The sequence below is a fragment of the Mobula birostris genome, chromosome 8 (genome assembly GCF_030028105.1).
Source record: "Mobula birostris isolate sMobBir1 chromosome 8, sMobBir1.hap1, whole genome shotgun sequence".
In the NCBI taxonomy this organism is placed as follows: domain Eukaryota; kingdom Metazoa; phylum Chordata; class Chondrichthyes; order Myliobatiformes; family Myliobatidae; genus Mobula; species Mobula birostris.
Genome location: NC_092377.1, coordinates 142,269,285 through 142,413,463, shown reverse-complemented (window position 1 = coordinate 142,413,463; position 144,179 = coordinate 142,269,285). Strand labels below are relative to the sequence as shown.

The following is a 144,179-nucleotide window of genomic DNA, read 5'->3' as shown; positions in this document are numbered from 1 at the left end:
GCTTGGCTATACTCGTCACTCAGGTTTTACCAGCCTGAACTGAGAAAAAAACAACAAGAGAGAAACCAGAAGCAATCCAACGCATTGCAGGAACCTGTAGCAGTTTAACACAATGTGATTACCTGTACTTACACAGACACCATGAACTGGCAAACGTCAGTCAACAAAATCTTGCTTTAAAATACAAATTCATAAATGGAACCACACCTTACTCGAAATACAAATAATAACCAAGCATAGACAATTTATTTAATATATTTTACCATTCCAATCACACACAAGTTACAGAAATCAATAAATGAGAATACTGCAGGAATATGCTGAATTAAAAGAGGAAAATGATGCACTTTGTAACATGAACAATGTATATATTGTCTATGTAGTAATAACTGCAGCTGTTGTCATCCCAACGGCACACACAATTGCATTAAATAATCTGGGCTATAAACTAATATCTTTGTAACTCTACATAAAGTAACAATACTAAACACGACTGGAATAATCCGAATATTCCTGCAATAGACAAACGTGTCTGCTTGGTTATGCATGTATCTCAGGTTTTATCAGCTTAAGCGGAGAGAGAAAAATTAAAGTTAACCAAAAGAAACGAGTATGCCCTCCATGAAAGATAGCCCCACAATCTGAGCAGACTTGATATTGACATGGAAGTGTCGTTCACCTGGGTCGGAGTTGAAGGCTTCTTCCCAAAGACGGAAGGGTTCCTTGTGGCAATACAGGACCAGGAGGTCAATGTCTATGAACTTGTTTTAGAAAACTGCAATAATAATCACCACTACAATAGTCTGAAGATTTCCAGAAGCTGGGAAATCAGTGTGTCTGGCGATGCACTTACTTCAGGTTTCACAAGCTTGGGCTGAGAACAAAAATAAATTTCAATAATAGTAAAGTAACAATGGAAAAATACTGAGAACATGAGATAAAGTGTCATTGAAACCCTTCTGCTTCAATATGAAGACATGGTAAATACTGCAGAGAAGATTCATCAGAATGACATAAACAAGAGAAAACCCGCAGATGCTGGAAATCCAAGCAACATACACAAAATGCTGGAGGAACTCAGCAGGCCAGGCAGAATCTATGAAAAGAGTACAGTCGACGCTTTGGGCTCTGGCAGTTCCACAGGACTAAAGGCAAAAGATGAGGAGTCAGGGTTAGAAGGTGGGTAGATGGGAGGAAGAAACACGTGATGATTTGTTAATTCGGGAGCGGGGTATAATCGTGAAGTAATGAGTTGGGAATTTGTTTGGTGAAAGAGCCAATGGCTGGAAAAGGGGGATTCTAATATGAGATGAAGGAAGGAAGAAAGAAAAGGGGAAGGAGCACCAGAGGAGGCGATGGGCAGGCAAGGAGATCGGGTGAGAGAGGAAAGGGATATGGGAAATTGTGAACGAAGGGAACGAGCGGAAGTTCGAGAAACCAGTGTTCATGTGATCAGTTTGGAGGTTACCCAGACAGAATATAAGATGTTGCACCTCCAACCTGAGTGTGACCTCATTGCAACAGTAGAGGACCCCCTGGATGGATATGTCAGAATGGGAACTGTTCTGTTTTGAGTACCACAATCCAGGGTATAACTAACCCTCCAAGATCATTCGTGGAATGAAAGTGGGACGTTATTCCCACTGCAGAAGATCATTTAGTGTCGGATGGAGACTAAAATAATTAGCAGAAAAACAATAAGGGTGTGAGATTATGTGTACACGTTGAAAGATGCGGTGATGGAGTGAGTGATTTAGATAGGAGTCGATCCGGGAGAGTTTTGATACCCGTACACTGAACCCGGGTGGGTGGTTGGATCGCTCCAAGCGCAGAGCCGATCTGGTGGGATGCGGAACGTCTCCCGGCTGCGCGACCTGATCGTACCGGGAAGCCGGTATCCATGTCCTCCATCGTGGCACTACTCGGAGTTTGGACAATTGAAACACGCACAACACGCAAGAGGAACTCAGCAGGTCGGGCAGCATCCGTGGATACGAACAGTCAACGTTTCGGGCGTAGACTCTTCATCGGGACTGAAGAGCGAAGGGGCAGTGTCCCTATAAATTAGGGTATACAGTATCAATAAAAAGTATTCACCCCCCTTTGAAAGTTTTCAGGTCTTGTAGTTTTACAACATTGAATCATAATGAACTTAATTTGGTTTTTTTTTGACGCGGATCAATAACAAAAGTCTCTTTCGTGTCAGTCCGAAAACGTATCTCTACACAATGATCTATAATAGTTACAAATAGAAAACACAAAATAATTGCTTGAAGAAGTATTCACTCCTGTCAAGTCAGTATTTAGTAGAAACACTTTTGACAACAATTATAGCCTTGAATCTGTGTGGATGGGTCTCGATCAGCTTTGCATATCTGGATATTGCATTTTCCCTTTTCTTCTTTCCAAAACTGCTCAAGCTGTCAGATTGTATGGAGACCGTGAGTGACTAGCCCTTTTCAAGTCCAGCGGCAAATTCTCAATTGGATTGAGGTCTGGACTTTGGCTTGGCCACTGTACGACATTAACTTTGTTGTACCATTGCTGGGTAGCTTTGGCTTTATGCTTCGGGTCATTATTTTGCTGGAAGAAAAGCCTCTGCGGAGTCACAGTTCTTTTGACACAGACTACAGCACGTTCTTTCAAACTTCTAGCAGACACCAGCCTTTTTTAACACTGGCTTTCTCTTTAACAGTCTTCCCATAAAATCTCCCCACCAGTTAAGAACACGTGCAATATTTATTGGATGCGCAGCCACTGAAGCTTGCAACTCATCCTGAGTTGTCGTAGGTCTCTTGGTGCCCTCCCTCACTAGACTGCTTCTTGCACGGTCACTCAGGTGTTCAGGATGGCCTGCTCTATGCTGTTTTACAGCTGTGCCATATTCTTTCCATTACTTGAGGATTGACTTAATTGTTCTCCAAGGCAGTTTCAGTGCCTTAGAAATGAACTTGTATCCATCTCGTGATTGCGCATTTCAATACCTTTTCACTGAGTTCCTTGGAATGATCTTTTGTTTCCATGGTGTAATTTTTGCCAGGATACTGATTCACCAGCATCTGGGCTTTCCAGATACAGGTGCATTTTTACGACACTCAATTGAAACACGTTAACCGCACACATGTCTCCAAAAGCAGATCTCCCTTTAACTAATTATTTGACTTCTTAAAGCAATTGACTGCTTCACTAATCGGTGTGTCAGTTTAAAGTTTGGGGCGGAGGGGGGTGATGATGAATACTTTTGCAATCAATTATTTTGTGTATTATATTTCTAATCAATTTGGATTCACTTTGTAGAGATTGGTTTCACTCTGATACAAAAGGGATTTATTTTTGAACAGTGTTAGAAAAGACACATTAATTCTACTGTGATTCAATGTTGTAAAACAAAAAAAAACATGAAAACTTCCAAGGGTTTGGTGGTGGTGGTTGTGGCGGAGGGGGAGTGAATACTTTTATAGGCACTGTGGTTAACCAGTTTCAGGAAATGTGTAAATATAATAGAGTTGTTAGTATCTGGGATTTTAACTTCCCTGAGTGCCTCGATAAGTCTTTGGCAAGTTGGTTTACGGTGAATCCCAAGGTTTTCTGTCCATGAGAGCAGGAGCATAACTGCAGAGGGGTAGGGCAGTTCGATGAAGACGGGATAGTTGCATTTGATGTGGTGAATGTGAGTGTGGGCAATAATGAGTAGTTTAATTCAGCATTTAGTGTGGAGATGTCTATTATCCGAAGCTGCAGTCGTCGGGAAACCACAAAGACAGTCCAGAGTCGAGAGGACGGTGGCCAGGGCTGCCACTACTCCCAACACTGTGAACTCTGGTGTCACGCTGAAGGCGAAGATTTCATAGAGTTAGAAATGACGAGAGGTGAATGCTCATCTGTACTTTGAGGCAGTAGGGAATTTTCTGGACATGGGAACTACCTAGCGACTCAACATACCTCAGCAGAATTGAGCCAGCCCTTGCCGCAACAGCTCTGTATGGTCGGGCAGATTCTGCAGCAGACATCAGTTTTGTGAATTAAGATTGAGAATCTGCGGAGGACCTTTGTTTCAAAATCATCAAATCTCCTCACATGCCTCTGATCCTAGGGCACACTTGGCTGACCCAGCACTACCTCTCTGTGAACTAGAAGGAAGGGAGGATCATTGCAAGTTCACCTCTTTGCAAGACGCGATGTTTGCAACTTGATGCTCCAACCCCAGACTTTCCCGAGACCAGCAGCCAACGGGGAGACAGCTTGTTAGTTTGTGTGTACCTCAAAGCCTTCGAAAAATGAAAGCTGCCTCCAAGGGAAGACAAGCCGAATCCGATATTTGATGTGACGGCTGAAGATTTAGAGTCGATTTGCCCTCTTGTTTCAATTAAAGACTCGTCTGAACCAATAGGGGAGACTCCTAGGTGTGCCGAAACACCCCCATGACGGAAGGAGCCCAAGGAGTCATCCTCAGCGGAAGGTCGGGTCCAGTTGCAACGCCCAAGCCGGTCGAAATTCTTTCCATCCACGAAGATTTGGAAGATGGCTTTATCAAGGTAAATGTCTCAATTCTTATTCCACACCGACACTGTGACTATGCTATACTAGGACTTCTCCTCCGCAGGGTCAAACAACGTGCGCCCGGGCCCATAGAGAAGTTCTGTGGGGGAGTGTATCAAGGAAACTCTTACCATGCGATTCATTCGGTCCTCTACCTTAACAACCGGTGCAATCTCGTACAGATAAAGGATGGGAGCCTGAAGCCGTGCATTGATTGTAGAAGGCTAATTTGCATAAGGGCTAGTATTCGTTCCACGCATTAACACCGCCTTCGAGTTACTTCAAGGGCAGGAGTATTCCTAGAGCTAGGCTTGCGTAAAATGTGGTTCACATGAAGGAGCGTGACATGTGGAAAACCGTATTCAACACACTGACAGGGTTCATAGAGGATCTGGTCATGCTCGTCAGCCTTGCGAATGCTCTAGCAGTTTTCCAAACGATATCCTATATATTTCTCGGTCCACGGAGCAGCACGGCGCTCACTTCGGGTTATATCAGAGGCTTGCAGACGATGGACTTAAAGTCATGCCTGAAATATCTAATTGTTACGCAACCAACATTTCATTTTTTTGATTTTCTTTTCTTATGACAATCTCTCGCTGGACCCTATTAAGAAAAAGGCAATAAGAGATTGGGTACGACCATCTAACATAAAACAAGTCCGACAATTCTTGGGATATGCCGACTTTTCCAAGAAACTTATTGGGAATTTTAACTCATGGACGGCTCCACTGACATTATTAACGAAGAGATCCACGGGCGATTTTGTTTGGATTACTGAAGCAGAGACTGCTTTTGCAGAGCTCGAAGAGCGGTTCACTACAGCTCCCATTTTTGTTTCACCTAAACCAGTCCTCCCTTCATTGTGGAAGTGGATGCCTCGGACATCGGACTGTGTGCAGTGATGTCTCAGCGGACACGTTCGAACACAAACTACACCCCTGTGTATTATCTTTCAGGCGACTATACCCGTCAAGGTGAACTACGTCATCGAAAATAGTGAGCTGCTTTCGGTGAAGTTCACTTTGGAGGAATGGCATCACTGGTTTAAGACGGCCAAGACCCCTTTTATGGTACGTTCCGGGCACAGGAACTCAGCTTATATCCAGGAGGCTAAAATTCCGGACAGTTCAGGTGCTCTGCTTTCTTGAACCATTTCAATTTTTCCAGCCCTATCGTCCAGGGTTGAAGAATCAAAAAACAAATGCCTTGTCTCTTCAGTTCGACGAACCTCAGTAAGGAGGCAGCTTACCACCATTTTGCTCAAAGTTATGGTGATCGCGGCTTTCGTTCGGTAAGATAGATAATTATTCTCAAGCCCTAAGCGCAGAAGTCACCCGAATCGCTCTGTGCCATTGTACGCACGGACGTCCCTTTCGAATGCCAACTTGGGCATTCTCCAGCAAACTTCCCTGCGCAGGAGGTAGAAGTTGGGGTCGGAAGTTTAGCTCAACGTTACAAAGAGAAATGAACTAAAGGCAGGGAGTTTTTGTTGGCCTCTACCCGGAAGGCTTAAATAAAGCCTAGTCACAAGAGAAGGCAGGGACCGGCATTGCAGCCTCCGCACCAGGTTGGTTGTTTAATCAGGACTTTGTCTCTCCGGTCGGAATCTAGAAAGTTGGCGGCCAATTCCATTGAACCGCCTCACAGCTCTCCAGGACACCCAAGATCAACGCCACCTTCCAAATTTCTGAATTAAAACCTGAAAACACCAGTCTTTTACTCCCACTACCGTCTGTCTTGTCGCCACCAAGCTTTGTTCATAGGGAACAGCTGTTCACCTTTAAAAGAGTTCTGTTCTCACCAACTGTTCGGGGTGTTCGGTGGTCCTTCGTGCATTAGGAAGGATTGGAATCGAAGTAACGCTGCTGAAAGAGACATCTTGAATCCGGCTCTCATCCATGACTATCATCATCGTCTCTCAGTGTAACCAGAGCCGTCAGGAGTCGGGCGGAAGAACGGGGATCCTCGGCTGACACTCAGTCGACCGCGCTGGCCTCCGGGGTTTAGACGCTCTAACTCCTTGAATATGGATAGCTGGCGTATCCCCTCTAAAGATTCAGCGCCACACTGCTAATTGGCGGCCATGATATGGTGACAGAATTTTAATGATTGCAGATCATCTGAAGTGAGGGTTGGTGCTCAATCGTCAGCTCATCTTTGCATTCTCTTGTAGCATCTAGTTTAGGGGTTTGTCTTCATTTCAGTCTCGTGTCGCGTCTCGATTCTTTCTCGGATACTGCAACACTTAGGCCCTAACCATCCTTGCCTCGATCTCTCATCACAAATATCTTTTCAAGTTTATCAGTCCGCCTGATATGATAAGGTTATGTAACTGTTAATTCATGCACAACTAAAAATATGTTCTTAATATGTTCTGGAGTTCATTACGTCGTCTGTCAGCCTGATGGAAGCTGATTGCACAGTAATTTTATGAATCGAATTGTCATCTTCATGCATCATCATTTACTGCAAGAAACGTTTGGATAATCACTGAGAATTATTGGATTAACCTGCATCTGAAAATGGGGCATAGGCTTATGTTGCTACGTCCAGAACGGATTCAGCAACACTTGACAGCGTCGTCTGTCTTCTTGATACAGTCTGCTGCGTTGAACGGTGTGCCAGCGAGGAAGGCCGCACTCCCCCACCCCACCCCCACCGCGAAACAGACACTCTGTTTGGCCACAGCTGATGTTAGAAAGACCTTAGTCATTGTCAACACAGGTAAAGCTGACGGGCCTGTCAACGTCCCTTATCGGATGCTGAAGGACTGTGCGGTCCAGCTGGCAGATGTCCTGACTGCAGCTTTCACATCTCTCTGAAACAGTTCACTATATCTGCAGACTTAAAGGCCCAACCATAATCCCAGATGCCGCCAGTAAGCTGTTTTACCGACTATCATCCAGTTGCACTGAACTAAATAATAATGAAGTGCTATAAGCAGCTGGTCACGAGCTGTATGAAATCCTGTCTTCTCACTGTATTGGACATCTACGAGTTTACATATCGCCCGACTCAGGACAGCAATGATACAACAGCCTCTGACCTCGACTAACTCCTGTTCCACCTGGAGAACAGTGCCTCTGGCGTCAGAGTGCTGTTGACCGAATTCCGTTCAGTAATCAATCGATCATTCCAAAAAAACTGCTGGGGGAACTTTGGCCATTTGGTCTCCAGAGCTCCTCCTGTGACAGATTTATCCCATCTAGGCATTTTACAGTCTGCAAGTCTTAGACGAGAGGAGGAAGATAAAATTACCTACTATCACCACCTTGCTTTTCTTGCAACTGTCTGCTATTTCTCCACAAATACGCCGCTCTAAATCTCAGTGACATCTGGAAAATCCAGAAAATAATCACACTAACCCAGTCATACCTTTTTTAAATTATTTCTGAGTTGTACACATATACCCTTCGTTGACGAGCCCTCCCAGCACTGCTGTCTGAGCGCTACCATGGTATTTTCCCAGTCGAATGATGCCGAACCTCTCCTTTCGTCATATTTAAAACAACGGAACAACAGAATACCTAACATCTACTTTTCCCACAACAACAGCACCAACTGTCCCAGCGCTGTCTCGCCCAACATACTGCAATTCTAATTTGAATCTCCCGGGACATCACAAGCAAAAAAATTCTGTAATATTATTGGTCCCGCACCAGTTTAGTTGCAAACCGTACCGTTTCCATAAATCCCACCACCCCTAGAAGAAAGTGAAATGGGCTTGACTGGCTGAGGGAGATACAGATGTCAGTCACACAGAAATTTCCAGACTTACAGTCGATTTGTTAGGTTCTGGAATATGTACTTTTTTTCTGAAATGACACCCGGCTAGTCATCTCAAAAACATTGGAGACATTGTACACGTAGCATATGTTATTGAAGGAATTATTGGATGTGAAACATCTGCGGAAACCGTTGAAAATCTCAGTGATGTGTTGCAGACCCGCAGGTTTCGTTTACTGTGGACTGTCACTTTAAAAGAACGCTTCAGTGAGGCAGGACTATGATGTTGTTCACTGACTGACTCTCATCTTGTTTACCTTTAAAACAAGGACACAGACAGACCCAGTCAGAAGTCAGAAGACAAGAAGGAGAGAGAGAGAGAGGAGCGAATCTGAAAAAGGGTAGCAACTCCAGATTGTCGGAGCTGGGGATTTGGAACTCTGCTGGACCCAAATGGGTGGGTTGATTATCGACCCAGTGCACATCAAATAATCCATAGGAGTGGATTAAGGGATGTCCTGTGGGACCTCTCGAGGTTAACTCTTGCTTGGTTATGCCATGTGGTAACCCCTTGAAGACGATATCCCTGTGACAGATCACTCTGGTGGTAATTCGTATGTGGATTTGGACCGGCTCGACAGAGGATCTTCGACAACTGACATTTATTAATCACTATCGCGGAACCTGTGAAATTCGACATAATTGCTTTCTCTCCACACTGGATTACAAATATCTCCCTCTCTTACCATTTATTCCGTGGTTGAACTGAACTTTTATACTTTACCATGTCAAGACTTTAAGCCTTGTTCCCCCGACCACAATAGTTTGGGTTTTATATTTACACACACATACACATAACACTGTTAACTTTAGTTTATCTTGCTTAAGTAGCAATATTATAAGTAGATAGTAATAAAGAAAGTGGGTTTAACATCAAAACCAGACGCCAGTGTGAACTCTATTGCTGCTGCTTTTTTTTTTTCTAAAACGTTACAGTTCATAACAGATGTGTGCAGAGATAAGATGAATCTAGCCCTAGTTGGAAGGCAGTAAACATGTGATTCGTATATAATGAGTTCGACTGCGTCAATGAGCGGAAGAATGATGAGAGCCTACGATTTCATTTAGGGCTACGTCTGAAGATTTAAATACTTTGCAGCTGTATTTCTCAATTGGGTGCACCTAATCAATAGAATGTGGAAATAAAAACAAGGCAGGTGTAAGTGGAGCAGCAATTGTTGGAGCGGCCATTGTCTGAGTGGACCAATGTTGCAGTGGATTTAGCTCATCTGGTTTTGATGCGATCCAGGTTTGGCAAAGTAAGTATCTGCTAAATGTCTTCTTATTATTATTTCATCATTATTTATCTGATAGGTTATACTTAGTTCAGCAAGAATCTTTCCAGGAGAAGGTCTTTGTTCTGTGCATGACATTTGAGATGTGCTTATCTCCCACAACATACATTTGTACCAGGTGCACTGGGCAACAGCTGCAATGAGAACATTTTAAGGAACTGGAACTGCAGCTCGGCTCATACAGGAGACTGACCAACGGAGAGATCAAAGCTACAGGAGGGTAGTCATCCCGAGTTGGCAGGATGTAGATAGCTGCGTGACTTCAGGAGAAAGAAGGGAAATGGGCATAAAATGCAGAGTACCTCTGCAGCCGTTCCACTCAACACCAGTTTGGATAACTTTGAGGGAAAGGGCGAACAAACAGTTCGGGGGAAAATGTGCTAGTGAGGTTGAAAATATGATGACTTTGGAAACGAATCTCTGGATGAGGAACTGGCACGGGGGAAGGTGGGGGAGGCAGAAGTTTAGATTTCTGGATAATTGGGATCACTTCAGGGGAAGGGAAGACTTGAACGACATAACGAGTAAAATCTCAATTTAATAACCTTGCGGACAGGATTTATCGAACTGTTTGGGGAGATGAAAATAACTTATTGGGGGAATGGGGACCTGAGTGATAGGGGTAAGGATTGAGTCATTGTTTTCGAAACCGATTCCGAGTCTAGTAAAACCATGAGCGACGCAAGGCTGATGATCGAACCAAACGGCAGTCAACTGGAGAGTGGCAATGTGGATAGGGGACAAAATCGAACAGGGCAAATGTGCAGCACTTGAATGGACGTAATATACAGAATAAGGTAGTCAGCTAATAGTACAGTTACGGAATGGGATGTATGATGCTAGGGAGATCACTGAATCGTGGCTGAAAGAAGAATAATGCTGGGAGATTAACTTCCAAGGGTACACAATGTATTAAAGGACAGGCAAGTAGACTGATGAGGTCGGGTGAGTCCGTTGGTAAAAAAACATGAAACTAAATCATTTGAAAGAGGTGGCATAGTATCACAAGTTGTAGAGTCATTATGGATTGAGCTAAGAAACTGCACGTGCAAAAAGACGCTGATGGGAGATGCATGCAGACCTCCGAAAACTAGGAAAGGTGTAGCATAGAATTACAATGGGAGATGCAAAGCATTTCAAAAGAGCAATGTTATGACTGCAATGAGGTATTACAAAATGCAGGTAGTTTGGCAAAATCCCAAGAGGGAAAAACATGCAGAATGCCTTTTAGGTGGCCTTTGAGGACCGTCCGTGGATGAGTCCATTGCGGGGGGGCGGGGTGGTCAGTTATTTTGGATTGGGTGTTTAACACCAAACTGGAGATGATTAGAGAGGATTAGGTACAAAAACCCGAAGGATACTTTGACCACATATGATAGAATTCCTATACAGTTTGAAAAGTTATATGCCCATGGTATTTCAAGAAAGATACTAGCATGGACAGAGAATTGGCTAATTGACAGAATGTAAAGTAGAAGTCTAAAGAGCACCTTTTCTGGTTGGCTGCCAATGACTACAGGTGTTCCACAGGAATCTATATGGGACCACTGCTTTTTTTACATTATACGTCAATTGCAAGAAGATATTGATGGTTCTGCTGCCAACATTTCGTACGATATGAAGATGGGTGAAGCGGAGGTAGAGTTGAGGATACAGAGACGCTACAGAAGGATTTAAACAGACCAGGAGAATGGGCAAATTAATGGCTGATGGAATACAGTGTCAGAAAAAGTATGGTCATACACTTTGATCGAGGGAAAAAAGCGCAAAGAATATTTGCTAAATGGAAAGAAAACAAAAATCTGAGGTACACAGTAAATTCTGAGTCCTCACGCAGGATTCCTGAAAGGTCAATTCACAGGGCGTGTCGGTGATGATAAAGACAAATACAATGTTATCATTCATTGACAAAGGGCTGGAATATAAAAACAGGGACCTGATATTCAGGCTTTAGAAGGCACTGGTAAGGCCTCACTTAGAATATCGTTCACATGCTTGGGCACTCTTTCTGACAAAGGACGTATTGACATTAGAGGGGTTTCAAAGGTGATTTACAAAATTCATTCTGGGATGGAAAGACTCATCTTATGGGGCGTGTTTGACGGCCTGTGCTCATTGGCCTCTCCTGTCTCTCTCTCCTTCCTCCCTCTCCTTCTCTCTCACTCTCTCTTCCCCCCGTCCTCACTCTCTCCCCTCTCTCTCTGACCCCTCCCTTCTCTTCTTAACCCCCTCTCTCTCTTACATGCCAATGACGAGTGTTCTCAGACTTGTTGATTTCACTTATTTTTCCCTTAACCTGCTGATAGCAACTTTATTTTTCACTTTCACTCTACTGTGCCAGATGGCAACTTGCCGGAACTTTTGGCGAAACATAAGGTGGTCTATGATAGTAGTATGTATCTCTTGTTCATATTGGAATTCTAGAGGAAACAGTGTGGTGTTCTTTCAATGTCCCTGATTTGGCTTGCATTTCGGACAAAAAGTGAACACATTAATAAGATGATATATGTATTTAATTTGTTTGAAACTTCACGGAATAATGCAAAAATAAAACACCGACTGCCAAGAACCATAACAAAATAAAGCTCGATAAAGCCATAAATCCATTCATCTGAACACCTGAGAAATCTTTAACAACCGTTAGGGATACTGGAAAGGCTAACACAGGGAAATTGCTTTTAATAATAATTGATAAAAATGGCCATGATCTTTCTTCTCGAGGGATATTCTGACATTTTTCCCCATTTCTTCAGATGTATATGCATTCAATTAAACAAAGATGTTTTCTTCCAAGTAATAGAACAAGAGTCAAGCCAATTATACTCAAAATAAGTCAATATTTCTTCAATCGGTAATTTTGCAAGAGAAGACAACAAGATGAATATCTGCATGTTCATCTTCCTTGACAGGTGAAAGGATAGCTAATCGATACAAGTCAGAATACTTCCATTCTCTTCAAGACTCGTATTAGCATATGGCATCGTGGAGTTTATGCTAATCTACCTGCGAATGAAAACAAAGGTGACATATTATGCATGCTGAGAGTCGACTGGAAATAAATAACATTTGAAATATAGAAGAAAGAAACCGTAGAAAAACGACAGCACAGAAACAGGCCTTTTGGCCCTTCTTGGCTGTGCCGAACCATTTTCTGCCTAGTCCCACTGACCTGCACACGGATCATATCCCTCCATACACCTCCCAGCCATGTATCTGTCCAATTTATTCTTAAATGTTAAAAAAGAACCCACATTTACCACCTCGTCTGGCAGCTCATTTCATACTCCCACCACTCTCTGTGTGAAGAAGCCCCCGCTAACGTTCCCTTTAAACTTCCCCCCCTCACCCTTAACCCATGTCCTCTGTTTTTTTTTTTTTTTGTCCCCTTGCGTCAGTGGAAAAAGCCTGCTTGCATTTACTCTATCTATACCCATCATAATTTTATATACCTCTATCAAATCTCCCCTCATTCTTCTGCGCTCCAGGGAATAAAGTCCTAACTTATGCAACCTTTCTCTGTCACTAAGTTTCTCAAATCCCGACAACATCCTTGTAAACCTTCTCTGAACTCTTTCAACCTTATTTATATCCGTCCTGTAATTTGGTGACCAAAACTGAACACATTACTCCAGATTCGGCTTCACCAATGCATTATACAACCTCATCATGACATTCCAGCTCTTATACTCAATACTTTGATTAATAAAACCCAATGTACCAAAAGCTCTCTTTACGACACTATCTACCTGTGACGACACTTTTAGGGAATTTTGTATCTGTATTCCCAGATCCCTCTGTTCTACTGCACTCTTCAGTGCCGTACCATTAACCCTGTATGTTCTACCTTGGTTTGTCCTTCCAACGTGCAATACCTCACACTTGTCTGCATTAAACTCCATCTGCCATTTTTCCAGCTGGTCCAAGTCCTTCTGTAGGCTCTGAAAACCTTCCTCACCGTCTACTACACCTCCAAACTTTGTATCATCAGCAAATTTGCTGATCCAATTTACCACATTATCATCCAGATCATTGATATAGATGACAAATAAAAATGGACCCAACACTGATCCCTGTGGCATACCACTACTCACAGGCCTCCACTCGGAGAAGCAATTCTCTACTACCACTCTTTGGCTTCTTCCATTGAGCCAATGTCTAATCCAGTTTACCACCTCTCCATGTATACCTCGCGACTGAATTTTCCTAACTAACCTCCCATGCGGGACCTTGTCAAGGCCTCACTGAAGTCCATGTAGACAATATCCACTGCCTTCCCTTCATCTGCTTTCCTGGTAACCTCCTCGAAAAACTCCAATAGATTTGTCAAACATGACCTACCACGCACAAAGCCATGTTGACTCTCCCTAATAAGTCCCTGTCTATCCAAATGCTTGTAGATTCCGTCTCTTCGTACTTCCTCCAATAACTTACCTACTACCGACGTTAAACTTGCCGGCCTATAATTTCCCGGATTACTTTTCGATCCTTTTTTAAACAACGGAAAAACTTGAGCCACTCTCTAATCCTCCGGCACCTCACCTGTAGACAGCGACATTTTAAATATTTCTGCCAGGGCCCCTGCAATTTCAACCCTCGTCTCCTTCAAGGTCCGAGGGAACACTCTGTCAGGTCCCGGGGATTTATCCACTTTAATTTTCCTCAAGACAGCAAGCACCTCCTCCTTTTCAATCTGTACAGTTTCCATGGTCTCACTACTTGTTTCCTTTAATTCCATAGACTTCATGCCAGTTTCCTCAGTAAATACAGACGCAAAAAAAAAAAAAAACTTTTTAAGATCTCCCCTATTTCCTTTGGTTCCGCACATAGCCGACCACTCTGAACTTCAAGAGGACCAATTTTATCCCTTACAATCGTTTTGCTCTTAATATACCTGTAAAAGCTCTTTGGATTATCCTTCACTTTGACTGCAAAGGCAACCTCATGTCTTCTTTTAGCCCTCCTGATTTCTTTCTTAAGTATTTTCTTGCACTTCTTATACTCCTCAAGCAACTTATTTACTCCCTGTTTCCTATACATGTCATACAACTCCATCTTCTTCTTTATCAGAGTTGCAATATCCCTTGAGAACCCAGGTTCTGTATTCCTATTCACTTTGCCTTTAATCCTGACAGGAACATACAAACTCTGCACTCTCAAAATTTCTCCTTTGAAGGCTTCCCACCTACGGATCACATCTTTGCCAGAGAACAACCAGTCCCAATCCACGCTTTTTGGATCCTTTCTTATTTCTTCAAATTTGGCCTTGTTCTAGTTCAGAACCTCAACCCTAGGACCAGATCTATCCTTGTCCATGATCAAGTTGAAACTCATGGTGCTATGATCACTGGAACCAAAGTGCTCCCCTACACACACTTCCTTCACTTGTCCTAAATTGTTTCCGAACAGGAGATCCAATACTGCATCCCCTCTAGTTGGTACCTTTATATATTGATTTAGAAAACTTCCCTGAACACATTTTATAAACTCTAAACCATCTAGACCCCTAATAGAATGGGAGTCCCAATCAATATATGGAAAATTAAAATCTCCTACCACCATAACTTCATGTTTCCTGCAGTTGCCTGCTATCTCTCTGCAGATTTGCTCTTCCAATTCTCGTTGACTGTTGGGTGGTCTGTAATACAATCCCACTAATATGGCCATACCTTTCCTATTTCTCAGTTCCATCCATAAGGACTCAGTTGACAAGCCCTCTAATCTGTCCTGCCTGAGCACTGCTGTAATATTTCCCTACAAGCAATGCTACTCCCCCACTTTTCATTCCTCTGCCTCGTTCACATCTGAAACATCGGAACCCTGGAATATTAAGCTGCCAATCCTGCCCCTCCTGTAGCCAAGTTTCACTAATTGCCATAACGTCATAATTCCACGTGTCAATCCACGCCCTCAACTCATCCGCCTTCCCCGCAATACACCTAGCATTGAAATATATACACCTCGGAAGATTTTTACCACCACTCACAAGCTTTCTACTAGCGGTTTTGCTTGAACTTTTAACATCATTTATTTTCACCCCAGCCACACTGTCAGCTCTAGCACTCTGGTTCCCATCCCCCTGCAAATGTAGTTTAAAGCCTCCCCAATAGCACTAACAAACCTCCCTGAAAGGATATTGGTCCCCCTGTAGTTCAAGTGTAACCCATCTCTCCTGTACAGGTCACACCTGCCCCAGAAGAGGACCCAATGATCCTGAAATCTGAAACCCTGCCCCCTACAACAGTTCCTCAGCCACTTGTTCATCCTCCAGAGCATCCTATTCTTACCCTCACTGGCACGTAGCACAGGTAGCAATCCTGAGATTACCACCCTTGAGGTCCTGCTTTTCAACTTCCTACCAAGCTCTCTATACTCACTCTCCAGGACCTCCTTATTACTTGGCCTTTTCTATTCCATTGACGAAAATGTAAAGTATTGCCTACTCTCTGTGAAAGGATTAGTCTTCACAAACTAAACACACGTAATATTTAAAATGAAAACCACCAAATGAAATGCGCAAGTGAGAAATTCGCATGGCGAGGACAAACTACTGAGGATCAACGGCAGTGATTTAAACAGCAGCACTGATTTAATGCATCTCATCTGTATAGGAGGACAGTTGCTGGGGAGAGATGAACGGAAACAGTTTCAATCCCTGGAAATACATTGTATGCAGAGAAACAGGCGTGGACGATACAAAATCGTAGAGTCACGTGTTTCAGATAAGACTCCGGGATGGCAAATTTGTCTGCGTGAGAACAAAATTGCTCGTGAACCACTTTCCCAGGATGTGTATTTTTAAGAAATACAAATAAAGATTGTGTTTGTCAAAATCATAAGCCGGTGAATAATTTGTTGACCTAAAGTTTTGGTTACTGTGGATATGAAGGAGACTGAATTTACCTTCATTTTCGTGGACATCTTGGGAAATTGTGAGCATCATCAGATTGTCGGTATCGCCGGCCATCCGGACCAGAGCATTAGGAGAATCAATCGTATTACTTTCAGCGCCGGGAACCAGATCTAGAAGGAAAAATAAATGAAATCTATATCTCTGAAACCACATGCTGAACAGTGCACCCTGCTAAATGAGAGATATTCTTTTTGTTCTGTGTATGATGGGCATTTCAATGAAGAATGGATGCTTATCTGTGCTCTGGCTATGAACAACGTATTGCGCACGAACACCACGCTCTTATTATTCCTCAAAACCTTCACATGGAAATTAGCAAAACGCAAGGAGCAATGAAATAACATTTCGTTCAATTACACACCTGGCTACAGAAGAGTGTTTTTTTTTTTTGTTACACACATCAATTAACACAAATCTCTCACAGAAGTACCAGATCTCAGATCAATTAACGCCCTGAATGCCTGTATAACTTCCTTGGTAAGTTTATATTCGCCAACAGCATGAGGTAGAGGTAGAATATAAAAACAGAAACTAAACATGTACCAACTGGGAACACAGGGGTTTCCTTCACTACATTCTAGTCCATGAACGGTGCTGTTAAACGGGTCGCTGGTGTAATAGTTGATTTGATTGATAGAATCAATTGAACCAGAACCTGGACGTCAATGAAAAGGATAGCTGATGGAAAGATGTATTTTACGTTTGGAACAGAATTCATAAACTGTTCCTCTTCTCACTGACCGTACCATAGAGTATGGTGGACGTTTAAAAGCAGATGCGGTCGCTGCTACCAGCAACTTCAGTTCTCCATTGTAGCAAAACCAGCATCAGTTTTCTGTCCATCACTCTCATTTCTTTGCCCGGATCATAACCCTCAATATAGAAACAGGAAATGTCCGCTAGATGATGAAATCGAATGCACACTTTCCTTGTCAGCTTAAACCACACCCACAGCAAATTCTGAGTGAAAAAAAAAAATCTTCGTTTTCTCCTTAAGTAGTTCATCTTTTACTCTTAACACATTAACTTTAGTTCTCGTCTCAAACAACCTCAATGGAAACAGCCTGATCTCATTTACCCTATACACTGGTCTTAATTTAGTATCATCAACTTCCTCATCATCACTATCGTCATTTTCTACCGTGTCGAATGACGTGGGCGATGATGGTCTTATTCATTCCCACAACTGTTCTTGGCAATTTTTCTTTTTCTGATGCTTTTTTCCTTTGCCTTTTTCTGCACTGTCTCTTCATAAGAAGGTTCACCCGAGCCATTATCAATACTCTTCAGGGATTTTCTGCCTGGCATCAGTGGCAGAATATAACCAGAGCTTGTGATATGCAGCTGCTGTTTATACGACCATCCACCACCTGCTCCCATGGCTTCTCGTTACCCACATCGGGGTGTGGGGTGCGGGATAGGGTGGAATCCGATAGGTAGGTGCTACACTTTTCCCAAGGGAGACTTCTATGCAATCAGAGGGACGGAATGCCTTACACGTTCTTTGTTGGAGACATATCTCCATCCTTTCATATCTCTGTCAAATCTCCCTCACTCTTAAACACTCCAGAAAATGAAGAGCTAACTTGTTTAACCTTATCCTATACCTCAAGTCCAAAAACATTTTTGTATTTCATTTCTGCACTCTTTCACATCTTTCGTGAGGTTGGTGAAGAAACCTGCACATGATACGCCGAGTTAGGACTCAATAACTGCATACATAAATTCAACACATCATCCCATCTCCTGTACTTAGTACTTTGGTTTATGAAGTCCAGTGTGCACACACTTTCTTTTCGACCTAATCTACTGGTGACGCCTATTTCAAAGAATAATGCATCTGTTTTCCCGGATCCCGCTGCCATAATGCACTGCTCGATGATCCACCACTCACGGTGTAAGTCCTACCAAAGACCATCTCCTTCCATTTGTCTGTATCATTCAATATACCATTTACAGCCCATTTTTCCATCTGCTCCAGGAACTGCTATAAGCTTTGAAAGAGTTCCTCGCAGTTCACTACACACCAATCTTGCAGTAATCCAAAGATTTGCTGATCCATTTGACCAAACTATCATCGAGATCGTCAATATCGATGACAAACAGCAACACACCCAATAACGACCTATGTGGCACACCACGGGTCAGAGAAGTAATCATCTCTGACCAGCTCATGGCTTTTCCCATGAAGTCAATGGTTATTCAAAAAAAAAAAAACGACTCATCTTGAATGTCAAGATGTCTCAGGGAAGGGCCTGTCAGAGCTACGGAATTTATTGACTCTGGGTTGACTGAAGGCAGCAAACGCGTGCTGCTATGTAATGCAAGACCTAAATTCTGCTTAGTTTAATATCTGCAAGATGCAAACAAAAAAAACAAAAAACACTAAGGACATCCACCATCTCCCTTGGTTCCATGTGAACACTCTGATAAATTTTGTCCCTCACTATACTCTTGATCTTAGCACACCTGTAGAAGTCTTTGGATTCGCTTCCAATTTTTCTACGTGAGCAACCTCGTGCCTTCTGTTAGCCCTCCTGATTTCCTTCGTGTGTGCTCTGTCATATGTCTTATATATCTCGAGTACCTCACTTGCTCCATCCTGATTATTACTGTCATGCATGTCTTTCTTCTTAACCAGGGCCTCAATTCCTCTGAAAACAAAGTTTCCTAAAGTTTTTATTTCCGCCTTTTATTCTGGCAGCAACGTACAAACGCTATACTCCTCGGCATTTCACTTTTGAAGGCTTTCCACTTACCAAATGCACCTCTGCCAGGAAACAGCTTGTCCTAGTCCACACTTGTCCGATTCTTTCTGATACCATCAAATTTGGTCCTTCTCCAATTTAGAATCTGAACTGGAGGACCAGTTCTATCCTTCTCCACAATTATCTTGAAACTAGTGTCATAATGAGCACTAGATTGAAAATCCCAAGGTTTTCCCTGGCACACAATTCTGCCGCTTACCCCTCTGAATCTGTAACAGGAGATTTAGTATCGTGCTCTTTCCGGCCTGGACTTCAATGTACTGAATATGGAAGCTCTCATAAACACACAGTATGGCAATCTCAGTCAATATGTGGAAAGAATAAATCACCTGTCATCATTCCTTATGTTGCATGCAACAGCCTGTGATTTATTTAGAAATGTGCCCCTCTAAATCCTGCAATTGGGTAGTCTGTAAAATTGTACTTCAAGTCGTCATTCCTTTCTTATTGCACAGTTCCACACATAACACCTCAGCAGATGTCCTCTGCAGTCCGACATTGTCCTTGTGAGTAATGGCTCACGCTCAATTACGTTCAAGACAACGGAAACCTGGAACTTGAGCTGGCAGTCCTGTCCCTACATTTTTTTTAAAAGAACAATGACAAATTGCAGATCGGATGCGTGAGAAGACAAAGTTCACTCAGGTTGGCCTCAGGCGTCGAGTCCTGCAGTTCTATCTTTCGAAAAGCGGTTGGGATTGATCGGCCCACATAATTAAAATAAGGCAGATATGCTTTAGCCTTCGACAATGTCAGAAAACAAAAGGCTGAGCATAGTCTGACTATTTCTCTGACTTGTGCATATTACAATGCAAGAAGTATCGTAGGAAAGGCAGATTAGCTCACGCAATGGATTGGAACGTGCTATGATGGTATTGTAGCCATTCGTTAGACTTAGTTGAAGGGGGCAGGACTGTGGTTCCATAGCGTCAAACGGGTTGGAGCGGGAACAATTACAAGAGGAGAGCTGGCTTTACTAGTCAGAGAAAATATTACGGTCGTGCTGTCATGACAGATTGGAGAACCCGTCTCGTGAGGTGTTATTGATGGAACTGAGAAGTTGAAAATGTATGACTATGTTATAGACTACCTGACTGGACTTAAAGGATCAAAATTGTACAGATATTGGAAAATGCCGCAGGAAATGCTGGCATTTATAGCAAGAGGATTCGAGTACGGGAGCAGGGAGGTACTACTGCAGTTGTACAAGGCCTTGGTGAGACCACACCTGGAGTATTGTGTGCAGTTTTGCTCCCCTAATCTGAGGAAAGACATCCTTGCCATAGAGGGAGTACAAAGAAGGTTCACCAGATTGATTCCTGGGATGGCAGGACTTTCATATGAAGAAAGACTGGATGAACTGGGCTTGTACTCGTTGGAATTTAGAAGATTGAGGGGGGATCTGATTGAAACGTATAAGATCCTAAAGGGATTGGACAGGCTAGATGCAGGAAGATTGTTCCCGATGTTGGGGAAGTCCAGAACGAGGGGCCACAGTTTGAGGATAGAGGGGACCCTTTTAGGACCGAGATTAGGAAAAACTTCTTCACACAGAGAGTGGTGAATCTGTGGAATTCTGTGCCACAGGAAACAGTTGAGGCCAGTTCATTGGCTATATTTAAGAGGGAGTTAGATATGGCCCTTGTGGCTACGGGGGTCAGGGGGTATGGAGGGAAGGCTGAGGCGGTGTTCTGAGTTGGATGATCAGCCATGATCATAATAAATGGCGGTGCAGGCTCGAAGGGCCGAATGGCCTACTCCTGCACCTATTTTCTATGTATGTTTCTATGTATGAAACATCAGGTCGTTAAAGTAGGTGATTCTAACTCTCCACAGATTAACCAGGATTCCCATACTTTAAAATGACTAAAAGAGATAGAGATTGTCAATTACGTTCAGGAAAATTTCCTTCATCAGTACTTCGAAGTCCCAGTGATAGAGTGTGTGATACATTATCTTTTGTTAAAGAAAGGAACATGGCAGCTCACGTAAGTTTGTGTATCAGAAAGGACCTGGACAGTCTGGACTGCAAAAAGATGTTTTCTGCCAAAGATGTACTTGGTCACTAGAAAGATGTCAAACATGAAATTTTGCGAGTACAAAGTTTGTCTGTGCATGGCAGAATAAAGGAACTAGGGAACCGACCCTTTCAAGGGATATTTAGGCCATTATTAAGGGATATTAAGAAAAAAAGAGGTGCTTCACAGGAAATTGGAGATAACAACAAATTAAGTATTTATGGTGTGTAAGAAATGCAATAGAACACTGAATAATGAAAACTAAAGACATGCTGAAAGAAGGCATGAAGTTGCCCAAGCAGACAAGGTAAAAGATCATCCTCAGGAATTTAACAGATATATTAAGAAAAAAAAAGATTGCAAGTGACAAAACTGGCCCTCTGGAAGATAAGATTGTTAATCCATGCGTAACACAGAGTCTATAGAAGTGAGGAAAGCAGCATCGATTTTGTGGAAGATATACAGATTACAAAGGAGGGGTTATAGACAATAGACAATAGACAATAGGTGCAGAAGTAGACCATTCGGCCCTTCAAGCCTGCACCACCATTCTGAGATCATGGCTGATCATCTACTATCAATACCTGGTTCCTACCTTGTCCCCATAACCCTTGATTCCCCTATCCAAAAGATACCTATCTAGCTCCTTCTTGAAAGCATCCAGAGAATTAGCCTCCACTGCCTTCTGAAGCAGCGCGTTCCACACCTCCACAACTCTCTGGAGAAGAAGTTCCTCCTCAACTCAGTCCTAAATGACTTACCGCTTATTCTTAAACCATGCCCTCTGGTACTGGACTCTCCCAGCATCTGGAACATATTTCCTGCTTCTACCTTGTCCAATCCCTTAATAATCTTATATGTCTCAATCTAAAACCCCCTCAATCTCCTTAATTCCATCGTGTACAAGCCCATTCTCTAACCTAACTGTGTAAGACAATCCGGACTCCCAGGAATTAACTTAGTGAACCTGCGCTGCACCTCCTCCACAGCCAGGATGTCCTTCCTTAACCCTGGAGACCAAAACTGCACACAGTACTCCAAGTGTGGTCTCACCAGGGCTCTGTACAAATGCAAAAGGATTTCCTTGCTCTTGTACTCAATTCCCTTTGTAATAGAGGCCAACATTCCATTAGCCTTCTTCGCTGCCTGCTGCACTTGCTCATTCACCTTCAGAGACTGATGAACAAGTACTCCTAGATCTCTTTGTATTTCTCCCTTACCTAACTCCACACCGTTCAGATAATAATCTGCCTTCCTGTTCTTGCTCCCAAAGTGAATAACTTCACACTTATTCACATTAAATACCATCTGCCAAGTTTCTGCCCACTCACCCAGCCTATCCAAGTCACCTTGAATTCTCCTAACATCCTCATCACATGTCACACTGCCACCCAGCTTAGTATCTTGCTGATGCTATTCACAATGCCTTCCTCTAAATCATTGATGTAAATTGTAAACAGCTGTGGTCCCAATACTGAGCCCTGTGGCACCCCACCAGTCACCACCTGCCATTCCGAGAAACACCTATTCACTGCTACCCTTTGCTTTCTATCTGCCAAACAGTTTTCTATCCATGTCAATATCCTCCCCTCAATGCCATGAGCTCTGATTTTACCCACCAATCTCCTATGTGGTACCTTATCAAATGCCTTCTGAAATTCAGGGTACACCACATCCACTGGATCTCCCACGTCTGTCTTCCTGGTTACATCCTTGAAAAACTCCAATAGATTAGTCAAGTATGATTTGCCCTTGGTAAATCCATGCTGGCTTGGGCCAATCTTGTCACTGCTATCAAGATATGCCACTATTTCATCTTTGATAATGGACTCTAGCATCTTCCCCACTACTGATGTTAGGCTAACAGAGCGATAGTTCTCTGTTTTCTCCCTCCCTCCTTTCTTAAAAAGTGGGATAATATTAACCATTCGCCAATCCTCAGAAACTGATCCTGAATCTAAGGAACATTGGAAAATGATCACCAATGCATCCGCAATTTCCAGAGCCACCTCCTTTAGTACGCTAGGATGCAGACCATCTGGACCTGGGGATTTGTTAGCCTTCAGTCCCATCAGTCTACTCATCACCGTTTCCTTCCAATGTCAATCTGTTTCAGTTCCTATGTTACCCAATGTCCTTGGCCCATCCATACATCTGGGAGATTGCTTGTGTCTTCCGTAGTGAAGACAGATCCAAAGTACTTATTAAACTCGTCTGCCATTTCTCTGTTTCCCATAACAATTGCTCCCAATTCATTCTTCAAGGGCCCAATATTGTTCTTAACTAGCTTCCTTTTCTTCACATGCTCCTTTATATTCCTAGCTAGCTTACGTTGGGTTATTTGATACCTTGAGACAAATTAGCATGAATTCACCCTTGAGCCTAACAAGATGTTCCCTCAGACCTTATGGGAGGCAAATTGAGGTGAAGGAACCCTTAGGAGGCAGTGATCATAACATGATTGAGTTCACTGTGAAATTTGAAAAAGAGAACCCGAAATCTGATGTGTCGGTATTTCAGTGGAGTAAAGGAAATTACAGTGGTATCAAAGAGAAACTGGCCAGAGTTGACTGGAAAGGGACACTGGTGGGAAAGACGGCAGAGTAGCAGTAGCTGGAGTTTATGTGAGAAGTGAGGAAGGTGCAAGTGAGGAAGGTGCAATATTCCAAAAAACAGGAAATTTTTGAATGGAAAAAGGATGCAACCGTGGTTGACAGGAGAAGTCAAAGCTAAAGTTAAGTCAAAGGAGAGGGCATACAAGGAAGCAAAAATTAGTGGTAAGACAGAGGACTGGGATGTCTTTAAAAGTTTACAAAAGAAACTAAGAAGGTCATTAAGAGGGAAACGATTAACTATGAAAGGAAGCGAGCAAATAACATCAAAAAGGATACTAAAAGCTTTTTCAAGTACATAAAGAGTAAAAGACAGGTGAGAGTAGATATAGGACCGATAGAAAATGATGCAGGAGAAATTGTAATGGGAGATAAGGAGATGGCGGAGGAACTGAACGAGTATTTTGCATCAGTCTTCACCAAGGAAGACATCAGCAGTATACCGGACACTCAAGGGTGGCAGGGAAGAGAAGTGTGCGCAGTCACAACTACGACAGAGAAAGTACTCAAGAAGCTAAATAGTCTAAAGGTAGATAATCTCCCGGACCAGTCAGAATGCACCCTCGTGTTCCGAAGGAAGCAGCTGTGGAGATTGCGAAGGCATTTGCGATGATCTTTCAAAAGTCGATAGATTCTGGCATGATTCCGGAGGACCGGAAGATTGCAAATGTCACTCCGCTTTTTAAGAAGGGGGCAAGGAAGCAAGAAGGAAATTATAGACCTGTTAGCTTGACATTGGTGGCTGGGAAGCTGTTGGAGTCAATTGTCAAGGATGAGGTGACAGAGTACCTGAAGGCATAAGACAAGATAGGCAGAACTCAGCATGGATTCCTTAAAGGAAAATCCTGCCTGACAAACCTATTACAACTTTTTGAGGAAATTACAAGCAGGCTAGACAAGGGAGATACAGTGGATGTTGTATATTTGGATTTTCAGAAAGCCTTTGACAAGGTACCACACATGAGGCTACTTAACAAGATAAGAGTCCATGGAATTACGGGAAAGTTACATACGTGGATAGAGCGTTGATTGATTGGCAGGATACAGAGATTGGGAATAAAGGGATCCTATTCTGGTTGGCTGCTGGTTACAATTGGTGTTCCACAGGGGTCCTTGTTGGGGCCGCTTCTTTTTACATTGTACATCACCGATTTGGATTATAGAATAGACGGCTTTGTGGCTAAGTTTGCTGACGATACGAAGATAGGTGGAGGGGCCAGTAGTGCTGAGGAAACAAAGAGTCTGCAGAGAGACTTGGATAGATTGGAAGAATGGGCAAAGAAGTGGCAAATGAAATACAGTGTTGGAAAGTGTATGTTTATGCACTTTGGCAGAAGAAATAAACGGGCAGACAATTATTTAAATGGGGAAAAAAATCAAAGTTCTGAGATGCAGCGGGACTTGCGAGTCCTCGTACAGGATACCATTAAGGTTAACCTCCAGGTTGAGTCGGTGGTGAAGAAGGCGAATGCAATGATGGCATTCATTTCTGGAGGAATAGAGTATAGGAGCAGGGATGTGATGCTGAGGCTCTATAAGGTGCTGGTGAGACCTCACTTGGAGTACTGTGGGCAGTTTTGGTCTCCTTATTTAAGAAAGGATGTGCTGACGTTGGAGAGGGTCCAGAGAAGATTCACTAGAATGATTCCGGGAATGAGAGGGTTAACATATGAGGAAAGTTTGTCTGCTCTTGGACTGTATTCCTCGGAGTTTAGAAGAATGAGGGGAGGTCTCACAGAAACATTTTGAATGTTGAAAGGCATAGAGAGAGTGGATGCGGCAAAGCTGATTCCCACGATGGGGGAGTCTAGTACCGAGAGGGCATGACTTAAGCATTGAAGGGCGCCTATTCAGAACAGAAATGCGAAGAAATTTTTTTAGAGGGTGGTGAATCTATGGAATTTGTTGCCACGGGCAGCAGTGGAGGCCAAGTCATTGAGTGTATTTAAGGCAGAGATTGATAGGTATCTGAGTAGCCAGGGCATCAAAGGTTATGGTGAGAAGGCAGGGGAGTGGGACTAAATTGAGAATGGATCAGCTCATGAAAAAATGGTGGAGCAGACTCGATGGGCCGAATGGCCGACTTCTGCTCCTTTGTCTTATGGTCTTATGGTCTTAAGAAATTGCAAGAGCCCAGCAGAGATATTTAAATAGACAGGTGAGGTACCGGGTTAGAAGATAGCTACTGTTGATCCTCTGCTAAGAAAAGCTCGAAAGATAAACCAGAAATTATCGGCCAGCGAGCTTCACGTCAGTAGTGAAAGTTATTGGAAGGTATTCTAAGGGACCTGATATATGAGCATAGGCATGGGCAGATTAGGGATAGTCTTCATAGCTTTGTGAATGGTAAGACCAGTCTAACCTACCTTAAAGAGATTTTCGAAGAAGTTAACAGGAAACTCAATGAAGTGAATGAATTAGGAAGTCACTTGGAAAGGCCCCACAGAGGAGTTTGGTCAAGATGGTTCAGTAGCACGACATTCAAGAGAAGGTGGTAAATTAGCTTTGTGGGAGAAGCCAGAGTGGCTGAAGGTGGTTCGCTGACAGACTGGAGGTCTGTTATGGGTAAAGTGCCTCAGGGATCAGTGCTGGACCTGTTCTTATTTGTAATCTCTCTCAGTGATCTGTATAAAAATGTGATTAACTGCATCAGGAAATTTGCAGTTGACAAGATTGGGGTGCAGCAGCAGCGAGGAAGGCTATCAGAAACTTCAGCAGGATCTGGCCCAGCTGGAAAAATGGGATGCCAAATGGCAGATTGAATTCAAATGCAGATGTGCGAGGTGTTGAACTTCGGTAGGAAGAACCAGAGCATATCTTACGCAGTGAACGGTAGAGCATAAAGGAGTGCTGTAGAACAAAGGCATCTGGGAATACAGGTACAAAATTCATTGAAAGTGGCGTCACAGGTGGACACGGTTGGACAGATAGCTTTTGGCACATTGGCCATCATAAATCGAAGTATTGTGTACAGTACATGGACAGATATGTAGAAGGTGCATAAGACTTTGATGAGACCTAAACTGAAGTATGGTGTGCAGTTGTGGTCACCTACTACAGGAAATATGTAAATAAGATTGAATGGGTACAGAGAAATTTTCAAGGATATTGGCGGGACCCGAGGCCCTGCGTTGTAAGGCAAACTTGGATAGGTTAGGACGTTCTGGCTTGGAATGTGAAATATTCAGTGGACTTTTAATAGACGTATACAGTATGGTGAGGGCATAGAGAGGGTAAATGTAAACAGGCCGTTCCACATAGTTTGGGGCTTCAACCAGAGGGCCTGGGTTAAGTTTGAAAGGTAAAATTTTTAAGGGGAATATGAAGGAACTGTCTTCACTCAGAGGATCCTGAATGTGTGAAATGATCTGTCAGGGCAAGTGATGAACACATGCAGGATTTCAGCGTTTAAGATAAGACTGAATATGTATGTGGATGGTAAGGTTATGGAGGGTTACGTCTCAGTGCAGATAGGTGGGAAAATACAGATTAAACGGTTCGGCATGAACTAGATGGGCTGAGGGGCTGATTCTCTGCTGTGCATTTCTATGACAATGACTGCTGCATCCACATCTCACTGACGGCTACAATGTCGCCATCCCAGATGCTCACCCATGATCAAAGCTCTTACGCCTTCCCTGCAATGATTCTTGCATTTAAGTGTATGCGTCTGAGAATATCAGTCGCACCATGCTCAAATTTCCGATTTGCTGACTTTGCACGTTGGCTTCACAACTTCTACCTGCAACCACTCCACGATCTACATGTGTGCCCTTGTTCCTATTCCCCTGTCACTGTGGTTTAAACCGCAACCACCAACAGCTGTTCCCGTCCCTCCGTGCAGGAAAAGCAAACGTTCCATGAACTTGCGATGGATGGATGGAGGAAGTGTACAGTATATCGCTTGAGAAGTCAATGACAATTTGTAAAACACACCTGAATCTCCTGTATTATCCAACTTTTTGATGTGTGAAATAGTCTCAATCTCTTCATAAATTGCTTGGTAAAAGATATCGGGTGAGTCTCCGCCTTTTAACACTGCACCTGTTGAATTGCACGTTCAGAATATCAAGTTCGCTTACAAGTTTCTAATTGAAGAATAAACACTTTGCCATTTAAATTAAAAATGGGAAATAAATTATATACTACTATTAGTGAACGAGAGCTTAGGCGATCCCTTGATATTGTTCATATCTGCAAACATGGGCAGATTATAGTAAAATCAGAAAGATTGAATACAGGGTACATCTGCATATATAGAAATAATTCCTGATTGTCATTCCACTGCAGTTATTATTACAATTGAACGGATGACTGGTTTATCATTCCGAGATAGCTGTGGATATCATCTGTATGGTAACCAATAATAACGCGGACTTGGGAAAAAGAGCAGTCACTGCTCATACCAAGATATGAAACTTTATTTTGAAACATAATAAAGAACAAGGATTGATTCTCACCTCTTCTTGCTGACTGTATCTTTATTATCAGCTTCAGGGCAAAAACCTCAGCCACCAGGATGATCCCAAGGGTAATACAGACAGTAACGAACACTTAAATGCAAATTTAGTAGATAAGTTTAAAACTGGACCTACATTTTTTTAGGTACTGACATTTACAAAGTGTAATAGTTAAATTTAAGCTCTGAGATAATGCCAAATAAACTGTAGACTATGAAGTGCAGACAGATGATAAATGTTTTGTAGAAAGCTCCAGAGGTGAATAATAATATGGGTTGTTATGACGTTGGAGAAAACACAAGTGGCTGCATTTTCCTGTCATCCGGTGCGGATATGCCGCAAGTGTGGCATGAGAGACGCTGAAGCAGGTCGATCATTCCCAAATTTTAATGCAAACAATGTTTGAAGGGAAAATAAAACAATAAATGCCAGGCCAAACAGGGCCGACAACTAAACACTCAAATGGAAAATGAGGCCTACACTGCGGCTGAAAAGAACAACTAAGAATAAAATGAACACCGCGAGTCTTCGGAGACATCTGACTCGACAGTCCAATTTCTCAGGCTGGGGGAATGTAGATAATGAAGCACAGCTATGTTCTAGGTTCTAGGCTTGACAAAAACTACGACGGAACAATGGATATAAATACTATCATAATGAAATAATTAGCTGGCACGTGCATATTCACGAGCGCAGTTGCCGAATCTGTGCAATTCTGACTCCGTGGTTGTGACATTTCTATTGTAATAAGAAATAAACGCACACAAAACGTCCAAGGCTGTTTTGAGAGAAAAATACTTTATTTTTGTAAAAGAGGAAGTTATTCCTGAAAGAATACGCACCGATCCAAGTTTGCCCATGACTTTCTATTTTTCATAACTATCTCAATCTCCCTCCACCCACAATCCTTTGTTGCAACTGGACATGTACTGAAAGTACCGAAAACAACATAATGGACTTGCAAAAGTAAGCTTCAACGGATAACACACCATATGGGCCAGAAGAATTTCCACTTTTCCCTCATCTGATCGACTGTCGTGTGCTCCTCCTGCAAGTTATGGGACGGTTGGTGTGCTGTTTGCAAGCATGTGGTTATGGCAACTTGAGCTTCCAAACTATGTTGAAAGCTGGTCTAAAGTCGTTCCAGCTATCCCCATCTGTGTTATAAGGGCGCATCTTATTTGTCTCCTAATTAGAGTAAGTGGCAAAAAGATGTCCTTGATCAGTCGCCTAATTTCATAATTATCTCCTAAAGCCATGTGCATTCTATCCTGGCAAATGTAAATCACAGCCCATCAGGGTAAACATGCTGGAAGCAAACTCAAGGTGAATTCCACGATGCATTGCTGTGTAATCCTGGATTTCAACTCTTCAAAATATCTCTGAGACAAGCAAGTATTGCAAAAAGTCTCGATGACTTCAAGGATCAACAGCAACCTCTCGCCAATGCGCCACTGTGTCTGAAGTACACATACAGTATGTGAAAGATTTCCAGTTATTCAAGAGAAAAATATACAAATGGCATATTGCTCGGAATAACATTCATACTTAAATTATGTTGCTGGGTTTATCACGGTGCTTAACAAAGTATATTCCATTTAAAAGCAAGGAGAGGTAGGGTAGGGAGAGCCTGCCTTAGATAATGAAAAAAAAAAAGAAGGCATCAAATTGAAAGCTTGTACATATAATGTAGCCAAGTGGGAAACTGGAAACTGGAAGATTGGGATCCACTGATCTCGCAATGAAGAAAGGGAAGCGAGGTTATGAAAATAAACCACCACAAAATATAAAAACGGATAGTAAAATAATTTATAATTATAAAAAGCGGAAAAACGTGGCTAAACTCAACGCAGGTCCCTTGGAGGACGAGAAGGGGAAATTGATATTGGGTAATGAGGAAATGGCTGACGCTGAGAATGACTAATTTTTGTCGGTCTTCACGATGGAGGACATATCTCACATGCCAAAGAGAGAAGTTACGGATGTGTTTGGAGGTGAGGTCCTCGATATAATAGCTATCACTAAGGAGGTAGTGCTGAGAAGACTTGTGATCCCGAAGATAGATAAGACCGCTTGTCCTGATGGAATGCATCCTGGAAATGGCAGAAGTTACAGTTGAAGTTTTGGTGATAATTTACCAAAATTATCTGGATTCCCAGCAGGTCCTGGCGGATTGTAAGACGGCAAACGTAACGCCACTGTTCAATAAGGGATGTAGGCTAAAGGCAGGTAATTATAGGCCAGTTAGTTGAACAGCTGTAGTTTGGAAAATGCTTGAAGCAATCATTACAGAAGAAACAACAAGGCATCTGGAAAGAAATGGATCCATCAGGCAGAAACAGAATGGTTTCATCAGAGGCACGTCCTGTTTGGCAAACTTACTGTAGTTCTCTGAGGATATAATGGCAGCTGTGGATGGACGGGAATACATGGATGCTATTTAGTTGGATTTCCAGAAGGCGTTCGATAAGGTGCCTAGAGTTGGGGGTGATTGTCTTGTATGGATAGAGGATTAGTTAACAAATAGAATGCAGACAATTAGGAGACGTGTGTTACTGTGAATGGCAAACAGTAATGAAAGGCGTGTTGCAGGGATCGGTGATTGGCCCACGAATTTTCACGATATACATTACGAACTGGAAGAGGGGACTGAGTGTAGTGTATCTATATTGGCTGTTGAGACTAAATTGAGTTAACAAGCAAATTGTGCAGATGATGCGGTGAGTCTGCAGAGAGATATAGATAGGTTAAGCGAGTGGGCAAGGTTCTGGCAGATGGAATACAATGTTGGTAAGTTGCAAGGCCATCCACGTTGGAAAGAAAAAAATGAAAGAGCAGATTATTATAAGTTGAATAAATGCAGAATGCTACTGTGCAGAGGGACTTGGCAGTGCTTGTGCATGGATCACTATAAGTTTGTGTGCAGGTGTGAGAGACTGTCAAAAGGGCAAATGGAATGTGAGGCTTCATCGCTAGTGGGATTCAATTTAAGAATATAGAGGTTATGCTGCAACCAGAGAGTGGTGAATCTGTGGAATTATCTGCCGAATGAAGCAGTGGAGGCTACCACAGTAAATATATTTAAAACAAGGTTTCATAGCATTTAGCATAGCAGGGGAATTAAGGGTTTGGTGAAAATGCAGGTAGGTGGAGATGAGTCCGTGGCCAAGTCAGCCATGATCTTATTAAACGGCGGAGCAGGGTCCATGGGCCAGATGACTTATTCCTGCCCCTATTTCGTATGTTCTTATGTTTGCTGTTTCCCCATAAGTAGTGCACTGCAGTTTTGTGGGCAAAGGTACATTGTGAAAACAATGACATTCTTCACCATGTTGTATGGAATGGGGAGAAAGCAGAAGATACCTGTAAGATCTAGATTCACCACCAATGTCAACCGACAAAAAGCAGAAAAAACAGCAATTTTGGGTAATATGCTTGCAACACAGTCAGACAGCACACTATATTTGCCACAAAAATTAAATCAGAGTAAGTATTAGAAGATGGAAAGATATAAAACAAATATTCAGTTCCTCCTGCACGGGCGCAGGCTGACGAAAAAGTGAACATTATGGAACTCGAATTCTGATTGTTTTATTGTTGTCACATGTACCGACATGCAGTACATTGAAAATTGTGCTTTGCACATTGCGCATACAGCTCACGTCATTAGATGGCGAAGGCAACAAACAAATAAAATAATAGAATGCAGAATAAACTGTAACAGCTACAGAGAAAATGCGAGTAATAAACAATACAGGGCAAAGTCATAACGAAGTAAAATGTAGGGTCAAGAGTACATCGTGTTGTTTTGGGGATCTTTTTCAAATAGTGTTCTACAATTTCATGACGAAATAGAGGCATTTTTACCCTTTCTGAGATGTGGTGTCCACATGATTGGACCATAGTACACTGCTGTTGATGTTTGCTCCTTGGAACTCAAAGCTTTCACCGGCTCATACTCAGTATTGATGATGTAAACAGGAATGTGCGCAATGGTGGAAAAGTTTGCTGCATGTACACGATGCCACCTAATGTCCTTTTCTCCTTCCTGTATATTGGCTCACTGTTATCATGATATGGCCTGCTAAGATGATATCATCCACAGCCTTGTGCAGAATCTGGTCACACAGACCTTGAATTTTTTGAATAAAAGTATAGGGGCAGAGGACCCAATCTTGTGGAGTATCAGTGGTTAGATTGCAGTCTGTTGATCGGCAGGTCACAGATCAAGCCGCAGACGGAGGGATTATCCAATTGTCTCCAGAATATGGTGATGGGTTTGCATGGAATTACAATACTGATACACAAAATAAACTAGATGTGACTCCTCTATATGACATCGATATTAACTTCCAAAGCTGAAAGTATTTCTGCATTGACATATCAATTAACTGACAGCTTGCATTTTTTCTTCAAATCAGAGATAATATTAGTTTGCAGCACATCATATGAATTAATTATTACTACTCGGTCATTAATCAGCAACCCTCCATGAAATGTGTAATGGTGATTCCTCAAAGTTTCAATACTAACACCTTTTCACAGTCCTTTCTGAATGATTAATAATGGGACAATGACCCCAATGTCCACATCCGTTAATCTCATGAAAACATTTGACTAGAATTGAATATATTATTTTTAAGCATTTTGCAGCATTCTTCTTCAAATAATTGATGAAGCAATAAGAATTGCAGCCAATATAGTAAACACTCAGGGCGAACTTTGTATTTGACAAATTGTAACATAGGAATATCACTGCTATCATACTAAATTAGAACTGGAATAATAAAAAAAAATGCTTTAATATCAAATACCTGAATCAGTGGAAGTAGCGGGACGTCTGGGCATTGCTGTGAAGACAATTATTAGACAATATTTTAGGATTTTATTTTTCAGTGGTTTCTAATTCCGAATTCAACAAATCAGTTGACTAGAAGATAAAATTTGCACAATAATACCTACCAGAACAAACAACAAAGACATCTTCCTTGTGATCACAGTCATGTTGACTGAGTGGAGAGGAAAGACAACTGGAGAAAAGACATTGACCCCCTTTGCATTTCACTTCATCCAGCCAGATATCACCGATGCTCTGAATAATTTCATCCGGCGCTTGCCTCCAAAGGGCAGAACCACAGCCCAAATTCCTGCAGACAACACTGGCATCGGCCAGATCCCAGGAATCATCACATACAGTGCCCCAGGTATTATTGAAAAATATCTCCAACCTTCCTGAACAATTGGCATTGCTGCCAAGAAGACGCAACTGCAATTCTGAGTGAAATAAGAGAAGAATTATAATGTATCAATCACAACTTTGAGACTAACTTTACTCTGATAATGTAACTTGTAGCATGGAACAGCTGCTAAGCTTGAGAACCAGGTACATTTCTTGAATCGCAGGACTTTACACTGCAACTCTCTGGTATTCTTGCTTCTGATGCGAGATAGAAAATAATGCCTGTTTATTTTTAACATCTGCGTTTAAAATGCAAATTATCAGGTAATGGATTTCTTCTGTTACCTCACATACAACTCCTGCATCCTCCCTGTGGTCACAGTTGTGTTTCCCCCATGGATCAGCACGACACTGCCAAAAGGAGGACTCGTATGAAGAATATTTTAACTCATCCAGCCATATTAGACCAGATCCCTTTCCATATGTACTGGAGTCATGTTTAATAGATATCAGGGGTCCGCATTTCATTTTTTTACAGATCAAATTCGCAGTATTTGTATCCAGTGTCTCGAACAAACTGTTCCCCACGTCCCATTGTACTGCACTTCCACTCTGCCTTCACATCGCGGCTCTCCATTCATCAGGCATATTTCTTTGTGTTCTGAGAACAGGACAATTAATGCAAAGTTCATCACATTGTTTCCATACAGCAACAAACTTAAATTGCTTTTGTAAAACAGAAAATTACATGTTGTTATTGGAACACTGGAAAATGATGCTGGTGAGGTAGTAATGGGGGTGTAAAGATTTGGCAGGTGGGTTTAACGGGTATTTTGCATGAGTCTTAACTGTGGAAGACACAGACAGTCCACCAGTGGCCCGTGTGTGCGACGGAGCAGGAGCGAGTGCCATTGCCAGTAGAAAGAAAAAAGTGCTCGGCAAACCCAAAGGTCTTAAAGTGGACAAGTCATCTGGACCAGATGAACCAGATCCCAGAGTCCTGATTAAGGTTGCTGAAGAGATGATGGATGCATTAGTCATAATCTTTCAGGAATCATTTGATTATGGCAAGATCTCAGAGGCCTGTAAGATTGCAAATGTCTCTCCACTCTTTAAGGCCAGATAGCCTAACCTCAGTGGCTGGAAAAGTGTTGGAATATATTGTTAAGAGCAGGTTTACAAGTACTTGGAGACTAATGACAAAACTGACCTGTTGAGTTCTTCCAGGATTTGTGTTAAATTCTTCTCTGTTCTTTTGAATGAAAACTTATAGAAAGAATTTCAAAAAAGGACATATTCTATTGCATTGTTATCTCTATTTGTCAGAAGTAATACTGTCCTGTATCTAAAATAACTTGCCATGACACCTGCATACGCAAAAACTGAAAATGGACCAACAGTTTGAAAATACTCTCCATAAGGCACAGCCAATAGATGGCGCACGAGGTCCTTCAGTGACCTGTGTGATGAAGGTATTTCCTCATATTGAACCACTCCCTAAATACGGTGTTGAAGAATCTGGTGTTTTTAAAGACCAGGATGAATTGCTCTCAGTGAGAGACTTATGAACAGAGGACACAGATTTAAGGTTATTGCCAAAACGAGCAAAGGAGAGATGAGCGTTTTTATTTTCACACAATATGAATATTCTATTCGGGAAATTACGAGCTGAAGGGACTGTGGATGGGGATTTAACAATGAATCTTAAAGGGGAATTGAATGATACCAATGATTCCAAAATGTACTGATACAAAAGCAAATATTAAACGTGTATTTCATCTGCATTTATCATGCCATTTCTATTCAGCTAATGTCTGGCAAACTGTTATTTATTTTTCCTTCTTAAATTTTTTTCTTCTATTGATTTTTCTAAATTTATCTCATGACAGTATCTAGATATCAATGGTACTGCTTGTATTTCTTACCTATCCCTATTTGCATCTGAAATGAAGAAGCAGCTGAGAATGAAGTTTGTTATTGGATCTGCAGCCACAGATAGGGCAAATACAACAATATATTTGACCCAGATTGCATTGTAGAACCGACTGCATTTTACTGTAACTCAAAAGTCATTATTATTCTTACTGAGATAAGAGGTTTATCTTTATGTTCAAATTCCACTGTTTCCATGATGGAATTTCAGTGTCTCACCAGCAGCTGTTGAGAATTCTTGCTGATACTTCAGAAACAGAACCTCTATCTTTCATTACTGAGCCAAATTAATCAATCATTCTCTTGAGGTTGTAGTCAGAAGTGTGGACGTGGAAGTGACCAGCACCAGATAAGTGGCACTGAAACAAGCCTTCACTTGTGGAGTAATGTTGCAAATACTAGTTATTTTTTGAAGTCCTCTGTTGAAATGAATCCCATTAGAGGAAGCAGACTGGAGATTGCAGATGTAAGAAGATCAAGGAAATTATATCATTTGTATAAATAGACCAGCACACAACAATGTTTCAGAGTCATTTGCACTCTCAGACAATCCACCACATTGCCACCTCGTACAATTTCTAATACTATGTTCCACAAGTTAAACTAATACAGAAAATATCATGGTCGTATATCTAGTGATATTTGCATGGAATTTTATGGATAAATACACAAGAAAAATACAGCTGGAAAAACTCACAGGTCAGGCAGCATCAATATGGAGTGAAATGAAAAGCAGTCGTTTCAGGTGAAGACCTACATTGGGACTGGAAGAAAGAGAGCTACAGCCAGAAGAAATGAATGTGGGGAGGCGGAGGAACATGAAATTGTGGGTAAGAAGTGAATCCGGGACAGGAGAGACATTTTATATCTAGCAGTGCGCTCCTTTAGTATGAGAGCAATAATATTTTTTCTGTCATATGCAGATAGCTCTGAAATATTTTTCTCACAATGTTTTTAAATGTGTTTTTTAAGTGCACTCAATGTGAGCAAACGGCCAGCAGAGTATTTGCACATGACAAATCTCTGTACGCAATATGATGCATGATCAGTTTCAGTGGTTGAATGCTAGCCAGGTCACCAAGAGAGAATTCCTATACTTCATATAGATCATGTCAGCTGTGATTTGATATGTAGCTTTACTTTGTGGAAAATCTCATAGGTGAAGTATTTAAAATTATGATTGTTATTACTTCTATTTGCCTTCTTACGGGAAGACCACACTCTGTATGGATCGGAAATAAAATCTCCAGCTTACTGATAATCAACACTGGCGTACCTCAAGAATGTGTGCTTAGCCCACTGCTCTATATTTTCTAAACCAATGACTGTGTGTCAAGTCACAGCTCATATGCCATTCATAAATATGATAGTAGGCATCCGTTAGTCTCGTGAGACCATGGATTTGCGTCTGGAATGTTTCCAGGGCGCAGGCCTGGGCAAGGTTGTATGGAAGAGCAGCAGTTGTCCATGCTGCAAGTCTCCCCTCTCCACGCCATCGACGTTGTCCATGGGAAGGACATTAGGACCTATACAGCTTGGCGCCAGTGTCGTCGCAGAGCAATGTGTCGTTAAGTGACACAACACGCTATCATGGCCAAGGCTGGAACTAGCGACCTTCAGATCCCACAGACAAATGCCTTAACCACTTGGTCACGAGCCAACATAAATATTATAACGGCACAACTATTGTTGGCAACATATCACATGGTGACAAGAAGTTATAGATGAGTGAGATATATCGGGTAGTTGAGTAGTTTCGCCACAACAACATTCAACTCACAGGCAGTAAGACCAAAGAAGTGATTGTGAACTTCGAAAAGGGTAAGTCGAGAGAACACCGATGGAGGGATCACAAACAGGAGAAATTCTGCTGGAAGCGACATGTATAAAATGCTGGAGGAATTCAGTAGGCCAGGCAGCATCTATGGAAAAGAGTACAGTCGATGTTTCGAGATAAGACCTTTCAGTAGTCCTCAGGGTCTGCCAAAGTCAGCAGACTTGAGTCCTGCCTAATGTTGTCGGCCCAAAACGTTGACTGCACACTTTTACATAGATGCTGCCTGGTCTGCTGAGTTTCTCCAGCACTTTGTGTGCGTTGTATAGAGGGACCACAAATGGATTTCAATTTCCTGTGTCAACATCTCTGAGGAACTAATCTGGCCCCAACAAATCAATGCAGTTACAAATAACACACGACAGCAGCTACATTCCATTTGAAGTTTGTGGAAATTTGGAATGTCACCCAACACACTCCCAAATTTCTACAGATGGTACTATGGACAGCATTCTGCATCACCAGCTGGTGGGCGAGGGACAGCGGGTACACACAGGAGCCAAATAAGCTGCAGAGATTTGTAACCTCAGTCAGCTCCATCTTGGGCAAGAGTCTCCCCAATATCCAGGGAGGAGTTACATGAGCGAGAAGGCACTTACTCAGTGATTTAGGAACAGTTTCCCCTCTCAAATCAGATTTCTGAATGGACAGTGAACCCATAAACTGTACTTCACTACTTTGTTTTGCAGTACGCATTAAATTTGACATGTACAATATATACAATTGCAGTAAAATGTATGCATATACATATTTCTTACTGTAATTCACTGCTTTTATTATGATGTATTGCAAATACTGCTGCCACATAAGAACAAATTTCATGACACATGCCGGTGATATTGATAACAATGTATTAACGTACATCTTGTCTTGTATACTCTTCATCCAGGTCAATTTATCATAGTGTATTGAGGTACTGCGTGTTAAAACAATAATAGAATGCAGAATAAAGTTCAACAGCTGCAGAGAAAGTGCAATGCAGGTGGATAAAAATGTGCAAGATTGAGACAAGGTAGATTGAGAAGTGAAGTCTCTATTTTATCGATGGCAGATAAATGTTGATGACGTTTGTGAAGATTTGGTTATCTCTGGACACAAATCACGACAGGTTAACATGCGGGTACAGCAAACATTTAGACCATCATTGCCGGACCAGTTGCGTACCAGAATTAGGATGTTTTGCTCCAATTATAAGGGTCTGCTGAGAACACAGGCAGATTATTGTGCAGAGATCTGGTCTCCCTATGTAGGGAAGGATACACTCGTGATTGATGGAATGTAATGATTCACGAGATTGATTCCTGTGAACATTTTGTTGTAGAAGAATAAAATGTTTTTTTTTTTCATTGAAACACTGAAAATACCTACTCGGTGCTTGGTGGGACGGATACAGCGAGGATATTTTCAGGTTAATGGTCTCAAGGCGCTGATCGAGTAGAAAATGATAGGAAAGTTTCCTGGTGTCAATCTATCTAATAGTAGTTCATGAAGGCAGACAATTTTATTATAATTTAAACTAATAACTCCACTAGAAAAGAAAGCTTGATTATTCATTGGCTACCCTCATTGTGGACTTACCGAAAGCAAGCTGACTCCCATATTACAGCAATTACTGTACATCATGACTACTGAATTAACTCCAGGCGACTTCATAAAGACTAACTTTCAAAGAAACTAGCATTTGCAACAAAGAAAAAACAAGGTTCAGACAGCATCTGGGAAGTGAAAATTACAGTTGGCATTTCAGGTCAAGACTGGCAATACTAGATTTAAGTAATTGTCCAAGTTGTACTCATTATTGATATATCATTGCACAGAGCGATGGATCGCTGAAGCTCTGCGTGCGAACTGTAGGGGCTCGGTCTTTCAGAGCACTGAAAGAGGAAGCTGGTAACTTGTTGAACAATCAGGGAATTCAGAGTTGTTTGGAAGTGACACAAAGAGGAAATCGGGCATGGGGCAGATCAGACATGATCATATTAAAAGCTGTCATTGGACTGAGTTAGATTGGACATTTTGTCCTATTTTTCCAACTCTTCTATTAGTTATCTGAGTCTTCAATGTTGCTTAGCAAAATTCTGATGTTTCCCCTATTTGCAACAGTGTTGAGAGCACCGTCACCAGAAGACCACATGCAACTTTGACATAGCTAACAGAACGAATGGCTCATAGCACCTGAGATCTGATTTCAATACCGATGTCTGATGCTGTCTGTGCAAAGTTTATACACTCTCCCAGTGACTGCATAGAGTTCCTCTGGGTGCTCTATTTCAATTTCCCTGTGTCTCAAAGTGGTTGTGAGGTATGATATGCATATATGGGTGTTTATAGTTCAGTGTAGTCATGACGTACCAAAAGCTCTGTGGCTTTTCAGTTGTCCAAGAGAATCCGTCATCACCAGCTTTTGGAGTTGTCGGTAAATGCTATCTAGTCTTTAGTCAGACCAGAGGGATTTACGATTTACAGAATGGTGCAAACTGCGGATTCAGGTAAGGTGAAGGGAAAAGGCGTATGTTTTCTGGTTACCTCTCGTTAGTGCTCCTATGTGACAGGTAGGTCGAACTTGAGTTCCTCGACTTGGAACACCTAACAGTCAAAAGACTGTTTGACTCAGGAGTTCACCAGCGGCTGACTAACAGCAAGTACTCATGACGCTGCATGATGCTGTCTCCCGACAAGAAAAACTCCATCCAGACGCATTTCAAATTATAGTCGGAGACTTCAAAGAGGCTCGTTTGAAGCAAACCCGCCTGATTATCAACGGAATAAAACCAGTATTACCAGAGGTTCCAACATAATAGACATCTGCTACACTAAGGTAAGGAATGCCGGCAGTTCCTTTCCCAGATCATATTTTGGTAAATCAGATCGCGTGGCTCTCCTCCTTTGACGTGCATAGAGGCAGAGCATAAAAAGCAAAGCTCCAGGGAGCAGGATGACTAACGGGCGGTCGTAGAAGGCTTTGCGTCAGTGGGCTGGGTCATGATCAACCACTCTTCTAGAGATATGATTGAATATACCATTGTTGCAATAGACTTCATTAAAACAGCTGTAAATGGAAGAGTCCCCGCTTACGCATTTAGAGTGTTCCGATTCGGACACCCTGGATGAAACGTGAGATCCGATATTTGCTCAGGGCCAGATCAGAGGCATTCAATTCTAGGGACCAAGGAAGCAGCAAAATTTGAAGGTATGACCCCCAGAAAGCCATCTCGCAAGCCAAGTGGAGACTCCGGACCAAACTGTCAGTGAGGGATGTTCGGCAGCTGTGGTTGGCCTTGAATGATAGCACCTCCTACAAATTAAGTCAAACGACATGGAGACAGCAGTCTTTCACTGTCAGATGAGCTCAATTGCTTCTATGCTCGCTTTGACCATCAGAACATGGAGGAATCATCACATAACTCCACATTTCCCGATGATCCCTTGATCACCTGATGTGTGTACTGCTTTCTGGGGGGTAAATCCATGGAAACCATCAACACCGGACGGGGCACCTGGCTATCTACTAAATCCCCGTGCTGACCCACTAGTTGCTGTATTCACTGAAATCTTTAACCTCTCGCTTCGGCACTGTGTGATACCCACTTGCTTCAAGCAGCTTCAATTATAATCATGCTTAAGAAGGGCATGGTGTTCTGTGTCAATGACTATCCCCCAGCGGCAATTACATCCACAGTGATGAAGTGTTTTGCGAGGCTGGTGATTAAATATATAAGCTCCTGATCGAGAGGTGATTTGGTTCTGCTCTACTTTGCCTACCAGAGCAGTACGTACACAACAGATGCCATCTCACTGGTTCTTCATTCAGTCCTGGAACTTTTATCGATTACACCTCAGCATTTCGTGCAATTAAACCCCAAAGCTAATGTATAAGCTCCATGAACTGGCCTTAATTCCAACTTGTGCAATTGCATCCTGGATTTCCTCTTTTGCAGACCCCAGTCAGTTCTGATTGGCAACAACATCTCCTCCATGATGTCCATCAGCACAGGTGCACCAAAGGCCTGTGTGCTGAATCCTCTGTTCTACTTTCTTTATACCTGTGACTACATGACTAAACACAGGCCCAATACCAAATGCTCTTTTGCTGATGAGAACATTATTATGGGCCGAATCACGAGTGGTGATGAATCAGCATACAGGAGGTTATTTAAGAATTATTCAGAGTGATGTTATAACAATAACCTCTCACTCAGTGTCAGGAAGACTGAGGAACAAATAGCAGGCTTCAGACTGAGAAACCAGATGCCCATAAGCCTGACCTCATCAGAGGATCAGACGTGGAGAGGGTTAGCATCTTTAAGCTCTTGTGTGTTGCTATTTCAGAGGATCTCTCCTAGACACAGCATGTTAGTGGAATTGCGAAGGAAGTCGGGAAGCAATTCTACTATCTTGGGATTGTGCAGAGATTCGGCATGACATCTAAAACTTCAATAAACATCTATAGATGTGTAGTGGAGAGAGTGTTGTCTGGCTGCACCTTCGACTGGCATGGAAACACCTATGCCTTTGAACGGAAAATCCTCCAAAAGGCATTGGATTCCGCCCAGAACATCATGAGTAAAACACATCCATCTATTTGCACATGTACACAAAATGCTGTCGTAGGAACGTGTTATTTGTAATCAGAGATCCCCAACCATAATATCATGGTCTGTTCTCACTGCTGCAATAATATAGAAGGTATAAACGCCTCAGGACTTGCACTACCAGGTTCAAGAACAGTTTCTACCTCTCAGCCATCAAGCTGTTAAACTAAACAGATAACTACATTCACATGCCCCATCACTGAAGTGTTTCTACAACCAATGATAGCACTATAAGGCTCTTTATTTCATTTTATCATGTCCATCTTATTTATTACAAGCTATGTGTACCTTTATTTGTACAGCCTGTTTTCTGCTACACTCCAGTTGATCTTTCATTAATTCTGTTACAGTTACTGTTCTATGGATTTGATGAGTATGCCGCAGGAAAATTAATCCCAGCGTCGAATTAGGTGACATATATGTACTGGTTAATAAAAAAAATTACTTCAATCCTTAAAAATCCCCTAAAGTTGTGGGCTAGCCACAAGCATTCGCACGGACCCCATCTATGCCTGCCTCTTTGCTGGCTATGTAGAATAGTCCATCTTTACAACCTTCCCTGTTTATATTCCCCAACACTTCCTCCGCTGCATTGACGACTGAATTGTCACTGCTTCATGCATCAATGCTGCGCTGGTCAATTGCATCAACTTTGCCTCTAACTTCAATCCTGCTCGTAAATTGATTTGGTGCATCTCCTACCCACTGTTTCTCCTTTTTGCACTCCACTATCCTCATCTCTGGACACAAAAAAAAAATGACAGGATATCTTTTATAAAGCTACTGATTCCCATGGTTATCCTGACTATACCTTTTCCTACCATATATACAGTAAAAATCATATACCCTTTTCTCAGTTTCTTCACTACATCTGTTGCCACACGAGGAATTCTGCAGATACTGGAAATTCAAGCAACACACATCAAAGTTGCTGGTGAACGCAGCAGGCCAGGCAGCATCTCTAGGAAGAGGTATAGTCGACGTTTCGGGCCGAAACCCTTCGTCCTGGAATCTCTATTTCTATTTCTCCTAATTTTCTACCTGTATTAGATCCCCAGACATTCTCCGACACTCCAAGGGATAAAGTCATAGCCTACTTAATCTGACCCTATAACTCCTGTATTCATTTTCCGAAAATATCCTGGCTAATTGTCCCTATTCTCCTCTAATCATATCGACCGCTGCAATGCAGGTAGATAAAGAGTAATGCCTACAGTACAGTACTCCAAAGTTGGACTCATCTACGTCTTCTGCAACTTTCGCATAACATCCCAGCTCCTATATATAATACTCGGATAAATAAAGGTCAATGTGCCAAAAAAAACTCCTTTTACCAACTTGTCTGCCTTCGACACCATATTCCAGAGCCCTCTGCTCTACCGCACTTTCCAACGTCCTGCCGTTCACAATGTAAGTGTAGTTTGTCACCCCAAGGTGCAACTCACTACCGACGTCCAGATTCAAATCCATCTGACATATTTTAGTCCCTTTTTACTGCAGTCCAGGACAACGCTGGAAGCTTTGATCACATTCCTCGCTGAACACTGACCCATGCTCAAACCTGCTGATTAACGTTCGCACAATTTCACCCAAATCCTAATGTAGATGACATTCAACAACGGACCCAGTAGCGGACATTGCGGTACACCCCTAAAGACAGGCAGCCAATCAGAGAGCACATTTCTACGACCATTAGTTGGCTAATTCTGCGAAGCTAGGGTTGAATCACATTAACTCCTTCAACGTGAATTCCAAACGACAGATGCTTCTGCGTCAGCCTCCCATGCTGGATTCTGTCAAAGGCCTTGTAAAGCTAAATGTGGGCAAGGTCCACCGTCTTTCCTTCATCACCTTTCCTGGTAATCATCTTGAAAACCACTATAGGACTGTTTAGACACGACTTACCACGCACAAAGTCATACTGACTATCCCTGTTCAGACCCTGTCTATCAGAATTCTTGAATATTCTGTCTCTTTGAATGCCTTCCAATAATTTACACCGGCCAAATGTTTTGAATACATCTGGAGATCCATTCAATTTGCTACCAAGCATCACTTTGCCACTAAATCACCATTGCCAATCCACATTTCCACGGTCATTTCTAACGCCAAAAAAAAAAAAAAACGTACTCCTGAAATTTATAATCTCGAAGAGAAGACCATTTCTATTTTTCTGCATCATTAGTTCGAAATTAGACGAATTGCGATCGCTAGGCCCAATTCTCTCTCCTTTATATACAAAAGTACTTACGACACTCGTCGTGACTCGTTCCCTAACCGGAGATCTCGGGCACATTCTCTCATTGAAGCTTTCATACGTTGTTCGGAAGTTTCTCTTAACAGTTGACTGTTTTATCCCAGCCTGGCATTTTTCAGTATGCGATTCTCAGTTGACGTGAGGAAGCTAAAATAATCTACCATTCAACTGTTCTTCTCGCAGCTGGCCTCTACCTCTCTATAAATTAGACCGTCTAAATCCCTCTGACTACTGGACAGTCTAAACAATAATAGAACTAATGTAGTCACCTCTGTTTTATTTCTCAGTTCCTCAAGTATCGGCTCAGTTGACGACTCTCTCAGCACTGCTATCTGGGCGCTACCATGATATTTTCCCGGACGAATGAAGCTAAACCTCCCACTTTAATACCTCTCCTTCTGTCATACCTAACACCACAGAACCTCAGACTATTGAGCTGCCAGGCCTGTCTTTCATGCATCCCAGTTTCAGCTACGGCTACAATATCATAATTTCGCCTTCTGGTGTCTACTCTAAGGGCAGCTGCCTTATATAAAATACCCCTTTCATAGAAGTAAAATCAACGTAGATCACGTCCAACATTTGCTGTTTTTGTTTCCAGTCCTAACATCTACTTTCCCTACAAGAACTGCACCGGCTGTTCTGAAGCTGTCTCTCTCAGCACACTGCAGCTGTAGTTTGAAACCTCCAGGGCATCGCTAGCCAATCTTACAGTAAAGTTATTGGTCCCACTCCAGTTCAGTTGTAAACCATCCACTTTGTTCAAATACCCACTCCCTAGGAAGTAATTGAAATAGTCCAATCTGTTATGGAGATACGGCATCAGTCATAGAGAAAGCTGCAGACATGCAGCGAATCGCTGTATGTTCAGGTATGCTTTTCTGAATTGGCGGAATCCCCACGGTTTTGCTGGCTATTGATATCAGCGTTCAAAACATCCGAAACACTGAACTGAAAACTTATCTTATTGGAGGGCTTACTGAATGCGAACCCTCTGCGAGAAAATGTTGAAAATATCAGGAATATTTGCATGGATAAGGAGGATCTGTCTCCAGTAGGACGGCAGTAAGCAGAGGACACGTATATAAGGATATGGCCTGCGCCAAGTTAATGAGCGTGAGAATAGAAAACGTCAACGATTTCACTTTGGATCACGGTTGTAGATTTAATATGGCAGAACTTTGCAGTAGCTTTTCGGAGTTAGGCTTCAGCCAATCAATTAATGGGATACATTAGAAGATACGAACAAAAGCAATGTATGGGTAAGCGAAGCAGCAATTGTTGGAGCGGTCATTGTGTGATTTGGGCAGTGTCGGAATCAGTTTGGCTCATCTGGTTCTGCTGAGTTCTCGAATTGGCGAGGTAAGTATCTGGTAAGTATTTTCCTTTTCTTTATTCGGCATTCCTCATTTGTTGAGGCACCACTAGTCCAATAAGTATCACTTCAGGGACAGTGTTTTGTTTTGTGTGGGAGTTTTGGAAATTCTGGGAGAGCTCTAGTCTTCTGGGAAATACAGGTACGCTAAACGCACTGATCGGAAGCTCCTAAAAGAACGTGTTGAGTAAAAGGAACTACAGCTCGATGACGTTTGGTTCATACAGGTCGTGAGGAACTGCCAGAACAAAGCTACAGGGAAGGTAGTCACCTTTAGGTTACAGGAGGTAGGTAACTGGGTGACTGCAGGAGAAGGAACGGAAAAGCGCATTAAGTAGAGTATCGCTCTGCCCGTTCTCCTCTATAATCAGTATTTCAATTTGGATACCTTTGAGGGAGGGGGCCGAACAAACAGGAGTGATGCATACGCGCCAGTCAGGATGAGAATATTATTACTTGGCAGATGAATCCGTGACTGAGGAACTAGTACTGGCGAGGGGACGAAGGGGGCAGAAGTTCAGATTTCTGGATAATTCTGATATCTCCTGGTATGGCCTGTGCAAAAGAACACGTAACATTTGAACCGGAGTGTTCCAGTAACCTTGTGGGCAGGGTTACTGGAGCTTTTCGGAAGGATTTGAAATAAACTTTCAGGGAAATTTGGGCCAAAGTGATAGGGCTAAGAATGGTGTTGCTGTTTTCCAAACCGACGCCGTGTGTAGTGGATAGTAAACGGCAGTCAGCTGGAGGAGTTGTAATGCCAAAGGTACAGAAAAAATCGAAAAGGACGAAGAATACAGAACAGAAGTAGCAATATTTGAATGCAGGCAAGTAACAGAATAAAGTAAATAAACTTGTCGCACAGTTATAGGTTGGCATGTACGAAGTTGATTCATTGAATTGTGGCAGAAAGAAGAATATCGCTGAGAGCTAAACTTCCACGAATATGAGGTATCGTAGGAAAGGTAAGTAGATAGATGAGGTCAGGTGGCTCAGTAGCTAAAAAAAAAAAAAATAATCATTAGAAACAGTTGGCATAAGGTGTAGAGCCATTGTGGGTCGATCCAAGAAACTGCAAGTTTAAAAAGAAAATGATGCGTGTTATCCACCTTAGCAAATCTGTGGTATAGAAATGATGAGGTAAGATAGAAAGTGCATCGAAAAGGCAATGCCCCAACAGTCAAGGGGGATTAAAATATACAGATAGTATGAGAAAACCAGGTTGGTACTGGATCCCGAGGGCGGAAATGTGAAGCCGCCCGTGTATGAGCCCACGAGGGGTCACTTTTATGGTTAAGGTGCTCTGCAACGAAATGGAGAAGATTACAGAGCTTAAGGTAAAAGAACCATAAGGAGGGTGTAATCATATGTGGCAGATTTCACACTAAAGTTGGAGAACGAGATGTTAAATTCAGTTGAATCCGTATCAGGAGTTAGGAGCTGGCCAGTATTTATTGCAAGGAGGCAATAGCATAAATGACGGCGGAGCAGCAATTGCTGGACCTTCTGGGAGCATTCGGAAGTTGAAGTACAGATACATCCCAAAGAAGGAGAGATATTCTAAAGGCAGGTTACTGAAAAGAGGGCTGAAAAGAGAGTGAAACCCAAAAAACGGGTCTAAAGAGAGATCATATAATGGAACAAAATTAGTTGTAAGTTGTATGGTGGACAGCTTTGATAAACCAACAGAATGCAATTAACAATTCATGGCGGGAAACGGCGCAATACGAAGGTAGACCAGCCCATAATGTTAAAGACGATAGCAAGTGTTTGTTCACATATATAAAGTGCAGCAGAGAGGCAAGATTAGATACATGACAGTTGAAAAATAATGTTGGAGAGGTAGGAATGGGCAATAGGAATATTGCGGACGAACTGAGTACGTGTTTTTCATTAGTCCTTACTGTGGAGGGCTTTAGCAGTAAGCCAGAAGTTCGAAAGTTTGAGGGAGCAGATGTGCGTGAAGTTGCATTTAAGCGGGAGAAGGTGATCGCGAAGCTGAAAGGTCTGAAGCTTTAGGTCACCTATACCAGATGGTCTAAACACCAGGGTGTTAAAAATGGTGGCTCAAGAGGTAGCGGACGCATTAGCAATGATCTTTCAAGAATCAATGGATTTTGGTATGGCTACTGAGGGCTGGAAAGTTGCAAATGTCACTCCACTCCTCAGGAAGGAAGAGAGGCCGAAGAAACGAAAATCTAGGCCAGTTAGTCAGACCTCAGAGTTTGGGAAGATGTTGCAATCCATTGTTAACAATGTCGTTTCGGGTACTTAGAGGTAAAATAGGCCAAAGTTAGCTTGGTTTCCTTAAGGGGAAACCATGCCTCATAAATCTCTTGGAATTCTTGAAGAAACAACAAGCAAGATAGACAATGGAGAATATATGAACGTTATGTACTGAGACTTTAAGAACACCTTAAACAATGTGTCACACGTGAGGTATCCTCTCAATGTTAAGTGCTCATGGTTATTCAGGAAGGATGCTAGCATTGACAGAGCATTGGCTGAATGGCAGGAGGTAAAGTGTTGGACTAAAGGGACATTTGCATAATGGAACTAATTGTTTTTTTGCCAACATTTCGGACGAGACGACAATGGGTAGAAGTGAAGGTAGAGTTGCGGATGTCGAGAGGCTGGAGAATAAAAGTTTAGAAGAGTTTCTAAATGTAAAGAAAAGTCGAAGTTCTGCGGTGCAAATGGACTTCGGAGTCCTCGTGCAGGATTCCCGAAAGGTTAATATGCAAGGTGTCTATAATGATAAAGGCAAATGCAATGTTAGCATACATTTACAGAGGACTAGGATATAATAACAAGGCTACAATGTTAACGCTTCAGAACGCGTTGGCACGTTCTCACTTAGAATACCGTTGAGCAATTTTGGGCACCCTATCACAGAAAGGATGTGTTGACATTGGAGACGTTTCATAGAAGGTTAACACGCTTGATTTCAGGATTCCAAGGCTTATCGTACGAGACTCGTCTGATGGCTTTGGGCCTGTGCTCACTGGGATTCAGAAGAATGGCGGGGGAGGGGTGGAATCTCATTGAAAATACATTGAATGTTGAAAACCCTCGACAGAGTCTATCTTTCGAAGATGTTTCATTTCCTTGGGGAGTCGAGGAACGGATAACGCAACCTCAAAAAATAGGGACGTCCATTTAGAATGTAGATGAGGATTAATGCGAGTGAAACTTGCATTTATTTTCTTCCTCAAACAACAGGAATTCTGCAGATGCTGGAAATTCAAGCAACACACATAAAAGTTGCTGGTGAACGCAGCAGGCCAGGCAGTATCTCTAGGAAGAGGTGCAGTCGACGTTTCAGGCCGAGACCTTTCGTCAGGACTAACTGAAGGATCCCTTACTCACTCTTCCTTCAGTTAGTCCTGACGAAGGGTCTCGGCCTGAAAGGTCGACTGCACCTCTTCCTAGAGATGCTGCCTGGCCTGTTACGTTCACCAGCAACTTTTATGTGTGTTGCTTTATTTTCTTCCTTTCTTCTTTCATTCATGACTTCAACAGGTCTCGGCATCATTGGCAAGACATACATTTATTACCAATTTCTCAATTCAATCATTTATTTTCATTTCATTCCACCTCTCCCTTTCTCTCTCCATCCTCCTCCACCTTCTGTCCCTCCTTCAGTGTCTGTCATGATCCAGTCTGTGAAGTCTGCATTCCGGTTCACGGTCCGGTCTATGGACTCAGGACTCCGAGTCTTCCAGCTGTCCCTTGTTTTGATTGAGTTAATCATAGGCACCTGATTCCCATTTTGTGGCTTGGAATATAAGTAGCCTTGGGATTGAGTGTGGGTGGCTGGTTTGTCTTGTCAAGATCCCCTGTGAGCAGCCTGCTGATTGAAGGCTAGTGTGGCCACTTGCCATCTTTAGGCCGTGTTGGAGAACCATCACTTCATGGAGCCTTGCTGTCAGTAGTCAGAGCTGTCGTTGCGGTATGGTTTAAGCTGTTTCCTGGGCCAGCTGAGTAGCTGTCAGGCACTCCGAGCTAGATAGGGATCCGGCTGTTTCTGTAGCCAGCTGAGGTTGCTGGCTGTAACTGCGACTCGAAGCAACCCTGAAGCAGAGGTGGAACGGTCTGTCGATCTTTGGTGTTTGTCTCTTCTTGTCCTGACCTCCGTGAGGTAAGTCAGGCCGTTTGCCGTTGCCCTTCGGGGGCTCCTGTCTTGTCTTGTCTTGTCTTGTCTTTGCCTGTGTTGGGTAAGTCAGGCATTTCAGCCGTTACCCAACAGGTGGATCTGTCCCACCTTGGTATGGAGATAAAGTTGTGTGCCGGCTTGTCTATGGATGAGTCCCAGCTCTTTGTCTATGTACTGCCCTGTCTCATGTTGGTGTTGTGTTAAAAATGAGTGCCGGCTTTTCGAAGGATAAGTCCCGGCTCGATGTTGATGTACAGCTCCCAATTTATCTCTCAGCTCCATCCTCTGAGTTATTAGCCTCCGCAGCCTCGAGACCCAAGACCCCAGCCTGCAGCCTCGAGACCCAAGACCCCAGCCTGCAGCCTCGAGACCCAAGACCCCAGCCTGCAGCCTCGAGACCCAAGACCCCAGCCTGCAGCCTCGAGACCCAAGACCCCAGCCTGCAGCCTCGAGACCCAAGACCCCAGCCTGCAGCCTCGAGACCCAAGACCCCAGCCTGCAGCCTCGAGACCCAAGACCCCAGCCTGCAGCCTCGAGACCCAAGACCCCAGCCTGCAGCCTCGAGACCCAAGACCCCAGCCTGCAGCCTCGAGACCCAAGACCCCAGCCTGCAGCCTCGAGACCCAAGACCCCAGCCTGCAGCCTCGAGACCCAAGACCCCAGCCTGCAGCCTCGAGACCCAAGACCCCAGCCTGCAGCCTCGAGACCCAAGACCCCAGCCTGCAGCCTCGAGACCCAAGACCCCAGCCTGCAGCCTCGAGACCCAAGACCCCAGCCTGCAGCCTCGAGACCCAAGACCCCAGCCTGCAGCCTCGAGACCCAAGACCCCAGCCTGCAGCCTCGAGACCCAAGACCCCAGCCTGCAGCCTCGAGACCCAAGACCCCAGCCTGCAGCCTCGAGACCCAAGACCCCAGCCTGCAGCCTCGAGACCCAAGACCCCAGCCTGCAGCCTCGAGACCCAAGACCCCAGCCTGCAGCCTCGAGACCCAAGACCCCAGCCTGCAGCCTCGAGACCCAAGACCCCAGCCTGCAGCCTCGAGACCCAAGACCCCAGCCTGCAGCCTCGAGACCCAAGACCCCAGCCTGCAGCCTCGAGACCCAAGACCCCAGCCTGCAGCCTCGAGACCCAAGACCCCAGCCTGCAGCCTCGAGACCCAAGACCCCAGCCTGCAGCCTCGAGACCCAAGACCCCAGCCTGCAGCCTCGAGACCCAGGACCGAAGACCCCAAGCCTGCCTCCAAGCCTGCCTTCAAGCCTCTAGACCCTTGCCTCCAGTCCTGCAGTTATGTCATATCCATGCCTGGTTCTGGGGTCCGAGTCCGAGGCAAGACCCAGGTTCTGGGTCCTTGTCCAGTCTCGGGCTCGGGGTCCAAGCCCAAGTCTGCGTTCTTTTCCCTGCTCCTTGTCTGTATCCTGTCATATCCCTACTCTACTCAAGTCCTGTTCCTTGTACTTCATTGTCTGCGTCTCGTATTTGGGTCCGTTCCCAGCGCCCCCCCCAAGTGACAGTGTCCGTGCTTCGGACAAAATATGAACTAATTAATGAAATTATATGTTTATTTAAGTTGCTCGAAGAACGTTACAATGAATCAGCGACTGCCAGCGATCATAACAAAAACAAAACGCGATAAAGCCGTAAGTCCTTCATCAGAACCCCCAAGGATATTGTTAACAACTGTACGGAATTCTGGAAAGTCCAATAAAACCAAATTCCTATAAGCAATAATTTAGCATTAGAAATGGCCGTGATTCTTCAGTGATATTCTGATATTTCCTCATTTACTAGAATTGTTTACATTCAACTGGATAAAAATGTTTTCTTGAAAATTATCGTACAAGAGTCAAAGAACATATGCTCAAAATAAGTCAATGTTTCTACTATTGGTATTTTCGCGAGAAGACACAATTTGAAGAAATGTATGCTCATCCTTCTTGACCAATGAATGAAGAGCTCCTCCATGTGAGTCAGAACATTTCTTCCATTCTCTTCAAGGCTCGCATTGGAAGATGGGACCATGGACTTTCTGATAATCTACAAAGTAAGACACATTATGTCGGTTAAGTGTGGACTGAAATTAAGTAACATTTGAAATATTACACTGCCTTTTTATTTCATTGACGAAATTATAAGCCATTGTTTATTCTCACTGAAAGTATTAGTCTCCTCAACCCAGCACGATTATGTGGCATTTGAAACGAAAAATACCAAATTCAATACGCGAGTGAGAGAACCGTATGGCGAGGATTAACTATTGAATATCAACGGCAATAATTTAATCAGCAGTGCGGATTTCATGCATCTCATCTGTATCGAAGGTTGGGTTGCTGGGGAGAGATGGTTGGAAATAATTTTAATTGATCGAAATGCAATATATAAAGAGAAACAGACGTGGAATATGCAATATCTTAGAGTCACGTGATTCGGACAGGATTCCGGGATGACAACTTTGTCTCTCTGATAACAGAACTCCTTGTAAACTACTTTCCCAGGACACCTATCTTTAAGAAATACAAATTGAAGATTGTGTTCTACGAAATCATAACCCGCTTAATGAATTGCTAGCCCCAGTGTCGGTTACTACGCATATGAGGGAGTCTGCATTCACCTTCACTTTTGTGGTCATCGTGAGCAACTGTGAACATCACAGATTGTCGACACTGCCGGTTATCAGGACTGGAGCATTAAGTGAATCAATGAGCTCACTTCCAGCACCGCCATATTCGCTTGAAGCCACATCTAGGAGAAAGTATAAATCAAATCGTTATCCTGTAAGCATACGTTGTACAGTGCACTCTGCTGAATGAGAGATATACTACTTGTTCTTTGTGTGATAGGCATTTCAATGGAAGACCGATGTTTATCTGTGCCCTGATTATGAACAGCTTATTCTGCACGAACACCGCGCACTAATTATCTTTCAAAGCCCCCACGACGAAATGAGCAAAACGCAATGAAAAAAGAAATGGCATTTCGTTCAATTACGCACCTCACTTGTATACAATATATTATCGCATGAATGAATTAACGCAAATCAGTCACATAAGTCTGAAATCTCCGATCAGTGTACGTCGTACATGCGTGTACACCTTCCTTATTTAGTGTATATTCGCGGCCAGCATGAGTTATAAGTCGAAAATAAAAACAGAATCACAACACAAAACATGCACCAACCACAGACACAGGGGTTTCCTTCAGTACATTCTGGCCCATGAACGGTGCCGGTAAACGGGTCACTGGTGTAATAGTCGATTTGATTCATGGAATTAATGGAACCAGAGTCTGGAAGTCAATGAAAAGGATAGTTGATAGAAAGTTTAATTTTACCTTTGGAACAAAATTCATAAACCCTTCATCATCTCAGTGACAGCATTGTCACATATGCTACGCTGATATCATGTCATAGAGTGCTGTGGAGGTGCAGCCTTTCCCTGTACCCCAAGTTCTGCAAAATCCGGATAAGCTTTCTGCACTCCCTCAACCTTTTGGGTATCTTTCTCGATGGTAAGTGACGAAAGTTGCACATAATACTCAAGTTAGTCCTCAACAACGTCTTCCACAGCTTCAACACAACATTCCAACTCCTGTACTTAGTGCATTGACTTATGAATCCCAACGTGCCAGAAGGTTTCTTTATGATCCTATCTACTATTGACGCATCTATCAGGGAATAATGTATCTGGTTTCCGAGATTCCTTTGCTCTACAGCACTGTTCGGTAATCCACTGCTCATGGTGTAAGTCCTACCATGTGCAACGCCTCACACATGTCTGTAAAAAAATTCCGTACTCCATTTACCGCCAATTTTTTCATCTGCTCAGGAACTGCTACAAGCTTTGACAAAGAACCTCACTGTCCAGTACACCAGGGGTAAGCGGAGCGGCCATCGTTGTAGAGAGCAGTGATACAGTGTGGATTTTGATGCTTCAGTTTTTTAAGGCATCAGCAAGGAGAGGATTGAGTGAGAGAAAGAGACAAGCTGTAAGTAGATTTTCTTGTCCCTACAGCCTGTGTATTCTTTTTCCAACTTTATTTTTGCTCAGTTAGAAAACGATGGATAGTCCAGTATCCCTCACAACTACACCAGTGAGAAATGCATCCAGCTGCATCTTCTAACGCACCGCGTTCAGTCTTTCGAGCTGGATCTGTATGAACTTTGTATTATTCGGTACAATGATGATCTGATAAATGGGATATATAGAGGGATAGTTACACCCAAGGTGCAGGGCACAGGAAATGGTGTCAGTCCGGAAGTGGAAAGTGGTTAAACAGCCAGTGCAGACCACCTCTGTGGACATCCCCCTCAACAGCAGGTTTGCCATGTGGGTTGCTGTTACGGGAGATGGTCTAGAAGAGGAAACTGACAGTGGCCAGGTCTCTGGCATTGAGTCTTGCTCTGTCACTCAGAAGGGAATGATGGAGAAAAGGCGAGCTGTTGTGATAAGAGCAGGAGAGTCTGAGGATGAGAACGAGATTGCCAGATGTAATCTTGCCTCTCGGATTTCAGAGTGAGTCCTCGGTATTTTTAAGTGAGAGGGTGAACAGACAGAGGTCGTGATCTGTGTAAGTAACAAAGACGTAGATTGGTAGAGGGTCGAGGTTCGCCAAGGTGAGCTCAGGGTAGTAGGTGTTACTTTAAAGGCCGGGACATCCAGGTTTGTAATCATTGGATTGCTACTCGTGCCACATGCTAGTAGAAATAGGAGTATCACACAGATTAACACGTGGCTAAGGAGTTGACGTAGGAGTGAGGTGGTCAGAATTTTGGATTATTGGACTGTTGTCTAGGAACGGTGTGAATGTCCGGACAAGTCTGCTTGCCGCTTAACTGGAGAGGGACTAGTAACCTAGTGGGAAGGTTTGCTTTTGATGCACGTTGGGGTGGGGGGATGGGAATGGGAGTTAAGCCAGTGTTGCACGTGGATGGGAACCAGAGTACCAAAACACAGAGCTTCTGGAGACAGATATTGTTATGATAGTCGACAAAGACAGGAAAGAAGGTTGAGCATGGGGTGGCTAATGCCCTCAGTTGCATGTACTTCAATGCAAAAAGTATCGTATGAGAGGCAGATGAGCTCACGGCATGGATCAACACATGGTATTATGCTATTGTAGCCAATGGTGAGACTTGGTTGCATGGAGCAGGGCTGTGGTTCCATTATTTCAGACGTGTCAGAACGGGGGTGTGGGGTGGAGCTACTTGTCAGGGAAAATGCCACGGTAGTACTGAGTCATGACAGATTGGACAACTGGTCTAGTGAGGCATTATTGGTGGAACTGGGAAATAATAAAGTCATGACCACGTTAATGTGATTATATTCCAGACTACTCGAAAGTCTACAGGACGAAGAGGAACAAGTTGGTAGAGACATCGCAGAGTGCTGCAAGAAATCTAAGTTTAGCTAGAGTAGGTGATTTTAACTCTCCACTGATTGACTAGGATTCCCATACTGTAAAAGAACAAGAGGAGATAGAATTTGCCAATTGTGTTCAGAAAAGTTTATTTTTTCAATCCCAGCGATAGAATGTGCGACCCTCGATATGTTAATAGAGGAACAAACAGGGCAGTTGAAACAGGCTCGTGTATCAAAAAGGACCTAGCAAGTATGGATTGTGAAACGCTGTTATCTGGCAAACGTGTATTTTGGAAGTGGAAGACTTTCAAAAGTGAAATTTTGAGATTAGAAAGCGTGTGTGTGCATATCAGAATAAAAGAATGAGGGAAGCTACGTTTTCCAGAGATATTGAGGCCCAGGTTAAGGAAAAAAAATGGTGTATCGCAGGTGTACGCAGATACGAACAAACTAAGTACCTATGGCGTATATAAAATGCAAGAAAGCACTTCAGAAAGAAAGCAGAATGGCTAAAAGAAGGCATGAGTTTGCCCAAACCGACAAAGTGAAACAGCATCCTAAGCGTTTGAACAGTTTTGTTGAGAACAAAAGTATTGCAACGGACAAAATTATCCTTTGGAATATAAGATTGGTAATCCATGCGTAGAGCCAAAAGTGATGTGGGTGATTGTACATTAAGCTTCTTTTTTCAATCTGGGTTTGCATGGGAGACTGACACAGAGTCTATAGATGTGAGGAAAAGCTTCATCGACTTCAGGAACTATATACACATTAGAGGGGAGGGTTTGTTTGCTGCCTTGAGCCAAATTAGGGTGGGGGCAAGTACAGATATGGCAGGAACACTAGCACTAATATATAAGTCGACAGGTGATGTACCGGATTGGAGGATAGCTAATGTTGTTCCGCTGTTGAAGAAAGGCTCTGGGGGAGAAAACTGGGAAACTGAAGGCCAGTGAGCATGACATCAGTCGTGGGGAAAAATTGGAAGGTATTCTAAGCAACAGGATATATCAATACTTGTACAGACAGATAAGGGATAGTCAGCATGGCTTCGTGCGTGGTAAGACAAGTCTAATCTACCGATAGAGATTTTCGAAGAAGTTACCAGTAAAATCAATGAATGCAAGGCAGTGTATCTCGTCTGCATGGACTTTGGAAAGGCCTTTGGCAAGGTCCTGCATTGGAGGTTAAGGTTTGTTCAGTCGCAAGGTATTCAAGATAAGGTATAAAATTGGATTAAACATTTGGTTCCAGGAAAAAACAGAGAGTGGATGTAGATGGTTGTCTGTCTAACTGAACGCCTGTGACAAGTAGAGGGTTCAGAGGAGATTCACGGTGACGATTCCGGCAATGTCAGCGTTATCGCATGAGGAACGTTTGATGGCTCTGGGCCTGTAGTCGCTTGAATTCAGAAGGATGAGGATTGTTCGCATTGAATCCTTTGGGATGTTGAAAGGCCCGGACAGAATTGATGTAGAACGGACGTTTCCAATGATGTGACATTATAGGACAAGAGGGTACAGGCTCAGGATAGAGGGGCACCCAATTAAATCAGAGATACAGATAAATTTCTTTAGCCAGAGAACAATAAATTTGTGAATTTTGTTACCACAGTCAGCTGTGGAGGCCAGATTGTTGAGCGTATTAAAGGCGGAGACTGATAGGTTATTGACTGGCCACAGCATCAAAGATTACAGGAAGAAGGTCAGGCAGTGGAGTTGAGCAGGACAGAAAAATATATCAGCCATGATTAAATGACGGAGCAGACTGGAAGGGCTAAATGACCTATTTCTGCTCCCAGGTCTTATGGTCTTATGGGCGGATGAGATCGGTGGTGGGCCTAGTCTTGATTGTCATCTATATCAATGACCCCGATGAAAATGGATCAGCAAAATTGCAGCTAACACCAAATTTACAGGTGTACTGAACGGCAAGAAATCCTATCACAAATTGCAGCGAGATCTGGACCAAATTGACAAATGGACTGAAGAATGGCAGGTGGAATTTACTGCAGACGTGCGAGGTGTTGAACTTTGTTAGAATAAAGAGATCAGAGAATACAAGGTCATAATTCACTGAAAGTGGCGTCACGGGTAGGCACGTTCGTAAAGATATCATTTGGCACATTGACCGTCATAAACCCAAGTATTGAGTACAGTAAGTGGATTGATATGTTGAAGTTGCATAAGACTTTGCTGAGGCATAAATTGGAGTATTGTGTGCAGTTGTGGTCACCTATCAATAGGAAAGAAGGAATCAAGATTGAAAGGATGCAAAGAATATTTAGAAGGGTATTGCCGAGGCCGGAAGCCTGAGTTATCAGGAAAGATTGAATAGATTAGGACGTTAAATATTGAGGGGACATTAGACAGACCAATAGAATATTATGAGGGGCATAGAGAGGGTAAATGTAGGCAGTTTTCCACGTTGGTTGGGTGGGACGACAACTAGTGGTCATGGCTTAAGGGTGAAATGTGAAATATGTAAGGGGAATATGAGGGGAAACGTCTTCAATCAGAGGATCGTGAGAGCATGGAATGAGCTGTCAGGGCAAGTGGTGCATGTGCGTTCGAGTTCAATGTTTAATAGAAGTTTGCTTTTGAACATGGAATGTATGGGTATGGAGAGCTATAATCCGGTGCAGGTCGATAGGACTAGACAGTTTAAATAGTTCGGCATGACATCAATGGGCCGAATGGACATATTCTATGCTGTATTTTTCTATCACTGACTGTTGTAACCACGTCTCACTGATGGATATAATGTAATCATCCCACGTGCTCATCGATGACCGAAGCTCATACGCCTTTCCTACAATGATTCTTGCAATTAAGTATATACAACTCAGAATAATAGTCACACCCTGCTCCGACTTTCCATTCCTGACTTTTTATGTTGGCATAACAACACTGATGCCACAAACGCTCCACGATCTGCTTTTAACCCTTGTTCCCATTTCCCTGCGACATTAGTTTAAAATCACAGACACCACCGGCTGCCCCTCCACAGCGTGCATCACCAGTCAACCTTCCAACAAAGGTATTATTCACATATTAGTTCATTTGCAATCCTTCTCCTCTGTGGAAGTCCCAACTTATCTGGACGAGAGTCCAATGATCCAAAAATCTGAAGTCCTCTCTCCTGCACTGTCTCCTGAACCACGTGTCAACCTGTATAATCTTCTTGTTTCTGATCTCAATAGAACATGCCACGGGCAGCAGTCCTGCGATCACGATCAATGGGGCCATATTCTTCAACTTAGCATGTAACACCTGAAACTCACTTCGCTGGACCTCATCACCCTTCCTGCCAATATCATTGGTACTGACGAGAACCATGACGCCTGGCTGCTCAGCCTCCCACTTAAAAATGCTTTGGACTCTTGGTACCCGGGATCCAATGTGCTATTGGGGAATTCCGTTCTCATCGACACACTATGATTACAGCTCCTATCATTACAGCTCTCAACTTCTCTTCCTGGCCTTTCCGGGTCACAGAGCCGAAGTCAGTGAAACAGGCCTTACCATTGTGCCTGTCCTCTGCATGGATATCCCCCCAGCCGTCTCCGAAGTGGTACAGGTGTCGTTAATGAGAATAGCGATAGTGGTACTCTGCACTGTCCACTCCTGACAGTCAGACTGACAATTGTTTCCTGCACCTTGGGTGTAAAAACCTCTTTATAAGTACTGTCGATCAACCAGTTAGCCTTCCGAATAATCACCCATTTCCAGCTCGGACTGCAAACACTGTCTGAAGGAAACTGTACCTCTTGCAGGTGGAGTCATCGGGGATACTGGTTGTCTCTCCACCTTGCTACACCCTGCAAAATGAGCCTTGCACTATCTTTACCTGGCCTCCCCACTGCTCTAACTGTGCAATAAGAAAGACAGAAAGAAATTTTAATCGAAAAAGATCTGCGTACACACTCCGTCTCTCTTCGCTGAAAAGTGTATGAGGTAAAGTTGAATTTCTTCCTATAACGTTGGCCCACTCACACATGTTATCATAGGACTTCCAATAACTAGCGATCTCAGGATTTTAATTTCAACCTTGAAGTATGTTTTGTTATCTTTTTCTGGTATTTGTTGATCTCTGATACCTTATGAATGGAAGAAGTGTTTATCGCCTGAAAAGTAAACGACAATTTACAAAACTCACCTGAATCTCCTGTATAATCCAACTTCTTGATGCGGGGAGTATCCTCAATCTCTTCATAAATTGCTTGGTAAAATATATCAGGTGAGTATCCCCCTCGTAACAAGGCGCCTGTTGAAGTCAGAGTTGGGAATATCATGTTTACTTACAAGTTCCTAATAGAAGAATTAACTCTTCTCTACTAAAATTAACAACAGGAGATAAATATATATACTACTGTTGGTAAAAAATGAACTTGTAAGATTCCTTCAGCACTATTTTGATCTCGAAATATGGGCAAATTACAGTTTAATCGGAAAGATTCAATATAAAACATATCCAGATTATATAAAAATAATTGTTCATTTTTGATGTACTGCATTGATACATTACGTTGCAAATAACAACGAGGTTCTTATGACTGCATAGATGTGGACACCATCTCTATGGTAACCGATAAAAAGAACACGGACTTCTGGGAAAAAGATTTGTTGCTCTTACCAATAAATAAAATATTATTCTGAAAAATAATAAAGTGCAATTTTTGAATCTTACCTATTCTTGCTGCCTGCCTTCTTATTAGCGTCTGCAAAGTGAATAGCTCGGCCACGAGGACGATTCCAAGAGTAACACAGACAACAACGAATACTTAAACGCAGATTTGTTAGATAAATTTAAAACAGGCACTACAATTTTAAGTTTCAGACATTTACAAAGAATAGTATTTAAATGTAAGTACTGAGGTAAATCTGCATAATCCCTAATTACTCGCAAAATAAGATTTGCAGAAAGATAACGACTACTTAGTTGAAAGAAGCAGAGGTAAATAATATGGGTTATTATGACATTGGAGAAAAACACAAGTGGCTGCAAATATTGACTGTAATAAGAAATAATACGCACACAAAACGTCCTGGGAATATCTTGAGGGAACACACATTATTTTTGCAAAAGAGGTATTTATCCTGAAAACAAATGACCACTGATCCAAGTTTGCTTGTGATTTTCTACTATGCATACCTATTCCAATCCGCCTCCACACACGGTGTGGCAGCTAGAGATATACTCAAAATGTAGACATCAACGTAATGGAATTGCAATATTAAACTACAATGTAAAGCATGCCATTGGAACCAGAAGAGTTTCCACTTTTTGCTCACTTAATCGTGTTTTTCAGCTCATGGGATTGATAATATGCTGTTTGCAATCATGAGGTTATGGCAGGTTGAGCTGCTAAACTGTGTTGAACGTTGATTTAAGGTGGTACTAGCTTTCCCTACCTGCGTTAACACGCCGCATATTTTTTGTCTCCCAATTACAGTAAAGAGTAAAATCGGTCATCCAATTTCATATTTATCTTTCAAAGGTGTTTGCATTCTCTCCAGGCCAAATGAAACCATGGTCTATCAGGAAAAACATGCTTCAAGAAAACTCAAAAAATCTTTCTTGCACAACCCTGGATTTATAACTCTTCTTTCTTCACAAGTACTTCAAAACATCCCGAGGCCAGCAAGCTTTGCAAACAGACTTGGTGACTTTAATGATCACCAGCAACCCGCTCGTGAAAGCGACGCTAGGTTTGAAGCACAAATATATAAGAGGGCTGATGTTATCAGGAGGAAAAAGATACCCGGAATAGCACTCATGTTTAATTTCTAACTCGTGCTTTTTCTCTGTGTCCCGATAACTCATAACTGCTGCACTGCAGTTATGTAGGATAAGGTACTTTGTGAAGAAGACGACATTTTTCACCGTGCTGTGTGGAATCGGGTGAAAACAGAAGACACCTGTAAGCTCTAGATTCACCACAAATGACACCTGACCAGAAGCAGCACAAAACTGCGCATGTGGGTAATATGAGTACACCACGGACAGACACATACCATACTTGCCATGAACATGAAATTAGAGTAACTCATAGGAAGTGGAAGGGCATCTGTCAAATGTTCAATTCTTCCAGCGCCAGCACACACTGGCAAAGAATGAAAATTTTGGAATTCATATTGGAATTGGTTCATTATTGCCACATTTACCAAGAAACTGTACATTGAAATGTGTGCCTTACATATTTTCCATACAGTGCAAATCATTGGACGGTGTGGGAGAACACAATAATACAATAATGGAATGCAGAATAAAATGTAACAGCTACAGATAAAATGCAGTACAATAAACTGTAGAGAACAAGATCATAACGAAGTACAATGTAGCGTCAAACGTCCACAGCGTTGTACCGGGGATTTTATTAATTGTCTTATGCAAGGTAGATACAGCCTGGTTGTCCGTGTTTTCAGTCTTTGGTATCTTCAGTCTGATGGAGCGGACAGATGAGAGAATGCCTGGGTTGGAAAGGTCTTTGATTATACTGCCTACTATATATAGTAGTGAGAAGGTATGACTGAATCCACATAGGTGAGGCTGGTTTTGCTTATTTGATGAGCTGTGACCACACGTCTACAGTTTCTTGCAGTCCATGGTAGAGCACCTGTCAGACCAAGAACATGCATCGAGATGGGGTACTTCCTGTAGTACTTCGGTGAAAATTGGTAAGGCTCGACGGGCATGCAAATATAATTAGGTTCCTGAGGAAATAGAGGCCTTGCTGATCTTTCTTGGCCATGGCGTCCACATAGTAGGACCAAGATACACGACTGGCGATGCTCACTCCTAGGAACCTGAAGCTCTCACTCCACATTCTCAATAATGTTAATGTGAAGAGGAAGATGCTCACTGATGGAAAGGATATTTTAAAATACACCATGTTACGTAGCTTGCTTTATCCATCCTGTAGTCTAACTTCTCGTTACTCTGGTATGGCCTGCTAAGATGATATCATCTACAGACGTGTGGATGGATTTAGAGCAGAATCTAGTCAGGCAGACCTTGAATGTTCAGGGAGGAGGATGGTGTCAGAGGGCATAACGTTGTGGAACATCGGTGGTTAGATTACAGTCTGTTGATTGGGAAGTCACGGATCTAGTAGCAGAGGGAGGGATTGTCCCATAGGGTCTGAAATATGGTAGTGGGCTTGCTTGGACTTACCATAATGATGAACAAAATACATGATATGTAACAGATCCATATGACTTCAATACTACTAAAACAGCAATTGCTTCCGCATTGACATATCAATGAACTAAAAACTTGCACTTTTTTCTCCAAGTCAGAGATAATATTGGTTGCAGCGCATGTTAAGAATAACTTATTAATACTCAGCCAAGGATCAGCATTCCTTCATCAAAAGTGTATGAAAATTCTCCAAGGTTTCAATAAGAACACCTTTGCAAGGCCCTTTGTGGATGGTTAATAATGAGAAGATGACCCCAGTGACGAAATCCTGTCATCTCATCAAAACATTTGACTGGAGTTGGATATATTATTTATAAGAATTTTGCCACATTCGGGTTCAAATTCTTGATTAAGCAATAAGGATTACAGTAATTATTTTAAACACTCAGGGGCGACCATTGTAATTAATAACCAGTAACAAAGGGATATCAGTGTTACAAACCTTGTTTAGAACTCGAATAATCAATAATGCTTTAATATCAATTACCTGAATGGGTGGAACCAGCTGGACCACTGGACATTTCTGTAAAGACATTTATTGGACAAGTTTTAGCAACTTCGTGTTTGTTGGATTTTTTTCCAGTTGTTCCTAGCTCCTAATTCAACAAATCAGTCGAACATAACATAAACATTTGCACAAAGACACCTACCGGAACAAAAGACAAAGACATCTTCCTTGTGATCGCAGTCATGTTGACCGGGTGGAGAGGAAGAACAACTGGACAGAAAAGATTCAGTTCCTTTGCATTTAACTTCATCCATCCAGATATCACCGACGCCCTGATTATTTTCTTCCACCACCGTAGTCCAAAGAGCAGAGCCACAGCCCAATTGCCTGCAGACGACATCGGCATCTGCCATGTTCCAGGAATCATCACATACAGTGCCCCAGGTATTATTGAACCGAATCTCCAACCTTCCTGAGCAATTGTTGTTGCCGCCAAAAAGTCGCAAACGTAATTCTGAAAGGAATCGGAAAACATTTACATTGTGTTAATCACAACTTCAGAACTCATTTAAACTGATATTGTAATTTGTAGCACAGTTCACCTGCTAACCGGGGAGAATCAGGTATATTCCGTGAATCACAGACCATTCCGCAGGAACCCTCCGGTAATTTGGCTTCTGGTCAGAAGAGAAAAATAATGCCTATTTATTTTTAACATCTATGCTTAAAATACAAATCGTCACGTAATGGATATCTTCTGTTACCTTTACATTCAATCCCTGCATACTCCCAATCGTCACAGCTGTGTTTCCCCCACGGGTCAGCATGACACTGCCAAAGGGTCGACTCGTACGAAGAACATTTTATCTCATCCAGCAATATTGGACCTAATCCCTTTCTTTCTGTCTGGTAGTTATATTTAACAGATATCATGGGTCCGCATTTCATTTGTTTACAAATCACGTTCCCAGCCTTTTCATCCAGTGTCCTGGAACAAACTGTTCCCCGCGTCCCATTGTACCGCACTTCCACCCAGCCTTCACATCGCCCACCTCCGCTCATCAGGCACATTTCTTTGTGTTCTGAAAACAAAGCAGTTAATGCAAAGGTCGTCACAATGTTTTCATACAGCAACAGACTTAAGTTGTTTTTGTAAAACAGAAAAAAAAAACGCAAGTGATAGATATCTGCAATACATAAAAATATAAATCACTCGAAATACATCAGGGAGGGTAACGTGTGGAAGGATAATCAAATTAGAAATAAAATAAAGAGGTATTCTACCGATTTGCGGAATGTAGTGCACGGGAAATGTCGTCCTTTTGGCTGAATTGTATTGGATTTCACGGGAATTGCGAAGGATCATGCACTGAATCTGGGCATTGTTTTGGTGGAAGATGAAAAACAACATTTTGTTTTATTTTTGTCTGAGTATGATGAGGACAGTGTGGAGAGCTGAAGGAAGTAAATTGACGGAAATAAGGGATAAAAGTCTCTTCAAAATTTTATAAGTAACGACCAATCTTTCAGCTTTTCGAAGGAATATGTCCCTCCGTGTATCAACTGTCCATTATTCAGAGCCCACCAGTCAAATTCCAAGTCGCTTCTTGATGCAACTGCTTTAGATGGGTCTATATTCTTCCCTGTGTACAGAACTCGGTCTTCAAAGTCTTAGCAAAATTCTCCTGCACTTCTTCGATTCTATCTATCTTGCAAATATTATTGTCCGTGTTTATAATTTAGTCCCATTAGCGGCTTGATTGCTCTAATCAGCATCTGCGTTCAATTCGCAAAACTGTTACTCAGATGAGCTTTTGGTTCCTTATTAAGTAATATTCCTGATCAGTTCCTATTCGTTTCTTCCTTCCCGTCCCGTCCTCTCATTGAAAAAGTCAAATGCAACAGAAGCTTGAGAAATAATGCTTTGTCTTCTTCTAAATCTCATTTATACTTCAAGAATCGATATCGTATGATGTCTTAGCTATTTATCTGCAAAAGAACAAGATTTTTCTGTTTGTCATTTTTTCTTCGTTTTTCTTTCAGTAGCGCAGCCGTTACGGTGACGCTATTTTATGGACAGACATCCGGGGTCAATACTGTCGCTACCAGTAAGGAGTTCTTAATTTCTCCTCGTGAACACTTGGTTTCCACAGGCTGCGCCAGTCTCTTTCCACATTCCAGGACGTACTTTGGAGGCTAAGTGGTCACTTACTTTGTTGGGCCTCAAAAGTATAATACAGCACTCTACATCATAAAATACACTGGCTGAAAGTAATTAGCCCAAATTCTTACTATAAGGAATACATCAGGTAATAGAACATGTCATAAGTCGATCTGGCTGCTCTAACTATCAGATTGATTAATATGTTTTCATGCTGTCAGTAAGGTTTTCATTGTTCTACACATTCACCCCTCTATCTTCTTATCTCTCAAAACTTGAAAAATAAATGAGATTTAGAAGAAGATTAAAGAATTGTTTCTCAAGCTTCTGTTGCATTTGATTTTTGATTGTCTTTCATCTTTTGCAGTCGTGACGAAGGTACTCACATCCAAAATGCTCATTATTTTAGATCCAAAATGCAGAGTGAAAATATTACACAAACAATCCATTGCCAGTAATTCTACTGGGTACCATAAAACGATTCCGACATCTCAGAACGGAAGATTTATATACCGTAATACGGAGGATCAGCACAATAGAAGTACCCTTACCGGAACACCTTACTGTCACATCTTCTTTATGGCTGCAGTCATGCTGGCCCCACGGAGCTGAAGGACATTTCCAGAGATGTGATTCATTACCTGAACATCTCACTTCATCCAACCAAACCTCACCAGTGCTTTGTCCACAGTAATCAAGATATTTTTCTTCCAAAGCATATCCACAGCCCAGTTGCCTACAGACAACATTAGCATCAACTAGATCCCAGGAGTCATCACAGACTGTTCCCCAGGATCCGTTGTAATAAAATTCCAGTCTTCCAGCACATGCATCTTCACTTCCGGACAGCCTTAGTTGCAAGTGCCCTGTTGAACAGAAATATATGAGATTATTCATTCCATTAAAAATTGAACAAGTCAACTCGTTCGCATTTCTGCAAGTTCTTCTGAAATACAATTTTGAAAATAATTGTGCAATGATATCACCGAAAGAATGAAATCTAAGAAGAACACATAATAAGCCCGAAAACTTCGGTATCTCATACAGCGTGTTTTTGAGTTTTATGCAAAGGTGGAAGCTCCGTCATTTGTTTATGCTGGACACGGGTTCTCGCACACCACATTCCAGAAACAGACGGGCATGGGATTTGCTAGGTACGGTTTTCTTTGGCCAAGACATTGTATTCAAGACCATACATCAATCACGGTGTCAAGCATTGACCGCGCTGGTCTGCGGGAATTGCACAACTTTACCAGGAGATGTTCACTGTTTGTAGCCTAGATGTCTCCTCGAAGTGATCCCTGTAGTCTGCAGGATGTGATCACCTCCTACGGCAGTGGTAAGTTAAGTGGACCAGATCGTAGAGAAGTGAGTATCTACCCACTGTCTCTCAAGATGAAAGCCTCCAGCTGTCGCATTACAATAACTTGCAGGCCAACTTGTGATCCACTTGGCTTTTTTGCCAGCAATTACTAAGAAACTGATCTACATGCACTTGCACCTCACTATATATTTCAAATTCACAGTCATAACAAGTTTCGTCTAAAGCAGTTTGAAAATGGAACGATATTCTTTTGTAGATCCTGATGTGCCATTCTCTTCTGTATGTTTATACCGGCGAAGATAATTGAGCCTTTCGTTGATCGTACAGATAATATTTTGGTTTAAAATCTACTAATATACGAAAACAATTTGGTGACATTGTCAATAAACGGAATTCACATCAAACAGCAGATCAACAGCAACATGTGGATACTGGATGTTCCAAGATGCATGTACGATTGTCATAAGCCAACTTGTGGCATACACTTCTGGAGAAAAGGACTGGGAAGTGAATGCCGCTCCTTGATGAATAGATAAAATACAACTACTTCGTCTGTCACTTCCTCTGATTCATTATTTATTTGCAATGGGAACTACGTTTAACTATAATTTTCTTTCCCAACTACTCGTGCACACAATTGTGTTCACCTTCTATGAAAATCTCAAACGTTCCAGGCTGTTACATTGAAACTTCACCAAGCTGGTGTTGGAAACACTGTGCAGAATTAATCTTTGTGGAAAGTGTTGTGAATATCTGTTTTAAGCGTAAAGCTTACTCTCCATCTGTTTTGTCGTCAGTTCAGTTCATATTTCGACTGGGAAATGTCAAAAGTTAACAAAACATTTAATGATCTTGTTGTTGCTTTTGTTATTTTTGTTATGACGTAACCAAATAACAATAACGTCTGTGTTCGTACGGATTATGTCACCGTGTGCATTGCCTGCCCGTTGGTTCGTTTCCGATGAACATTAGTAACGGTTTCAATTTCAGTATTTAATTTGCAGCTTGCCGACTGGGCTCTCGGTGGGTAGCATACTTTCGCTCTAGTCGAGCACATGTTACCCTGCCATGGGAAGACCCAACCCCTGAACCGAATGTAGGATGGTTGACAACCCCATCCCACAAAAAAAAAAAAAAAAATCATTGTTACAGATACAACAAGAGAAGCTCCAAAGCACTCATCCCTGGATAGCAATAATATTCGCTCAGAAGATATATGAAGTCTGATCGAACTGCTCTAGGAAAGTTTCAGACTTTCCGGACAGTAAGTACAGATTCTTATTGAACTAATCGCGAGAAGGGATACTGTACAGAATTAGTCCACTGTTACGAGGAGCAAGTTGAAGTGTAAGTTTTACACAATTGCAATTTCAGTCACTGGTTCAAATAGTCAAACTTTACAGAATCAACATTACACAAAAGGGTAGCTTTATTTATCGCTGTTGTTGTTGCTCCTCGAGAAACGAACATGTCGGCGCCCTCAGTAATCTGACATGATTTGCATACTCTGCCCAATCAATAATACAATCGAAGAGTCATTACACAGCACAGATAGAGGCTTTTCTTGCCTAAGTATTATTCTCCACAGTGACATCTATCTGCATTCGGATCATAGCCCGCCATACTCCTCCCATCCAGGTATGTATCCAAATTTCACTACATTATTTTTTCAACACGCCCAGCACCTTTTGAATGAAGATAATACCCCTCAGAGTCCGATTAAATACTTGGTCTTTTAACTTCAACCTATGACTTCATTGGGGGGGGGGGCGGGATAGGAGGGATGGAAGTGCTTGTATTTACTCTATCTTTCCCCCTTATAATCGTTTTCCTCTGTAACATCTCTCCTGATTCTCGTATGCGCCAGAGACTGACATCCTAATCCTTTCAACTTTATCCGAAAACACCTCAAGTCAAGGCAAAGTTACTTTAAATTTTCCGTGCACTTTTCAAGCCTTGTTAATGTATTTCCTGTAAGTAGGTGACCACATCTGGGCATAATACTGCAAATCAGGTATCATCAATGTCTTATCTCATCGCCTGTCTGCCAGAGCCCGTCGATGCCCACGAGCCCTGATGAGTATTGAAATCCGGCCAGGCTTCACCGTCCTGTTGCTGGATTACGCCGTGGAGGTGCTGAGGCAGGTTCCCGCAGATATGTTCCTTTCTTTCTTTACTAATCTTTTTATTGATTTAGAGAAAACATATATACAGACAAGGGGAGAATTATCTCAAATATATATATCAGCAACAATATAAACAAAAGATGAAATAAATATTATCATAATTATACATAGTAATAAGCAAATATGCAATATATAATAAAAAAGGACAACTAATTCTCTTATCAATACATAAAGAGAGGGAAAAACTGAATTTAAAATGAAAAGGGAAAAAACACAGCACTAGGAAAAAAGAAAAGAAAGAGGGGGGGGGGGGACAGGGCAGTCCATTCGGAGGATACAGCCAAGAAGGGAAAGACTTTCTGATCAAATCTAAAACTTTGAAAAAAAATCATTGGAAGAGTTATAAATCAGATCAAATGAAAATACAGAATAAAAGGTCGCCATATCTGCTCAAATTTAAAGGATGTATCAAATGTCCGACATCCTATTTTCTCTAAACTTAAACAGGACATAATGGAGGAAAGCCAAAAAAAAGACAGTAGGTGGATTAGAATCTTCCACTTCAATAAAGTAGCTCTCCTAGCCAATGAAGTCGAAAAGGTTATCATACGTTGAGCGGAAACAGGAATTTTTCTTGCTTCCAATGGGATAATCCCAAAAATTGTCGTAAGTAAATTAGGTTGTAAAACCAGATCCAAGACTTTTGATAGTATTTTAAAAACATCTCTGCAAAAGTCGTCTAGCTTTATACAAGACCAAAACATATGCGTTAAAGTGGCCACCTCAATATTACATCTGTCATAAATAGGATTAATATTGGGAAAAATGTCTGCTAATATAATAGGTATAATATGATTAGGGTGTTGGCGCATGGCCAAGTGGTTAAGGCGTTCGTCTAGTGATCTGAAGGTCGCAAGTTTGAGCTTTGGCGGAGACAGTGTGTTGTGTCCTTGAGCAAGGCACTTAACCACACATTGCTCTGCGACGACACTGGGGCCAAGCTGTATCGGCCCTAGTGCCCTGCTCTTGGACAACATCGGTGGTGTGGAGAGGGGAGACTTGCAGCATGGGCAACTGCCGGTCTTCCATAAAACCTTGCCCAGGCCTGCGCCCTGGAAACCTTCCAAAGCGCAAATCCATGGTCTCATGAGACTAAAAGATGCCTATATAGAATCTATTCTGTCAAAAAAACGTTTTAGGAACAAAGGAAGGAACCGCCTGAAATATATATAAGAGCTGGAATGTTATGATGAGTCTGTATAAGCCATTGGTGAGGCCGAATCTGGAGTATTGTGTTCAGTTTTGGTCACCAAATTACAGGAAGGATATAAATAAGGTTGAAAGAGTGCAGAGAAGGTTTACAAGGATGTTGCCGGGACTTGAGAAACTCAGTTACAGAGAAAGGTTGAATAGGTTAGGACTTTATTCCCTGGAGCTGAGGAGAATGAGGGGAGATTTGATAGAGGTATATAAAATTATGATGGGTATAGATAGAGTGAATGCAAGCAGGCTTTTTCCACTGAGGCAAGGGGAGAAAAAAAAACAGAGGACATGGGTTAAGGGTGACGGGGGAAAAGTTTAAAGGGAACATTAGGAGGGGCTTCTTCACACAGAGAGTGGTGGGAGTATTGAATGACCTGCCAGACGAGGTGGTAAATGCGAGTTCTTTTTTAACATTTAAGAATAAATTGAACAGATACGTGAATGGGAGGTGTATGGAGGGATATGGTCTGTGTGCAGGTCAGTGGGACTAGGCAGAAAATGGTTCGGCACAGCCAAGAAGGACCAAAAAGCCTGTTTCTGTGCTGTCGTTTCTATGGTTTCTATGGTTTCGGTAAAACTATCATTTTAATAGCATTAATTTGACCTATCAATGATAATGTCATAGGCAACCATTTAGAAAGCATTTGTTTGGTGTATTCAATTAATGAAAAAAAGTATCTATTTATAGAGGCCCGCAGGTATGTTCCAGTTCACCGTCCATTACTTCCTCCGACTGAAGGAGAAGGAGGAGCCGGCCGAGGATCGGCGGCACGCCGTTGTCAATGAGATTCACTGAAGATCAAGTCCAACGGCAATAATGGCGAAACTGGACCTCAGACTCAGTCGGACTTTGAATAATTACTTTTTCAGATACTAAGCAGAAGCATTCGAGTTTGTACAGAAGCATTTAATAACGACGTCGAGTATGAGAATGATATGAATCCCAGGATGGTTTATCTAAACTCAGTGATGAACGATCTATATTACAAGGTCTGCAATTATATTAGCCTGTTTTCAGATACCGTGATTCCTGCGGGAAGACGAATCTCTGATTTGTTTTCTCTATGCACAATTTGACAATAAGTGCACTTTCAATCTTCAGAAATATTTATCGAACTTCAAAATTACATCACAACTCCTGTGCTCACTACTTCGATTTAGGAAACCCGATGGATCCAAATCTCTCTTGAAGACCCTAGTTACCTCCAACACAACTTTCACGAAATTACAGATCCGTTTTCCCAAATCACTCTGCTTTCCTGCACTCCTCCTTGCCCTGCCGTTCACTGTGTAAGTCCTATCATGGTTTGTCCTCCAAAATTGCAACACCTCACAGGAGTCTGAAATAAATTCCAACTGCCATTTCAGCCCATTTTTTTCCAGTTACTCGAGATTCCGCAGCAAGTTCTGATAGCTTCTCTCGCTTCCACTAATTTACAATGAGTAATTTTGCAGACTGAGCTGCTAGATTATCATCCAGGTCTTTGATATAGAAGACAAACAACATCGGATCCAGCACTGATCCCTGCGGCACTGCACTAATCACAGGCCTTCAGATGGAGAGGCAACAGCTACTGTCACACTTCAGCTTCTCTCGAGAAACCACCGTCAAATCCAGTTTGCGACCTCATTGTAAATGTGAAGCCATCAACTGTCTTGACGAACTCTCACGACGATTTTGCCAAAAGCCTTGCTAAAGTCCATGTAGACAAGGTTCTCTGTCTTTCCTTCATCAACATTCCTGCTAACCACGTGTAAATACTTTATGCTGCCACACAAGCTGAAACTCTTTTCCTTAATATCTTAACAACTGTTTCTTCAAAATCCAACTCAGCCCCGGTTTCGGTGTTGTCGTTATTGCTCTTGGACTTGCTCTGCATGGAATTGCATCGGCATCGACGGGCATACATCCTTGTCCTACTTCTCCTTCTCCTTCAGGTGGGTGAATTACTGAATGGCCAACTGTATAAGGTCAGCGGGCATATGACCCGTCACTCCCATGTCGTAAACCAGCAGCAGGTCGGTGAGGCCGGGCACGATCTCGATATGCATCCTGACACATGGGCAGCGACGGAACCTGTCAGACAGGAGATGAGGAAAGACCAATGTGATTTGCACGAAGCGATGTTGCCTCTCTCTCATCTGACCCTGCTTATTCAAATATTTATATATTGGGTTCCTTGTAAGGCATTCTAGTAATGTACACACGACTTAAATCAGCCTCAACAGCGTATAATTTGCCGATTCCTTATCATAGCCTCCCTTAAACAACGGATCAACACTGGATATTATTGACTAACGTCATGCCTTCAGTCCAGTTGCGTATAGTTAGCATTTTCAATGCTATTGTTCATTTGGCGTTCACGGCCACTTCGCTGGTGATGTCTGTTATCTGCCAAGTAGGGGATCGTGCACAATCCTGATTTGATGGAGTCAGACGTGAGAGTACGGAGGAACATCTGGAAAATTTCTGAAATGCCTGCTTCGCTGCCGCTGCTACTGTGTGGTAACCGGAATCTCCGGAGCAGAAGGCCTCGAAATCCTCGGCTTTGCGTGTTTCAGCGGCCGGGGTGAGGTCGAAGGCGCTCGGCAGAGGATGTCGCTAGGGAGGCTGTATCGGAGAGGCTGGTCGGAAGCTCGAAGTTTTCGGACGGATGGACTCAGTTTCGGCAGTGGTCGGCTGCTTCCAAAGCATCGGCAAATTGACGGTGCCTGGAGGTTTATGGCATGGAGTTTCTCACTTTTGCCGCCGCTATCGGGGACTCGGAAGTCGATCGGCTCGGGGACTTTTGAGACTTTATTTACCGTGCCCATGGTTTGTTCCGCATCAAATTCTCGTATTGCTTTGCACTGCTGTAACTATATGTTATAATTATGTGGTTCTGTCAGTGTTAATCTTTGGTTTGATCTGTTTTCTGTGATATTACCCCGGAGAAACATTGTATCATTTCTAAATGACAATAAAAGAGCACTGAGTGTTCTAATAATCTAAAAATTAGTTTCCTTTCTACGTCATTAATTGGTAAAATACTGTATCTCTAGGCAAGACAAGTATCAATAACAAAGTTGCATTCAGCAATAAGTCTGCATTAACATAAAAAACCAGTTAAACGCCAACTAACGAATTATAACGCTGTTAATGTTTTTTTTTAATATATATTTCGGGTTGTTCCTTCGTCACCTCCCACGTCCAGTCTACTGCACGGAAATAAAACTGCTCTTGCGAAGATGCGCTGTATAACTTTTGGTAGGTGTTCAAGAAAAAGGACTGGATTTGGCAGCTGATTTTTCCTGCCAAATTAACATTCGTTCATAGATCGCATATCTGTAAATACATTTTTTTGATTCAGCACATTTATGTCGGGAAGTGTATGGTCATGCTTTTTGGTAGAAGAAATGATAGGGTTGACGATTTTCTAAGTGGAGAGAATATACAAAGAACTGAGGTGTAAAGGGACTTGGGAGTACATGAACGATTCTCTGAAGGTTAATCTACAGGTTGAGTTCGTGATGAGAAAAGGAAATGCAGTGTTAGCATTCATTTGAAGAGAACAAGAATATCAAAGCAAAGAAGTAATTTATAATATTTCGAAAACACTGGTGAGACCGCACTTGGAGCATTGTGAGCAGAATTGGGCCCTTGTCTTAGAAAGGAAGTGAGGAAACTGCAGAGGTACAAGGACTTAGATTAAAATTATTCCAGGATCGAATGGCTTGTCATAAGAAACAAGTTTGATAGCTCTGGGCCTCTATTCACCAGAATTCAGAACACTGAATGGATACCTCATTGAAACATCGAATGGTGAAAGACCTTTAGAGAGTTTGATGAGAGAGGATGTTTCCTATGGTCGGAAAGGCTGAGACCCGAGGGTACAGCCTCAGGATAGATTGGTGTCGTTTTAGAACGGAGGTGAGGAGGGGTTGATTTGACTACAGAGTGGTGAACCTATGGATTTGATTGCCACAGCCAGCAGTGCATGGAGATTAGGTATATATATTTATGTATATTTCCGGTGCAAGTTGATAGATTCTTGATGGGTCAAGCCATGAAAGGATACGGGGAGAAGGCAGGAGATAGGGGCTGAGAGGAAAATTGGATCAGCCATGATGAAATTGCGGAGCAGACTCGAAAGGCCAAGTGGCCTAAATCTGCTCCTATATCTTATGGTCTTAATGTCTTATGGTATCCAAGTTAACTTCATTTTCATTGAAATAATAACGCTGCATTCATCTATAATGGAGCCTCCAATCACAATCCGTGGACTACATCGAAACTGGACTTTCATAAACACCTTCAAAATTAATCGCTTAAATCAATTTGTTTCAGGATTAATATGACTGCACCACAACACTACCACTGATACATACGGACGCAAAAATGAAATAGTGCATGCCATTTTCTTTTGTGCACACAGACACAAATGATCAAACCTCACCTGAGCAATAAGCAGGCTGATCCATTGACAACTATTCAATAAACAGTGGTCATGTTTGGCGTCGCGTTTGACTCTTTATTTGATCATCTAATTCCCAATACTTCAAACCACAACTAACTTCTGCCTCACAGTACCACCGCATATGTTTGCTCTTTGTTCGGGTCATCGGATTAGAAACGCCCTTCTTTTATTTAGCCTGATTTCAGTATCTAAAAATTCTTCCCTCATATTATGCAAATTTCTCATTAAACATCCCCCTTTCTTCAGTCTGGAATAGGGAACACTTCCTAGGACAGCAAAGCTATCAGAGATTTGCCGTGTTTCAGTATTTAAAATGTTAGCCACATGTTGACATGTTCCAATGAACTTCAACGTGGATTGTCCTGACTCGGATAGCTCAGCAGTGTTAATTTGCAGCTGAAGATAAATCATCAGTAGTACTCCAAAGTTGACAATATTTTATTCCTCCAATCAACTCCTTGCAATCTCCCCCTCACAGAATGTCTCGCTTGCTCAAATGTCGACTTCCTCCTTCAATTTTAATGTGCCCTTCCTATCATTCTTGGCTTCATATAAGAAGACGCTGCATGAAAGCTATGCGACAGGCAAAACTTCTCAGAAGTATATATGCAGTGATTTTAGTCGTGTGAAATTAGTATAAATTCTATTGCAAAGCCTGATTAGGGTCCAGGGAACGCATAAAAAAAAAATCCCACATTTCGTCGCACTGCAGTCACCCTCGTTTGGCACACAACCCAATGTGAACGAATGCGTAAAATCGTAGACGCAGCGTCTAAATCTGACGTCTCCAGTGAAGCAGGTTAAATACATACAAACTGCTTAAACTTTGCATTATCTGGCCGGAAAGACGTGGCTTTCCTCTGTATTACGATTTTCATTCAACTGCCCTTGTTGTGCAGGCTGGTAGGTTAATTGCCCTTTGTAAATTCCCTGTATTCTCCAGAGAAGTTGTAGACGCTATCGGGCAGGGCCGCGGACAGAGTTTTGTGTGTCTCTTGGGGGAAGGGGTGCAGTATAATATGGACTTCTTTCAACAGGGGAGTTGACTGTCTGCGCCGACATTGTCAGGTGCCCAGATACTTCTCTGCATGTGTCAATTGCTCTGAATTTCTCAATGTATTATTAATGGTCACAGCTGTTTATAAACTCCCATTGCCAGAAATGTCATAATATTCACCTGAACAAAGGACACCGACGCCCGTAATGTCAGAGGAAGACCGATTCAACATGGTTGTTCTGCAACTGCCGAGATGCGACTCACTTCCTTTACATTGAACTTCGGTCACCCACACGGGCCGTTCATTCTCTGGGTACCGTGAAGATTTGTAGGCGGATGTCGCAGACCCGCAACGCAGTTGTCTACAGACAACGTTAGCTTCATTGATGCTCCAATATTTAACCTGCACTCTGCGCCAGACACCATCGTCATACACCTCCACTCGGCCATCGCAGCGGCTTCCCCCATCGTTCAGTCTCAAAGACCACAGTTCATCTACAACATCAAAAAAGGGTAAAACACATACCAAGTCAAAGTGTTCCATGTATTTTCAGCTAATAAATGCAAGGTTTTCTTTACACGCTAATTTTCCACGTGTTACACAGGAAGGGAAAAATATCAGTAAACTTCATCGGTCCACTTAAGAGCAATAAAAACTGTTTGTGTACTTCATCTCAGAAAATTGGACTGGAAACGTAAGTCAGAGAGGTTACCCGTTGAATGTACTGCTAACTACAGAAGGTATGGCGTATTTTGATACCTGAGTAACGGGTCTTCTGGAAATGTCTTTATTTTGTACCTTAATAACCATCGGAAAAACGCTTTGCAACTCCTCCCCACGTACGTGAGGATGGAAAAAATACACACACAGAAAGGAAAAAAAAATTCTCGGGATTTCTGTTTGGAGAGAAGCAGAATAAGTTGTGATTTGATAGAGGTATATAAGGTGATAAGACTGTTATATACATTGGATAGATAAAGACTTTTCCCAAGGGTCTAAAAGAACAGGCATAATATTCAGCTGTTAGAAGGAAAGTGTGGGGGGTGCGCGTATCAAATTTACGGTCTTTACACAGAGAGTGAAGTGAGCGTGGGACGACCTGCTGCTAGATCTGATAGAGGCCGATACAATAGGGCCATTTAAGAAACTTTTAAAAAGGCACATGGATGATAGAAAAAGATGTAGGATTAAGTAGTAGGTAAAAAAAATTAGATTCATCTCAGAATAGGTTAGAATGTCGGCACAAAGATTGGTCGTTGGTTTTATCGAGAAGGCAGGCGTATGGGGTTTAATGGGATCCGGCATCAGCCATGACGGAATGGCGGAGCAGACTCAATGGTCTGAAAAGCCTAATTCTGCTCCGATGTCTTAGGCTCATATGATCTAAACATCGTGGACCGAAGGGAGCGTGATGTCTTCAAATGTTTAAATTCTGTGTAACAATACTGAATTGCACTTAATGGAATTCATTTCATATTGATTCTCAGCAACCTGTCAATAAACCCTATAATGCCAGTACTCTCTGCGTAAATATTATATCTGCATGTTTGCGGACCTTTACATCGTGCCAAAAGCTACTATCCAGCAACATCAATTGACATCATCCTCTGTCCTTGCATAGCATTATACTCCAAAATTCCGATTTATTTACTCCATGCTCAAGTTCGATCTATCATTAACGTCACGGAAATTGTATCATGCCCTATCGCTGGGAAAGGGAGGAACGACACTATCTTCTTCGAAATCGCAGTAGTGCATGGGCGCCACTAAACTGCTGATTCGATCAATTGTTTAAAACGTCACAGTTATTATTATACTACGACCAAAGAGCAGCTTGTTTCAACCCTACATTTTTTGTGACTCACCAGTGCAGATGAGACCGGCTTCATTCCCACGTGAACAGCTAACCTGACCCCAGGCTGAGACTGGACAATCAGCTATTTTAGACTCGTTCCCCAGACAATCGTAATTATCCTTCCACATCGGCCCGTTTCCTTCGCCAAAGTAAGAAGTTTTGCTAGATGCATTGACTGCACCGCACTGTAGCTGCTCGCAGACCACGGCTGCATCTTCCAGGCTGAAGTATTCATCACAAATCGTCCCCCACTTGTCTCCGTGCAGGACTTCCACACGACCAGAGCACCTGTTCTCCCCATCAACTAGTCGTGGTCCATGTTTCCCTGCATTAGTTATAATCAATAACACATAATTATACTCAATAACAAAACAGGAGAAGCTAATAAAACGGCGAAATGGCTTTAATTTTCACCTTTTACGCGATTGAACAGCTTTCCAATTGTGTCTGTGAAGCATGAGTTCACGAAAAGTAATACAGTCTATAGTACACTGCAGCCTTGCTCTTTAACTGTTTCAATCGCGATCATCTGTTTCCAATTCATGATTCTTATTGTTCCTAAAGTGTACTTTAAACCCATCTGGACTCTGGCCCACTTGAAGCTTTTGAAGACGACCACTGCTTCAAGCATGAGGCCACACACGTGATAAACTTTAGGCCATGCAGGTGAGAAGAACAGCTCTTAATTTACATTTTTATACGTACTCTTCAACTAAGTATTGGTCCCTAATTTCATGATCTTTGCATACCCATTCCGTTCACATTGCCACACTACAAAAGGTAGTGGATACATCCCAGTCCAACATGGTTAAAGCACTCCCCGCCACTGAGCACACCTACATGGACACTGCCGCAGGAAAGCAGCAGCCATCAGCAAGGAGATGCAGAGGAGACACAGAATCAAGACCTACAGGTTCAGGTACAGTTTTTACTTCTGAATCATAGGGCTTTTGAAACAAAGGGGATCACGTCACTTTACTTCACTCACCCAAATACCGAACTGTTCCCACAACATATGGATTCACTTTCAATGACTCTTCCTCTCATGTTCTCGATATGTTTTGCTTACTTATTATTATTTTTCTCAGCTAATGCTGTTGAAACCTGAGACAAGCACACTCATTTTACAATTGCTAGGAATTTTAGGACTATTCGAGTCGTGCTTAATGTTGTCTCTTTCTGGAAATGTACATAAATATTGCTATATAGGTCTATTTGCTTAATGCTATTGTGTGGTGAACTTGGGATGATAACAATTTTTGATATTACTGTTGAGACAATGTATATTCTGTCCATGTTCCATCGTATTTCGATTTCCTCTTTTAATTAAGCATATTTCTGCTGTTTTCCGCTTAATGGCTTCTGGATCTGATGTGTTTGGAATGGCTGTATCTATTCATTAATTTGTTCTTGCATGTTTACCTTGTAATGTTATATTCTGACGATTATGGAATGTAATATCTGCAATAAAGTATAGTTCGCAATATAATATTTTCAATCCCTGCCTCTAAAACTGGATAAAACCTTTATTTATGATAAAGTATGCAGTTTATAGCAAGATTTTTGTAAATGATATTTGCTATTTCATTGTGCCTGTGTAAGTAATCGGGCTGACTTAAACTGCTGCTGCATCCTGCAATATCTGGATTATTTCTGGTTTCTCTGGAAATGTTCTGCATTTATCATCTTGAATTTATTGTTCTTTTATTATGTATTTTCATTTGTTGTTGTGTTTTCTGTCTTGTATCTCCACAAGGAACCGTCCTTTTTTCGGAAAGAGATCTCCAACTCCTAGTGAGGAATTCGACAGTTCCTTGCAAACATATAGTCTACTCAAATCGCGTGGATATATCCAATGGAGGGTTATATGCTTCCACTGGTTAACTTTCTCTTCAATAGTGATAATTTATTCATATTTCTGGTTGTGTTTTTATTTAAGTTTAGTGCTGTATACAGAGTCTCCGAATTTCATGTGCTCGAGTGGACGCTTGAATCCTGTTTTCGTCGATGAAAATGTATCCGCAGAAGTTTTATCTGAATGCTGTGTATTTTTTAATGTCTGTTATTCCTCTTCTACATTTTATTCCAGGTTGTGTTAATCTCCATGCGCTTGAGTCTGCATAGGTTTGTTTTTCCAATATTCGACATCTTCGTCCTTATTTTTCATTGTAAATTTTCCAGAACAGTTTTGTACCAAGATACTATGCTAAAAGAACACATATATATAGGTGTAGCAAAAGTGTTTATTGCCTTTGATATATATTTACTGCTGAGCTCTGTTTTGAAGATTTTCTTAAGCTTTGAACTAAATTATATCGATCGTTCTCACTTTTATGAAACTGTGATCTGTTTTACTAGCTCTATCGCACCTTTCTTTGCGTTCAATGTTCTGTGCCTATATCACCCAAAGTTCATGTTAATCTCTTCAGAAAATAGACCTACTTTTGAATGAATTGTTTTAGCTTTACTCATGAAAGAGCGTATAGCCTATTTAGCATATAATTTCAAATCGTCCATGTAGAAATATGCATATTATCACTTTCATTTTTTCTCAGCTAACATGGTAAAACTTGAGTTGTGGGCATAGCTGGGATCTTTTGGATTATTCTGTTGTTGTTTCATAATTTAACCATCTGACGGTTTGCTTAGATATTGTTGTGTAGGTCGAATTGTTTAATGTTATTGTGTAATGACTTTGGGATAGTAACAGTCGTAGATATTATTACTGGGACAATGTATACCTTGGTCATGTTCCATAGTCTTTCCACTTTCTCTTCTAACTACCTGGTCCTCTGTTGCCACAGTGAAACCATCTATTTCTAGGAAGAGATCTCCAACTCGGAGAGCTCTTCTCAACTCAGATCAGGTTCAACACTTCTTTGTCGATGTTAGCCTCCTCAGAGATATTGTGATACTGCGTGGACTGGGCCTTTTCGGCCCCTCGATGTGCACCAACCAATGTGTTTGTTACCCTGGATTTCCAGCATCTGCAGATTTTCTCTTATTCGCAATCTGTTCCTGGCCTAATCATTGACCAATTCACGATGATCAATGAACCGACAAACAGATGTATGTTTAGGCTGTGGGAGGAAACGAGAGCACCCGGAGGAAACCCATGCGGTCAGGGAGAGCACTTACATACTCCTTTCCGGTTGCGGCGGGAATTGAACAATAGTCACCTGTACTGTAAATAATTATGCTACCCTTTACGCTACCATGCTGACAGTATCCCGGGAGTGTATCCCATGGAGGGTATGTTCTTCTATTCGATAACTGTAGCTTCTGCAGTGATAATTTTCTTTCATTTTTCTGGGATGTACTTGCATTTCAGTTTAGTTGTGTGTGCTTCTTATCGCAATTGCATATGCTCGCATAGAGTACTGAATCTTGTTTACATTGATGAAAATATATCTTTAGAAACTTTATCTGACTGTTGTGTATTTTTATGTCTAATGTTCGTCTTCCTCCTTCTATCCTGAGTAGTGTTAATTGGAATGTGTCATATCGTACTGTCCGTATCACTGGGTCGTAATGGTGTCAAATATGTGTTTTGGTAATAAAATGAATGAGAGCTTTGAACTTTGAACGTTCAGGTTCATGTAATCTCCAAGCCTTTAATAGTCCTCTTAACTTCCGTCTCTGCAACCATGATTGTGGTCGGTGACAGTGAAGGTGGTTCTCAGGAATTGACTACTGCAGTGACAATGATTATCAATCTTAGAACGAATTAGAATCTGAAATAAATTTAATTGCATTCCCTGCCGCAGCACTGATAAAAGGCAACGGATTTTCCTATTAAATCGCTTTCACTCAAAAGTGTCACAAAGTCTTCTGGTTTCTGTCTGTTGATGGCGATTTATCAGACTTTTGGGTCAGCAGTTTTCTTCCAAATATTATTTAGTTATTTTATTTTGTCATTATTACTTGAGTTCATTTCAATAATGTTCTTTGAAGATATTTGGTTTCTGTTTCCTGCTACAATTTCCAAAGCAAAGCAATGTTTCAACATATTTCTAATTTTCTGATTTTGTGTTCCAGTTGTGGTTTTTTTCTGTCATTTATATTAGTGCTGCAGGATTAACATTCTTTTCCCACAAATCAATCGAATCACAGCAGACTTTTGCGTATTTAACATCATGTATTTTACTTGTATCCATTTCTATACATTTCCGTACAGTAATATCGTACACCATCTAGCCTGAAGATAATAGTAGCTGATTTGAATTGGTTGGCCTTATCACTTCAGTCGTCCAACCATGCTTCTTTTTTTTAGCAGCCCAATCTCCTGTGATTCATGGTAAATGGTAGGGCATTGAAGAATGCTGTAGAACAGAGGGATCTAGGAATAATGGTGCATAGTTCCCTGAAGGGGGAATCGCATGTGGATAGGGCGGTGAACAAAGTTTTTGGTATGCTGGCCTTTATAAATCATAGCATTGAGTACAGGAGTTGGGATGTAATGTTGACGTTGTACAAGGCATTGGTAAGGCCAAATTTGGAGTATTGTGTACAGTTCTGGTCATCGAATTATAGGATAGGTGTCAATAAAACTGAGAGAGTACAGAGGAGATTTACTAGAATGTTGCCTGGGTTTCATCTCCTAAGTTGCAGAGAAAGGTTGAACAAGTTGGGCCTTTATTCTTTGGAGCGTAGAATGTGAGGGGGAACTTGATAGCGGAGTTTAAAATTATGAGTGGGATAGATAGAGTTGACGTGAATAGGCTTTTTCCATTGTCAGTGGGGGAGAACCAAACAAGAGGACATGAGTTGAGAGTTAAAGGGCAAAAGTTTGGGGGTAACATGAGGGGGAACTTCTTTACTCAGAGTGGTAGCTGTGTGGAACAAGCTTTCAGCAGAAGTGGTTGAGGCAAGTTCGATGTTGTCATTTAAATTTAAATTCGATAGATACATGGACAGGAAAAAATGGCGGGTTATGGGCTGAGTGCAGGTCGGTGTGATTAGGTGAGAGTAAGAGTTCGGCATGGACTAGAAGGGTCGAGATGGCCTGTTTCCGTGTTGTAATTGTGATATGGTTATGTGGTTATATGGTTCAGGAAACTCTGTCTTTCGAGGCCGAACACATATGTTAATGTACCAACTCTTATTGATCCTCCTGTTCGACTGTTTGAGGAGCTTAATGTTCTTTCTTTCTTACTTCCCTTATAATACTTGTACATCTGTGCACTTGTTATGCGACAGTGATACAGTAATTTCCTTTGGGATCAGTAAAGTATCTATCTATATATTTACTGTCTGTCGAATTTAAGAGCATATTCATCAGGTTTAGATGAATGATTCTTGTTTTAGCCCATCGAAGTTTCCAAATAGAGGCATTTTTCAAATCCTCCTTCAGTCCCCCACATTAAAATCAATCATTGATGCTGACCAATACGAAATTCTTAAGGCTCCTCACCCCCAAAATGTGGGTTAATACTGCTGCACTATTAAGCCCTTAACAGGAAGAACTGTTGAGAACTGACTATTGATTTCCAAGTGCCTTCAAAGTTTACCATTGATTTACTCTGAATCCTAGTACTCACCGGAACAGATCAGAATGACATCATTCATGTGGTTGCATTTATGCCTAGTTGAAGAAACTGGACAGTCCGAAAGGGTCAATTCATTGCCCTGACATTCAACGCTCCGTGAATGTTCATTTCCCTCTTCAATACGGGCTCCACTCAACACAGAAACAGCAACTCCGCATTGAAGCTGACTGCACACAACATTGGCATCTTCCATATCCCAGTGCGGGACACACGCCCTCTCCCAGGTTTTACCAAACAGCACCTCCAGTCTTCCCGAACATTCGTCAGATCCGGACAACAATCTTGGAGCTCTGTGATCTAGAAAAAAAATAAGATGTAAAGCGCAGTTATCATAATGACTATTTGATTTCAGATAATTTTACATTCCGAAATCGTCGGGATTCAAATTTCGTCACAGACAGTTAGCACGTTTTCCCTCCTCCCTCGTGCACCCTACCTACTGAATGCTGGTGGAATCATTTTGGCACCAGACCGAACAGTTTTCCCTCACATATTGCAAGTTAATGCTGCATGTGCTCAACGCACTCTCTGCAGTCCGGATTGAGAATATTCTGCACTACGATTTAAACGATCTCTGTATCACAAGAGCATGCCGTCGGTTTGTCCTGTCAACACTTCACTGATTTTCAGATCAGGATATCAGTACTTCTCAGAAAGCATCATAGGACAGTCATAATAATGACAATTATATCACCGTGCAGTCAAATCCAATTGAGTTCAGATTATTTCAGATTCTGAATTCATAGGAATTCAAGTTTCATCTCATACAGATGACATGCTTTCCTTCCTCCCTTCTGCGCCGCAATTATTTGGTACTGGTAGATTAATTTCGGCACCATACCGATCAGATTTTACTCATATTTCACAAGCTGATGCTGTGTCTCAGCAAATCAATCGCTGCAGTCATGAGAGGAATTATTCTAGTTTCCGAGTTGAACAATCTTTCTGTCATAAGTGCATTCAGCCGGTTTGCCCACTTGTCAACTTTACCGACTTTTACATCAGGATAACAGCATACCATCAGCAGCCTCAATTTTCTTTTTTCCAAATTAATTGCGGACAGATAATGATCCTTAAATAAACCAGTTCCCTTGCTTTACATCAGATCCTCTGCTATCCCACGACTGGAGTCCCTGCAAGAATGAATATGAATGTACTTCATTAACGTTCAATGAAGCCGTTTCCCACGATTAACCCTTTTCTGTAATATGAAGAAAATGTTTCCTGTCTTGCTGAACTTGTTAATATCCTATTTCTGCAGCTATTATTTTTTAACCATCATAACATAACATCTCCATAATCTTCGCTAAAAAAGTCCCATCTTGTCCATATTTCTTATAACTCGAACTGTCTAGTCCTATCAAAAATCCCTCTGATTCTTCTCTGCACCCTCTCCAGCATAAGACCGTCTTTCCAGTAGCGTAGAGATCAGAACTGTACACAGCAATAAACGTGCATTCGGACCGACATCGCACACATCAGTAATCTGACGGCCCGCAAAGTGCTCACATCCCCGGCCGATAATGGAAAGTATGCCAGATGGCTGCCCCACAACCCCATTTGAGTTGTCACTTTCACAGAATCAATTGCTTGTTTTCTCTATTCATTAACACCTCTCAAGATCTACTAATTCACAATGCATGTCTTACGAAGGTTTAAATTCTAAAAAAATATATCATTTCGTGCATATCTGAGTTAAAACTGAACTACCAGTCCTGCGCACACCTTTCCATCTGATCCAGATCGTGATGTACCGAAGGACAAATTTCTTAACACTGCACCGTGCCAGCAATTTTGATGCCATCCACAAACTTCTGTGTCATTCCACCTGGATTGTTATACAAGTATTTAATATACTGTAATAATAAAATACTGTTCTCCGTTCTCAAAACTGAATGAACAACCCTCCATCACCACCCTCTCTGTCCTATCAGAAATAAGAGTTTATATACAAATAACTGCTTCACTCTTTAACCTCTTGGTCCAACCTGCCATGCGGGTCCTCGTCAAAGACTTAAGTTATATCTATGGGGAAAATATTTTCTGCCTTCCACTCATCAATCGGCTTGATTAGCTTTTCAAGAAGGAAAAAAAGCTTGAGCAAATTCATGGTACACAGTTTCCCCCTAGACAAAGTCAGTCTGGTTATTCCAAATGCAGAGCGTTATCGTCTCAGAATACTTTCTTAGAAACGTACATTTCACTGGAGACAGAATCATCAATACTAATACCCTTGGCTTATTCCTGCATCCTTTGTAATAACCAGTCATTATTCGCCAGGCTGCAATCTTCTGCTCCCTCACACGCGACCTACAAATGTACACAAATATTTGTAGTTTCTTCACGTTACCCACAATGGGCAAGGATAGCATTCAAAAACTTAGAAAACATGTTTTTTAACAATGTGCTAGATCGGGGTGGTGTAAAATCATCTTCCTTGGCAGCGACGTGGGCTATTAAAGCAGTAAAGGAGAAATGCCGTTGGATTCCAACCTTTAAGAAGAGAGCTCACCTGAAGGAGATATGAACATTGAAACATTCCAGATGTCCTTCACTCTCTGTCATGGCAACTTTAGCCCCATATCCATTTTAACTTAATTACTTGTTTTTAATGTTCTGGACTGATTTCTGAAAATCTAACCATCTTTCCCTCACAATTCTGCACAAATCTATCAGGTCGCATGTCAGCCTTGTTCATTTTGTCGAAAACGAATTCAATCTATCCAGTCTTGTCTTCATAAATAAATCCTCTGTTTCAAGAAAACTCCTTGTTCATCTTTTCGGCAACTCCTCAAGCATTTCCAAAGTTTTTTTATAAAATGGCTGCAGAGCTGCAGTTAGTGTTCCAAGTGAAGCTTAAATAGTGTTTTACAAAGTTTGATCACGATGACCCAACTCCTTTATGCTTTATTTTGACCTCTGATAGCAAAGATGTTATAGATCTCTGCTGGCGCTTGGCCAAGTGGATAAGGCGTTCCTCTAGTGATCTGAAGGTCGCTAGTTCGGGCCTTGGCTGACGCAGCCTGCTGTGTCCTTGAGCAAGGCACTTAACCACACATTGCTCTGCGACAACACCGATACTAAGTTGTTTGGGTCCTACTGTTCTTCCCTTGGACAACATCGGAGACATGGAGAAGGGAGACTTGCAGGATGGGAAACTGCTGGTCTTCCATAAAACCTTGCCCAGGCCTGCGCCCTGTAAACCTTCCAAGGCACAAATCCATGGCATCACGAGACTAATGGATGCTTATAAAGTATATGATCTCCGATATCCTCTGTCGCCACTTTTTTTTTTGATCTATGAAGCTATGAACCGCAAGATCTTTCTATTTATCAAAACTTTTCAACATTCTTTCTTCCCTTCCTCCTTACTGTATCCCATGTCCTCGCTTGCTACAGTAAGCTGCATTCCCTCATACTTATCGAGATAAATTTGCCAATATTCCACACATTATTCAATATGATCTATGTATGGCCGCAGCTTAAGATAATATCCATGTGCCTATCCCTATGTTTCGTACCTTCTACTTCTTCAAAACCTGTGTGGACAACCATGTGCCATCGAGAACATACTGTACATACCCGAATCAAAAGCCAGGAGGTTTGTAGGCAACTGATAGCTAGATTACTGGCATTTAAAAGACAAGAAAGACCAGGTTTGATTTAGAGAGGGCTATCTCACTTATTGGCTCTTGATGTTACCTCGGTGCACTTGGAAAATACCAACAGTTATATCAGAATGCTGTTAATTGACCATGGTTCAGTGCTTAAAACAAACGTTCCAACTGTTCTGATCGAACGTTCCATACCTGGGCTTTTTGTACTATCCTCTGCAACTGGATCCTTGATTTCCTCACCGGAAAATCACAGCCTGCGCTGATCGGAAAAAGGCATCTCCACCGCGCTGATTATCAACACTGGTTCACCTCAAGGATGTGTGCTTCGCCCACTGTTTTACCCTTTCTAAACCCATGATTGTGTGTTTAGGCACAGTTCAAACCCCATCTGTAAATTCGCTGACGACATAATTATTGTTGGCAAAATTTTAGATGGGAATGAAAAGGCGCACAGCACGAGATATAGAAGCATAGAGGCAAGGAAACATACAAGACCTACAGCACAAGACAGGCCCTTCAGCCCACAAAGTTGTGCCGAACATGTCCCTACCTTAGAAATTGCTAGGCTTACCTATAGCCCTCTATTTTTTTGTAAGCAACTTTTTTTCTATCCAAAAGTCTCTTAAAAGACCATATCGTATCCGCCTGCACCACCGTTGCTGGTAGCTCATTCCACGCACTCAGCACTCTCTGAGTAAAAATAAACTTACCCCTGACATCTCTGTACCTACTCCCAGCACCTTAAATCTGTGTCCTCTTGTGGCAACCATTTCAGCCCTGGGAAAAAGCCTCTTTCTATCCACACGATCAATACTTCTCATCATCTCATACACCTCTATCAGGTAACCTCTCATCCTCTGTCACTACGAGGAGTAAAGGCCGAGTTCACTCAACCTATTCTCATAAGGCATGCTCCCCAATCCAGGCAACATCCTTGTAAATCTCTTCTGCACACGTTCTATGGCTTCCACATCATTCCTGTAGTGAGGCGACCAGAACTGAGCACAGTACTCCAAGTAGGGTCTAACCAGAGGCCTTTATAGCTGCAATATTACCTCACGGCTCCTAAATTCAGTACCACGACTGATGAAGGCCAATGCACCGTACGCCTTCTTAACTTGCACCCCAAGATCCCTCTGATCATCCACACTGCCAAGAGTCTTACCATTAATACTGCCATCATATTTGACCTACCAAAATGAACCACTTCACACTTATCTGGGTTGAACTCCATCTGCCGCTTCTCAGCCCAGTTTTCTATCCTATTAATATCCCGCTGTAACCTCTGACAGCGCTCCGCATTATCCACAACAGCTCCAACCTTTGTGTCATCAGCAAACTTACTAACCCATCCCTCCACTCCTCATTCAGGTCATTTATGAACATGACGAAGAGTAAGGGTCCCAGAACAGATCCCTGATGCACTCCACTGGTGACCAAACTCTATGCAGAATATGACTTGTCTACAACCACTCTTTGCCTTCTGTGGGCAAGCCAGTTCTGGATCCACAAGGCAATGTCCCCTGGATCCCATGCCTCCCTACTTTCTCCATAAGCCTCGCATTGGGTACTTTATGTCGAGGAGAGATAATGTGAACTTCACTTGTACTCTTGACACTTGGTCTGTATGAACGCATTACATCACCTATGAGCTCATACTTGATTAATATTGATTAATATTAATTAGTCGTACTCTTCCGGGTTCAATAAAGTATGACTATGACTTTTATCAAATGCCTTGCTGAAATCCATATACATGTACATATATAAAGCATTTGTGTGGTATCGCAGCAACAACTTTCTCTGAACCAAAGAACCGATTGTGAACTGGAGAAAGGTTCAGAAGAGGGCACATGCACCAGTCCACATACGGGGATCAGAAGTGGAATGAGTTAGCAATTTCAAATTCCTGAGTGACAACATTTCCTAGACTATATCTTGCGTCCAATATATCGATGAAGTTACAAATAATGCACGACGGCGAATGTATTTTATTCGAGTTTGAAAAGATTTGATACGACACCAAAGGCAATCGCAATGTTTTACATTTGTACTGTGGAGAGCATTATAACCGGCAGCATCGCATTCTGGTATGGGGTGTGTGGGGATGGCAGTGGGAGGGCTACCACGCAGGATTTTGAAGAAGCTACAGAAAGTTGTGGACTGAGTCTGCTTCATCTTGAGCACCAGCCTACATACCATTTTCTCTATATCTTGCAAGCAGATGAATTTCTCTGATGCTTTTTTAACATTTTCCCTCATTTGCAGAGCAGGACGTGCAAAGCCTAAATACTAATCAAGTATGAGCTCATACGTGATGTAATGCGTTCATACTGACCAAGTGTCAGGAATACAATTGAGGTTCACATCATCTCTCCTTGACATTCTGAGATTGTACATCACATCACCTGTAACTTAGCAGTCAAACGTGAACAGAACTTGAACCAGACGGAATGCACAAATGCTACAGCGACAACACATATGCAATCTTTAATTGTCAGGGAGCAAGTGTCTCTTCTGATTTTCCCCAATCTGATATTATTGTTGATGAGTCAAAATTCAAGAATGTCAGGGAATGCTAACATGGATCAGCTCCCACAACGCTCATTCAGAACAAAGTAACTCATCTGAGTCCATTTCCGACACCTTAACCATCCTTTCTACCACGATGGGCACTCATTTTCTCCATTACTGGCACACAACAGTATTCCGTCTCGACCAAGTGCATTGCACTTAATTTCCATGTTATTGAAGGTACCATTCCAAATGAAGGTACCACGAGGGATTTGGTTCATGGGACGCACAGATCTGCCATTGATTCTCATAGTACCCTGAAACTCACGCAGCGTCATGTTAGTATTCAGTGTCGTGTCAACATAAAATAAACGCAAATGCAATAAATCTGATCTTAAACCAAAAACTCTCGAATTATATCTCAGGTCAGGCAGCATTTGTATGGAGGGCGCAGGAGTTATTATATTGTTTCTTTATAACTTTATTTTGCAGCAGGATCTACATGGACATACGGAAGGAAAATACTTTGCAAAGATGGTGATACAAAGAAGGTGTTAACTCTGCTTTCTGCTCCACAGTTGTTATACGAGATTGCAGTAATTTCAACATTTTTACATTTACGTTATTTCACATTTCCAGCACCTGGCTTTTGGGAAATTGTTATTCTTATATTCACAGATGCTATCTGTCTGGGTGCACTATAATCGTGGAGAAACGAGGATTTAAATCTTTATTGAGGTGCGTAAATTATGAGGGGAATACACAAAGCTTTCCCCCGAGGGCAGACAACTCCATGACTCTGTCGATGCAAATGCTGGAAAATGGAACAACTAAAAACATACTATGGAGGAACTCAGCGCAATGTGCATTATCTCTGGTATAAAATTTCTCAGTAGTTCATTTCCGGATCAGTATCAGCACTGACAGTATTTTATCTTGCTCCATAGATGCTACTTGACTGCTGAGCCCTTTCAAATGCTGTATCGTGTCCAGTACTGTGTACTAAATGTACGTGTTTAATTAATATCGGTTAAATTTTCAGTAACACAAATAGCGATCACAACATGACGGGAATAATTTCGACACAGCCCAGATTTAGTTTCACATCACTGGCGGCGGGTTGTTAGCCCGCATTATTTTACAGACGGGACATCATAGAGTCATCAATCCGGCGGGATGGAAGGGAATAAATTCTGATTTTTACATGAGCAGATAACCCCAGCATCACTGGAGTGAGACGGCGCATAATGACCCCAAGAGTAAGATGTACATTGCCGCAGAGTTGTTTCGTTTCCGTTGCACTGAATATTTTGGACCTCAACAGGTCCGGAACCTGCTCCAATGTGAGCCCACCCCGGGGCATCCACCGCTTTGCTGCAACCCAGCTCCAGGCACAACACGGTCGCGTCTTATAGGTCACAATTACAACTTTAAACCTATATCCACTTTAACTCACTTGCTTGCTTTTATGTTCTTGATTGATTTCTGAAAATCTAACCATCTTTTCCTCACATTTCTACACAAATCTATCAGGTCGCATGTCGGCCTTGTTCTTTTGTAGAAAATGAATTCAGTCTTTCCAGTCTTTTCTCCATAAATAAACTCCTCTTTCAAGAAAAATCCTTGTTCATCTCTTCTGCGACTCATCAAGTAAAATCATTCCCAAAGTTTCTTATAAAATGGCTGCTGAGCTGCAGTTAGTTTTCCAAGTGCAACTTAAATAGTGTTTTATAAAGTTTTGTTACGATGACCCAACTCTTTTATGCTTTATTTTGACCTCTGAGAGAAAAAGATGTTATAAGATCTCTGAAGCCTTCCGTCCTTTGTTGCCACTTTAAATCGATCTATGAAGCTATGAACAGCAAGATCTTTCTATTTATTAAACTTCTTCAACATTCCGTCTTCTGTTCCTCCTTACTGTATCTCAAGTCCTCGATTGCTAACTAAGCCGCATTCCCTCATATTTATCGAGATAAATGTGCCGATATTCCAAGCATTGTTCAATTTGATTTCTATACGGCCGCAGCTTAAAATAATATTGTTCTGCCTACCCGATGTTTCATATCTTCTACTTCTTGTGGACGACTATGGGCCAACGAGAACATACTGTACATACCCGAATCAAAAGCCAGAAGGTTCGTAGACAACTGATAGCTAGATTAGTGGCATTTAAAAGACAAAAATACCAGGTTGCATTTACGGATGGCTATCCCACTTATTGGCTCTTCATGCTACCTTGGAGGATTTGGAAACTACCATAATTTATTGATGCTGTTTATTGACCAGAGTTCAGTGCTTAAAACAAACATTCCAACCATTCTGACCGAATGTTCCAGACCTGGGTCTTTTGTACCATCCTGTGCAACTGGATCCTTGATTTCCTAAGCAGAAAAGCAATGTCTGCGATGATCAGAAAAAGCATCTCCACCTCGCTGATTATCAACACTGGAACACCTCAAGGATGTGTGCTTCGCCTACTGCTTCACGCTCTCTACACCTATGACTGTGTGTTTAGGCACAGTTCAAATCCGATCTGCAAATTCGCTGGTGACACAATAATTGTTGGCAGAATTTTAGATAGTAATGAGAGTCGTACAGAACGGGATATATAAAGCAATTGTGTGGTATTGCAGCAACAACCTTCACTGAACCAAATAATTGATTGTGAACTTCAGAAAGGTGAAGAAGAAGGTACAGATACCTGTCCACATAGGGGGATCAGAAGTGGAATGAGTTAGCACTTTCAAATTCCTGGGTGACAACATTTCCTAGACTATATCTTGGGTCCAATTTATCGATGAAGTTACAAATAAGGCAAGATGGCGAATGCATTTTATTCGAGCTTGAAGAGATTTGGTATGACACCAAAAACACTCGCAATTTTTTACAGTTGTACCGTGCAGAGCATTATAACTGGCAGCATCGCATTCTGGTATGGGGTGTGTGGGAATCGGGGCGGGAGGGCTACCGCACAGGATTTAAAGAAGATGCAAAAAGTTTTGGACTGAGTTAGCTTCATTGTGGGCACCAGCCTACGTAGCATTTTCTCTATATCTTGAAAGCAGATGAATTTCTCTGATGCTTTTTAACATTTGCCCTCATTTCCAGATCAGGTAGTGCAAAGCCTAAATATTAATCAAGTATGAGCTTATACGTGATGTAATGCGTTCATACTGGCCAAGTGTCAGGAATACAAGAGGAGCTCACATCATCTCTCCTCGACATTCTGAGATTGCACATCACATCATCTGTAACTTATCAGTCAAACATTAACAGAACCTAAACCAGGTGGGACGCACTAAGGCAACGGCGACAACACTTATGCAACCTTTAAATATCAGGTTGCAAATGTGTCTTTTGATTTTCCCCAATATCATGTTATTATTGATGAGTCAAAATTCAGGAATGTCAGGCAATACTAACATGGATCGACTCCCATAATGCTCAAGATATTTGAGATCATTCAGAACAAAGTAACTCATCTAAGTACATTTCCAACGTCTTAACCATCCTTTCTACCACGATGGGCACTCATTTTCTCCATTACCGACACACAACAGTATTCAGTCTCGACCAAGTGCATTGCACTTAATTTCCATGTTACTGAAGGTAACATCACAAATGAAAGTACCACGAGGGAACTGGCTCACGGGACGCGCAGATTTGCCATTGAGTCTCACACTACCCTGCCACTCACGCAGTGTCAGGTTAGTATTCAATGTCGTGACCAGTGTCGTGTCGACATAAAATAAACTCAAATGCAATAAATCTGATCTTAAACCAAAAACTCTGGAATAAGGTGGGTGATCTTGTCGTACAGCTACAGATTTTCAGGTATGATATTGTGGACATCACTGAGACGTGGCTAAAGGATGCATGTCTCTGGGAGCTGAACGTCCAAGGAAACACAGTGTATCGGAAGGATAGGAAGGTAGGCAGAAGGTAGGCAGAAGGTAGGCGTGGCTTTATTGGTAAGAAATGATATTAAATCATTAGAAAGAGATGATATAGGATCGGAAGGTGCAGAATCTTTATGGGTTGAGCTAAGAAATCGCAGGGGTAAAAGGACCGTGATGGCAGTTCTTCATAGGCCTCCAAAAGCAAAAAGGAAATTATAGACCTGTTAACTTGACATCGGTGGTTGGGAAGTTGTTGGATTTGATTGTCAAGGATGAGGTTACAGAGTACCTGGAGGCATATGACAAGATAGGCAGAACTCAGCATGGATTCCTCAAAGGAAAATACTGCCTGACAAACCTATTACAATTTTTTGAGGAAATTACCAGTAGGCTAGACAAGGAAGGTGCAGTGGATGTTGTATATTTGGATTTTCAGAAGGCCTTTGACAAGGTGCCACTCATGAGGCTACTTAACAAGATAAGAGCCCATGGAATTACAGGAAAGTTACAAATGTGGATAAAGTGTTGGCTGATTGGCAGAAAGCAGAGAGTGGGAATAAAGGGATCCTGTTCTGGTTGGCTGCCAGTTACCAGTGGTGGTCCACAGGGGTCCGTGTTGGGGCCGCTTCTTTTTACATTGTACATCAACGATTTGGATTATGCAATAGATGGCACTGTGTTTAAGGTTGCTGACGATACCAAGATAGGTGGGGGGGGGCCGGTAGTGTTGAAGAAACGGACAGTTGGCAGAGAAACTTGGATAGATTGGAAGAATGGGCAAAGAAGTGGCAAATCAAATATAATGTTGGAAAGTGTATGGTTATGCACTTTGTAAGAAGAAATAAATGGGCAGGCAATTATTTAAATGGGGAAAGAATTCAAAGTTCTGAGATGCAACGGGATTTGGGATTCCTCGTACAGGATACTCTTAAGGTTAACCTCCAGGATGAGTCGGTAGTGAAGAAGGCGAATACAATGTCGGCATTCACTTCTAGAGGAATAGAGTATAGGAGCAAGGAAGCAATGTTGAGGCAACATAAGGCACTGGTGAGACCTCACTTGGAGTACTGTGGACAGTTTTGGTCTCCTCATTTAAGAAAGGATGTGCTGACGTTGGAGAGGGTACAGAGACGATTCACTAAATGATTCCGGGAATGAGAGGGTTAACATATGAGGAAAGTTTGTCCGCTCTTGGACTGTATTCCATGGAGTTTACAAGAATGAGGGGAGACCTCATAGAAACATTTCGAATGTTGAAAGGCATGGACAGAGTGCATGTGGCAAAGTTGTTTCCCATGGTGGGGGAGTCTAGTACGAGGGGGCATGACTTAAGGATTGATGGGCGTCCATTCAGAACAGAAATGCAAAGATTTTTTTTTTTTAGTCAGAGGTTGGTGAATATATGGAATTTATTGCCACGGGCAGCAGTGGAGGCCAAGTCATTGGGTGTATTTAAGGCAGAGATTCACAGGTGTCTGAGGAGACTGGGCATCAAAGGTTATGGTGAGAAGGCGGGGGAGTGGGACTAAATGGGAGAATGGATCAGCTCATGATAAAATGGCGGAGCAGACTCGATGGGCCTAATGGCCGACTTCTGCTTCTTTGTTTTGTCTTATTTATCAGGTCGGGCAGCATTTGTAGGGAGGGAGTAGCAGTTACTATGTTGTTTCTTTTTAACCGAGACCTATTTTGTAGCAGGAACTACATGGACACACGGAAGGAAAATATTTTGCAAAGACGGGGATACAAAGTGTGTTAACTCTAATTTCGGCACCACAGTTGTTATACGGGATTGCACTGATTGCAACATCTTTTGAGGTTATTTCACATTTCCAGCACTTGACCTTTGGGAAGTTGTTATTCTATATTCACAGATGCTATCTGTCTGGCTGCACTATAATTGTGGAGAAACGAGGACTTAACTCTTTATTGAGATGTGTAAATCATGAGGGGAATACACAAAGCTTCCCCACAAAGGCAGACAAAAATTGGCTCAGTAACACAAATTGCAATCACAACATGACGGGAATAATTTCGACATAACTCAATTGAGTTTCACTTCACTGGGGGTGGGCTATCAGCTCGCGCTATTTTACAGCTGGGACATCATGGAGTCATCAATCCAGCGGGATGGAAGGGACAAAATTCTGATTTTTACCTGAGCAGATGACACCAGCATCATTGGAGTGAGGCCACGCATAATGACCCCATGTGTTAGATTTACACTCCCGCAGGGTTGCTTCGTTTCCGTTGCACTGAACTTTTTGGGTCACAACGGGTCCGGAACCTGCTCCAAAGTGACCCCACCCCGGGGCATCCACCGCTTTGCCGCAACCCAGCTCCCGGCACACCACAGTCGCGTCTTGTAGGTCCCAAGTATAACTGTGCACAGTCCCCCAGATTCCCCAGTAGTGAACCTCCAGTCTCCCGGCACATCGACTGCCTCTGTTCATCAACCTCAACTTCACGCTTTCTGAAAAATATCAATTAATGAAAGATCAATCTTTAACGTTAGTTTAAGATTGCTGCTACTCGATGCTCAGTAAACCGCTCCCTCTGCCCACCCACCCCAAGCATTTAAACTCCGCAGGTGCTATATTATGATCAAACGAACTATCAGGCTGCGGCAGACAACGCACGAACTGATAAACGTGACAAAAACAGAGAATAAGCTCGTGATCATCCGGTGAACCGGGAGCCATCCGGTTGTTCCGGAGAACAAAGCGTTTCGCAGACGAAAAAAAAGGATGAGCTGAGGGATCGTTTTCTCTTTTCGGGGAACAGCTGTTAGACTTCTCAGTTCAGTATCCCACTGCACTCAGCCCTCATCAATTCAGTGATAGAACCCAAACTTGTTTGGACGGGAGGAGACATTCCTCTAACTGGGGCCCAAAGGAGAAAGGGTTAAAATGAGCCTTAACGTGATTTCAGCCTCAACACTCAAAAATAAACTGTGTGAACACCTTTAAGCTTTTGGACAATGTCAGCGGAATCATTTCTCTGCCGAATTACTGCACGGGATTTCAGCAGTCACTTCTCAGCTTGATTTTCAGTGACAAGCAGACCCAGCCCTACGCGTAATGATAATTAAGAAAGATTACCTGATCGGTCAGGCTGACAATTCCCCGGACGCCCTAAAACAAGAAAAAAACATGATTAGATTTAGTTGTGGAGCTGTCGCGTTGGGACGTAGAAGCGGAGGTTTCATGGGAGGCAGGTTATCAAACTTATAAATCCATCAGCGAGAAATGTCTTAATGATGTGAGGCGGTGTCTACCGAACTGTTATAGAAGAGTGGTTTCACTTTCTCATATATTTGTTTTAATGACACCATTATCACAAGTCGACAGCTGTTATTTCACATTGTGTTTTTGCATTGAAAATTACTTTCGGTGTGCTGACATCCGGACACATCCTCACATTGTGAGGTTAGAGATCACATCTGTTTAGTTCTCCTCTACAACTCCTGTGGATGGCCGACGATGTGTCCGCCTCTACGAGTGTAAGGCAAGTGAGACACAGAAAAGTAGTTTTTTTAGGACCCCGGTGATTACCCTACCCCACTCGTGACATCTCAAATTTGCCCAAATGAACTGGCTTTAGCTAAATAAAACAGTCATAGAGCACTACTGCACAGAAACAGACCAATCAGCCCATTATTCCGTGCGTACCTAGTATTTTTTCCAGTCCCATCTACCAGCACCCAAGGCATAGCCCTTCGTAGCCCTCCGAAGCCCTCCGACCTATGTAACTATTCAAACGTCTTTAGGTGTTGCAATTGACACCGCATCCACCAATAGAATTCACGATTCTTTACGCTCGCGCCAACGTCTGAGCGTAGAAGTTTCCCTCTGATTCCCAGTAAATATTTCATATTTTACTCGAACCCATCACCAAAGTTGAGGGAAAGGTCCTGCATATATTCACTCTATCTGTACGTGACATAATTTTGTGTGTCTCTATAAGCTCTTCTCCAAATACGATCCAGGGAATAAACTGCAAATCTGTTCAACCTTCCTCTGTAACTCAAATCTGCCAGTCCTGGCAACATCCTTAGCAGTGGTGCGATAAAGTTTGTGAACCCTGTAGAAAATGTGATCAGACCTTTGCATGTGCTAAAACTAGATAAGGAGAACCCAATTAAATAAGTAACACAAAAACAGAATACTTGTTCATTTCTTTATTAAGAAAAAATCCAATATTACATGCATTTGCTGGAAAAAAGTATGTGAACCTTTGTTTTCAGTAACTGGTATGACCCCCTTGCACAGCAATAACTGGGATGTTGGTGAGCTTCCCCGAATGAACTGCTTGCTTCATGTGCTTCCACAATATTTCTATAGGATTAAGTGCAGGACTTTGACTCGACTATTCCAAACTCGAAATAACATCTTTTTGAACCACTTTGGTGTTGATTTACTCCTGTCTTTCGGTTTGTTGCCTTGTTGCATTATTCAACTTCTCTCAAGCTTCAGGTTTCGGACTGTCACCCTGACATTCTCCTGTAAAATATCTTGATACAATTTCTAATTCATATTCCCTCCATGACAGCAAACTATCCAGGCCCTGAGGCAGCAGATCAGCCCCAAACCATGACGTTCCCTCCATCATGCTTCACAGTTTGGATGAGGTTTTGGTGTTGGTCAGCAGTGTCCCTTTTTCACCAAACATAGCAATGTGCATTTCTGCCAAAAAATTTAACTTTTTTTCTCATCTGTGCACAGAACGCTGTCCCAGGAGTGTTGGAGAACATCGAGGTGGTCTTTTGCAAAGTTGGGAATTGCAGCAAAGTTTTTTTTTGGAAAGCAGTGGTTTCCTCCATGGTGGATATATGCACAGAGATTATTGCAGGTATTTTGCTGTTACCTTTAGATTCTTTTTCACCTTCATCAGTATTACACGTTGTGCTCTTCTTGTGACCTTTGCAGGGTAACACTTCTAGGAAGACTATCAACAGTATTGAGTTTCATCCAATGGTAAACAGTTCCTCTTACTGTGGACTGTGGACAGACCTGAGGAGCTATCGGTTTGGGTTAACGTGATGGGCGGTGGGAGAGTTTAAAAGAAGTAGAAGTAAAAGTCGGCACATTTTGCTCTGGACAGTTCCAGAGAAGACAATGGATTGCACTTAGCAAGGACCAACAAAAATAAGTTAAGTTTAAGTCGCCCTTTTGTGACTGGACCAGTGCTGGAGTGCTGAGTTGAGGCTTGGCTCATTGAGGCTTCCACGAGGAAATACTGTGTTTTAATGTATTATTTCTCTTATTGCATATCTGGAGCAGTGCGGTACCAGATTTGATACTGAAATATTCCCCTTGCCGGATGTGGAAATGCGGAGAGACCTCCTGTGTCCATGACGACCACAAAAGTGAAAATTTGAAAATACAGGTTGTATGTTTCTGCCTGAGTAAAAGGCAAGATGAACAGGTTCAATATACTTTAGTTTTTGAGAGGTATTGAGCCCCTGGTTAAGGAAAACAAGGAGCATTTGTTCCAGTCTGCCTATACAGCAGGTACAGGCAGACTGGAACAAATGAGGTACTTGAGCAGTACAAGGAATGCAAGACAAGGAAATCAGGAATGCTAAAGCAAGGCTTGAGTTTTATTTTGTTGCAGAGAAGGTGAGGAAGAATCTTAAGAGCTTCTAAAGATACATTAAGAGCAAACGGATAGCAATAGACAAAATTTGTCCTCGGTAAATTATTGTACTAATCTATGCGAGGAGCAATTAGAGATCGGCAGTGATCTTAAACGATTTCTTTTGCATCTGTATTTACTCGGGGAAGTTAAAGATTTTATAGATTTCAACCAATGCAGCAGGGAGTTCTTGGACCCGATAAAATGTACAGAGCAGGCAGCGTTTGTTCTCTTGGAGCAAATTAGATTGGATAAATCCCTGGGTCCTGACAAGGTATTCTCTCGAAACCTGAACGAGGCTAATGCAGAGACTGCAGGGGCCTTGGTAGAGATGTTCAAAAGACTTTTATCCACGCATGAGATACCGCAGGATATGAGGATAGGTGTTGTTGTTCTGTTGTTCAAGAGAAGCTGTAGGGACACGCCAGAAAATCGTAGGCCGGTGAGGCTGACGTCAGAAGTGGAAGGCTATTGCAAAATATACTAGGAGACCGTGTACATAGGTATTTGGCTAGACAGCGATTGATTAAGGATACTCAACATGAGCTTGCCCGTCGAACGTCGTATCTAACCAATCTTACAGAACTTTTCAATTATGTTCCGTGGAAAGGCGATGAAGGCAAAGCAGTGGATGTTGTCCACATTGAGGTTGCAAGATCTTTGACAAAGTCTCGCATGAAAACTTGGTCAAGATCGTTCAGTCGCTTGGCATTCAAGAAGTAGTAGTAAATTGGATTAGACATTGGTTTTACAGAAGGATCCAGAGTGAGGATTAATATGATTCCCTCTCACACTGGAGACCTGTGACTTGTGGCATGCAATAGCGATTGGTTAGGTGAGCGATAGCGCACGAAGTAGTGCTGCAGACGAGAGGATTCTAGTAATAAAGATCCATCGTTCCGTGTGTAAGGGGGTTTCAAGTGGCGTCACAGGTAGATAGGGTCGTAAAGAAAACCTTCACATAACAATATATTGAGTACAGGAGCTGGGCTGTTATCTTGAAATTCTATAAAACATCAGTGAGGCTCAAATTGGAAAATTGTGTGCAGTTTTGAACCATAAGACATAGGAGCAGGATAAGGCCATTCAGCCCAAGAAGTCTGCTCCGCCTTTGCATCGTTACTGTTCACGGATCCTACTCAACCCCATAAGCACACACGAAATGCTGGAGGAACTCAGCAGGCCGGTCAGCATCTATGGAAACGGAACACTCGAGGTTTCGGGCAGCGACCCTTCGGCAGGACGTCTGCAGTACACTTGTCGATAGATGCTGCCTTGCCTGCTGTCTTTCTCCAGCATTCTCTGCATTTTGCTTGGATTTACACCATCTGCAGATTTTCTCCTGTTTCACACTGAGCTCCATGCACCTGTCTTCTCGCCATATCTTTTGATACCCTGACCAATAAGTAAACGATCACCTTCCGCCTTAAATATACGCATGGACAGGCTTCATGGTAAGTTGAATCACCACTGTAAATTATCTCTTTTATGTGGGTGAATGGTACAATCACGCCGGTAGATTGAGAAAGAAGGAAATTGAAAAAGGAATGACTTATAAAGGAGTTGTTGCTGATCTGCGCAGATTCGGTGAATGGACGCGGATCTTTGCATGCTGCTTGTTTGCATGACGATATAACTCTGTTTTCGGACGGTGAATTTAAGTTATCTTTATTTGCAACGGCAAATATAACGAAACAAAGTTCTGCTATTTAAAGTTCCGCAGGTGGACGTATGCTGACGTATATTACAAATTAACTTTGAAGTTGCTTAGATGTTCACTTAATGAGAAGTTCTGAACAATAATTGCAGCGTGAAATAGTGCCTGTAGGGTCCAATTCCTACGAATGTCTTATGGATGAAATAGCCATGTTTTTGTATTCTGACCAGCTTAAGCTATCCTTAAATACAGAGAACCAGTATCCCCTCGGATATCACAATCCCGAGGAAGAAGCATTCATAGTCAAAAACTTTATAATTTGCGCACCCCTATTCTGTGGAGTGAAACATTTCCGAAATTCATCTGCGAATAAAAGTTTACAGATGCCATATTCTATTTTAAAAGCAGCAGCCAACCACAGAAAAATGCAACAAACAAGCTAAAAGTAAACAATATACATAGTAACACTCGACAAATTAGTTTGTATGAGCCGAATAATAGGGAAATATTTTATTTCTTTTTCTTTCCATAAATGTTAAGCAGACAACTTGATGTTAACTCAATTTCTCATTTACTTGATGGTGCTGTCCTCCAGAAGGCTCCCGCTATTTGACAGTCAATCAATAAACGTTATCAATAAAATATTCGGAAGGAAATAAATAATATAGTCGCGTGTTTATTTTACTAAAATCTGTCCATCGTTTAACTTGGACAGAGGAAAACGGAATATGGAATTAAGTTCAACAGCTCAGGAAATGCGATTTTCCACGCGTGCATATAATGGAACATGGGAAAGTGCGTTGTCAAAAAGTTTGGTTGCTTTTCTCAGGACGCATAAACGTACAACATTTCTCTTTTAAAATCAGTTTGATATATAATCACACATAAATCAAGATATTTGATAACTCGTTGAATTCCAACACATTATCATCTGTATGAAAGTTTCAGTGTTAGCATCCTTCGAATAATTTAAGAACAATAACAAAAATAATATTCTGCGTCCTCACAAAATGCTGCAGGAACATGCAGAACTGGCAGCATCTGTTGTAAAACGTAAACAGTCGACGTTTCGGGCCGAGCCCCTTCACCAGGACATTTTTGTGTGTATTGCTTTAATTTCCAGAAATTGCAGGTTTTCTCTTGTTCTCAATATTAAGTGTTCTCAACATAACAGAATGATTTTATTAATGAAAAACGTGTCTAAAACCTGATCTAATATACATTATTCAAGCTCGTTTGCTTCACTGTGCCGCGCGGTGGTAGAAAGAGCGGTAACTGATAATTACCAGTGATAGGAACGGGTTGCCAGCGTTCAACCAGGAACAGCTCCAGCGTTGGCCGCTGCTCACGTTGACTGAGTTATACACACTACACTCCGCTGTGTTGTTTCGCAACAGTGACTACTCTTCAGTTCTGAACAACTCCGATGAGTATTCCGTTTGTAATATCGGTTCAGATTACTCGTTAGTTTGTGGATGGGGATTTAATGAGACGAACAAATACTGTACTGAAAGGAGATAAAGAATACAGTCGCCATTTTCACAAAATTCTGCACGGTAACTTTAACTCGGACAGAGGGACCACGAAAGTGGAAGAAAGTTCAAACTCATAACATCTGCGATTCTTCACATCTATAGATTGGAACTCGGGAAAATACACTAAGAAAAGCATGTGTTTGTTTTCTCCGGGGGCGTACAAAAGTGCTGAATTAAAATGCAGAATTAAGTAATATCGTATATTTGAAGAATAATTAATCTGCAGCACCCTTTGGAAGTTCCACAGCTCCCAGCTTTCAAATGCTGTATTTAAGAATAATACCAGCAGTGTTAAGTTTAACAGTGTTCGCTGTATACCAGGATAAATGTGAAAAGCCTTTTCAAAATCTGAAATAACTGCATTAAAAAAAATGCTCACTTCACGGGTTCACATGTTACGAGATAGCGGTGTAATTCATAATTTCCAGTGATAAGAATGTGTGCGAGCGTTGAGGCTCTAACGGCTACAGTTTCAGCGTCTGTTCAAGCTCAGTGAGTTACATACACCAAGTTCTGGTGCACTGTGTCCCAACAGTTCTTGCTCACCGTGTCTGATAAACTCAAATTAATAACCAATTTAGCATGATAATTCGCAGATGCTGCGGATGTGATGTTTATGAGAAACATCCCCATGGACGGTCCCAAGCAAGGCAGCGAAAAGAGGAGAAGTTGGCCATGGGGCTAGCAACCCAATGCCAAAGGATTCCAGTGCAACAGAAACAACAACAGAAGCTCTAAAAACCTCATTTCTGGCTCAGGGGTCCAGCGAGCTACTCGAGCATGTCGGCGGCCTATGCCTCAGAAGGTCTGATAGGCTTTAGTAAGTGTTTGTAACATTAAGATACACAACGACATTGTTTAGGTGCAATTTCACTGTTTACTGTTTGACAGAAATCTCAATGATAAGTTCAAAATCTGAAGTCCATGATTTAATGGAAACACTTATAACAGGTCAAAAACCATACTAACAAAAGAGAAAGAGAGGGCAAAAAACTTCCAAAATACGTATTCAATTTAACTACAACGTTAATACAAAATTTCAGTGCTCCATTTCTATCATTTCAAATCAGAAATAAATCAGACCGTTTTCTGGTCTCTTTTGCCATTTGTCTCTTATAATTAAATCACATTAAGATTTGATTTGGATAGTTGAGCAATTGACAGGAGAAAGACATTTTCCACTGTTTAAACATATCCACATTTTTTTTCATCACAATGTCAAACTTGAGAGAGAATCACATTTGTTTTTGTATTCCACACTCCACATCTACTGGTAACAGAGCGATAATATTACACGAAAATACTGTAGACATTAATAACAAACAACACGCCAGTAACAGAAAAATCTCAATAAACTCACATTTCCAGATCTGCAACATAAGCAGTGCCGACAACGACCACAGCATTTTCGTAGTAGTCAGTGATAGCGGTGGCTCTTGAGTTTAACACTTCTAAAACGTTCTAACATTCCGACTGATCTGAAAGCTCACTCTTTGACAGCCACCATTTATGGTAAAAAAACAATCAAGCCATAGATTTTCACAACATGTAGGCATGAACGACAGTTTACTGAAATGCGCCAATGAGAAAGGACATGTCCTTTCATGGACATCTCGGATTCATTTTCACCTCCTCCTAAGAAACAATGAACTGAGTAAAGTCATTGACCCGATATTTCCACTCTAAATGCATTTGGTCATATACATTTACCGCCCGAGAGGATTTTTGAGCCCATTGCAAAGACTGTGTTTTAGTGTAAGTGGTCGCTGTCTGTGATCATGTTTCTCATTTGTCACATACCCACGGCACAGTTTACCACTTTAACAAATGATTCCGAGATCCCGTCCCGACGCACACTATCAGCAAGTGCTTGAAAACGCTAAACGACTCTCCGTGCTGAATGCCCTTTAATTACTTTTCTTGTGTGACCAATATTCATGAAACCAAAGAACAAATATATTTTATCTTATCATCATCTTTATTCACCTCCATCTCTCGATGTCACACAAATATTCTATGTTGTTTCCACACGAAATGACTAAAGAAAAAAATGATGTCATTTTCCCGGGCATAAAAGTCACTTTGCAAAAATGTCTCAATTCCCTAGAAGGGAATAATATTCTCCCGCACCCATGATCATTTTAATGTGCCTTAAAATGTACTTTAAGTCTATTATTTCGAGCTTTCAGCATCCCTCCATATATTTTGCTGGGATCATCATCTCCTATACTGCGTAATGTATTTCTTTTACCGATACCATCTCTCCCTCACACTCTCGCATACCCTGAGTTAAAGATTCTGATATGCCCCACTTCACGAAGACCTTCCTTCTTATGGCTTTTACGTGCGTGACAAAATTCTACAACAATAAAGTTTTCTTTACAAAATATATTAATGTTCATGGATAGAAATCCAGCTGCAAGGAGGCAGATTCTCCAAAGCGATGTAGAAGGATGAGTGACAGAACAATCTGCAGCTGAGACGAGGAGCCGGACACATTTGAAAGTTTGCAGGTAAGTACCTGTTTGGAGAGAACAAAAGGTATTGATATTATGGTGAAAGTTCCCGTGTACTGCTGGTTCCTTTTTGACTACAAGGCTTCAGTAAAAACTACCAACAGCAATGTAAGCACAAGCTAAGTTTGCTTTTCCTTAATTCTACTCCATTTGTTTCACCGGACGGGTAGCAATGGCAGTAATGGAGTGATATGCACCTGCCACCAGATGTAGGAGATCAGGGGTCAGGAGTCCCTGCAGACTATGTTTGGTGAGGTTGTTCCTGTTTCACCTCATCTCAGACATCGTGATTCAGTTGAACCAGCAGTTGCACACGCTGACGTGCAGACAGAAGGCTGAGATGGCTTTAAATAGTACTTTCATGTCGCACCAAACCCCAGTGCCTACGCACCTGTCAAAAGTACAACTTTGCGTGTTTGAGATGTGGGTTCCTCTCCAGGGGATAAATGGCAGAGCTTGCCAGAACACTGTAACAACTGCTGGCAGAGTATATATATTTCAGTTGAGTGAAAATGATATGGGATTCTAAAATCAGAGATACAGAGAGGTAATTCTGTGGCTCAAAATTAAATCTGGGATGATAAGGTGGTTCCATGATGTCAAGGTCAACAAAGTCTCTGGGTGGTCACGTAACATTAGGATAGGCAGGGTGAATCTCTAGAGATCATAGTTACAATAGTATGGATCCAAATCTGATATCAGAAGTTGTGGAGTTTGAAGGGAAAGTAGAGTTTATAAAATTTATATCTGAAAGAAAAGACACAAAGAGAGAGGTTAAGGAATATTCTGTTACAGACAGACTGAAGTGTGTCCATGCCAAAAAAAAAAAAGGCGTATTAAATGTAAAGCTGGTGAATTTAGAGCCTGGATCAATTAATTATCTATGATGTTGTCTCCATGATAGAAACATGGCTGTGAGAGGGACTGGACTAACAGCTCAAATTTCGGGGATTTTAATATTGCAAATGTGATAGAAAAAGGAGTAAAAAAGGTGGAGTACTTGCATTACTAATGAAGGAGAATGCCATAGCTGACATCACAGGGGGCCAAACTGGAGGGCTATCCACTGAGGTAATATGGGTAGATTGAAGAATGACAAAATCTGCAGTCACTCTAGAGGATTGTATAATTAGCCTCCCAATAATCACTGGGACCTCTGAACAGATATGAAGGCAGAAGATGGGAAGATCTATATGATCCAATATTGCTACAGTGGATGCCTTTAATGTACCAATATTGATAGGCAATCAGTAAGGGAGGATGCTTATCTGGGTCAGAATCATCAAATCAGATCCAGAGGGTGACTGAGGACAGAACTGGTATTTTGCATCTCTAGTCACAAATGAGGAATTCATAGAGGAACATAGGATAGGTATGAGCTACTCCAATACACAAGGACATTTTTAGTTCAAGAAGTAGATAATGTTGAGTATTTTTGAAGAGCATCCGTATGAATGCATCTCCAGAGATTGATGTGATTTATCCCAGTTTAGAGAAAGAGGCAAAGGTGAAGATTGTCGGGACTTTGATGAAGATCCTGTCTACCCACAAACAAGCAAATAGGTTTATCCAAGGAACTTGAGGCTGTTGTGGTAGAGATTTTTTTTTCACTTTTGAAGGGATAGGATTAATATGATGGAATTAAAAATCAAAATTATATGGTAAGAGGAACAGACTACATGGTTTTCTGCAGGACAAGTTATCTTTCACCAACGACACATAGCTTTTCAGAATGTGACCAAAGCTGTTGATGACAGTAGAACAGTGGATGTTGTCCACACGGACTTCAGGAACCTGTTTAAAAGTGTCCCTCTGGTGGGTTGGTCAGGATTGGATTCAGAATTGACTTGCCCTTAAATGACAGAGAGTTGTGATTGAACAATAATAGTCTCGCAGGAAGAGAGTATTTTGTGGTGTTCCACAGTGATTGGTGCTGAGAGCTCAGTTATATGTGATATAACAAATGGGTTTTCTTGTAAGTTTGTTCATGTCACAGATACTGAGGAAGCCTGAAGAGTGGAGAAGGACATCAAAGGATAGCGCTTCGCACCCATGCCTTTCATGATTCATAATTAATGATGCAGTTGTACAAAACATTTGCTTGGTATCTGGAGCAGTAGGTTCCATTATGAAGTTGTGGGTGTTTTAAGCAGGGGGCAGAATAGTTTTACCAGTTTACTGTCTGTGTTAGATCGCATTAGCTCTAAAGGGAGGTTAGATACATGAGAATTATTTTGGTTGGTGTGTCAGAGGATGCAGGGAGACCTGATCAGAATATATACAAGTCTACGAGGCATAGATGAGGTCAGCACCCAGAATATTTATTCCATGTTATAAATGTCAAATACTAGAAATTGTAGTTGAAGATGAGGGCAGGGAAAATATAAAGGCAATTTACTGGGCAAGTTGTTGACACATAGAGCGTTAGGTACCTGGGATGCGCTGACAGAGATAGTAGCGGTGCTTATGCCAGGAAATGGCGGAGCACACTCGATGGGCCCAATGGCCTAATTCTGCTCCTGTATCTTATCGTCTTGTGGTGTTATGAACACATGGGCTCATAACCGTCTCGCTGGTTCCAAGCCAAGATGAGATGCTTCTTGTGAAAATATCTCAGTCCTCTCAGGTGATATATTTACTCATTTAGCCATAAAAATAAGCATTATCTACCTTTATTTGTAGAGTTTTTTTTTTAATGAGGTGCAACACTACATGCTGTATGACACATTGGTCACACATTCTATACACACATCCAGAGTGATGAAGTTGTTTGAGATGCTGGTGTTGAAGCATCTCAGTTCCTGTCTGAGTGGCGACTTGGATCCGTTCGAGTTTGCGGACCGAAGCAACCACAGCTGCCATGTGGCTGTTTGCACAACCCAGAAACATCGGGACAGCAAAGGTGCACACATATCTTCATCAATTAAAGCTCAGCATGTAATACCATCATCCACTGAAAATTAATCAGTAAATTCCAACACCTCAGCCTCAATGCCCACTGATGCAATTGGATCTTAGACTTCTCCACTTGCAGGTCCCACTCAGTTCAGATTGGCAAAAACATCCACTGCCCAATCTCCGTCAGCACAGAAGCTTCACAGGGACGTGTGTTTAGGCCCCTGCCCTATTCATTTTATACCAATGACTCTGTGACTACGTACAGCTCTAACACTATATACAAGTTTGCTGATGACACCACTGTAGTGGGCCGTAGAGAAATTGAGATGAATCGGCATACAGGGTGGAGCGTGAAAATTTGGCTGAGTGGTTTAACAGCAACAAGTTCTTGCTCAATTTCAATAAGACCACTACTTCAGAGGACCTCTCCTGGACAAATCATGTAAATATAATTGTATAGAAAGCCTGGCAGTAACTCCTTCTCAGGAGCCTGCGGAGATTCGACATGTCATCAAATCTCTGGAAAACTTATGTAGATTGTGGTGGGCAGTGTACTAACTGGCTTCAATATGGCCTGTATGAGAATACCAATGTGTTTGCGTAGAAAATCCTACAAAAAGGTAATAGATTCAGCAAGTACATCACGGGCAAATACCTTCCAACCATTGAGCACATTGACATGAAAATCAGAATCGGTTTATTATCACCAGCATGTGACGTGGAATTTGTTAACGTAGCAGCAGCAGGTCAATGCAATACATAAGCTAGCAGAGAGAGAAAAAAAAAATAAAAAAATAAGAAAATCAATTACAGTATACGTATATTGAATAGATTTTTAAAAAATGTGCAAAAACAGAAATACTGTATATGTAATAAAGTGAGGCAGGGTCCACAGATTCAATATCCATTTAGGAATCGGATGGCAGAGGGCATGAAGCTGTTCCTGAATCGCTGAGTGTGTGCCTTCAAGCTTCTGTACCTGCTATCTGATGAGGAAATGAGAAAAGTGAGAAAATGTCATGTCTTGGGTGCTGGAGATCCTTGATAATAGATGCTGCTTTTTTGAGACACCACTCCCTGAAGATGTCCTGGGTACTTTTTACGCAAGTATCCAAAATGGAGCTGACTGGATTTACAAACTTCTGCAGCTTCTTTTGGTCCTGTGCAGTAGCCCCTCCATACCAAACAGTGATGCAACCGATCAGAATGCTCTCCACGGTACAACTGTAGAAGTTTTTGAGTGTATTTGTTGACATGACAAATCCCTTCAAACACCTAATAAAGTAGAACCGCTGTCTTGCCTTCTTTATAACTACATCGATATGCTGGGAGAGGTTAGATCCTCAGAGATCTAGACACCAAGGAACTTGAAACTGCTCACTCTCTCCACTTCTGATCTCTCTGTGAGGATTGGGATGTGTTCTTTCGTCTTTCCCTTCAATAGTTGGCATATCCCACTCCAGTAAGCCCTGGAGTCACCACCTGAGATTCTCCCAACAACGGTTGTATCATCAGCAAATTTACAGATGGTATTTAAGCTACACCTAGCCACACAGTCATGTGTATAAAGAGAGTAGAGCAGTGGGTTAAGCATACACCCCTGAGGTCCGACAGTGTTGATCGTCAGCGAGGAGGACATATTATCACCAATCTGCACAGATTGTCATCTTCCTGTTAGGAAGTTGAGGATCCAATTGCAGGGGGAGGTACAGAGGGCCAGGTTCTGCAACTTCTCAATCAAGATTGTGCGAATGATGGTATTAAATGCTGAGCTATAATCGATGAACAGCATCCTGACGTAAGTGTTTGTGTTGTCCAGGTGGTGTAAAGCCATGTGCAGAGTCACTGAGATTATATCTGCCATTGACCTATTGTGGCGATAGGCAAGTTGCAATGGGTCCAGGTCCTTGCTGAGGCAGGAGTTCAGTCTTGTCATGACCAACGTCTCAAAGCATATCATCACTGTCGATGTGAGTGCCACCAGACAACAGTCATTATGCTTGCCCACATTATTCTTCTCAGGCACTAGGATCATCAAAGATCCTTACCCACCAGGCCAGACTCTTTTCTCACTGCTGCCATCAGGTAGAAGGTATAAGTGTCTCAGGACTTGCTCCACCATGTTCTTGAACAAAACATTCTGTTTCTGGTGTTCTCACAACCAAATATCTCACTTGAAGGACTCTTCATCTTGTTAATTCCTCTGCAGGGATGGAGTAAAAAAACAATATTATAGACATTACCATTTATCTGGAAATTAGAATTGGGTATATGGATTCACATTGCTAGCAGCATAGTCAAGTCCAAAAATTGAAAAGAGAGATGTGTGGAACCTAACTGAAAGTCATTCCAATGTAAAAGGAAACCACATCACGTGACAAGTACTAGAAGCACTCAATAGGCCATATCGCAGTTGTCGTATCAGAACTAATGTTGCACTTGTCCGATGACTTTCTGTTTACACCATAAAAAAGTGATCAATGTGAAAAGGTTCTAAATAAGTGCCAACACAAAGAAAATGGAAAATGAAAAGGTAGGAGTAAATATAATTTCAGGAATGTGCAAACAAAGACAGATCAGAACCTATAGAATTAATAATCATCTTTTATCTGAAAAGTTGAGCTGCATTTGCAAACTGACATTTGTAAATTTGATTCTGATTTACATATTAAACTACAATGAGCCAAACAAATAGATCAGGCGCTGATCCTGAAGTTTCCAGAGATATTTTCAATGAAAGGAGCTTGGATAGGTGATGCAAAAGTGTTTGGAAATTATATGCTCTGAAGTGCAGTATTATCCTTTTGGGAAAAATAAAATGCTGTAAATTGAGAAAATGAGAGGGTAATGTGTCCAGAATGGAAGGCGAATTTATGGCAACATCCTAAGATTTTTCTACACCAGGGTTCTTCAAAATGATTCTGCCATAATTCTCCATTCATCAACAGAATCATATCGATGCAAATTAAGTCTACTGACATGCAAGTGTCCTTGACTGGACCATATTATAAAAATCAATAGAGAATTATATGCACACAGTATTTGTCAAAGGTCTAGACAACTTCTACCCATTTCACAAAAGAAACGTTTCTTTTTTTTGGAGACTTCCCCATCTCCTGTCCCAGATCTCAGCATGCCTCTTATACACACTTTCCACATCACCACTGTCCATAATGAAAATTATCACACCACTCCATTTCTGAAACACTTGTAATAATTATATTTACAATTCCCGGATATCATAGCTTTTCTTTTCTACACGATACACTCGTTAATTTGCACATAAATGAAACCTCTGGATCTATTTCATACAGCAACAGTCGACAAGAATTTCGGCACAAAACATCAACTGTCTATTTATTACCTCGAGCGTTTTGTGTGTTTTGCTCAAAATTCAAATAATGCTACAAGCTTTCATGGTATTAATGATACTTCAAGATGAAACAAGTTTTTTTTCTGTTAATGAAATATAACAATTCAGACAGTTGAGCTGCAATTATTCATTTGGAGGGAGCTCTTTGTTTATGGTCCGATTTTATACCCGACTATGCATGGGAGGTGGAGCAGGGACTACTTTGGGGTCCTCATGTTTAACTGTCGCTTATTCTTTGGGGCACTTCTCTGTTTTTGTGGGTGTTTGCCAAAAAAAAAAGCATTTCAGGATGTATATTGTTTATATTTCTCTAACATTAAATTTGACCTTGAGACCTTTGAACCTTTGAGGCAGTATGCTCTGGCTGTTTGCCAACATTGTATGAATTATACAATTTGCCATTGCAATTGATTTTGCCCAGTTGTGAACACATTGAACTGTTACAGAGCAACAAACCAATCGTGTTCTTTTTTGAATATTCATGGCGACTTGCCACAGATTTCAGAGAACATAAACTCACACTCAACGTAAGTGAGCTGCGTCTTGTTTTTCTTACAAACAATTAGAAAGGAGATTTTGAGACAGTGACCATTAAATGCTTTTACTATTTCATTCCTTGTATATGAAAACCTCTTGCAACATTCTGCATTGATACAAGAAGGTCTCTGCAAACATTGTTTATCTGTTGAGCTGGCAGGAAACACCTGCTATCATGGCGTATGCTGAAAAATATCATCCATTTTATCGTTTCCTCTCGTGTATTGATATGCTAACTCTTTTCTTCGCAATTGGCTGTGTTCTGACTAAGGAATTTATGGGTCTAATTTCTAATCCAGACACGAAATCCAAAAAGCCAGTGTTGGAATATTAAGTTTGGTGTGAAAAGAATGGTGGAATGTAAATTGTGACAAGCTTCAAATGCTAAACTGAAAGAGAGATCTCTCCATCCCAGTTCTGCATTCTTTAATAATGATGTAACCCCTCTCCCCACTCCCATATGATGTCATATTAGAAAAGAATAGTTACTCAGCTGTCCAGACTAAAGTTGAAACTTCATCAACATAATAAAATCATATTGGGTGTTTTCAAGCATCTTGTGCAAAAGAAGTTTTATATGTGGTGGTATGTATGCATACTGATAATAATTTTTACTTTGAACTTTGAACTTTCCAGTGTTTGAACCTGTGACCATCTACTCTGTTCAAGTCCCTCATGATGTTCCATCAGGTCATCCCTCGGCCTCACAGGCTGCAATGAAAACAATTTATTTTTCCTCTACTTTTCACCAGAAGATATACTGCACAGTACAGGCAATAACCTGGTGTACTTCTTCTGACACCCCGTTCAGTGCCTCCATATACATCTTGTAATCCATCAAGCATAAACACACAGAGTACTCCACATGTGGCATACTGACATATACAGCCACAATATGAATTCCCAATTGTTATACTCAGTGTTCCGTCTGTTGTAGGAAGGCATGTCGTTTTCCTTGTTCACCAACTCACTCACACATTGTCACAAAATCCACTTGTATTGCCACTTTTAAGTCCAAGAGATAAACCACTGAGCATAACTATTACAATCAGTGGAACTACTGCTGCTGGAAAGAAATGCAAAGTTGAATTGTTTTTAATGCCAGTGAATTGATGGCTAACTCCCTCATGGAAGCAAGGAATAGCATGTTCTGAAACATATTACCACTCGTTAGCATAAATACCATTCATGTACTTGAAGGAAAGACAGCACAGTTACTTTTGTTTGAGGTCTAACTACTGTTTCCTCTGTGAATTTTACAACTTTACATATCTGACAACAAACAGCAATACAGCTACTTAAGTTGAAAACAAGTCTGAACAAGTTAGAAACACCAAAAAGAGAAAGTCTGCAGATATTGGAAATCCAAGCAACACGCACAAAATACTGGAGGAATTCAGCAAACCTGGCAGCATCAGTGAAAAAAGTACAGTCAACATTTGGGGCCGAAACCCTTCGGCAGGACCGGAGAAGAATAGCTGAAGAGTGTATTTAAGAGGTGGGAGAGGGGTAGGAGTAGCACCAGGTGATAGTTGAAACCAGTATAGGAAGGATGAAGTAAAGACCTGGAAAACAGATTGGTGAAAGAGACAGAAGGCCATGGATAAAAGAAACAGTGAGAAAGAGCTCCAGAGGCAGACAAAAGGCGGGCAAGGGGATGAGATGAGACAGGGGAAAGGGGATAGGAAATGGAGTACTGGGGTGGGTGTAGTGGGGGCATTAACAGAAGTTTGAGAAATATTTTTTATGCCATCACGTTGGAGGCCACCCAAACGAAATATAACGTATTGTTCCTCCAACCTAACTGTGACCTCATCACAACAGTGGACGAGGGGATGAATGGACATATCGGAACAGGAATGGGAAGTGGAATTATAAATGGGTGGCCACTGGGAGATCTCACTTGTTGTGGGATGCTCGGCAAAGCTGGCTCCGAATCTACATCACGCCTCACCAATGAAGAGGAGACGCAGCGGGAGCACCAGACACAGTAAGTGACCCCAACAGAATCACAGATGAAGGGTCGCCTCACCAGGACGGACTGTTTAGGGCTCTGGATGGTGGTGAAGGAGGATGCGTAGGGGCAGGTGTAGCACTTCTTCCACTTGCAAGGAAAAGTGCCAGGAGGTAGGTCAGTGGGAGTGATGATGGATAACGGTGTCGCGTAGGGAGCGATCACTGCAAAAAGCAGAAAATGGGGATGCTCAAAAGACATGCTTGATGGTGGGATCCCATTGCCGGTGGCAGAAGTTTCAGAGAATTATCTGCTGGGTGCGGAGGCTGGTAGGGTGGTAAGTGAGCCCAAGAAAATCCCTATCCCTGGTAAGTTGGGAGGATGAGGTAGGAGCAAACATGCGTGAAATGGAAGAAATTTGGTTGAGGACAGTTTGTTGGTGGAGGAAGGGAAACACCTTAGTTTGATAAAGGAGAATTGTTTGTGTTTGCATCCAATAGGTTATGATGCATATTGGAAAAACATATGGAGTACATTCATTCACAATGTCCAATACATGCCGACCTCAGCATTTGATCATTTCTAGTAGATCAGCCACGTCAGGAAAGTAGTGGAAATAGTTTAATCATCACACTTTTCCCAACACAGGATCATAATTAACATTAATTTAACTGCAATGGAAAGAACCACATCAATCATTAGGCAATGCACACAAAATGCTGGATGAACTCAGCAGGCCGGGCAGCATTAACTAAACTGAGATGCAAATATATATTAATTGGTTCTGTCACAACCACGGATTCGGCAACACAGCAGATACGGCAATTGTGCTCGTGAATTTGCACGTGTCAGCTAATTATTCTATCATTGTAGTAGCACTGTGATATTCATTCCATCGTATTGTGTTGAGACTTGGACACAGAACAGCAGTGCTTCACAGCCTGCGTTCTGCCTTGCCCGAGAAGTTGGACAGTCAGGTCAACCGACTCTGAAGAATAGCGGTATTCGTTTTATTCTTAGCTGTTCTTTACAGCCGCAGTGTAAGCTTCATTCACCATTTAGAAGTTTTAGCTAACGGTCCTGTTTGGTCTAGAATTTCTTGTTTTCTTTTCCCTTTAAAACTGTTCACATTAAAGTCTGTGAAATATCCACCCGTTTCAGTCTCCCACTCCGCCATTGGGTCATATCCGAACCTAGTGACAGAAAACCTCGACCACGCAGAGACATTGTAGCTAACCTTGGCCATGAGATTCATTGGCCAGAGCGATTCATTAAGGCAACAATGTTCCGTTGGAATTTCTATGTATGAACTCTTTTTCTGTCTCCAGCATGAAGGATCTTGCCATGGAATTGAATCAGCAAGGTTTGAAAGATGACGTTTTGACATTGGTGGCCTGAGGAGAGGGTGCCTTCTATTCTCAGTGCATGTCTTGACTTACATTTCGGGAGTCCTGAGTCTACATACCGAGTTTCTCAGTCTACATTGAGTTTCTCCGGTATCCATTCCAACTTTTACAAGACACAAGTACCCAGGTTCCTAACAATGTGGTCTCATGACTTGGATCTACATAACAAATGAGCGCTTCAAGTAAGCTTTTCAATTGATTCAACATTCAAGTCAAGTGTAAATTCTGGAAGAGCCCTACTCCAAAAGCTGGTCCCTGGCTGGAGTGTCCAAATACATAAATGAAGTAACACATCAAGAGTATTTTAACCCCTTGATGAAAGTCATGGTACAGAATGGAAAAATAGAACTTTCATGTTGCAAATTAAACAGATCTACAGAGAACTACCTAGCTTAGTGATGAAAGAAAACTGGCTACACTGTATTGATCTGTGGAATACAGAGTATACCCTCACTGTCTCTGGATAAATTGTGAAAGATAAAACACTGAATAAGATTTGTAATGGTTCCTTCTCTAGGTTTCAAGTTTCAATGTTTCCCAAGGACTTTTCTATATGTCCCAGGGTATTTATTTTTCTGATTGTTTCCAAGGCTTATTCAATTTGTTTAGGGTTCTTCAATTCCTTCTGATCTCGGACTCCCAAGTTCCCTCTTGGCCCTGTCTGAGGTTTCTTGATATCAGTGTTGCGGTTCACAGGTCTCAGCCTCTCTGGATCCCAAGTCTCCCGCCCTCTCGAGTTCCCCTTCCCTCCCTCTCAAGTTCCCTATCTGTCTCAAGTCTTCCCTGGATCTCGAGATTTCAGGTCTTCCAGGTCCATCTAGTGTCAGAGAGGGATGCTCCAGCAGGGACTTCTTCAGGGCTGTGCAGGGCATCAGAGAGCTTTTGGGATCTGAGGTTTGTAGAGCACCTGAAATGGTTAATTTTTGATTAATTGTTATTAATGTTTTAGAGTTTCTTGTATTTTTCTTGAGCGACTCGCTCTTTGTAAAGTGGTTTCCTGGTGCATTCTGTGTAAGTTTAAGGTTACTTTGATAAATTCAGATCCTGTGTCAGTTTTCTTACTGAAGGAGATACCGGATTAGCTCCAATTGGAGGATCCTCATTTTCAGAATGATCTGTCTCATGGTGTCATTTGGTCGAGCTACCTCTGTCTATGCTCTTATCTCTATATGGAAGTGTTTGGCTCGAATATTGGCAATGCAACACTGAAGGACATCTTGGACAAGTCCCTCATTTGGGACTTCCAGAGGACACAGATCTGTGGCCCCTTAGGGGCGGGGAGGCGTTTGTTGTCATAACCATGGATTCGGCAGCACAGCAGATACGGCTATTGCGCTTGTGAATATGCACATGTCAACGAATTATTATTTCATTCTGATAGCATTTAACTCAGTTCACTTCGTCGTATTCTGCTGAGACTTGGACACGGACACAGGAACACTTTGATGCCTGCATTCCGTATTGCCTGAGAGACTGGATAGTCAGGTCAACTGACTCTGAAGGCGAGTGGTATTCGTTTTATTCTCAGTTGTTCTTTTCAGCACAGTTTAGGCTTCGTTCACCATTTGAGAGTTTTAGGTAGCGGTCCTGTTTGGCCTAGAGTTCATTGTTTTCTTTTTCCTTTAAAACTGTTTGCATTCAAGTCTGTAAAATATCAATGCGCTTCAGTCTCTCACTCACATTTGGGCCACGTTTGCACCTGGTGACATTTCAGTGGAGTGCAAGATAATATTTGCTCCATTTATGTTGTTGTATACTCTACTAGCTGCGTCACAGATGCAGAGATTTGTGGCCTGTTCGGAGCCCCGTAACTCAAGGATATGAGAGAGCACAGCATTCATTCTCTGGGTAACACTGAACAGTTTAGCTGTACGGATAACAGCCAGGAAAATCTTGGTGCCTTCCATGTGTGTTTTTTTTTAATCTAAAGGTTGATTGTGTGTTGTATTTAAGATCATCATCACCATCATCATCATCATCATCCTCATCAGGCGCTGTGCCCAGTTTGAGCTATGACAGCCATGGCCCACACACTCCTGTTTTGGGTTAACTCGATCAATTCATTGGTATTCATTTCCAGTTTTCCGGCTGCTGTCTCCATCATCATTGGTCTTTGTCTTCCTATTGCTTTCATCCCTTCAATCTTTCCCAGAATTACCGTGCATTCTAACTCCTCTTTCCTAATCACACATCCAATGAAATTACGTTGCCTTTTCATGATCTCATACATATTTCCCGTTTTGTGTTTGCCCTGTTCATTACATCCTGGTTAGATATTCGTTTCATCCATGATATTCTTTGCATCCTCCTCATCTCTGCTGCCTCAATTTGCTTCCTCCTGATACTAGATATTGTCCAACATTCTGAGCCATATAGCATAACAGGATAAGCATAACATTTCAGTACTCTGAGGCGGGTTGTCATGCCTAGTTTAGAATTGGTCAGTATACTCTTCATTCTCACAAAGGTGTTTTTTGCTATCCCTATTCTTCTTTTGATGTCCATGTCTCACCTGCCACCTGATGTCACTCAGCTTCCAAAGTAGCAAAAGTTCTGTACTTGTTTTATGTCTTCCCTGTTTATTCTCAGCCTGCAGATAGGATTCTCCTTCCTTTCGAACATCACCATACATTCTGTCTTTATGCAATTGATAGATAGACCCATTTTTGCACTTTCTTCAACAACCATATCAATTAAGTTTTGTAGTTCTTCCTCCGTACTTGCAATTAACACAGTGTCATCTGCATATCTGAAATTATTGATGTTTTCACCACCACCCTTAATTCCCAAGATGCCTCTTATTTTTTGTAATATTGTTTCACTGTAGACATTAAATAAATCAGGGGAGAAAACACATCCTTGTCTAACACCTCTCCTGATGTTCATAAACTGACTCACTTCTCCATCTATTCTTACAGCCGCAGTTTGTTCCCAGTACAGATTTTTGATTAGGCGGAGATCCTTCGAATCTAGATCTAGAGTTTTCTGTAATATTTCAAAGAACTTATTGTGCTTCACTTTATCAAATGCTTCAAGACAATTCTGAAGATGCTTCGCTTAGTAGGGCTGATTCTGGTCAGCAGGGGATCCCCGACCATCATCAAGATACTGCTCATAAAATTCAAGTAACACAAAAGAAAATTATTGCCACGTGGAATGCAAAGACCCTATATCAAGCAGGAAGATTGGACAATGTGATAAATGAAATGGAAAGACTAAAGATTAACATCATGGGAATTAGCAAAGTTCGTTGGATAGGTGCTTGAACATGTCAGAATAGAAATAAAACACTAATTTATTCTTGTGGAACTTCCTATACTAATGGAGCAGAAATTCTTATTGATGGAAACATGGCAAAAGTGTTTTAGGACATTGGGCAATATCAGAAAGAGTGCACCTTGTTAGATTCAGAGGACAACTTTTTTTTAGCAATTATACAGGTATATGCACCAACAACAGATGGAACAAATAAGGATATAGATAAATTCTATGAAGAGCTTGAACAAGCAAAGAATGGATGCAAATCTCAAAATATTGGTTTTGTCATGGGAGATATAAATGCTTATATATTTCAGATCACCACAGTCAATTGAAGCCACTTCAGCAGTAAAGTTAAAATAATAAATTCAAACAGTGGAACTATTTTCAAAGGACTTAAACATGATCTTTGGTCTGGATAAATGCTGAATATTAACATTTATTTAGGAGCAATAGAGGTAATAGAACACAATGCAGAGCAGCAGAATACAGTACAACCGAGAGATGAATTTGAAACATATGATATCTGGAACATCAAGAAGCAATAGAAATAAATCAGAGTGTGACAAAGGAAAAGACTTTGACAGAATTTATTTCAAGACTTAATTAAATCTAAGCAGAGCTCAACAGTCAACAGTAATGATATTACAAAGACAATAAATACTTTCCCTATACCTACTCTATGTTAACATATTTTTTGGGTATAATATCTTGGTCTGAAACTGATTTGGAACATTTCCAAAGAAAAATAAGAACTGAAATGATGAATTCCAGGAAACATTATGTACACTTGAATGCTCATACATTAACACTACCTAGGAGAGGAAGAGGAATAGTAGAAATTAAAAATCTATAAAACAGTCATATTAAACTTTTAAGGCTATTTTGATCAACGGAAACTGGATTCAGCACTCCATGTGAGCAAATGCAATTTTGATAAGTGTACAGTTCTAAAGTTAAATGAGAACACTACCCAGAAAAAATTAAGAAACTATCACTATTGAAGGAAACATTCAGCAATGGAAGAACATGACACTCCACAAAGACATCCCCACAATCTGTGTAGACTACATGTTGACAAGGAAGCGTAGAATGCCTGGCTCAGAGATGGAGACCTCTTCCCAGGGACAGAAGGTTCCTTGTGGCACTACAGGCCCAGTTAGCACAAAAAAATTCAAAAATGCAGAATGAAGACCAACAAATTCAAGATGATCAATGTAAAAAATTGCCTTATGCCCGATTGATTATTACAATTAGGATAAATCATAAAAACCATCTGATAATAATAAATCAGGATAAACTAGCAAAAACTACTTATTTAATAGATATAGACACTACAAGATTACATTACTTATAGAAATCAGTAAGTAAAAAACACAAGGAATATGCTGAATTAAAAGATGAATTTGAAAGCCTTTGGAACATGAGCTGGGTATGCATTGTCAAAAATGTCACGTTACAACTGCTTTCATCCCAAAAGCACTACACAACAGTATTAATCAATCAAGGTGACACGGGAATTCTGTGTAAATCTTCAGAAACCACAATCCTAAACACCGACAGAATACTGCAAAATGTACCTGCAATTAAAAAATGAGTGTGCTTGGTTATCTCTGCAATTCAAGTTTTATGAGATGAAGCTGAGAAAATTATATAACAATAATAGTTGTTAATAATATCAGATATCAACAGGGAAGCACTGAACACCTGTTGGATACTTCCTCCCAGAAACAAGAGTAGTTAAGTATGGCAATACAGGACCAGGTAGTTAACACAAAAAATATCGAAAATTCATAATAAAAGAACAACAAATTCAAGATGATAAATGCAGAAAATACCAAGAGAAAACAGGAACAATTCAACACATTACAGGATCATGCAACAGTTACATGGGGACAATCAAGAGGTAAAAATCATTTACCAGAATCTTGCTTTAAAATACAAACTCAGGAAACGACAACCTACCTTACTATAAATACAAACCTGACTCAGTTTTAGAGACGGAGTCCTACAAATTATATTATGAACAATCCATTATTACAGATTAAATAATAACCATCCAGATAAACTGTCACAAGATAAACAAGTAAAAGCAACTTACTTAATAGATAGAGCCATTCCAAATTTACAATGTATAAAAACCAACAGGTGAAAAACACCAGAAATAGGCTGAATTATAAGAGAAAATTGAAGGACTTTGGAACATGAACAGGGTAAACATTGTCCCGATAGTATTATATAGAACTGGCATCATCGCAAAGGCACTGCACAATAGCATTAAACAATTAAGTCCATACAGCAATATTTATATAAATCTGTAGAAAGCCACAAAACTAAACACCACTACAATAGACCAAAAGTTCCTCACAATTGGGAAATTAGTGCTTTTCACTCTGCCCGTACCTCAGGTTTTACCAGCTTGAGCAGAAAGTAAAGAAAACGAAAAATAAATAAAAATAAATATGTAAATAAATAATTTAGCAATACATATTGAGAAGAAGAGATGAAGAAATAAAGAGACGTCAAATATAACTCCACAGGTTTTGGAAACTATTCAGTGACTTGGTGAGTGAACTTGAATGAAGTTATCCCCTCTGGTTCAAGAGAGCCTTATAGTTGAGGGGTAATAACTATTCCTGAACCTGGACTTTCAGGTTCTGAGGCTCCTGTACCTTCTTCCTGGTGGCATCAGTGTGAAGGCTGCAGGGCCTAGATGGTGGCAGTCCTTGATGATGGATGCTGCTTTCCTGCGATGGTGATACATACAGATATGTTGAATGGTGATGAGGGCTTTACCCTTGATGGAAAGGGCCATACCGACTACATTTCATAGTTTTTTTAATACGTTAATTGATGTTTCCATAACAGACCATGATGTTACCAGTCAGTGTACTCTCCAGCACACATCTGTGGAAGTTCATCAAAGTTTCAGTTGACGTGCCAAACTTTCATAAACTACGAAGAAAGTAGAGGCACTGCGTTGCTTCCTTGACAATTGCACTTATGTGCTGGACCCACGACAGATCTCTGAAATGATAACACCGAGGAATTTAAAGTTACTGACCCCCTCCACCTCAATCTAGCTCACATTGAGTAATAAGTTGTTGCCGTGGTGCCTCGCAGTCACATTTACAATTTCCCTCCTATATAGCGATTCCTCTCCACTTTTGATTCTGCCAATAAGAGTAGAGTCATAGTCAAATTTAACTATGGCATCAGAGCTGTATTTAGCCTCATTGTCAAAAGCATACAGCAACCGGAACAGGATCTAAGCGCACAGCCTTGTGGTTCACCTGTGTTGAGGGAGATTGTGAAGGAAGCATTGTTGCCATTCGGACTGCCTGGTGCCTGCAAATGAAGAAATCAAGAGTTCATTTGCAGAAGGACATACAGATGCCAAGGACTTGAAGATTATTGATTAGTTTGAGAGGATCATAGGATGTTGAGCTGCAGAAAATGAAGAGCATCATGATGTATGTACCTTCGCTGCCCAGATATTCGAGGATTGTGTCAAGAACCAATTAACTGGTATCTGCTGCTGATCTGTTGTGTTGACAGGCAAATTGGAGTAGATCCGAGTCAGTTCTCAGGGAGGATGTGATACTGTGTGATTCATCTCCAGCCTCACAAAGCACTTCATCACAGTAGATAATAGACAGACTGGATGATATTCATTGAGGCAGATTACTTCATTCTTCTTAGTTACCCGTATAATTGAAGCCTGCTTGAAGCAGGCCAAAGCAAAAGGTTAAAGATATCGATGAAAACACCCGCCAGTTTATCAGCGCAGGTCTTCAGCAGTCTGCCAAGTACAACATCCAGGCCAGATGATTTCTGTGGATTCACCCTCTTGAAGGATGCTCTAATGTCAGCCTCAGAGACTCAATCCACTGAGTCATTCAGGGCTCTGTGAGTTCATGAAAGTGCTTCCATTTTCTGATGGACAAAGCAAGCATAGAAGGTATTAAGTTCATCTAGGAGCTCAGCCTTGCTGTCACCTACAGTATGTCACTTGGTTTCACTGTGCTGGAAGTGACAGCATTCAAGCCCTGTCACAAATTCCATGGCAGTATTTAGTAGATACACAGCAGAAAGTTAGTCCTACTCGTATCCATTTCCTCTCACCCTACACTGAATCATGTACAGCTTGTCTAAGAGGAAAGATACATTGTTAATGTTTCGAGAATATTCCAAAATTCTTGGTGTTGTTGAAACTGAAAGTCTAATCTTTGCTTACAGAAAGGTATGAGTCACCTGGTAATATTGGCATAAGAATTGTTCGGACTGACTGATACATTTTGTGAGGTCAATGACATTGAAACACATTAATTGTCAGGCAATGGGAAGTATGGAGGTACAAAGGGATCTTGTTTTGAATTTCCAATGTCTTGAAATTCGCAGTAGAGCTGGAAGTTTGTGTACAGTTTGGTACCACACAGTGGGAAGCATATAAATGCACTGGAGGGGATGAAGATGAGCCTCGCCATGATGTTACATGGGTTGGAGTATTTCTGTTGTAACAGAGGGTATACAGGCGGTACTTATCTTCCTTGCAACACAGTAGTGTCAGTGGGAACATGACGGAATTGTCATTAATATGAGCCTTATTAATGAGATCTTCTATCCATGGCAACCGGAGCTTCCGCAAATTCTGTTAAGAGTATGCAACCATGGAATGTATGATGAATGTGATAAGTCCTGAGGAACAGGTATATCATCTGGAATGCATGTATTGAACTAGTGCAATGTGGGGCTGGGGAGGCTGTGCCATCACAGCACATATTTTAGTTTAATATAACATCTTCTGGAAGAATCAATCTTTGCTTCAGACCATGTTATCAGCACTGCATTTACGGCTCACATCTGCCCTCCAGTGGTCAACAGTGGAATAGCAGTTGGATTCCCAAAGGTATGATTTTCGAGTAATTACTATCAATTTTCCAAATGAGAAAATTGGGATAAGTGATTTGAATGAACTTATAAATGCCTGTACAAGTGGGAAATAAATGAATAGTATTGTTTACATCCATTGAGATGTTTCAATTTGTCATGCCAGGAACTTTTTGTGAGTTGTGGAATGTGAGTAAGTCATTTCCCCTGATTTTCTTCATGAGGATTGCATTGAGGATGAATCAGAACATTTTCAGGAACCACAGTAGTATTGAATTGTGGAGCTGTAACTACTTTATCATTTGATTGGTTAATAGTTCATAAAAGACATGCCCAGTTACATGAGATCTCAAGGGAGATATATTTTTCAATCTGTTATAGATTTGCAGATACTAATCTTTAGTCGCTGTCTTCTGGTTACTCACTCTGTTGCAGTGGAGATCATTGCTTCTAGTTATCCCATGAAATATAACAGGTAATCTCCTCCTTGCTTCCTGAACTCTTGCCAGAACAACATGTCTTGTCTCTCAATTATTCCTGTAGTATTTTGTTGAATCTGCTCTGCATTCTGTCAAAGGCCTACCCATAATAACATATAAATAAAATGACAGCTGTTGTATTTCATAAACTGATAACTGTTTTTTTTAAAAATAATGACACTACCTTGTACATGTTGCTTATCCCTTGAATTCATCTACATCACAAATGTCACAGATATTTTCTGTACATGCTGTATCTCCTAAAATGACAGATTCAGAATGTAATGCAAACTCCATCATGTCATCTTCAAAGCGCATCAACAGAAAGCTCAATGATTTAAAATACAACTTTCCATTTTACCCAGATTGCCAACTATGCCATTACTTATAAGAGGACAAGAGACCACTGTTTCCATGGAGGAACCCTTTGGGACCAGTGACCATTGTTCTCTGACTTCTAAATTAGTTCTGGATATTGAAAGAACTGGTCCACACTCTGAAGTTCTTATCTGTGGCAAAGCAAATTTAGACAGTACGAGAGTGAAAAGTAGAAAGCCTGGTTGGGATATGCTGCTTGCAGGCAGCAGGACATCTGGCAAATTGGAAGATTTTAAGAATAATATATGAAGGGTTCTGCATCAAGCTGTCCTGCTAGAGTGAAATAAAGGATAGTGAATGTACGAAACATTGAATGATGAAAGGGATTGAGACTCTTTTCAGGGACAACAAGGAGAAGCGGGCAAAATGTGTCTAGGAATTATATCGGATCATAAGACATCAGAACAGAATTAGGCCATTTGGCAATTCAGTTCTGCTCCATCATTCCTTCATGGTTAATTTATTATCCCTGACATCCCCATTCTCCTGCCTTTCCCCATAACCTTTGACTCCCCTTCGAATCAAGAATCTATCAACCTCTGAATAATGGGCTTGCTGGAGTATACTCAGGAAGAAAATTGGATAGGCAAAAAGAATGCATGAGGTAGCTTTGGCAGAGAAGATTTTGCGAAATTAGGAGAGATTTTAGAACTATTTCAATGTTAAAAATAGCAATAAGGGAGACTGTAATGCCACTCAGAGACCAAAGTGTATATACTCATGCAGACTCACAGAGATGGGCAACATCCTCAGTGCATCTTCCTCCTTTGATTTTACGAAAAAGAAAGATAAGAACACATCCAATCCAGAGAAAGTTACCGGGGTGGTTTTGCAGATTGTCCACATTAAGGGAGAGGAGGTATTAAATGTCTTAAAATATACAAAGGTAGATAACTCAGCTGAATTCAAAAACATTTTGGGAAGCTGGAGAAAAATTGAACGAGTTCAGGCTCATGGATATAACTCATCATTATGATGGCTGAAATTCTAGAAGACTGCAGTCTGGCTAATGCTGTGTCTTCATTTAAAACATGTTTTAATGGAAACACTAACCAAGAACACCGAGAGTGGCTTCGAGTTTTCTTTTAAGAGTTTATTAACATGATATCATGGAGTCTCCACCACCACCAGAATTTGATTTTTAGGTTATACCGAACTCATATTTATACAACTTCATATAACTTTGGCATCCCATGGTCAATAACAGCTCTTCCTGTTTCCTGTTGTCAGGATTTATAATTTACCCCCAGACGCATCCACCCTCCTGGTTCCTGTGGCCAAGTGTCTTATTTATTGGAGTTCCTGGTACTGCCCTTATCAGTCAAGGTTAATCTTGAGACACATCAGCTGTCATAAGCCCAGCTGTTCCAGAAGGTCAACACTACCATCATACACTAGTTTTAACCATTTCTACCACACACTTAGAAAAGAAAACCCTGAGAATTATACACCAAAATGTCTATTATGCTTGGCAGACAGGTTACTTGAACGACTCTTAGGTAAAAGATATGCAAGCATTTCACAACAGAGAAGTTGATTACAGATAGGCAGCAAGGCTTTGTTTTTGTGGAGGATCATGTCTCATGATTTTGCCTGAGTTTTTTCTTGAAGTAGCAGTGAACAAAATGGCACAAGGCAGGACAGTAGATAGGATTCCACATGATAGACTGCTATTAAAATCTAAACTGCATGGAATCAGGAAGAGCTAACTAATCAGATAGAGAATTAGCTTGATGGTAGGAAGCAAAGGTTGCTTGTGGAAGTTTGCACTTTGGACTGGAGCTCCATGTAAACCGTTACTCACTGGGGCTTGGTGCTGAGTTTATTGCTATTTGTCATCAATATCAAATATTTGGATGAGAATGTGCAAGGCATCTTTAGTAAATCTGCAGAATGGTTAATGACAAGCCAGTGATTTGGTACAAATGTAGACAGAGCAAAGAGGTAAATTGTACCACAGAGACAATGTTCAAAAGGATGAAGAATGCAGGATTGAAGGTGCTGTATTTAAATGCACATAGCATTCAGAATAAGGTGGAGAAACTGGTGGTGCAATTAGGGATTGGCCAGTATGATGTTGTGGGCTGAAAGAAGGACATAGTTTGGAGCTTTAACTTCAAAGGATATACTTTGTTTCAAAAGGAAAGGCAGAAAGGCGTAGGCGGTGGCGTGGCTCTGTCAGTAAGAGATGAAAGGCGGGAGGAGAGAGAGCTGCGTGCCACGCGTGCGCAGCCCTCCGGTGAGAAATGATATCGTATCCGTTAAATAGGGGCCGTGGACAATTCTGATTTGATGGAGACGGATGTGAAAGCACAGAGGAGCATCTGGAGAAATTTCTGAAACACTCGTTCGCTGATGTCGTTACTGCGCGGTCGGGAATCTTCCGGAAGGAAGGCCTCAAAATCCCCGGCTTTGCCTGCTGTTGGCGAACAAGATTGAGGTCCAATCGCTCGGACAGAGATGGCGCTCAGTACTTGGTATTGGAAAGCCGATTCAGAAGCTCAAAGTATTCGGATGACTCAGCGACGGATTGTGGCCGGGCATGGCAGGGAGAGCTTTTCTTCCTTCTCCCGTCTGCGTGAGATGTGGGACATTTGAGAGACTTTCAACTTTTTACTGTGCTCATGGACTTCTTCATCAAGTTATGGTATTGTTGCACTGTTGTAACTATAGGTTATAATTATGTGGTTTTGACAGTTTTTTCAGTCTTGGTCTGTCCTATGTTTTGTGATATAACACCGGAGGAAATATTGTATCATTTCTTAATGCATGCATTACTAAATGACAATAAAAGAGGACTGCGTGTCTTCATAATCTAACCTAATTACATTTTTCGTAAAGAGATGACAAACGGTCAGAGAATGTTGAATCATTGTAGGTGGAGTTGCGAAATTGCAAGCGTTTAAAAAAACAAAACATTCTGGAAACATATATTGGCCATGATGTGCGGTTGAGATAGCAAAGGGATCTGGAAAAGGCATTTAATAAGGGTAATGTCACAATTATAATTCGGACTTCAATACCGAAGGGTATTGGAAAAATCAGGTTGGTGTTGGATTACAAGAGAGGGAATTCATTGCAGCCTTCAAGAGGGTTTTTCAGATCAGCTTGCGATTGAGCCTACTCGGAGAAAGACTGCCATACATTAGTCCATAAGACCGTAAGATATAGGAGCAGAAGTAGGCCATTCGGCCTATCGAGTCTGCTCCGCCATTCAATCATTGGTCTGATCCAGTTCTTCTAGTCATCCCCACTCCCGTGCTTTCACTCCATACCCTATCATGCCCTGGCTAATCAAGAACCTATCTAACTCTGCCTTAAATACATCCAATGCCTTGGCCTCCACAGCTGCACTTAGCAACAAATTCCACAGATTTACTACCCTCTGACTAAAGTACTTTCTCCACATCCAGTCTCAAAAGGATGTCTTTCAAGCCTGAAGTCGTGCCCTTTTGTCTTAGGGTCTCCTAACATGGGAAATAACTTTGCCATATCACATTTGTTCAGGCCTTTAACATTCCGAATGTTTTTATGATATCCCCACCCCAGCCCCATTCTCCTGAAATCCAGGGAATGCAGCTCAAGAGCTGCCAGACGTTCCTCATATGGTAAGCTTTTCATTCCTGGAATCATTCTCACGAAACTTCTCTGAAACCTCTCCAGTGTCAGGATATCCTTCCTTACATAAGGAGCCTAAAATTGCAAAGTATACTCCAAGGGTGTTCTCACGAGTGCCTTTACAGCCTCAAAATCACTTCCCTGCTCTTATATTCTATACCTCTAGAAATGAATGCCAACATTGCATTCACCTTCTTCACAACCAACTCAAGCTGGAGGTTAACATTTTGGGTGTCTTGCACAAGGACTCCCAAGCGCCTTTGCGTCTGGGCATTTGGAATTTTCTCCCCATCTAAATTATAGTCTGTCTGTTTATTTCTTCCACCAAAGTGCATGACCACACATTTTCCCACATTGTATTTCATTTGCCAATTCTTTGCTCATTCCCCTAAACTATCTTACTTTCTCTGCAGGCTCTGCATTTCCTCAACACTACCCACTCCTCCACCTATCTTTATATCATCGGCAATTTTAGCCATAGAACCGTTAATGCAGTAGTCCAAATCATTGACATACATCGTGAAAAGCAGCAGTCCCAACTCCAACCCATATAAAATACACTGGTAACCATCAGTCAGGCAGAATAGGATCCCATTATTCCCACTATCTGTTTTCTGCCAATCAGCCAATGCTCCACCCAAGTAAGTAACTTCCCTGTAATTCCATCTGCTCTTATCTTGCTAAGCAGCCTCATGTGTGGCACCTTGTCAAATCATCATCATCATCATCAGGTGCCATGCCCAGTTTGAGCTTTGACTGCCATGGCCCACACATTCCTGTTTTGGGTCAAGTGGATCAATTCATTAGTATTCATTTCCAGTTCTCTGGCTGCTGTCTCCATCATCATTTGTCTGTCTTCCTCTTGCTTTTATTTTCCCTTAAATCTTTCCCATAATTACCATGCATTCTAACTCCTCTTTCCAAATCACATGTCTAATGAAGTTACTTTGCCTTTTCCTGATCGCATACATTGTTTCTCTTTCTGTGTTTGCTCTGTTCATGACATCCTCGTTAGATATTTGTTTTGTCCATGATATTCTTTGCTTCATCCTCAAAAACTACATCTCTGCTGCTGCAATTTGGTTCCTCATGTTACTTATTATTGTCCAACATTCTAAGCCATATAAGGTAACTGGATAAACATAACATCTCAGTACTCTGAGACAGGTTATCATGCCTAGTTTAGTATTGGCCAGAAAACTCTTCATTCTCGTAAAGTTGTCTCTTGCTTTCCCTATTCTTCTTTTGATGTCCATGTCACACCTGCCATCTGATGTCACCCAGCTTCTTAAGTAGCAAAAGTTCTGTACTTGTTTTGTGTCTTCCCAGTTTATTCTCAGCCTGTAGATAGGATTCTCCTTCTTTTTGGACATCACCATACATTCTGACTTTTTGCAATTGATAGATAGACTAATTTTTGCATTTTCTTCAACAATTATATCAATTAAGTTTTGTAGTTCTTGCTGGGTACTTGGAATTAACACAGTGTCATCTGCATATCTGAAATTATTGATGTTTTCACCACCAACTTTGATTTCCAAGATTTCTCTTATTTTTTGTAATATTTTTTCACTGTACACACTAAATAAATCAGGGGAGAAAACATACCCTTGCCTAATGCCTCTCTTGATCTTCATAAACTGACTCACTTCTCTATCTATTCTTACAGCGGCAGTTTGTTCCCAGTACAGAGGCCTTCTGAAAATCCAAGTACTCAAGGTTGCTCTGATGAATAAAGGTCAGCATGCCAAACGCTTTCTTCACCACCCTATCCACATGAGATTCCACCTGCAGGGAACTGTGCACCATTATTCCTAGATCCCTCTGTTCCACTGCATTCTTCAATGCCCTACGATTTAACATGTATGTCCTATTTTGATTAGTGCGACCAAAATGTAGCACCTCACATTTATCAGCATTAATCTCCCTCTGCTATCTTTCAGCCCACTCTTCTCAGTGGTCTAAATCTCTCTGCCAGCTTTGAAAACCTACATCATTATCCACAACTCCACTTATCTTAGTATCATCTGCATACTTACTAATCCAATTTACCAGCCCATCATCCAGATCATTAATATATATGAACAACAACATTGGACCCAGTACAGATCCCTGAGGCACATCACTAGACACTGTCCTCTAATCTGACACACAGTTATCCACCACTACTTCCTGGCATCTCCCATCCAGCCACTGCTGAATCCATTTTACTACTTCGATATTAATACCTTATGATTGAACTTTCCAAACTAAGCTTCCGTGTGGAACCTTGTCAAAGGCCTTACTGAAGTCCATAAAGACAACATCCACCACTTTACCCTCGTCAACTTTCCGAGTAACCTCATCAAAAAATTCAATAACGTTTGTCAAACATGACCTTCCACGCACAAATTCATGTTGACTGTTCCTAATCACACCCTGTCTAAGCAGAAAAATATATATACCACCTCTAGGAATACTTTTCATCAATTTACCCACCACTGACATCAAATTCACAGGCCGATAATTGCTAGGTTTACTCTTAGAACCCTTTTGAAAGTAGTGTAGTGTAGTGAAGAGATTATTGTCTGGATGGTACCTTTGCCTGGTATGGAAACACCATTGCCTTTGAATGCAAAACACCACAAAAGGTATTGCATTCAGCCCAGTACATCATGGGTAAAAATCATCCATCCATTTGCACATGTACACAAAATGCTGTCAGAAGAATGCAGCATCTATCATCCGAGATCTCCAGAACTCACATCATGGTATGTTGTCACTGCTGCAATCAGGTAGAAGGGGTTACCTCAGTTTCAACAACCGTTTCTACCCCTCAACCATCAGGCTCTTAAACTAAATGGGTATACTACACTCACTTGCCCCATCACTGCAATGTCCCTACAACCGAAGATCTCACTTTAAGGCTGTTTATCTCATTGTATCATGTTCTTTTTTCCTTCCGCTACATTGACGACTGCATTCACACAGCCTCATGAAGCCATGCTGAGCTTGTCAATCTGAACAACTTTGCCTCCAACTTCAATCCTGTCCTTAAATTCAATTGGTGCACCTGTCTAAATTTTTCTTAAATGTTAAAAGTGAGCCCTGCATGCACCACTTCATCTGGCAGCTCATTCCACACTCCCACCACTCTCTGCGTGAAGAAGCCCCCACCTAACGTTCCCTTAAACTTTTCCCCCTTCACCCTTAACCCATGTCCTCTTTTTTTTTCTCCCCCAGTCTCAGTGGAAAAAGCCTGCTTGCATTCACTCTATCTATACCCACCATAATTTTATATACCGCTATAAAATCTCCCCTAATTCTCCTAAGCTTCAGCGAATAAACTCCTAACCTATGCAACCTTTCTCTGTAACTCAGTTTCTCAAGTCCCGGCAACATCATTGTGAACCTTTGTTGCCCTCTTTAAACCTTATTAATATCCTTCCTGTAATTTGTTGACTAAAACCACACACAATACCCCAAATTCGGCCTCACCAATGTCTTATACAACTTCATGATATCATTCCAACTCTTATACTCAATACTTCGATTTCTGAAGGCCAATGTACCAAAAGCTCTCTTTATGACCCTATCTACCTGTGACGCTACTTTTAGGGAATTTTGTATCTGTATTCCCAGATCCCTCTGTTCCACTGCACTCCTCAGTGCCCTACCATTTACCTTCTATGTTCTACATTGGTTTGTCCTTCCAAAGTGCAATACCTCACACTTGTCTGTATTGAATTCCATCTGCCATTTTTTAGCCCATTTTCCCAACTGGTCCAAATCCCTCTGCAAGCTTTGAAAACATTCGTCACTGTCTACTACACTTACAATCTTTGTATCATCAGCAAATTTGCTGATCCAATTTGGATGATTTGAATTCATATGCTCCATCAGTTAAGTTAAAGCAATTAATTCAAATACTAGAACTACTTTCGAAAGAGAAAGATGAACTTTGGACAGGATAAATGCAGAACATTCAACATAAAGAAAGATGCAATAAAGCAAATAAAAGTAAAGTAAAACAGAACAGCATGATACAATGGAACTGATGGATGAATATGAAACATAATTATCTGGGATATCAAGAAGAAAATAGATCATAGCATCGTGTGATAAAGGAAAATCTTTTGACAGAATTCACTTCAAGGTAAGAAAACCTGCCAAGCAGAGCTCAACAATAAAATTACAGCAAAGGCAATAAACACTTTCACTGTCAATATATTAATATATCATCTCTGTGGATTGTCACCTTGTCATGGTGGAGAAGCTTTTGTGGTCCTACGATCCCGAGAGCAATGCAGGCTGGAGCTATGCTCCTGGTTGGGTCACCCATGCGGTCAGGTCGAGGGTGAGGTCCCTGACAAAGAACAATCCAACCAAGACCTTAACTGTGGAACAGGCGGACGAAGTTACTTCGAACTCAATGGCTGTGAAGGCAGATGAAGGCTGCAACAAATCCATCAGCTCCAATCATCGTGGTTTCCATGCTACTGGGATCAGTTGGTTGATTTGTAAAATATCGTGTGCTTCTTGTAGTGCAAAATCAAGTACACGTTAAACAAATACATGCACAGGCGTCTTCACTCTGTGGGCCACTTCTTCAGAATGAAAACCATCATCCTCGACCTCGAGGGATAGCCAGAACAACGATAGCCAGTTGGCGGAACTGGTTCTCACACTTAATAAATTCTCTTTTGCTTATTCCCACTTTCTTCAGACTAAATGTGTAGCTATGGCAACTCGCATGGACCCCAGCTATGCCTGCCTCTTCGTTGGTTATGTGGAACAATCTGTGCTCGAAACCCATTCTCGTACTGCTCACCAACCTTTCCTTTGGTACATTGACGACTACACTGGTGCTGCTTTCTGCACCCATGCTGAGCTCGTCAATTTCATTGACTTTACTTCAAACTTCCATCCAGCCCTCAAATTCACTTGGTCCATCTCGGACTCTTCTCTCCCCTTTTTTGATCTCTCGGTCTCCATCTCTGGAGACAGACTGTCCACTGACCTCTTCTACAAGCCCATTGACTCTCATAACTACCTCGACTATACCTCTTCCCACCCTGCTACATGCAAAAATGCCATTCCTTATTTCCAGTTCCTAAGTCTCCACAGCATCTGCTCCCAGGATGAGGTTTTCCATTCCAGGATGTCTCAAATGTTCTCTTTCTTTAAGGATCATGGTTTCCCTTCTGCCGTCATCAATGATGCCATCTCCTGCATCTCCTCCATTTCCCACACTTTGGCCCTCACCCCATCCCCCCGCCACCACAACAGGGACAGAATTTCCCTTGTCCTCACATACCACCCCACCAGCCTCCGGATCCAGCACATTATCCTCCACAACTTCCGCCACCTTTAACAGGACCCCACCGTTATGCATATCTTTCCCTCTCCACCCCTCTCCACTTTCCGCAGGGAATGGTCCCTCCGCGACTCCCTGATCCACACGTCCCTCCCCACAGATCTCCCACCCCACACTTATCCCTGTAAGCGTAAGTGCTACACCTGTCCCTACACCTGCTCTCTTGTCACCATTCAGGTCCCCAAACAATTGCTCCAGGTGAGGCAACACTTCACTTGTGAGTCTATTGGGGTCATTGACTGCATCCGGTGCTCCCGTTGCGGCCTCCTCTACATCGGTGAAACCCGACACAGATTGGGGGACCGCTTTGTCGAGCACCTCCGCTCCATCCGCCACAACAGACAGGATCTCCCAGTGGCCCTCCACTTCAACTCTGCTTTCGATTCCCATTCAGACATGTCCATACATGGCCTCCTCTACTGCCATGATGAGGCTAAACTCAGGTTGGAGGAGCAACACCTCATATACCATCTAGGTTGTCTCCAGCCCATTGGTATGAATATGGAAGTCTCCAACTTCCGGTAATTCCCTCCCCACCTCCTTCCTCTATCCCTATTTCACTCAGTCCCCTCCCCCAGCTGCCTATCACCTCCCTCATGGTTCCGCCTCCTTCTACTACCCATTGAGTTTTCCCCAATTCTTTCTTCATCTTTCCTGCCTATCCCCTCCCCCACCCCTTATCTTTCCGCTTACTGGTTTTTCACCTGGAACCTACCAGCCTTCTCCTTCCCACCCTCCCCCCACCTTCTTTATAGGGCCTCTGCCCCTTCCCCCTTCAGTCCTGACGAAAGGTTCTGGCTTGAAACGTCGACTCGTCGTTTCCACGGATGCTGCCCGACCTGCTGAGTTCCTCCAGCGTGTTGCTTGGACCCCAGCATCTGCAGAGTATTTTGTGTTTACAATCTTTAGGCGACACCGTGGCTTTGAGGCCCAGTCCACGCCCCGACGCCCGCCAGGTGAATGCGTGGCTTTGAGGCCCAGTCCTCGCATACATTAGCACATATAGAATTTTAGCAAAAGCACAACCAGACAGCAGTCCAGTCCCTTCAGTCCATTTCAAACCTTCAGTCGCTTCAACCGCGTCCCACCCCTCCCTGACGCCTCACCTTCGGTAGCTGAAAGCAAGCGACATGGCAGCTTGAGGCCCGTGTCGATTGAATGCCTCTAAAATATCTGCAGTTGGCCACAACAGAGATTGCCTTCTGCCAAAAGAAACCCGAGGACCGCAAAGGCTTCACCCCTGCAGTAGAGGACCCCCTGGATGGATATGTCAGAATGGAAACTGTTCTGATTTGAGTACCATAATCCAGGGTATAATTAACCCTCCAAGATCATTCGTGGAATGAAAATGGGATGTTATTCCCACTGCAGGAGATTATTTAGTGTCGGATGGAGACTAAAATAATTAGCAGAAAAACAATAAGGGGGTGAGATTATGTGTACACTTTGAAAGATGCGGTGATGGAGTGAGTGATTTGGAAAGGAGTCGATCCGGGAGAGTTTCGATACGCGGGCACTGAACCCGGGTGGGTGGTTGGATCGCTCCAAGCGCAGAGCCGATCTGGTGAGATGCAGAACGTCTCCCGGCTGCGCGGCCTGAACGTACTGGGAAGCCGGTATCCATGCCCTCCAACGTGGCACTACTCGGAGTCTGGACAATTGAAACACGCACAATGCGGAAGAAGAACTCAGCAGGTCGGGCAGCATCCGTGGATACGAACAGTCAACGTTTTGGGCTGAGACTCTTCGTCGTGACTGAAGAGGGAAGGGGCAGTGTTGTTATAAAGTAGGGTATGCAGTAACAATAAAAAGTATTCACCCCACTTTGAAAGTTTTCAGGCCTTGTAGTTCTACAACATTGAATCATAATAGACTTAATTTGGCTTTTTTGACGTGGATCAATAACAAAAGTCTCTTTCGTGTCAGTGTGAAAACATATCTCTACAAAATGATCTATAATAGTTACAAATAGAAAACACAAAATAATTGCTTGAAGAAGTATTCACTCCTGTCAAGTCAGTATTTAGGAGAAACACTTTTGACAACAATTATAGCCTCGAATCTGTGTGGATGGGTTTCTATCGGCTTTGCATATCTGGATATTGCATTTTCCCTTTTCTTCTTTCCAAAACTGCTCAAGCTGACAGATTGTATGGAGACCGTGAGTGACTAGCCCTTTTCAAGTCCAGCTGAAAATTCTCAATTGGATTGAGGTCTGGACGTTGGCTTGGCCACTGTACGACATTAACTTTGTTGTTTTTAAACCATTGCTGTGTAGCTTTGGCTTTATGCTTCGGGTCATTATCTTGCTGGAAAACAAATCCTCTCCGGAGTCACAGTTCCTTTGACACAGACCATAGCACCTTCTTTCCACTGAGTTCAAACATCTGGCAGACACTAGCCTTTTTTTTTAACATTGTCTTTCTCTTTAACAGTCTCCCAATAAAATCTCCCCACTAGTTAAGAACACGTGCAACAGTTGTTGGATGCGCAGCCACTGAAGCTTGTAATTCATCTTGAGTTGCCGTAGGTCTCTTGGTGCCCTCCCTCACTAGACTGCTTCTTGCGTGGTCACTCAGGTTTTCAGGATGGCCTGCTCTATGCTGTTTTACAGTTGTGCTATATTCTTTGCATTACTTGAGGATTCACTTAATTGTTCTCCAAGGGGGATTCAGTGACTTGGAAATGTGCTTGAATCCATCTGGTGATTGCGCTTTTCAATACCTTTTCATTGAGTTCCTTGGAATGATCTTTTGTTTCCGTAGTGTGCTTTTTGCAAGCATACTGATTCACCAGCATCTGGGCTTTCCAGATACAGGTGCATTTTTACGACACTCAATTGAAACACGTTAACTGCACACGTCTCCAAAAGCAGATCACCCTTTAACTAATTATTTGACTTCTTAAAGCAATTGACTGCTTCACTGATTGGTGTGTCAGTTTAAAGTTTGTGGCGGGGGCGGGGGAGAAGAGGTGAATACTTCTGCAATCAATTATTTTGTGTATTATATCTGTAATTAATTTGGAATCACTTTGTAGAGTTTGGTTTCACTTTGATACAAAAGAGATTCTTTTTTTTTTTTTTTGGTTGACCAGGTTAGAAAAGACAAATTAATTCTACTGCGATTCAATGTTGTAAAACAAAAACAAAAACATGAAAATTTCCAAGGGTTTGGTGGTGGTGGTGGGGGAGGGGGAGTGAATACTTTTATAGGCACTGTGGGTAACCAGTTTCAGGAAATGTGTAAATATAATAGAGTTGTTAGTATCTGGGATTTTAACTTGCCTAAGGGCCTCGACAAGTCTTTGGCAAGTTGGTTTAAGGTAAATCACAAGGTTTTCTATCCATGAGAGCAAGAGCATAACTGCAGAGGGGTAGAGCAGTTCGATGAAGACGGGATAGTTGCATTTGATGGGGTGAATGTGAGTGTGGGCAATAATGAGTAGATTACTTCAGTATATAGTGTGGAGATGTCTATTATCCGAAGCTGCAGTCGTCGGGAAACCACAAAGACAGTCCAGAGTCGAGAGGACGGTGGCCGTAGCTGCCGCTACTCCCAACACTGTGAATTCTGGTGTCACGCTGAAGGCGAAGATCTCCTAGAGTTAGAACTGACGAGAGGTGAATGCTCATCTGTACTTTGAGGCAGTAGGGAATTTTCTGGACATGGGAACTGCCTGGCGACTTAACATACCTCAGCAGAATTGAGCCAGCCCTTGCCCGCAGCAGCTCTGTATGGTCGGGCAGATTCTGCAGCAGACATCAGGTTTGTGAATTAAGATTGAGAATCTGCAGAGGACCTTTGTTTCAGAATCATCAAATCTCCTCACATGCCTCTGATCCTAGGGCACACTTGGCTGACCCAGCATCACCTCTCTGTGAACTAGAAGGAAGGGAGGATCATTGCATGTTCACCTCTTTGCAAGAGGCGATGTTTTCAACTTGGTGCTCCAACCCCAGACTTTCCCGAGACCAGCAGCCAAAGGGGAGACAGCTTGTTAGTTCGTGTGTAACTCAAAGCCTTCGAAAAATGAAAGCCGCCTCCAACGGAAGACAAGCCGAATCCGATATTTGATGTGACGGCTGAAGATTTAGATTCGATTTGGCCTCTTGTTTCAATTAAAGACTCGTCTGAACCAATAAGGTTCTGACTCCGAGGTGTGCCGAAACACCCCCATGACGGAAGGAGCCCAAGGAGTCATCCTCAGCGGAAGGTCGGGTCTAGTTGCCACACCCAAGCCGGTCGAAATTCTTTCCATCCACGAAGATTTAGAAGATGGCTTTAATAAGGGAAATGTCTCAATTCTTCCTCCACACCGACACTATGACTGTGCTATACTGGGACTTCTTTTCCGCAGGATCAAACAACGTGCGCCCGGGCCCAGAGAGAAGTTTTGTAGAGGAGTGTATCAAGGAAGCTCTTACCATGGGATTCATTCGGTCCTCTACCTTAACAACCGGTGCAATCTCGTACAGATAAAGGGTGGGAGCCTGAGGCCGTGCATTGATTGTAGAAGGCTAATTTGCATAAGGGCTAGTATTCGTCCCACGCATTAACACCGCCTTCGAGTTACTTCGAGGGCAGGAGTATTCCTAGAGCTAGGCTTGCGTAAAATGTGGTCCACATAAAGGAGGGTGACGTGTGGAAAACCGTATTCAACACACTGACAGGGTTCATAGAGGATCTGGTCATGCTCGTCAGCCTTGCGAATGCTCTAGCAGTTTTCCAAACGATATCCTATATACTTCTCGGTCCATGGAGCAGCACGGCGCTCACTTCCGGTTATCTCAGAGGCTTGCAGACAATGGACTTAAAGTCATGCCTGAATAATCCAATTGTTACGCAACCAACATTTCATTTTTTTGATTTTCTTTTCTAATGACAATCTCTCGCTGGACCCTGTTAAGAAAAAGGCAATAAGAGATTGGGTACGATCATCCAACATGAAACAAGTCCGACAATTCTTGGGATATGCCGACTTTTCCAAGAAATTTATTGGGAACTTTAACTCATGGACAGCTCCACTGACATTATTAACGAAGAGATCCACGGGCGATTTTGTTTGGATTACTGAAGCAGAGACTGCTTTTGCAGAGCTCGAAGAGCGGTTCACTACAGCCCCCATTTTTGTTTCACCTAAACCAGTCCTCCCTTCATCGTGGACGTGGATGCCTCAGACATTGGACTGTGTGCAGTGATGTCTCAACGGACACGTTCGAACACAAACTACACCCCTGTGTATTATCTTTCAGGCGACTATACCCGCCAAGGTGAACTACCTCATCGAAAATAGTGAGCTGCTTTCGGTGAAGTTCACTTTGGAGGAATGGCATCACTGGTTTAAGGCGGCCAAGACCCCTTTTATGTTACGTTCCGGGCACAGGAACTCAGCTTATATCCAGGAGGCTAAAATTCCGGACTGTTCAGGTGTTATGCTTTCTTGAACCATTTCAATTTTTCCAGCCCTATGGTCCAGGGTTGAAGAATCAAAAAACAAATGCCTTGTCTCTTCAGTTCGACGAACCTCAGTAAGGAGGCGGCTTACCACCATTTTGCTCAAAGTTATGGTGATCGCGGCTTTCGTTCGGGAAGATAGATAATTATTCTCAAGCCCTAAGCGCAGAAGTCACCCGAATCGCTCTGTGCCATTGTGCGCACGGACCTCCCTTTCGAATGCCAATTTGGGCATTCTCCACCAAACTTCCCTGCGCAGGAGGTAGAAGTTGGGACCGGAAGTTTAGCTCAACTTTACAAAGAGAAATGAACTAAAGGCAGGGAGTTTTTGTTGGCCTCTACCCGGAAGGCTGAAATAAAGCCTAGTCGCAAGAGAAGGCAGGGACCAGCATTGCAGCCTCCGCACCAGGTTGGTTGTTTAATCAGGATTTTGTCTCTCCGGTCGGAATCTAGGAAGTAGGCGGCCAATTCAATTGAACCGCCTCACAGCTCTCCAGGACACCCAAGATCAACCCCACCTTCCAAATTTCTGAATTAAAACCTGCAAACACCAGTCCTTTACTCCCACTACCGTCCGTCTTGCCGCCACCAAGCTTTGTTCATAGGGAACAGCTGTTCACCGTTTAAAGAATCCAAGTAACGCTGCTGAAAGAGACATCTTGAATCCGGCTCTCATCCATGACTATCATCATCGTCTCTCAGTGTAACCAGAGCCGTCAGGAGTCGGCCGGAGGGACGCGGATCCTCGGCTGACACTCAGTCGACCGCGCTGGCCTCCGGGGTTTAGACGCTCTAACTCATTGAATATGGATAGCTGGCGCATCCCCTCTAAAGATTCAGCGCCACACTGCTAATTGGCGGCCATGATATGGTGACAGAATTTTTAATGATTGAAGAGCATCTGAAGTGAGGGCTGGTGCTCAATCGTCAGCTCATCTTTGCATTCTCTTCTAGCATCTACTTTAGAGGTTTGTCTTCATTTCAGTCTCGTGTCGCGTCTCGATTCTTTCTCGGATACTACAGCACTTAGGCTCTATCCATCCTTGTCTCGATCTTTCATCACAAATATCTTTTCAAGTTTATCAGTTCGCCTGATATGATAAGGTTATGCAACTGTGTTTTGCGTTCATTCATGCACAACTAAAAATATGTGCTTAATATGTTCTGGAGTCCATTACGTCGTCTGATGGAAGCTGATTGCACAGTAATTTTATGAATCGAATTGTCATCCTCATGCGTCGTCATTTACTGCAAGAAACGTTTGGATAAGCACTGAGAATTATTGGATTAACCTGCATCTGAAAATGGGGCATAGGCTTAGGTTGCTACGTCCAGAAAGGATTCAGCAACATTTGACAGCGTCGTCTGTCTTCTTGATACAGTCTGCTGCGTTGAACGGTGTGCCAGCGAGGAAGGCCGCACTCCCCCACCCCACCCCCATCACGAAGCAGACACGCTGTTTGGCCACAGCTGATATTAGAAAGACCTTAGTCATTGTCAACACAGGTAAAGCTGACGGGCCTGTCAACGTCCCTTATCGGATGCTGAGGGACTGTGCGGCCCAGCTGGCAGATGTCCTGACAAAAGCTTTCACATCTCTCTGAAACAGTCCACTATACCTGCACACTTAAAGTCCCAACTATAATCCCAGATGCCGCCAGTAAGCTGTTTTACCGACTATCATCCAGTTGCACTGAACTAAATAATAATGAAGTGCTATAAACAGCTGGTCACGAGCTGTATGAAATCCTGTCTTCTCACTGTATTGGACATCTACGAGTTTACATATCGCCCGAATCAGGACAGCAATGATACAACAGCCTCTGACCTCGACTAACTCCTGTTCCACCTGGAGAACAGTGCCTCAGGCGTCCGAGTGCTGTTGACCGAATTCCGTTCAGTCATCAATCGATCATTCCAAAAAAACCGCTGGGGGAACTTTCGCCATTTGGTCTCCAGAGCTCCTCCTGTGACAGATTTATCCCATCCAGACATTTTACAGTCTGCAAGTCTTAGACGAGAGGAGGAAGATAAAATTACCTACTATCACCACCTTGCTTTTCTTGCAACTGTCTGCTATTTCTCTACAAATACGCCGCTCTAAATCTTAGTGACATCTGGAAAATCCAGAAAATAATCACACTTACCCGGTCATACCTTTTTTAAAATTATTTCTCAGTTGCACACATATACCCTTCGTTGACGAGCCCTCCCAGCACTGCTGTCTGAACGCTACCAGGGTATTTTCCCAGTCGAATGTTGACGAACCTCTCCTTTCGTCATATCTAAAACAACGGAACAACAGAATACCTAACATCTACTTTTCCCACAACAACAGCACCAACTGTCCCAGCGCTGTCTCGCCCAATATACTGCAATTCTAATTTGAATCTCCCGGGGCATCACAAGCAAAAAATTCCTGTAATATTATTGGTCCCGCACCAGTTTAGTTGCAAACCGTACCGTTTCCATAAATCCCACCACCCCTCGAAGAAAGTGAAATGGGCTTGACTGGCTGAGGGAGATACAGATGTCAGTCACACAGAAATTTCCAGACTTACAGTCGATTTGTTAAGTTCTGGAATATGTACTTTTTTTCTGAAATGACACCCGGCTAGTCATCTCAAAAACATCTGAGACATTGTACACGTAGCATATGTTATTGAAGGAATTATTGAATGTGAAACATCTGCGGAAACCGTTGAAAATATCAGTGATGTGTTACAGACCCGCAGGTTTCGTTTACTGTGGACAGTCACTTTAAAAGAGCGCTTCAGTGAGGCAGGACCATGATGTTGTTCACTGACTGACTCGCAGCTTGTTTACCTTTAAAACAAGGACACAGACAGTCACAGTAAGAAGTCAGAAGAAAAGAGAGAGAAAGAGAGAGGACCGAATCTGGAAAAGGCTAACAACTCCAGCTTGTCGGAGCTGGGGATTTGGAGCTCTGCTGTACCCAAATGGGTGGGTTGATTATCGACCCAGTGCACATCAAATAATCCATAGGAGTGGATTAAAGAATGTCCTGTGGAACCTCTCGATGTTAACTCTTGCTTGGTTATGCCATGTGGTAACTCCTTGAAGACGACATCCCTGTGACAGATCACTCTGGTGGTAATTCGTATGTGGATTTGGAACGGCTTGACAGAGGATCTTCGATAACTTATATTTATTAATCACTATCGCGGAACCTGTGGAATTCGACATAATTGCTTTCTCTCCACATTTACCCTGGATTACAAATATCTCTCTTACCATTTATTCCGTGGTTGAACTGAACTTTTATACTTTACCATGTCAAGACTTTAAGCCTTGTTCCCCCGAGCACAATAGTTTGGGTTTTATATTTACACACACATACACATAACACTGTTAACTTTTGTTTATCTTGGTTAAGTTGCAATATTATAAGTAGATAGTAATAAAGAAAGTGGGTTTAACATCAAAACCAGACCCCAGTGTGAACTCTATTGCTGCTGTTTTTTTTTTCTAAAACGTTACAGTTCATAACAGATGTGTGCAGAGATAAGATGAATCTAGCCCTAGTTGGAAGGAAGTAAACATGTGATTCGTATATAATGAGTTCGACTGCGTCAAATCAATGAGCGGAAGAATGATGAGAGCCTATGATTTCATTTAGGGCTACGTCTGAAGATTTAAATACTCTTCAGCTGTATTTCTCAATTGGGCTGCACCTAATCAATAGAATGTGGAAATAAAAATAAGGCAGGTGTAAGCAGAGCAGCAATTGTTGGAGCGGCCATTGTCTGACTGGACCAATGTTGCAGTGGATTTAGTTCAACTGGTTTTGATGCGATCCAGGTTTGGCAAGGTAAGTATCTGATAAATGTTTTCTTCTTATTATTTCATCATTATTCGTCTGATAGGTTATACTTAGTTCAGCAAGAATCTTTCCAGGAGAAGGTCTTTGTTCTGTGCATGAGATTTGAGATGTGTTTATCTCCCACAAAATACATTTGTACCAGGTGCACTGGGCTGCAGCTGCAATGAGAACATTTTAAGGAACTGGAACTGCAGCTCGGCTCATATAGGAGACTGACCAATGGAGAGATCAAAGCTACAGGAGGGTAGTCATCCCGAGTTGGCAGGATGTAGATAGCTGCGTGACTTCAGGAGAAAAAAGGGAAATGGGCATAAAATGCAGTGTACCTCTGTAGCCATTCCACTCAACACCAATTTGGATAACTTTGAGGGAAAGGGCGAACAAACAGGTCGGGGGACAATCTGCTAGTGAGGTTGAAAATATGATGACTTTGGAAACGAATCTCTGGATGAGGAACTGGCACGGGGGAGGGTGGGGGAGGCAGAAGTTCAGATTTCTGGATAATTGGGATCCCTTCAGGGGAAGGGAAGACTTGTAGAAAATAGCGAGTAACATCTCAATTCAATAACCTTGTGGACAGGTTTTATCGAACTGTTTGGGGAGATGAAAATAACTTACTGGGGGAATGGGGTCCTGAGTGATAGGGGTAAGGATTGATTCATTGTTTTCCAAACCGATGCCGAGTCTAGTAAAACCATGAGCAACGCAAGGCTGATGATCGAACCAAACGGCAGTCAACTAGAAGAGTGGCAATGTGGATAGGGGACAAAATCGAAAAGGGCAAGGAATACAGAGCAAATGTGTAGTACTTGAATGGACGTAATATACAGAGTAAGATAAATCAACTAATAGTACAGTTACGGAATGGGATGTATGATGCTGAGGGCATCACTGAATCGTGGCTGAAGAAAGAACACTGCTGGGAGATTAATTTCCAAGGATGCATATTGTATTAAAGGACAGGCAAGTAGACTGATGAAGTCGGGTGACTCCGCTGGTAAAAAAAAAACATGAAACTAAATCATTTGAAAGAGGTGGGATAGTATCACAAGTTATAGATCACTGTGGATTGAGCTAAGAAACTGCACGTGCAAAAGGACGCTGATGGGAGATGTATGCAGACCTCTGAAAAGTAGGAAAGATATAGTATAGAATTACATTGGGAGATGCAAAGCTGGAGATGATTAGCGAGCATTAGGTACAAAAACCTGAAGGATACAGTAACCACATATGATAGAATTCCTATACAGTTTGAAAAGTTATATGCCCATGGTATTTCAAGAAAGATACTAGCATGGACAGAGAATTGGCTAATTGACAGGATGTAAAGTAGTAGTCTAAAGAGCATCTTTTCCGGTTGGCTGCCAGTCACAACAGGCGTTCCACAGGGGTCTATATGCGACCACTGCTTTTTTACATTATACATCAATTGCAAGAAGGTATTGTTGGTTCTGCTGCCAACATTTCGTACGATATGAAGATGGATGAAGTGGAGGTGGAGTTGAGGAGACTGAGACGCTACAGAAGGATTTAAACAGACCAGGAGAATGGGCAAATTAATGGCCGATGGAATTCAGTGTCAGAAAAAGTATGGTCATACACTTTGATCGAGGGAAAAAAAGCACAAAGAATATTTGCTAAATGGAAAGAAAACAAAAATCTGAGGTACACAGTAAATTCTGAGTCTTCATGCAGGATTCCTGAAAGGTCAATTCACAGGGCGTGTCGGTGATGAAAAAGACAAATACAATGTTATTTTCATTGACAAAGGGCTGGAATATAAAAACAGGGAGCTGATATTCAGACTTTAGAAGGCACTGGTAAGGCCTCACTTAGAATATCGTTCACATTCTTGGGCACTCTTTCTGAGAAAGGACGTACTGACGTTAGAGGGGTTTCAAAGGTGATTTACAAAATTTATTCTGGGATGGAAAGACACATCTTATGGGGACTGTTTGACGGCCTGTGCTCATTGGCCTTTCCTCTCTCTCCCTCATCCCCCCCTGTCCTTCTCTCTCTCTCTCTCTCTCTCTCCTTCCTCACTCTCTCTCTTCTCTTCTTAACCCCTCTCTCTCTTTCATGCCAATGAGAAGTGTTCTCAGACTTGTTGATTTCACTTATTTTTTCCCTTAACCTGCTGATAGCAACTTTATTTTTCACTTTCACTCTACTGTGCCAGTTGGCAACTTGCCGGAACTTTTGGCGAAACATAAGGTGGTCTATGATAGTAGTATGTATCTCTTGTTCATATTGGAATTCTCGAGGAAACAGTGTGGTGTTCTTTCAATGTCCCTGATTACGCTTGCATTTCGGACAAGAAGTGAACACATTAATAAGATGATATATGTATTTAATTTGCTTGAAACTTTGCGGAATAATGCAAAAATGAAACACCAACTGCCAACAACCATAACAAAATAAAGCGGGATAAAGCCATAAATCCATTCATCTGAAGACCTGAGAAATCTTTAACAACCGTTAGGGATACTGGAAAGGCTAACACAGGGAAATTGCTTTTAATAATAATCGATAAAAATGGTCGTGATCTTTCTTTTCAAGGGATATTCTGACATGTTTCCCCATTTCTTCAGATGTATTTGCATTCAATTAAACAAAGATGTTTTCTTCCAAGTAATAGAACAAGAGTCAAGCCAATTATACTCAAAATAAGTCAATATTTCTTCAATTGGTAATCTTGCAAGAGAAGACAGCAAGATGAATATCTGCCTGCTCATCTTCCTTGACAGATGAAAGGATAGCTAATCGATACAACTCAGAATACTTCCATTCTCTTCAAGACTCGCATTAGCATATGGGATCGTGGAGTTTATGCTAATCTACCTGCGAATGAAAACAAAGTTGACATATTATGCCGGCTGAGAGTCGAATGGAAATAAATAACAT

The 144,179-nt window shown here is 42.0% G+C and overlaps 1 protein-coding gene across 1 annotated transcript; it reads right to left on the bottom strand.

The window, feature by feature from the left end:
• Positions 1-51,277: 51,277 nt before the first annotated feature.
• On the bottom strand, positions 51,278-120,069 carry LOC140202076 (scavenger receptor cysteine-rich type 1 protein M130-like). The gene is made up of 16 exons (XM_072266937.1): positions 119,927-120,069; positions 94,708-94,956; positions 84,651-84,763; positions 82,445-82,750; positions 76,915-77,229; positions 75,229-75,543; positions 65,433-65,747; positions 63,485-63,802; positions 63,323-63,397; positions 62,923-63,234; positions 62,760-62,795; positions 59,759-59,851; positions 59,228-59,335; positions 52,890-52,997; positions 52,324-52,454; positions 51,278-51,749 (listed from the first exon to the last, which is right to left on the bottom strand). The coding sequence occupies exons 1-15, from the start codon at positions 120,067-120,069 to the stop codon at positions 52,360-52,362; spliced, it is 2,901 nt and encodes a 966-aa protein (XP_072123038.1). The 3' UTR covers positions 51,278-51,749; positions 52,324-52,359.
• Positions 120,070-144,179: the final 24,110 nt, after the last annotated feature.

Bases quoted from the DNA above. Each gene is read 5' to 3' on its own strand.
- LOC140202076 (XM_072266937.1), bottom strand. From the start codon at position 120,069: ATGGCCCTTTCCATCAAGGGTAAAGCCCTCATCACCATTCAACATATC. The intron at 63,398-63,484 runs GTAACAGAAGAT...TCTTCTGACCAG, and splicing joins TGCAGGGATTGAATGTAAAG to AAGCCAAATTACCGGAGGGT. The intron at 59,852-62,759 runs GTAATTGATATT...TCTGCGTTTAAG, and splicing joins AGCTGGTTCCACCCATTCAG to TATTCGTTGTTGTCTGTGTT.